Raw genomic sequence first — 144,179 nt, forward strand, 5'->3', positions numbered from 1 at the left:
GAAAAATTGTGTTCTATATATGAATAAGAATTGTAATGCATTCTGCTGTCATATATAAATAAAAAATTTACATGAAAAAGGAGAGGAAGTAAAGGTAGTGCCCACCAGAACCTCAAAGTGGCTCTGGTGTGTTTTCAGAGTTTCAGGACTGCATGGAGACTTGGGAAAAGATATACGCAAACATTGTTGATGGAAATGCAAATTGGTGCAACCAATCATGGAAAGCAGTATGGAGATTCCTTAGAATACTTGGAATGGAACCACCATTTGACCCAGTTATCTATAGTTAATACCCAAAGGACTTAAAATCAACATACTATAGCAATGCAGCCATATCAGTGTTTATAGCAGCTCAATTCACAATAGCTAAGCTATGGAACCAGCCTAGGTACCCCTCAACAGATGAATGTGGTATATATACACAATGGAATATTACTCATCCATAAAGAAGAATGAAATTATGGCACTTGCCAGCAAAAGGATGGAACTGGAGGCTATCATGCTAAGTGGAAAAAGCCAATCCCAAAAAACCAAAGGTCAAATTCTTGCCACGTTTATGCCATTCATACCTCATCCTAGTATGTGGATGCTAACACACAATAAGGGTGGAGGAGGGAAGAATAGAAGTTCTTTGGATTAAACAAAGGGGAATGGAGGGGAGGGAGGCAGGATGGGAATAGGAAAGACAGTGGAATGAATCAGACATAACTTTCCTATGTTCATATATGAATACAGGACCAGTGGAACTTCACATCATGTACAACCACAAGAATGGGATCTTAATTAGAATAAGTTATACTCCATGAATATATAATATGTCAAAATATACTGTCATGTATAACTAAAAAGAACAAATAAAAAAAAATTTAAAAAGAATGTATTAGCTGGGTGTGTTGGTGCATGCCTGTAATCCCAGCGATTTTGGGAGGCTGAGGCAGGAGGATTGTGAGTTCAAAGCCAGCCTCAGCAACTTAGAAAGACCCTATCTCAAAGTAAAATATAAAAAAGGGCTGGGTATGTGGCTCAGAGGTTAAGTGCCCCTGGTACCAAAAAAAAAAAAAAAAAGTATTGTTGGGGTTGGGGATGTGGCTTACTGTATGGCATGTGCTCAGCATGTGCTAAGCATAGGTTCAATTCCCCAACACTCCCCACACTCTGCAGAAAAGTAGCGAAACTATCCAAAATATTTTAAGTCATTGAATTAAGCTAAGAAGCTCAAGTGTAGGAGAACATCGGTGCTGTTTCATTTAAAACCTCCTAAGGTAGAACTTCAACCACCTGCATCAACCCTTCTTGGCTCACTGTCCTGCCAGGTAGGTCAGGGGTTCTACTGGGCCAAGATTGCTGTCCATGGGTATGAAGAGAGTATTTTTCTGTGTTTTTGCCCAAGTGACTGCAGGAAAGGGAGGCATGTCTTGGAAGTCCTGAGCCATTGTTGTGCAGAGAAAATCTGGTTTAGGTCACTGTGGCTATGTGTGAGAAGGGGATCGGGGGAGCAGTTTAGGAGGGAAGAGCAAGGCACCCTGGCCTGCAGCACCCTGGGTTAGCATCCTGGTTAGCACCCTGGGGAGTAAGACTAGCATAACCATGGGCTCAGCTCCAGGAACGAGGCCCAGGATGGCTGAGGGTTTCATCCAGAGGGGAGGGTGAAGTGGGAGAGTGAGTGGACAGGATCCCTGCAGATGGGGGAGGGAAGAGCCCAGGAGACCAAGGGAGTTGGGAAAAGAGTTTGGGAGCTGGCCAAGGACAAGGAAAAGCTAAGCCCAGTGAATCAAGGCCACGGTGGCCCTGAGATCCCCAGACCACCTCAGTAAGGTCAGGCTGGCCCTGAGATGCCCAAACAAAGCCAAGCTGGCCCTGAGACAGTCCCCCACCACACACTCCAAGAACCAGACTAGTCCTGAGACATAAACCTGCAACCATCGACAAGGCCAGGCTGGTCCTGAGACATCCCTCCCCACCCCTGACAATAGCAAGCCCAGGCTGCCTCTAAACTCTCCCCGTTGTCCTGATCCTCGACAGCCCAGGATCTTAGACATGAGCTCTCAATAGAGTCTCTTATCTGAGAATTGTGGGCAGCAACTGAGTGGCAGAAGGTGTGTGGGGGGGTTGTCACCTGGCTCCTACACCCTCTTTGGATGTCCCTAGAAGTTTGTGGGACCCTAAAGTCTTCCCAGTTTTTGGAACAACCAGATCAGAAGCCTGGTTGTGCTGTGCTTATGAGGGGCATGTTACAGATGTCCAACTGCTTTCAGGCTCCCACAGTTTCCCTGGGCCCTTTCCACAGAGCAGAGCAAGCAGTGAGAGCTGGAGCAGAGGCCCACACCTCAACAGTGCTGTTTTCTCCATGACTGACACCAGGTGGCCCTGCCCCTGCCTGGCTGACTTGAATCTGCCCAGAGGGCTGGTGACCCAGCTTCCACCTGGTCCAACCCCCACCCCAAGGAGGGAAACTGAGGACAGATGGAGTGCAGGAGGTGAAGGCAGCACCCTCTTTTCCCTTTTTAGGATCCGGGCCAGCCCACTGTTCCCCACATTGTGGGCTGCACTGCACACCAGGACAGGGCGCACGATTCTGTGTGGAGTCCCTCCATACATGTTGCCCTTTGCAGCCAGAGGCCAGGGATGCAGAGATGAAGGGTTAGGCCCCAGAATCCCGTGTGCATCTCAGGCACATTCTGCCCATGCCAGGGTCACATAGTCATAAGGACTGAGGGCCAGGTAGTGGACAGGCAGTGGTGACACCAACAATATAGCAAGTTCTTCCAGAGGCTTCAATGTGTGCGTGAAAGTTGGGTTTGGCAGTTACCCTCTGGGAGGCTCCGCAGGGAGGGTAGAGATGGTGGGAGAGGGTGGTCCCAGCACTGTATCACCCCCCACCCCCCAGGCCTGCCTGCTCCACCTCTTCCCTCAGCTGAATCAGGGAGTCACTACAGGGACCTTAGGATTACCAGTCCCTATGGGAAACGGACCCATAGAGGGGCAGGGGCTTTCCCAGGGCCTCACAACAAACTCTGTGCCCAGTTGAGTGGACGCCAGCTGACCCGCCCATGGGCTGACACCCACGCCACACATTGGCAGTGCAGTGATGGGTCCTAATCACAGTCCCAGGGCTGGCTGGGGCCCCTTTGTCTCATGCCAGGAGGAACTATTTATGGATTCCAGTTTCTGTTTATTCTTCTTGCAAAAGCATTTTTTGAAATATTGAGATACCGAAAGTCCACACAAGCCATGCTTACATTTCCAGAATTGTGCCATGGGCATTTGGACTCTGGCCAGAGAACAAATGGCCAGCAACCCAGGGACCAGCCCCTCTGAACTCAGAGAGGGGTTGGGGGAGACAGGCAGTGATCTTTGGTGGCCTTGGTGCATCTTCTTGGGAATAGAAGTGACACAGACATGGGAAAACTGGTTCCTTTGATTCCAAGAGTAAGAGGGAGCATTTTTCCACTTTTCCTGATGACTATGGATTTTGAGAGGTAGAAAAGAGCAAGAATTCCCAGTGCTGCTTCCTCTATCCCTATTCATACCCCAATCCTAATGGCGCAGCCCTCTCTTTTTTTTTTTTTTTTTTTACTAGGGATTGAACCCTGGGGGCACTTGACCACTGAGCCACATCCCCAACCCTATTTTGTATTTTATTTAGAGACAGGGTCTCACTGAGTTGCTTAGTGCCTCACCATTTCTAAGGCTGGCTTTGAACTTGCGATCCTCCTGTCTTAGCCTCTCGAGTTGCAGGGATTACAGGCATGTGCCACTATGCCTGGCTGGCCCAGCCCTCTTTCCCCCTTTAAAAATTAAAACAAGCCTCAATCTGCAAAATTGGCCTCCATTTTAAGGGATCCCCATGATCCCTGGTGGAACCTTTAGGACAGGGTGTGAGGTGTCCAGCTCAACATGGCTAAAACTGTTCTAGAATAGTAGAGTGTCTCCATCCACTATTTCTAGAAATAGCTATTTCTAGGTCATCCCTGAAGAAGCTGGCTTCCCAGCTGCTCTGGGACTCCTCAGGGACCTGCAAGGCTTTCTGCCACAGAGGAAGGTGTGAAAGCCTTCCAGGTATCATTGTCTTCCAACCTGGTAGTTCTGCTGAGCTTCTGGAAAATTCCCAGGGCAGCCACCTCTTGCCATAGGCCACAACATTAGTCATTCTGTCCTTGAATGGACCAAGCACTTTTCAGCCTCAGGGCCTTTGCGTTTATTGTGCCCCTGCCTAGCAATTTCTTCCTGGATGACTCCAATTTAGCATTCCCATCTTAATTCCAGGCTTAAGGTGATACTTCCTGTGACCTACAGGCTTTGTGTCATCACTGTGCTCATTACCATCTGGATTTTGTTAATTTGTTTTTTATTCTCCCCTTCCTATGGCCTAACCCCTGGGAATGTAACCCATAGAGTATGGATTATATCTGTGAGATAACTATGTGACACATAGTGAATGTTCATTAATTAAAAAAAAAAAAAGAATGGTCTAGTTAGGAATGCAAAATAGGAATGCAAAATACCAGCCAGTTGTTGAGGAACCTATGAGGCGGCGCTGGGTCCTCTTAGGATCCAGGTTCTCATGCCTCGTTCCTCTATTGACTATAGCACATTTGACTCCATGGAGCCTGGTCAGGAGGTCCAAGCTCAGATTCTCAGAGCCACTGGCTGTCATGGAAGGCGAGGGGAGAAGGACCAGGGTGTGAAGTGCACTGTGTGAGTGGGCTGGCAGCTGAAGGGGACTTGACCTTGAGGACTTCAGGAGTTAGAAAGGCATTCTGCAGGAGGTGGCAGGGTAGAAATATGCTGGGGCAGAGGAAGAGGGAGAGGGACAATTTGGAGGGTTAAGTTTTGGAAGTAAGAGTCAAGTTGTCACATCCCTGAGATAATAAAATCCCCCTGTGTGGAGAGGAAGGCATGTGTCAGGCTGGCTGGGAGGCCCACTTGCCTGCTCCCCAATCGGATTCCCAGTGTGGGTCCAGGTGGAGCCTCTGGTCTGCCAGCTGGAGGGAGAAGCTAGGGGTAACTGGTAAGGAGGAGTGATGAATGAGCAATGCTGAGAACATACCAAAACAGGTTTCCTGTGGGTGAGATGGCAGAGGAGACTCACTTGCTTCTTTATAACTGCTCCTTCAAGACCCCGGGTGTGTGTGTGGGGGGGCCATGCTGCCTGATGCAGCTGTTCTTGACACCAACCACCTCTCTGACCCTCAACATCAATTCATCTTCCCTCCCTTTCTTGGAGCCACCCAGATGTTTGGAACAAGTCTCCCTTCTCCAAGAGACTATAAGAGCCATGAAGGAAACCTCTGGTGGCTGCAGCTGATCCAGACCTGCCTCCTGACCTGTGGGCAGCCTCCTCAAAGACAGCTAGGTGCCTTAGGACCTGGTTTTAGAAAAAGAGCATGCAATGTCTTATACTGGTGATAAAGCCATTCACAGTCATGGAGCAAGCTTGAGAAAGACTTGATAAGGAGAATTGGAGAGAAGAGGAGTAAAGGGCATGAGAGAAATTGGCCAGTGGGGGTTGACATGCTGATTAGCATTTAGGTGGGCATCTGCTTGATTCTTTTACAGGTGTGTATGTGGATACATGCAGATACATGCAGATACATAACAAATCTGCACATACATGCACATGCACACACACAAGGCTACATGTTTGCACATGGATGTGTTGTGCACTAGGTGATGCCTGCCTCCAAGAGCAGCTCTGCTCCCGTGGGGTACCTGTGGAAACCTCTCTGCTACCATTCTCCTTTTCTTACCAGTGACCCTGGCCTTTCCTCCAAACATAAGCGGACACTCTTTGTCACCTTCACCATTATTTTTGCAGATTTCACAGGTGAAAATTGATGACTCAGGACTTGATATGTATTTGTTGCCATGAAGCAACTTGCTCCTTGGCTGGTGGGGCTTTTCCTGTTACTTCCTTTCCCCCTCCCTCTCCCATCTTTCTCATCAGGGTATCAAGGTCGTCCTCACATTTTCTTGCTTTGTGCTGGTGTGTTCTTGAAGGCAATCCTATGCTCGGATGGGGTGGGTGTTAAGAGCCTTGGGTGAGGAAGGTATTTGAGTATCATGACCCATTTCATATTAAGTTAACACCTGCTTGAGCCCTGCCCTCGCCTCACCCCATCTTTCCTGGGTGTCTGGAAGCCTATTTTCTGACTCTTCAGGCAGATGCTCTTGAGCTGCTCTAGAAATGAGGCTCTGTTCTCTACCCCATGCCATGTCCCAGCCTCCCCACCCTGGATGTGTCCCTCACTGTCCCCTGTGTATGTGCACAGGCCTCCCTGGGTACAGAGGCCTCTCCACACTCCTGGATCAGGAGTCCCACATTACAATCTAAGATCTGACACTACCTCCCCAAACAATGACGTCCCCTAACCCCCAGTTCTCACATACCCCTGGGGGCAGGAATGATTTCTGTGGAGAGGTCCTGGGCATTGCTTTTTTAGCAAGTTCCCAGGTAAGTGGGTCAGTTTGAGAGCTTCTGTCTGAGAAAGCCCCCAGCTAGGACTTTCTGCCCCTTTTTTTTTTTTTTTTTTTTTACCTCCTGCATCTCTGACAGCCCTGAGATGCTCTGAGTACTGGCGGTATGGACTGGCCACTAGTTCAGAGTAGCCGCAGGATGCAGATTTTCAGGGGATATCAGAATTGTCTTGGCCTCTAGGAAGTAGAAGTAGATGAGAGGATCTTTGGAAGCCTCAAGTGAAAAAGGTATAAATCCATCGTGGCACCTTAATGTGTTTCCCTAAGGAGCACATTCAAGGGAATGAATGTGCATTATTAGGAATGATGGAAGCTGCCTTCTGCTGTGGCTGCCACTCTGGCAGGAACCCCCTCCAGCCCTGACCCAGGAAGCTGGACATGGGTAAGACAAACATGCAGACAGGGCCAGTTGCTGTAGATTCACAGCTAGACTAGGTGCAGATGGGCAGATGGACAAGAGTGTCTAGCCACCACAGGGGCCCGTTGAGGAGCCTCCCTTGGCCCCTCCATGGACTCCTGGAACATCAGGAGAAAGCAGCTCTATGATCAAATGCCTTTGAGAAACACACCATCCAGTGTTCCCTTCAGAACATGACTGCCATACCAGGGGCACAGGACTGAGATGCAAGTGGGCTCTCTGCTCTCTAGCCACACCCTATGGGGACAAGGTGCTTTTCTCTATTGCTCACAAAAGCATTGTGAGGACTAGAAGCATTTCCAACCCTGCTTGCACCTGAAGATGCTGAGAGTGCAGCCTTGAGCAGGTCCCAGCCTGTGAGATGGCTAGAAATTATATCCAAACTGCATTGGGGTTTGGGTTGGTGCCAAAACAGATAACAGTTCCACTGTGGGGCACCCTGCACATGCTCCTCATCATGATGACCAGTGTGGGTCCTGGGGTAGGTACACAGTCAAGAATGAGGCTGGGCTGTGAGCAAATGTGGGGCAGGGTGAGGGTGTCTGTGACAGAGATAGAGGACAGTGGTCTGGGCTATCCTGCTGCTTAACCTCCCCTGCCCAAAAGGCTCTGCACCTATGAACAAGGCACATCACGTCTCCCTCCCTGCAAAGTGGAGAAAGGGTTATGCCAATCTCAGTGGTTCCTTCTCATCCCTCTGGTCTTCCTGACCTCTGTTGTCCCTGAGTTCACAGCTCATTATGGATCCGCATTAACCCATAGGCAAGCCTCATCCTGAGCACAGCTTCAGTTATGCCTCAGGCCTGAGGCCTACCTAGCCTGAGGTTAAATATCTTTTGCAAGGTTCAGCCTCAGAGCCCCTGTCTTGGCCTCTTCTACCCCCAGGCTCTGGGACCTGCCTGAGGTGTGGTGCTGAGTCACAGCGGTGAGGTGGCCCAGACTGGGTGTCGAACTGCCTCTGGCCTAGAAGAAGGGCCACTCCTTGCCAGTTTGTGCCACTCATGTCTTTGATAAAAGGCTGAATTCCCTGTGGAGCTACTTTTCTGGGCTCAGCCAAGGTGGGCTCCGTGCTCACTAGGATGTGGTACCCATGCCATAGCCTTCTGCAAGTCCCTTTCAGCCTTTGCTGTCAGATATCTGCTTGCCCCTCTTGGTTCTGCAATCTATCCAGTCCCTGTACACAGCAGAAAGGCAGCAGGGAGGGCTGGACCTGTGGGATAGCTGTCGTGGCTGTAGATACTAAAGGATGTGCCGAGTTCCTTCTCCTAGCCTCTTGACAGGAGAGCAATGAAGCCCTGAGCGCAAAGAACAGCTGCTGTCCTGAGCAGTCAGTGCATTAGTTATGGTTAGTTACACACGTGGTTATATACACGTGGTTAGTTGTGTATATATACACCCAGGGCGATCTCACAGCTCACCCCAATTTGTTATCACCTCAGGATGATATCAAGGGCAAGCTGAGGCCATAGGAAGAGGCCCATGGAACACTTGCTGCCCCACTGGGTAGTTCATTCAGGAAGAACAGTTCCCTCTGTGATATGGGGAGGGTCATCAGAAGGATCAACTGACCCCATTTATCTTCCCAACAAATAACCTTTTGTTCCAGTATGTCCTAAAACCATTAGTTTCTTGTTTGCTTAGAATATTATCTTCCAAAGGGGAGTTTTAATGGTACAGTGTTAGGGAAATTTCAGAGCCTTATGGGTCCTCTTTTGACATCAAGTCTACCCAGTGGGCAAAGTTAGCAGTTGGACACACCTGCCCTGAACTTCAGGAGTGCTTGGGTGTGACTGCAACAAGGCCATAAGTGACAACTTCTGGGGGCACTGACATCCTGCAGTGTGGCCTTTAGTGAGGACTTGGAGGATGTGGCTTTGGGCAGGGGGGACCTCTCTGCAGACTGGCTGTGTATAAGAGGCTTGGGTCCGGACAGAGCTGGAGCTGCAGAAGGCCCACGTGGAGCATGGAGCTAAGATGTCTCTAGAGCTCCCCTAGTGTTTGATTCATTCCACTTCAAGTTTCACCAAGCCGCTTTGAGTTGGCATCATGGGCCTGGCTTTATTCTTGGGAACTGATAATTCAAACAGGTACGAGGTCACCTGGCAGATGGGGTGTCCTGGGTGAGAAAGCAGGCCAGAGTTAGGAGCCAGAGCCCCACCGTTACCTGGCCCCTCATCCTGAGCCTCAGTCCCCATGTGCTTATATCCTCCTTAGGGTCTTTGTGAGCCAGCAGGTGAGTATGATCCTGTCAGTCCCCACTGTGGAGCACTAGGAATCCCGCTTCCTCTGTTCTGCAAGGTCTGCTGCCTGCCTTGGGCCACCTTTCATCCTCCAAAATCCACTGGGCACTTCCTGCCCCAACTGGCATCTATATCTTTTAAAGGAGGGAGCAGGTGTTTTCACCAGAGACTGCCTTTGTTCTTCAGGGGATGAGAGGAAGGCCCAGGTACCCAGTGTCCCTAATATACTCCTGCCTCTGAGTTGGCTTCTGGTCGGAGGTGTGGCTCCACTAGACCTGGAAGGACCCTGGGGCTCAGACAGCTTTTGCCCATCCCACTAGGGTTCTCATTTTTTCTCCTTCAGATTTCTCCCTTCCCTTCCCTTCTCTTTCGTCTCTCCCTCCCTCCCTCCCTCCCTTTCCTTCCTTCCTTTCTTGTGCTAGGCATAGAACCCAAGGCTCCGCAAGTGTTCTACCACCAAGCTACACCCTCAACCCTCTCCTTCAATTTTCTTAATGTAATTGTTTTGTACTTATGTACAGAGAAATGCGTAAGTCAGAATGTTCAGCTCTGTGATTTTTTTTGTGTGTGGGATAATAGGCACCCATATTCAGCTCCCTGGCCCCTCGGCCCCTCCCAGCCCCTTCCCTCTAGTCTGCACCTCCCAGCCTCCCCATGGAGTAGGTGCCTTTGCCATGCTAGATATGGATGGGGTCCTACTTCAGTATCTGTGCCTAGTTTTTTGAATTCCACATCATGGTGGTGAGACTTGCCCTTGTGTATGTATGTCTGTCATTGTTTATCCTTCTCTTGGAATGTTCCATTGGCCAATTCCAGCTTGGCAGGAATCTGGTCTTCTGTGGAGGACGCCTGGGTCCCTTGTGCAGAGCTGATGTGTCTCTTCTTGTGAGTCTGTGAGCATTTCTGCCAGGCCTACAGGGCCAGGGTGGAACTCCTGGGTCTGCACATGCTCAGCTCTCATAGGCATGGTCAGCTGTGTTTCCATGTGGCTGTCCCAGTGGCGGAGCACCAGCAGCTGAGAGTTTCAGTTGTGCCACCTCCTCATCAGCACTTGGCATTTTCTGCCTTTTCAATTTTGCATTGCAGTGGGTGTCCAGGGATTCCACCGTGTGGTTTTAATTTCCCTCCCCCTGATGACTAATGAAGTTGAATGTGTTTCCTTAGGTTTATTGCCCTTTTGTGAAGTATCCCTTCATGACTTTTGCCCACTTAAAAAAATTGGGTCTTCTGACTTTTTTGACATTCTCAGTTCTTTATTATTATGTATATGAGTCCTGTGCTGGATATATACACCTATATCTATATCTATATTCACATTCCATATCTATAACCTTATCCCTATCCATATTCCTATTTAATTCTATTTATATCCATATTCATATTTCTATCTATATTAATATTCCTGTCTACATCTGTACCCATATTCCATATCTATATCCATATCCACATCATATCTGTATCCAAATATATATCCCTATTACATTTGTATATGCATGTACATATCTATATCTATGTCCTTATCCATATTCTTATCCATACCTATATCAATATTCTTGGCTATATGCATATCTGTAGTCATATATATATCCATATCAATATCTGCATCTACATCCATATCCATATACCACATCTATATCCTTATTCCACATCTTTATTAATATCCATATTTGCATATACACAGACATGTGCATACATGTATTACACAGATAGGCATTGAGTGCTTATATGTGTGGAAATGTTAGTCACTGTGTTGTAGCAGTAAACAAAGATCCTGTCTTCATGGAGTTCACATTTTTTTAGGAGCAGGCTAACAAGGGAGTGTCAGATTGAATAACCACAAGAAAAAATGTTCAGTGGAGAGGAAGAATTGCTAGGGTAGAAGGAGACATTGTAAATATGTCACTGGAAAGGTGACAGAGACCAAGGTCTCTGAGTAGCAGAGACCTGAGGGAGAGTATCCACAGACACCAGGGGAAGTATGTTCCATGCCAGGACTGAGCAGTGAGAGCTGAGGTCTCAGGTGGGAGTGGGTCAGTACAGCTGCTGAACTCTGGTTTTGATTATGATCAGGGCAGGAGACATTGGAACTTGTGGACAGAGGAGGGATGGGACCTGACTCAGATTGTAATGGGGATCCTTTGCTTGCAGTGTTGGGGTAGCAAGTGCTGACATTTATTAGGAATCTGCTGCTATGGTCCAGCCTCTGATCCTGCACTCATGGGGATATACTGGGCCACTGTTATCCCAGAATGAGGATTTCCAGCCCTTCTTCAGAGGTGCCTCTTATGGTTAAAGATGGAAACACTGTTCCAGGTCTCATGTCCAGCCCCTGTTGCCTGGAGGAAGGAGGGGGTGTCTCCTATGTATCTTATCTTTCCAGAAGTCCTGGCAGAAGTCCACTAGCCACACCAGACTTTGCTCATTCTCTACTTTCTGAAGCTGATGAGGACAGTGGAGGTCCCACATTAGTCTTCACGTGCCCTCCCAGAAGGATAGTCCCACCCACAGCTTCAAGTAGAAGGAGAGCTGGCAGGGGTCAGCTCCCCTGTCATCAGACCTTGGGCACAAGGAAGCCTGAGGATCAGATGTACACATGAATGCTCAGGTTATACTTGTGAGCAAAGGAGACAACTCTGTCTGCCAGAAACCAGGACAGAGGTGCTCTCTTTTACTCCAGGAGAAGCATCTTACCTTTTTGAGGTCCTTGGGCAATACTGGTGATATCTGTTGATGGGAAGCGACTGGAACAGTATAGGAAGACAACAGGGGCTAAACACCCATCACCCTCCTCTAGATTGTCATGCTCAGAGAGGTAGAGGGGAAGGCTTGCATGTAGCAGCAGGGCTGTTGACTGTCCACATAGACTTCCTGAGGCAATGCCATGACCATCATAGGGGCCAGAGATCCTGCAGGGTCATGGGACAGGAATGAGGAAAGCAGGGGGAGGATGCCTAAAATTTACCCCAGAGGTAAGACTAAGACTCTAGGTTTTACCTCTCTTGGAACTCCAGAGTGGTCTGAAGAGATGGGATGGCCATGTATGCCCAAGGGCCTGAAGGCCCAGATGTTAACCACTAGTTAACAGCAGAGGCCACTGTGAGCTTTTATCTGTTGGATGGCTTGAAACAATATGCCATGACAGAATGGGGAAGAGGACAGTGTGAAAGTTGGTGGTGGAGGAAGTGGTGGAGATGGTGGCTGCACCATTTCTGCCTGGAGTTTTCCCCTAACTGCCCACTTGTAGGGTGCTGTATCATGAGGTAAGAATAGTGCATTCTCTGGAGCCATGAGAAATGGGGTCCAGCCCCAGGACTAGCACTGACAGAAATAGAGGAGGTCAGCAAATGGACCCAGCACAGTCCTGAATTCCTCAAGACAGAAATAACTTTCCATCAAGACAGCCTAGTGCCTAATTGTGCTTCTGGTAAGGGAGCAGACAAAGGAGAAGGAGGAACTGGGAGGAGAGGTATCTGTCCTGAAGGCTGCCAGGCACAGAGCCTGCAGGGGGTGGGTGAAGGATGTGAGTTCTCCTGAGGTTGTCTTGGCCTCTCTCTGGGCATCCCCTGTTCTTCTCTGTACCATTCAAGTTGAGAGCATCCTTTTCCTCCCTAGTGGTCCCTCAGGCTGCCAGCTCTGCCTTCCCCAGAACCTGGCTTCAGCTCCCTCTCTGGTTTAGTCTCTGCTTCTTTAATCCAGACTTCCTGGCAGGTTGCTCCTTGGCTGAGTCTGGTTTCTGCCATCCAGAGTCTCAAGAGCTAGGGTTGGGGCCTCAGAACACGGTGGAAGGGAAACCAACCACCTGACAGGATTTCTTCTGAGTGCTGGGACTCTTGGGCGCGGGATGACACCTCACTTTGCCACCTACCTCGGGGATCCTTGGGGTCTCTCAGATTAGCCCTCCCGCAAAAGCAGCTGCTTGTTCCCGGTGTTCACTCAAGGAAATGGAAGGACAGCGAGTTCTGTGAAATGCTTCAGGCCAGAGCTGTGGGAAGCGAGTGCCCGGTCGCGGGGGGCATTCAAACCTAATGCTGCCTGACACCTGCTGTAGCTTTGTTGGGATGTCTATGATGAGGTGAGGTTGGGAGTGGTAAGAGAAAAAGAAAAAAGAAAAGAAGGAGGAGACCGGGGCGCTGGAGGCCCTAGTGAGCCGGATGTCACCACCACTACCGCCTCCCCCTGCGCTGAGTCCCAAACGGCATGATGCTCCCAAACTTAACCTCAGGACCATACGCCCTGTCCACACGGTGCCCTTCTCTGAGCGACCCCCAACCCCGTCCCTTGCTAGCAGCGTCGGCGGCTCCGCTGTTCAGGGTCGGGTCAGTGCAGTCGCTCTGCGGGCTCCGCCCCTGGGCCAGCCCCGCCCCTCCGCCTGGAGGTGGCTTTGAGGGCGTGGGGAAGTCCACCAACTGGGGGTCGGGAGGCGGGCTCCAAGCTGCCGGGAGAAGAGTCTCCAACAGTCCGACGCCTGCCGGGTCGGGGACAATACCTGGAGCAGGCAGCCAGGATGTTTCTGGAACCCCAGGTAGGGCTGCGGCTTGTGGCAGGCGGAGGGCGGCAGGGCAGGGAGGCGTGGTCCTGGGCGCGCTCGCAGGGCAGCGCCTTTTCTACCGCAGGGCTGCGCGCTGGGGTTCCTGCGCCACTAAGCTCGGGAAGCCGAGCATCTGTCTTTGACAGGGCTGGGGAACCACTCTCTCTAGGTGTCTCCACTCGCTCGGCGGGCCGCGCCCAGGCTGCCGCTGCTTTCCTGGCTTTGCCTGCTGATGCCGATGACTGCCCATGCTAGAGCAGCGTCGGCAAAGCTGGGAGGGAAACAGGTGATGGTGAGGGGGGCTGCTCAGCGCAGGCACTGTCAGGTTCGCGAGGAGTTGGGACGACTCTGGATCCTTTCCCGGAATCGAGGGGCCCCAGAACCACCTGTTTGGCCCAAGGAGGAGGTGCCTGGAGAGGGGGTGGTCTGTGATGAAGTGGGCACGTGGGAGGTGTGTATGCGTGTATGTGTGATGTGTGGGCGAGAGTGAGGGCGTGTTTTATATATGGGATGTGTGAGTGAGAGTGAGAGCAAGGGAGAGGCGGTTGTGAGGGCAGGGTGGTGCTTGCAGGAGTCCACCTTCCCCTCCCTGTCAAGGCAGATGTATTTAAAGAATGGAGCCCAGCAGTGGGTTTTCAAGGACCATGCTCCAGAGTGAGGAGCCCTGCAGGGAGGAAGCTGAGAAAGGTCCTGGCCTTATTCCTGAGCATGGAGCACTGTTGAATTTCTCCAGCTTTGAACCATGCTGGGCAGTGTGACTCAGGTGCAGCTTTGCTGTCCCCAGCTTTCTAAGCATGGAACAGTTGTGCTCAGACTGCTAGCAGAGGCCCAGTGCAGAGAGAAGACAGGCCCAGTTGCAGTGGCCAGCAGGACTCATTTTTCCTTTCATTCACTCATTTACCTACATGCATTTATTGAGCACCTGCTGTGTGCAGGTCCTGCAGTTCAGCAGGGACCAAGCACACCAAAGTCCTTGTCCTCATGTGGCTCACCCAGGGAAAAAAGAACAGTCAGTAAGTAAAATTCAGGAAATGTTATGTGATTAAGAGCTAAAGGCAAAAAGTGAAATGGGAAAGAGGAATAAAATATACCCAAAGTACATCAGTCAGAATAGTTTGTATTATTCTGTAGTAATAAAGCAACCCCCCAAGTCCAGTAGCTTATAATGACACAGTGTAGTTTTCATTCATGTAATGCCTGTTGAGAATTGACTGAGTCCTGTCCCACGTGGGCCTCACTTAGGGACCAGATGACAGAGTCTCATGGCAGGAACCAGAGAGAGCCCTCAGTGTCATTTAAATGACTCAGTCCAGAGTGACAGGTCACTTGACTCAACGCTTGAGAGCTAGAGGGCTCACACAGTCCCATCTGGGACTAGTCATGACAGCCTTGTTCGCCTTGGCAAGCAGGGGTCTGATACTTGGTACCCAGAGTGCTGATCACCCTTGTGGGATGGTGTTTATACCTTAGGTAGGATGGCCCTGGGAGGCCTCAGAGGTGTGATATGTCCATAAGAACTTAACAGGGAGGAACAGCAGCCAGCTGTGTGCATGGGCTGGGGATAGCAGTTGGCGATTACAGTGGAAAAGGGGACAAATCAGGGACTCAGAGGACTTTGGAGGTAGCAGAGGAGGGAAGAAGATTCTGACACATTTAAAGGAAAGCCAGAGGCCTTGCAGTTGTCTGGATATGGCACTGGAGATGGAAGGAGTTGGGCTGGCCCCAGGGATAAGATTATTGCCACTGGCAGAGGTGGCAAGGGTGTAGCAGGTACTACAGAGGCAGGCAGTGAACAGGGGACACGTTGATATGAGGTTTTGCCTGGCAGGGGTAGGCAGTCAGGAGAGGTCTGGGCTGGATTTGCTACTTTGGAGCCAGGTGTATTCCATCCTGCAGGCTCCTTGCCACCTCCAGGCCATAGGCAGTGTGCTCCAGCTGTCTCAGATAGTGCTTTCCTGGGCCCCACCTGGTGGGGCCTGACTGCTTGGGCTCCTTTCTGAGTGAGCTCCCCAGGAGAGGCAGGGTGAGGATTCTGTCCCTGGGGAGTTGGGCCCCCAGGACCGAGAAGGAGAGGGGAGCCATAGCATCTAATGACAATGGCCCCCTGAATGTGCTTTCTAGGTTCTAGCTCTGCCTGGGCACAGAGAGCAGTGGAACAGTACAATCCACAGCATTACACACCCCGAGCCCACAGTGGCAGCGTCCATGGGCAGGGAGGGGTAGTCAGGAAGTCTGCCTGGGGGAAGAATCATATCCTCATGGGAAGGGAGAGCTGGCCTGCCTATGGAAGCTGCCTGCACTGCCCACACTTTTGGGCAACTTGGGTGTGGCCTTCCAGGGGAGCTGTTGGAGAGTGACCACGGGAAAGTTGAGTCTGTAAGAAGACCAAATTGTTATGTCTCCCTGTTCTTCCTTCCCTTAATCCACTGGAAACTCCCCTGGTTATATTTGGAAGCCCACCTCAAAATCACCTCTTCCAGGAAGCCCTCCCTGACTTTCCCTTTCACGGTTCATTCCCTACCCCTGTGCCTCCACGCCACCCAGCAGAGACCCTTAATGCCAAGGAGATCCTGCTGTGATGTGATGTGAAGACTTGTCTGTCTGGCAGATGTGAAGGAACACGAGCTCTTCTGTTCAGTCTTATGTGGCATAGACTGGGAGGCTTCAGTGGATGTTTGTTGACTGCATAAGTGAGGGAAGGAAGGAACTAATAGGAGAGTTGTAAATGGCTTGTATAGAGTGGCTAGTCCTGCCTCCATGTTTTACATATGGGAAACTGAGGCTCAGAGGGGTTGTGACTTGCCTGAGGTCAGCCAGGAAGTCAGGGGTCAGACCTAATTCCCATTCCAGGCTGCTTCTGCTATGCCAGGTTATGGGCTGCCTGGGTCCTTATGGGTTCCAGACAAGGCAGGGAGGGCTCAGAGGCAGACAGGTTTCAGCACCCTCCAGGGCTCCCAGTTGAACCTGGAGTCAGTTGGGGTATGAGGATGACATCGGGTCTTGGGAAGGGGAAGGCAGCCAGGAACTCTGCAGGCCCTGAAGTCCTGGCCTGCCGCCATACCCACTGTCCAGTGGAACAACCCCGCCCCCGCTGTCCCGTGCCTTCCTGGTGGGCCCAGCCTCTGGCATTTCCCAAATGTCAGTGTGGCTGCCCTGTGAGCCACCCCCTGTCCTGGTGCTGGTGAGTGTGAGTCAGAGAACTTCCGTGGCCAGAGCAAAATCTGTGGGAGCTAGGTCACTGGTATGAGGTGTCTGTGAACCCTTTCAGCTTTGCTCTTTCAGTGACAGATATTAGATGAGAAAGGTTCCTGAGACTCAAGTCATAGCAGCAATCCCTGAAGCAGGAGAATCCTTGCTCCTCCTCCCTCCTTACCTTCTGCATCACAACATACAACAGACATCCTGAGAAGAGGGATGAGCCCATTCCAGGAGAAGGCTGGAAACCAGTGCCTGACCCAGGGTGAGGTGTGGTGCAGGTTTACCTTTGTGTGGCCAAGGCTTCAGCATAGCTGACCTGGTTGGCAGAGCAGACCCACTGGGCATAGCATGTCCTGGAGTGATGTCAGTGGGCCAGTGTCCCAGGGTGATGGCAGTGGGAGGTCCAAAGAGACACACAGACATAAGATGTACTTACACAAAGATACACACACACTCAGATACACATAGTCATACACATAGACATTCATATATACAGAGGTACATACTTAGACACACACAGACACAAGATGTATACACAGACAAGTAGATACATGCAGACACATAGGCACAAATACAGACACAGATACACAAACTCAGATACATAATCAGACACAGAGACACACATGCATACCCAGACACATTCAGACACATTCACACATTCACACAGTTATACTCACACACAAACACACATTCTCTCTCTCTCTCTCTCTCTCACACACACACACACACACACACACACACATCTACATCTTCTATCCATTGTTGCTGGAGTGAACTTCCTAGTACCTGCTCCACATGCCCCTGTTTGGGGCACCTGAGAGGAGAGAGAGAGGTCATTCCTTGATTTAAAAAATATATATGTTAGCTGATTGATTATTGAACTCTTGTTAGTTTGAATAGATTTTTAGTTTGAGTTCCCAAAAAACAAAGGAAATTAATCATATTATAAGGAACATTCCACCTCTTCATAAATAAGGTGTCTTTTATTTATTTTCTTATTATGTTTTCCAAAAGATGCAAATTAATACTAAGTAACAGCAGTTGTCCTTGGTTTGATCTTCAGTGTAATGAGAAAAATTTGAAAGTTTTTCTGTGTCTGAAATAGGCCCTATACTGCCCATAGATATTCTTCATCATGCACAGTATGCCCTACTCCCATATTAATTGCCAAGCATATACATCAAGAATGGATATTCAGTTTCACCAAGGGCTTTTCTGAATTTAGCAAAATCATCAAATGTCTTTCCTCCTTGGACCTTTTAATGTGTTGACTTGTTTAGCTTTTCTGAGCTAAATCATCCTCTTGTTCATGGAAAAAAAATCCCACTGGGGCAGTCTCTATTGTGCTTAAAAATGCTTCTGAGTTCATTTTACTGATATGTTCCTGTTTCTTAGGTTATTTTTCATATATATTCATTGGTAAGAATGTATATGTATTTCCTATTAGGAGACATATTTGTCACATTTATAAATCATGTTATGTTAACTTCATAAAATGAATAGGAAAAATTTTCAATGTGAATTGTGTAGCTGAAATAGTTTGAATATCATATAAAGTTATTTTACTCTCAAAGGCCTGAAATAATTCATTTTTAGGAACTATCTCAGCCACAGCTTGCTTTTCTATTTCCCTGAGGTTTAGTTGGCTGTCAACTTAATTTGTACTGTGGTTATTTTTATTTTTATTTTTTTGGTGCGCGGTGGGGGGGGGGTTGTTCTAAACATGTTTAGTCTATTTTGATTATTTATGTTTTCTCCCCCCACCCCTTTTCTTTCTTTCTTTCTCCAGGGATTGAATCCAGGGGCACATAACCACTGAGCCACATCCCCAGCCCTTTTTTGTATTTTATTTAGAGACAGGGTCTCACTGAGTTGCTTAGAGCCTCACTAAGTTTCTGAGGCTGACTTTGAACTCATATCCTCTTGCCCCAGTCTCCCTGGCCACAAAGCCCGCCTGGGCTATGTTGTTTATATTTTCTAGAAATATCCCAGTTCAAAGAGCTTTCAGATAATTTAGATTAACTAATTGATTTTTTAAAGCTTGTTTTCCATATCCTTATTTCTTCTTTTTATGCCCAATGTATTTTTGCATTTCCTCCCTCTTTCTCTCCCTTCCTTTTGTTGATAAGAACTGCCAGGGATTTATCTTTTTGTGTTTTCAAAGAATCAGGCTCTTGAATTTAATAAGCAGTACTACTTTCTTTCTTTGATTAAAACCACTTGTTTACCTTTTAGAAATTCTTTACTCTAGTTTGCTGTAAGTCTGTTTTGTTTAGAAGCTCTCTTTTGATTTTTGAATCAAGTGCTTAGTCTTATAATGTATTGAAGTCTATGAATTTTTCTTTTGAGTACAGCTTTGGCTGAATAATCCTTACCACTTGGTGTGGAGTTTCCTTTAAGGTTTATTTTTTCTTTTGTTTGTAATTGGAGTTTGCATTGATTCTTTAACCCAAACATTACTTAGAAAAGTTTTTCAATCAAGTAGGTGCATGTTTTGGCTCATTGTTTTGCTTATTAATATGCAGCTGTGTTATGTTATGTTCCTATCATTCTGTCACCTGACATTTTGATTTGGGGATTTCCTCTCTCTCTTTCTTTTTTTGGTATAGGAAATTGAGGGCCTCATTCATACTATGAAGAGCATTCTACTCCTGAATTATATCCCCAGTTTTAAAAATCATTATTTTATTTTGTCAAAGGGTCTTGCTAAGTTGCTGAGACTAAGTTGCTTGATCCTCCTGCCTAAGCTTCCTGAGTAGCTAGGATTATAGGAGTGTACCACCAGGCTGGGCAGGTTTAGGGACTGCATTTGGCTTCACTGGTGGTATGATATCTGACAATGTAGATAAAAACTCTGAACAGTAGAACGAATGTGCCTTTCTGTTCCTCTGGCTCTGTATTTCATGGGTGGCTCCTCACATTTCTGAATGCTCATCCCAAGAACATGTATTACAAGATTTTCATTAGTTGGGCATCCATTCCTTGTTGGAAATTCTAGCAAGTTCTGGTTGTTGTTCTGCCAGTCTTTCTTGCCCATGAGGAGGTGTATATGGCATTTCCTGGGTACAGCTTTGTGTTCTCTGGAGTTTGCCTCTAATAGAGATATTCTCCTATTCTCTACTCTCAGTCACTCAACATAGCATTTCTGACACCCGATTCTCCAGCAGACACCAGCTATCCCACAGGTTAAGAACTTAGCACCCAAGACTGCTCCTTATTCTGATGCTAATCAAAAAACCCCAGGTTGTGACTTATGCTTCTGACAGGATAAATCAGGGTTCCCATGACCTTTTCTTCTCTGCTTTGATTAGTTTGCTAGAGCAGCTCACAAAATTCAAGGAAACACGTTATTATAAAGGATACAGATGGATATCAGATGGAAGAGATGTACGGGACAAGGCATGAGGGAAGGGGTGTGGAGCGTCCACGACTTTGCTGGGCATGCCACTCTCCAGGAATCTCCGTCTGTTCAGCTGTCTAGAAGCTCTCCCAGTCCAGTCATTTTGGGGTTTTATGGAGCTGTCATTACATAGACATGATTAATTGCATTATTAGCCACTGATGATCAACTCAACCTGTAGCCCCTCTTCCTTCCTCCAAGGTTGGGGTTGGGGTGGGGTGGGACTGAAAGTTCTAACTTCTAATCATGTGATTGGTTTCCCTGACAACCAGTCTCATCCTGAAGCTACTCTGGAACCCTCATCCACTAATCACCTTAGCATATAGAAAGATACGTCACTTTGGAGATTCTAAGGGTTGGGGAACTGTGCATCAGGAAATGGGGTGATGACTAGATAGATTGATCCATATATATAGATACTTAGATCTATATCTTATTATAAATCCTAGTATCGCAGTCTCTCTGTGTCTGGTCAACACTGGCAGGAAGTCCCAGCCTGCAGATAGAAAACCTGGGCTAGCTTCCTGGGTTCTGCACTATCCTCAGCCCACATGCCTATACCTTGTCTGGCAGGTGGATAGCAGTGCCCTCCTGGGAAAGAGTGGGATGCTCTAGCACTGGAAAGCCCTCTGCCAGTGTAACTCAGTGGCTGTAAGTCTCCTGGTCAGTTTCATGGAGAGACAAATATCCAACTGCTCAGCCTCAGGCCTCTCAGGCCCTGGCCAGATCCCCATTTTGCAGTGTGGAGGAACAGAGGTGATGATACCGCTGGACCTCCCAGAGCTATTACCCACAGAGCATGTGGTAGGAAGTATCAGGAAGTGTCCTGTCCTGTTCCAGAATCTGCAGCTAGTGGACAAGGCCATGGCTTTCCTAGCCCAGTAGGAGCTGGATGCCCCTCTGTGCCATACCCTGCCCTTTGACAAACACAGAGCTCCCTGCTTCTATAGCATTCAGAATCTCAGGAGGACTGCTGTGGGTGTCTGCCAGGAGGATGCCAATTCAAGCAAAGGAAATTGATTTTTATTGTTTTTAAGCACAAATGAAAAATCTTTTCTTGGTATAATTAGATGTCATTTAAAAATAAAAGAACTGTCCATTCTTTTTTCTATATCCCAGCACCCATATATGAGCCGCTCACTCCTGGAAAGGCCTACTTCACCCATCCATCCCTCCGACAAGCCTCTCTGGGGCCCTTAGCTCTGACCCAGGCAGCTTATTGTCCCTCTGTCTTGTAGCCATGTTGATCCTTGTCTGGCTCTCAGCCTGACCCAAGACATGGGGTGTCTTTCTGTTGGAGCCAGGTGGGAACCCTGGCCAGTGTGCTGGGCTTTGATTAGCAGCAGGACATCCTGTCCCAGAAGTCTTCAGTGGATGCCCCGTCTAGGAAGGGGCAACTCCAGGGGCAACTCCAGTTGGGGTGAGGGTGTATACCTACCTTCCTTTCTCTGTGGCACCCTAAGCGGACTCCTAGTAATGACAAAACTGGATTCCAAGATGATCTTGGTTTGCTTTGTGTCCAAGCCTGTACCCAGCTTGGCCTCTTGGAATCCTAGAGCTATCCCCAAGTGTAGGAGGCGCTCAGTAATCCGAGTTGAGTTCCAAGGAGTCAGTCAAGAGGGAGTGAGGCCAGAGGTGGGAGCATGAGGAGGCCCCAGCCCTGCCCTGGTCCTGGAGCAGCCAAGTGGGAGGCAAGGAGGCAAGCCTGCTAGAAAGGGCAGGGATTCTCTGAAATCCCACCTGCTCCATCTCTGGGCTTCTTGAATCTCAATAGTGGGGCAGTTATTGGTGGACAATGACATTCTGTCTCCTGAGCAGCTACCAGAAGAAGCTGACTGGCCAAAAAGGGAAAAAGGAGGAGGAAAAAAGAATGAGGAAAAAACCCAGACTTGGCAGAATTTGTATTTAGGGGTGTGAAGAGGAGATGGCAAGATTCCTTCAGTCAATTCAAATAGTATTTGGTAATAGAAAAGAATTCAGAAAAAAAAAATGAATCATGGGTCTGTAACAAAGCTTTAATTATCAGCATTGCTCCTAAGCCTGGGCCTTTGTGGAGAAGGCGCCTGGTGAGGTACTGCGGCTGGCACTCTGGTTCCCATGGCAGCCGCCTCCTTGCTGGAGCATGGCCTGCAGCCCTGTGTCAGGCCTCAGGACTGCCTGGGCCAGCCCCAAAGGTGCACAAAGGTAAATACTGCCCTTCTTTGCAGCATTGGTGAATATGACTTCTTGAAGCTTGAATTATGTGAAAAGCAATGTCTTTCCCCTCACCCTCTGTCCATTTGATGGTCACTGGGCTAGGAGGATGGGACTTGGGTGCTGCAGGAGCTCCCTAGGCCCTATCCCAGGGATGGGGCCAGGCTTGCTCTTCCCTTCTGCAGAGGCCACAGGGGTTCAGAGGGATAAGCGGGTAAGAACTTAAGAGACCTGTTGGGGCTAGGGTTGTAGCTCAGTGGTAGAGTGCTCACCTCACACGTGTGATGCACTGGGTTCAGTCCTTAGCACCACATAAAAATAAAATAAAGATATTGTGTCCATCTACAACTAAAATAAAAAATAAAAAAGAGACATGTTGGGAAAAGAGATATACCCCATACCTTTCAGCCCACCCTAGACCAGAACCAGCTCTGAATGCCACAAGCCTGGGATAGGGCAGTGCAAACAGGTCGAGGAATCAAGCTGCATAGAAGTAGGAGGCAGATTCTCTTTGTTTCTTGGTCGACAGAGGGGGACCTGGGTAGGCTGTCCTAGGAATGGTGGGTATGAGAGGGGACCCAGAGGTGGGACCAGAGAGAGGGAAACACCCCCTCTTATTATCTGTGTTTAGGACAGCAGCTAGGCAACCCGTAGATCAGGTGCCCATCAGAAATGTTCTGCAGTTCTGCTGCTATCAAAAACCACCAGGTGCTGAGCATGGTGGTGCATGCCTGTAATCCCAGTAACTTGGGAGGCTGAAGCAGGAGGATCACAAGTTCAAGGCAGCCTCAGCAACTTAGCGAGACCCTGTCTCAAAATAAAAAAAATAAAAAGGGATGGCGATGTGGCTTAGTGGTTAAGTGCCCCTGGGTTCAATCCTGGTACCAAAAAAAGAAAAAAAGAAACCCACCAGCTACTAAGGCTATCCTGAGCTTCATTGGTTTTGGTTTGTGCTCACTGTCAGCTGGTGAGCAGGTGCTGGAGATGATGTCTTAAAGAAGAGGGTGCTGGCCCACAAATGGGTGGGATAGGCTAGCCTCCCAACTATCTCAGGGCCAACCTGTGCCTGCAGCTGGATTCTGCATATCCATCAGATGAGGCCCAAGAAGACAGAACCAGGACTCTGTGGAAAGGAGATACATTTCAGTTCAAAGTTAGGGAGATTTGGGAGCTTAGGTTTGGGAAGAGTAGACAGGCCTGGGGGCAGTTTCCTGCAGTTCCTGAGGCAGGAGAGTCTGGGTGTAGATTGGACCATTAGGGGAGTGTCTTCCAGCCCTGGGGTGAAGAAACGTGATGGATGGCCTTAGGCTTGGGGTCCAGAAACCACCACTTGAGAGTGATGGGTCATAACAGGTTTGGACTTCTAGGGTCCTGGCTCCACATCCCTCTTGCACCCACTGTAGTGTTTATAAATGAGGCAGAATTTAGCTGAAGACTCTCGCACAAGGTGGTGCTCACAATGAATACCGTGCAGGTGATACCCAGAGAGACTGGGTTACTGACAAGTCACCTTGTGTTCTTCATTTAGGACTTGGGTGCAGGCTCCTGGCTCCAGATGAGGATGGAGACTGCAGCCTCTGGGAAGGTGGGGCAGGGAGTAGGGGGAGGGGTGTGGATTAAGGCACGCTGAAATAGTGAAATTGTGATGACAGGGGTGTTAGAGAAGACAGAGCCATAGGAGGTCAGAAGAGGGGGATATGGGTTGTGCCCCAGGGGGAAGGGTGCTTTCTTTTCCAGTCTGCACCTCTGCTAGCTGGAATGTCAAATTGCCCTTTATGAAGGTGGGAGCTCAATGACTGTGGGGAAGTGTCCTGTCCATGGCCAGCTGCCTCCTTTCCCTGAATTTTCTGGTCTTTGAACCCAGTTAGGGAACAGGAGAGGATGGGGAAGGATAAGGGAGGTGATGGGCAAAGGGTTTCTGCCATCTGACCTGTTACCAGGACACTGAGGCTAGGGAGAGAGGAAGTATGATGCCTCCTGCTGCAAGGAAGGGAGGAAGTCCTTAGAGCTGGCCTCCTGCACACTCTGTCCCCAGGGCCAGTGAACCTCTTCCCAAACCAGAACACCTGACCTTTCACCTCTCCCTCTGGGATGCGTGAAGTGACTAGAACTGTCTCCCATCCAAGGAGTGGGTCAAAATCATCTGATTCTCTGGGTGCAGTGGCAAATGCCTGTAATCCCAGCGGCTGGGGAGGCTGAGGCAGGAGGATCACAAGTTCAAAACCAGCCTCCACATCTTAGCAAGACCCTGTCTCAAAATATAAAAAAGATTGGGGATGTGGCTCAGTGGTTAAGCACCCCTGGGTCCGATTCCGCCCCTCTAATAATCTGAGGCAAATCCTCTGACTCACTAAAGATTACCTAGAGATTTGCATTTACATAGGAATTAATTGTGTGCCCTCCCCACCTACTCCCTCCTTCATTTAAACAAGAATTTCATTTACCAATTTAGCCTGAATTGCAACTACCTGGCTTAGAAGCCCCCTGTGTGAAGTGAGTCCCTGACACCCCCAGCTCCAGCCAATTCCCCTCCCTGAGATTGTTCACTGCCAAGGGGATCAGGAACCACCTGTCCCAAGGAGATTCTCCAGGGACTGGGAACTTACCCTCCATGTCTGGATCCACCCTAGACCAATGCAGGGCTGGGCGTAGTTAGGCAGGTGATGAGCAGGACCTGCCACTTTGCGGTGGCATGTGCTGGTGGTGGAGGCCACCTGTGACCTGGTTCTAGTCAGGGTTAGGGGAAGTCCTGCACTGCTGGAGGCCATGACCTGGACACCTCCACAGATCCACATTTAGGATGTCATGGGCATAGATAACTGATAAAAACTTGTTTTGGAGTGAGTGAGCCAGCCAGGATGTGCTCTGGGAAGACTTCCTAGACAGCTACTGTGTGAAGGCTCATACAGTCTTTCCTCTAATAGCTAGGCTCTTCTTTATCCAGAATTCTCCTTCAAGTCTTTGCTCAAAGCTCACCTCTACAGCAAGGTAAGCCTCCTTGATGGGTAAGGTTAAGGTTACTGCCTTCCTTCATCTAATCTTCTGACCACCTGCTTCTTCCTCTGACCAGAGCACTGACCCTCCTCTAACCTTTATCTATGTGGTCATCCTGTGCCAGACTTACTTGTTCCAATGGGTGATTTGTAGGGCCAGAGAGCAATGAATTTTCCTTCATTTGGATTTCTAGTGGCTAGGCTGGTCCTTGTTAACATTTCTGAATGAATGAACGAGGAGTAAGGACTGTGTGAAGCCACCTCTGTGCAAACAATTTCAGGGAATTAGACAACACTAGAAGGGCAATTAGGTCCTTTTGGTAGTGTCCCTGTGATAGAGCTGGCTCATGTGTCTCTTGGCCAGGTCCAAGTGGCCAACATGGACCTAAAAGAAGCCTCTGAGCATGCTGTCTTGGTTTTGTGACCCACCAGGGTGGGGACACAGGGTTGGCACCCAGCTCCCTCCAGGAGCACTTTCTCTCCCCCACCTCCTCCCTAGCCAGCAGAGGGGAGACTGGCAGGATGTGTAATTTTCAGTTGCTAATTGTGATGCCCTGCAGATTGCTGAGCTAAAAATAGTCTTGGTTTTTTGTTGAGTAGGTTAAAAAATAGAAGCCCCCATGCTGCCTCAGAAAGAATCCCCCACTGCCAAGCCTGGCAGAGGCAGGGGCTGCCTCAGGCCCCTCCTCTACCTCCTTGCAGAACCCTCATGCAAAATGGGCCCTAAGGGCCATTTTTGTTCCATTTTTCCAGGAAGCTGGGTTACTTTCCTTGGGGTCACAGATAAGCTTCTGGGAGCCTAGAAGTCCCTGGAATCATGCAGAATGTGGTGGGAATGTGCATTTGCCTCTGTATCCTGGCAAAGGTCTCAGCTGTCATCTCAAGCTCAGATGGGTCCTGTCCCTGCCAGAAACATTTATGGGCAATGTTAGGGAGTGCTCATGCAGTGCTCATGCAGTTGGAGTAATTGCCCAAACCAACAGGCTCTTGGGACCAAGAGCCTGGGTGACAGGGTCTCTGTCCAAGAAAACACAGGGCTTTGGGGCAGGCAAGCCTAGGCAGACCTGCACATTGCTGCCTGCCTGAGCAGCCTAAAGCAGATCTCATGAGCTGATATTCTTATCAGAGAAATGGGAATCTCTGGGTTATAGGAGAATTGCATTTATGTGAGATGAGTTTTGTAAAGCCCAGTACATAGCTTGACTAACTCCTGATGATGGAAATTTAAAGTACAATGTTAGTTAAAAGCTGCTTGACATATATCAGAAAATTTCCAAAACTGCAGATTTTAGAATCTGGAAAGGGCTTACAGAATTCTGAATGTGTGCTGGGAACAGGCCCCAGACAGCTCCCTCTTGAGAGTTGAATAGAGGAGCCTGTTCCTGTCCAGTTGTATAAGAAACACCCTTCCTTAGGCTGTTGTTCCCATTCCCCACTGGATGAGGTTTAATGTGTTTGGGGCTGGCCCATTACCTCCTAGATCTACCTTCCAATATTTCTCCCTTAGTCCTTCTGGAACTGATCAGGATGCTTCATGTAGACATCCCAGGGCTGGGTGTATTAGGAGGTGAATGCTTCCTTTCCTTTCCTAGGATGTCCTAGGAAAGTAGATTTGGTGTTAAAAGTAAGTAGGTAGCTGGACCTTCAAAGCCTGAAGACCTGAGAGAACCAATGAGTGGGAAAGGCTGTGGTTTTCCCCATGTGACTTCTAAAGGATGAGGCCCCTGTCCAGTGTGGCCACCTTTCCTGCCCTCCCCTTCACACCAACATCTTTCCCAGAGACTTAGGCCTCAAGATGGAGGCTAACAGCAGAGAGATGGGGGCATGTCTCTTGAGAGTACTAGGGAATCTCCTGGGAGGGGTGTAGGTGCACAGGACTCCCAGGACAGGTGTGAGGAGAGATAACCCTGTACATGGACAGTGCTGTGATTGGATACTCCTTTAGAGCCAACATCATTTATATTTCTTACCCAAGGATATCTGAGTAAATTGTTTGCTACACTTTAGCTATGGGAGTATCTTTTCTGAGACCACTGGGTGGTATAGGGCCTCCCCCACATCCTGGATCTTGTTGGGCTTTCATCCTCTGGGCATCCTTTGTACAGGAGGCAGGAAGAGCACATAAGACTAGGAAAGGATGTAGCCATGAACCAGAACTGGACAAGTGCAAGATGCCAAACTCCGTTGGCTCTGCTGCAGGAAGTCCAGCAGCTCTGCTTAGACCCTCTGGGTCTGTCTCTATTGCAGCTGCAGCTCTTGGGACCAAGAGCCTGGGTGACAGGGTCTCTGAGCCTGTCTCTGGGACAACTGGAGTTTGTGAGAGGAAGTAAGGACTGTATCCCAACTCACAAAAGGTGTATAGTCTCTTGGGCACTTGTCTGGCTCTTGGCCAAAAGCAGATATTCCTCTACTTCTGCTGCCTCTGGCATGGAACACATGAGAAAGCTTTGGAGCAGTGTGAGGCAGTAAAATCTCTGAAGTCCCTTGAAGAGGCTATAAAAGGGAACTCTGTACATACTTCTTTGCAAAATCTTCCCCAAATCCTCTTGTCTCTCTCTCCCAGAGTGACTTATGGCACTGGGCCACCCATGATCTCTCTTCTTACTGTCTCAACTTTTTCAGGTTCTGAAAGTCTCGTAAAACCCGGCTCCCTGACACTGTGCTTGTGCATTATGTTCCTTAAAAGGTGCAAGGGCACACATGTGTGCATATATAAATTGTAGTGGAGCTGTGAATACTCAGAAACTAAAGTTTGTGGTTGTATCCCTTAAAAGGGGGTCTTTTCCCTGCATTGTTCTAAGGCAGAGTCCCAGAATGCACCTTCCAGATGGAGCAGAGCCCTGAGAGCAGTGTTCACTTTCTGTACTGTAGCACATCGCACATGTGAGCATTTGTACTGGGCCCCTCATACACCCTGTGCTTGCACTCCTCACAGCAACTGTGAGTTCAGGTGCCACCATCAGCCAGTGCTCATGCAGTTGGAGTAATTGCCCAAACCAACAGCTGGAGTGTGGGAGTCCTGATCCGTCACCCTTGGGCTCCAGCATGTGCATGTTCTGCACATTGGAGGGGCACAGAAGTAAGATGATGGCTGCTTCTCCAGAGCCACCTTCCCTAGAGATCAGAGCTGACATATGAATGAAGCTTATGTATGAAACTTCATTGGGAAATATGGGATCCTACTCCCAGGGGAGCAGGAAGCAGGGAAGCAGAGCCAATAAATAACCTGGATGTGTTCCAACATCAGTCAGTCTCAGTGATGCTTTTGTCTATCTGGAGTGAAGAGGGGGCATTTTCTTAGTGGTTCTCATGCTCCATAGATAAGTTTGTCCCCCTAGGTATGAACAGTTTCCAGGTGTTACCTATGCCATCCCTGACTTCTGGGTTGTGGACACACAGGTCAAAATGAGTCCACCTGTCTCATGCCTCAATGAGAACATGTAGTTGGGGCTGGAGGCTGATGGCCTTACAGCTACCTCTAGGTCAGAAGGCATAAGTTAGAATCAGTGGTAGCTGACATTGGGCCTTTTGGGTATCATTGAGCGCAGGCACAGATGTGGATGGCATATAACCACATCTGGTCCACTCCAAGGACACAGCCACATTGGTTGCCATCTTCTCACTCCACCCTTACACAGCCCTGCAGGGAGGTGGGACAAGAAACCCAATGACAGGTGAGGAAACTGAAGCTCAGAGCATCCCAGAAGCTTCCCCTTGGATTCAGAGACAGAGAACATGTGTCTTCACCCCACATTTCTGACTGTTTTCCACAGTGCTGGGTCCAGGACATACAACCACAGGAAAGGACTCAAGCATGTATGGATCATATGGTCACCATGAGGGTGCAGACAAGGGCATTAAAGGAGCAAGAGGCAGAGGCTGGGGGCTGCAACTGTATGGGGACTCCCCAAGGCAGTGTTACCTGTTCTGGGCCAGTATGGGGGGCAGCAGGCTTGAGCCCCATAGAACAGTGGCTGCAAGACCTCACAAGCCATGTCATGCTCTGGGGAATAACAGCAGAGATCCTGGATGGGGCACCTCAGGTCAGGCCTCAAGGATTGGGGCCACCAAAGTGGTGGTATGGGATGGGGGTGGACAGGGAGGGGGAGGATCTGGGGAGAGGACAACGTGTAACTACAAGAAGCTCCTAGGCCCCGTTGCTTTGCCCACCTCCCCTCTGGCCAACCAGATGTTGTTACCCAGGCCAGCAGGGAGCAAAGGGCCTCTGGGGCTCAGCCTCTTCAGGAAGCTCTTCCTGTCCACACTCATCCCTGCAGGGCTACCTCTGGCTGTGCAGGGGAGTGGGTATGGCCTACCCACCTGACTGATGGCCCCTTTCAGGGACCAGCCATCAGCTCTCATACAGAGAGGCCCCCTTCTTCCATGTGCCCCAGAGAGCCAGGTAAACCCAGCTATGGAAACTGGTTGTCTACGCAGCTGGTGGGAGGGCCTCTGCCTCTCATCCTGTAGCCTTCATCCTGTCCTGTCCAACTGCCCCTTATGCCCACCTGGTGGGAGGGGGGCAGCTTTCAAGGTCTGTCCCCTGGGATAGAGTGAGTCACTTGTACCCGCCTCTCTGTGAGCACATTTTTTCTGAATTGATTAGGTTTATAATTAGAAGGTGCTTGCCCTTCTGCCTGAACAGAGGAGGAGGTGCTAGGAGTTGAGAGGAATCCATCTAGGGGTATTGTTTTGCCCCCCACTCCTTCTGCTGGTCTAGGCCAACTCCATCTAACTTGAGCAGAGGTGAAGGTGGGTCCTAAAGAAGGTGGCCCACACCAGCCAGCTCCATCCTCACCATCCCTTTGCTTGGTCCTTGGGTCTCACTGAGCTCTCTGCAGTGTCTGTAACCTGGCAATGGGTCTGGCTGTAGCCAGGTGCAGCAGAGGCAGGAGAAGGCCTGCCTGGGCTTCCTCCTCCCATTTGCACCTGGAAATTCTTGAAAAATGCCAGCACCTGAGTTGCCCACTAGACCAGTTAAGACAGACCCACTGGGGTGGGAGCTGGGCAGAATGGCTTTGAAAAGCCTCTGGGGTGTGCAACCACAGTTGAGGGCACCTGGTTTAGCTGGCAGAAGGCATTGGAGGCTGGAACTCTCAGCGGGATAGGTTTGTGGCCTTTTATCCTTCCTGCATGCGAGTCACCTGTGTGTCTCAATTAGATGCAGATTTGACCAGCAGGCCTTGCCTGGAATGATTTGTGCATTTTAACCATGACCAGGTGCCTACTGCTGTTTGGTTTTAGAGTGTCAGCACAGGGTTGGCTTCCTGAGTCCTGGCACCCTTGTGGCCTGTGAGGGGTGCTGAGCAATCTCACAGATGGGAATCAGATCCCAGGGAAGTGATAACCAGCTAGTGCAGTGTGCGACTTATACTGAGGGCTCATTTGATCCTCCCAGCAAACCTCTGCAGTAGTTAGTGCTCCCTCTACCCATTAAGATTCCCAGAGTTGAGGATCCTGGCAAAACTCACCTCTTTGCAGCTAGTTGCCCTGAATCCTGGTCCTCTGTGTCTCACTGTGAGATTTGGAGTGTGACTTTGCCCTTGGTGCCTTGTCCTCATCTTTGGATGCTCTCAGTGTGGGTTGGTGTTATTGTGAGAAATAAATGAGATGATTCAACACCAGCACTTAGTGTCACTTATGGTACATATTATGTACTGAGGGCGTTAGCTAATGCTGTTTGTTTCCTCCCACGGGCCTCTATGGGCTCTACCAATCCCCCACTGAACCTTGCCTGCCTTGGGTATTCGTGCTGGTCCCTCATCCAGGACCCTGTCCTTGAAGGGGACCTGTTCCTACTAGGCTCATCTAATCCCTCCCTGGCAGCAGAATCACAATGAGCTGAGTCTCCAGGCTGACTCTCCTGGTCTCCCAGGCAAACCTCCCCAGCACTGGGGCAGGTCTCCCTTTGGCAAGGGCTATTTGTTAGCAGCATGTTAGGGCATTCCCTTCTCCTATCATAGCACCTCCTACCTCTTCCATGGGAAAACAACATCTCATGACCTCAGGAATTGGGGTGAGGACTTATAGGTCAGTAGTCTAGGCTTAATCCAGGGAGGTACCTGGGGAAGACTTGGAAATTCTAGGATTTCCTTAGTGGAGTCTGTTTCCACTGGGCCCCTGATGTAGCATCTGAGAAATGAAGGGTTCACTCATATTAGTGATCCTCAGACTTGAGTACACAAGTCCCTAGAGGGCTTATTAAAAAACAAATATCAAGCTTATCTTTGAGCTTCTGATATGACAGGGGACAGGGCTGGGCATTGAGAATGTTCATCTAACATGCATAAGGTGCTGCTGCTGCTGCAACAAGCTAACTCTGAGACAGGCTCTCCTCCCCATCCTGGAGTGGAGGCTGTCCTGAGCCTGGGGTCAGTGCAGTATGCTGTGTCATAGGGAGGTGGTCCTCTGCTTGTAGAGCCCCTGGAGAGCAGCCCCCGTGGTCCTCTTGCAGCAGTAATCATGGCTAGTGTTTGCTTGACATAGTGGGAAAACTGAGGCTAGGATGGCTCTGAGGCTTGCCCTAGTCTACAAGGCTGAGCCCTCATGGACTGTGCAGGGGGGCATGAAGCCATAGGAGGGTATGGAGCCCTTCCCACTGCTTTCCCAATAACACCCCTCTTAGTACAAGGAACCACTCCTATGAGGAGCACCCTGCCGAGAGAGGGCTATGTGGCTTTGTGCTTGTGCCAGTGCTGGAGCAGAAGTACATGCTTGTGCTGTCTGTGCCCCCTGCCATGGCAGGAAGGTCCAGTTCTGCCACCTGACCTCAGCTGCCTATGCCTCATGCCCATCTGTCTCCCAGGGGTGGGAGGGGTGAGACTATGTGTGCAGCCACAGGAGGGAGAGCACACTTCCAGGCCTGGGTCTCAGAGGCCAGGGCCGGCAAAAGCTTCATTATCCTTTTACACTTGGTCAGTTGCCTGATGCAGAGACTGAGGCCTGGAGGACTTCAGAGTCTCCCCTGCTTCATGAGAACTTTCAAAAGAAGCCTAGCTGCAATGTTAGGTGGGAACCCTGTAGCCCTCAGCAGGGCAGCCACAGGGGACAGCCCTAGGGAGGCCAACAGGATGCCTGAATGCTCAGGTATCTACATGTCATTGGCATGTCAGATTCCACATGTTCAAAAGCAAGTCCCACATCTTTCCTTAGACCCTGCCTTCATGCTCTGTCTTGTGCTGGCCAATGTTCCAGGACTGAGACAGTCCTTCACAGTGTCCAGGGTCGGCCTTGCCCCCATTCTTCTGCTTCTACCTGACCTGAGGAGCTCTCTCTTGTTTATGGCAAATCTGGCCCAAATGGCTTCCAGATGCCTCCCATGAAGGCTCCCTCAACTATGTTCAGAGTGGCTTCTTCTCATGCTGGCCCTGGGGTATGTGTGGTCATCCTAGTCTCAGACCACCGTCTCTATTTATCCCCTTCATACACACTGGGCTTTGGACTGTCTCATTCCTAGGATGTTCCTTTCTGTATGGCCAACACCATTTTACATACATCACCTTCCCTCAGGCCGCCTTGACCACAGGCTCCCTGTATTTTCCTCCTGGCATTTTCTCCACAATTTCTCTTCTTCTCCTGCTTATAACCTTAGGAGGCAGGCTTTGTGTCCAGATCCCAAGATGAGGCCCCGTGTGCACATAGCAGGTGCTAAAGAAACATTTATCAGGTGTGCGGTGGCTAAGCGACCCCTTGGGTGGTACGTCTGGGGCTCTCACCACATACCCCTGAATACATGCAGGCTGCTTAATGGCCCTATTCTTCTCTCCTAGGAAACTATGCCCCAGACATCTGTGGTCTTCTCCAGCATCCTCGGACCCAGCTGTAGTGGACAGGTGCAACCCGGCATGGGGGAGCGAGGAGGCGGGGCTGGCAGTGGCTCTGGGGACCTCATCTTCCAAGATGGACGCCTCATTTCTGGGTCCCTGGAAGCCTTGATGGAGCACCTGGTCCCCACGGTGGACTATTACCCCGATGTGAGTGCCTGAGGTCTTGGGGAAAGTTACAGGGAAATTATCTGGTTCCAGGAGAGGCTGCTTCTGGGAGGAGGGGGAGACCTAGACAGTCCCACTTCCTGTACCTTCTTCACCCTTTGACCTGCACACATCAGCTCATGCCTGGAAGAAGCTGCAGTGGCTTCTCTGCTGCTGCTAGGATGGCCCTGGAGGCATAGGAAGCAGAAACACACAAAGGACCCAGCCCCTAGGGGAGGAAGAGGAGTTTAAAGAGCAAGTCCAGAACTCAGGTCCTGATGAGGGTAATCCAGCTCATTTCCTGGAAGCCATCTCTGAGCCGACAAACTTATTTTGTGCATAAACCTCATGATCCAGAACAAAGGATGTCAGTCCCACCCTGAGGTATGCAGACCCTAACATATGGAGCAGCAGGCCCTCAAGGGCAAGGCTGTTCTTCATCAACACAAATCCTTCCTTTTAACCTAAATATGGTGTTGTACATTCTGAGAATTGAGAAAACATTCCCTTGTCATGTGTGGCTTCCTTCCGCCTCTGATGAGTGACGTCTCTTAGCAATAGTGGGTCTGTAGGCCTGCATGCTTCCTTTTGTGAGCTGAGCATCCATCTTCTGGGAGGGCCTGTTCTGGACCCTTCATCCTCTGAGGGCAGTCATCGCCTTGGCTTTGGCTGTTCAGATGCAGTTTGCAGGAGGTGCAGGCAGAATGGTTGGTCTCCAGCTTCTTCCTATTGGCTGTGCTGGAGTCACCTCAGCTTCCCCTCCTGTCAGGCCACTACCTCCTTCTAGGGCTCTGGGAAGATACACCTTTGCATTGTCCACTCCCCTGTTTTCCTGTCCACCCCATAAGCCCTGTCAGGGACAGTGCTGATAGTACAGACACTGCTGCTAAGTGCCTGGGGCAGAGCCAGGAGGAGAAACTTCAGGTCCTGAAGAAGCCCAAGGCAGGACTGTGACCCTTCAATGCTAGTCAGCCTGTGGGTCAGTGGTCCTGTGCCATAGCAGGAAGAACTCCTCATCTCATAGGCTTATCCCAGAGGAGCCATCCAGCTGTTATCCAATGTAGTTCTTAGAACATTGTGCTCTACGATCCTGACTGCTTCCCAGGAGAGAACAGAGAGATGACAAGGGCAGAAAGTAGGCCAGGAGAGTCTAGCTGGGTCTTGGCTCCTCTGCAGAGTGCCTGGGTTCCTCATTTCCTCACTGCCAGACAGGCATGGGGGCCAGACACATACACCCCAGTAAGTCTTCACTTTTCCTGGAGATGGTAATGGCTCCTCCCCTATCTGCCTTAGCCAAGAGGTGATAGTGTGCTTTTCCTTATGTATCTGAGTTGTCTGTTTATGAAGAGGACCTGAGAGTCCTACCTGCAGCTGGGACCCATAAGCACCCATGCTGCACAGCCTAGCTCAGAGCACAGGAAGTGTGTGTGGAGGTAGAGGATACCCTGATATTCCAGGGAGGACTCCTAGTAGTCTTATTCCCCACATGGAGGGCTGCTTGGGGGCAGTGAGGACCCCTTGCCCTGTGTCCTGCTCCAGTAGGTCTGCACTCCCAGGAAGCTTGGCCATGTTATCTTTGGGCTGGAGCAAGGAAATTTGTCCTTTGGGCTGGGAGTTGGGGTGGATGGACCTGCGCTCCCACTTCTCAGCCTGTGGCAGCCATTTCAGGACAGAGTGAGGTTGAGTGGGGTAGATTCCCTCCCAGGAGCCCCAAGGCTGCCCCAAGCAGCCTCATGGAGATGGTATTGACCCACAAGTCCACCCTACCTATAAGCAGAGTCCAGTATGAAGATTCCACAGGAACTGACCCTGCAGATGGAAGGCCTGAGAACCCTTGGCCACAGATTCCCCTCGCCACCCTTTAGTCCAGTCCTTGAGGATCCTGGTGATAAGGGCACATGGATATGGGATGGAGGGGCCCTGGAATGGCAGTTGGGGTGAAGGGCCACACCTGGTCACAAGACCCAAAGCTTTCCAGGTCCTGTCTTCCAAGGCCCTGTCCCTGCTGACCAGGCCATGTCCTACTTGACCTATCAGCTCCACTTAGTCCACCAAGTCACATTCCCACTGACTAGGCCCGATCCTTTCCCTCTGACTGCTCTGCCCACCCTCCCCATCAAGCCACTCTGCTGCCAACATAGCCCTGCCTCACTGAGCAAGCCATCTCTCCCAGGTGTTCCCCACTGACCTTGGGCAAAGCCTGCAAGGATCTGGAGAAGCAAGAGGCCTGGACCCGGTCTCAGGGAGCATCTCGGGCTGGGCAGCATGCCCAGACAGCCCCACCATCATCCAAGACTGGCTCCCATTATAGAGTGGGACAAAGGGTGCTGGAGAATTCCAGCAAGCTGTTCCTCCAAGGTGGGAGGGATTGGAGTAGCAGTATGAGAGAAGCAAGGTATGTAAGGTGAAGGAAACCAAGCAGGTGAAGGCACAGAGGCCCCACATGTGATGCTGGCCTGGGAAGGGCCAGGCCAGGAAGAGCAGTGGCATGAGCCTACCTGGATGCTGCCATTCCAGGCCTGACCAGCACTTTGCCTGTCTCCTTTCTTCAGAGGACATACATCTTCACATTCCTCCTGAGCTCCCGGGTCTTTATGCCCCCTCATGACCTGCTGGCTCGAGTGGGGCAGATCTGCCTGGAGCAAAGGCAGCAGCTGGAGGCTGGGCCTGAGAAGGTATGAGTGCGAAGGGATGCTGGTGCTGTCTGTGTCTCTTGGGGTGTGGCTTCTCTTGGTCTGAGGGGAGTTGCCAGAGCAGAGAACTCCTTCTAGGATGCTCCAAGTCCCTACTATTGATGACACTTGCACCCCTTCCAGGGAAGGGCCCCCTAGACAGCCCTCCAGACCAATGCCAGTCTCCCTGATATGGAAGGTTCTGTTATAGGCAGCAGGACCTGGACCATTGCCACCTCATGGGGGGTGGGGGTCAGGTGGCAGTGTCCTCAGCCTGTCACTGCTCGAGTATTTTATAGGGGCCACAGTCTCTTCTGGATTGAGCCAGGTTTCAGACAGTCAGGAAGCCATAGCTTGACCCTGAGGCCCTCAGAGGCAGGCATTTGGACAAGACTTTCAGAAGCTCAGGGTCCAAAGTGGAAAAATGGGCGGTGGTCATGATATCCAGGAGCTGGCAGGGCTGTCAGAGCAGCAGAGGAGTGTGGCCCGGCCTGCCCTTCACCTCCCTGCTTCATGTGGCCAGACCTTCTGTCACTGGAGGTTTGCAGAAGAGGCCCCTGAATGCCATGTGCCCTCCACATAGTCTTCTCAGAGTAGCTGGCACCAGGTGGTCCAGTCCAGAGCACTGGCCAGTCATGTCACCCAAAAGGGGCAGGTTCCAAGCATATGCAGGGCTGGGGCCTGAGTTGTGTGAGAGCCTGGGTCCCCAGAGCATTAGGGGTCATGATAGCCTGGGTCCCCAGAGCAGTCATGGTTCATGCTGTGGCCATAACAGTTGGATTGGAGCAGTGTGGTGGGGAGCTGATCAGGTATGGGAGGAGCCATGGTGGGTGCAGGAGTGGTTCTGGCCTCTGTGGGCATTCTGGTGGGTCAGTGGGAATTTGGCAACAGAGCATCCTGCATTGCTTCCTCTCTACTTCATGGGGGCAGAGGCCATGTAGGCACCCTCTGAACAAGATGGGCAGCTGCGCCCACACCCTCCTTCCCTCAGCCCTGTGCCAGGGTGCAGGGCACCTGTCCCCAGGCTGCATGTGCAAGTTGACACAGGTGACAAGGGATACCTCTGCCTTTCTTGACCAGGAGTCGTTAACTTACTTGCTCCTCAGGTCTACACCCTGCCCTACAGCACTTGCAAAATTGTCTTTAACAGAGAGGGCAGATAAGCTTCTAATTTAACATTATGATTTTATTTGATTTTCCTGTATGCTTTTTATGGGTAACATTTAAGTATTGCAAGTAAATCTATGTTATAATAGTGATGGGTTATGGTTTTGGAAATTAATTTGTTTAAATGATAAAAAAAAAGTTTATTTAAGGGAAGTAGGAAACAAAAAGGAGTCTCATAGGTCATTCTGGTGTGGCAAAACCACAGGTGGCATGTGTGGCAGAGGGACATGTCCAGCACAGGCCCTGGGCTTAGGGGTATGGGTCCTGAGGGAGAAGGAAGCTGTGACACTTGCCATCTTGCAGTCCAATCTGGCCCATGGGGCCTCACACCGATCCCTGCTGCCCTAGGCCAAGCTAAAGTCGTTCTCCGCCAAGATTGTGCAGCTCCTGAAGGAGTGGACAGAGGCCTTCCCCTATGACTTCCAGGATGAGAAGGCCATGGCGGAGCTGAAGGCCATTGCTCACCGTGTCACCCAGTGCGATGAGGTGAGGTCCTCCCTCAGCCCCTGATCAGGCTGCTTGGGTATGTCTTCTGGAAGGTGGGGTATACAGACACAGACTAGTATTGATCCCCTTCCCTGTTACTCCCTGAAGAGAGTGGCAAGGTGGCTCCACCGGATCTGCCACATCCCCAGATGCAGCTTAGCTGGCCAGAATTGGGTCAGCTTTGCCTACAAACACTGCATGCAAGACTGTTGCTATGAACCCTCTTCTGGCCCTTGGCACCCTTGTTGGGACCTATTGAGAGGATATGAGTCTGTATGCTCTTTCTAGCTCCTAGCTCACTGTTGGCCTTCGCTGGAGATAGGAAACCCAAGGAGCTGAGAGGGTCTCTCTGTGCTGAAGAATTTCTTTGTGTTCCACAGCTCCTATTCCCTGGGGGACTCAGGAAGCCCTGGGAGAGCTTTGGGAGAGATTGGGGACCCAGGCTGTCCCCACCCAGGGTAAAAGCCCTTCTTGATGCCTTGACTCATGCCATGGCCCCCTCCTGATGCTGGGAGGCAGTGACAAGCAGCTCAGCTGGCCACCTCTGGGAAAGCCACACTTTTCAGACCCAGAAGACCAGTTCTGACCCTGCCCTCAGCCCTTCTGCTAGCAGGATAGTTCATGGAGCCCACCTTCCTCAGTAGGCCTCAGAGGAGCCCACACTGCACCCCTCTCTCATCAAGGGTTCAGAGGCTCAGAGCAGCTTTGGACTTTGTGGGCTCAAAGTCAACCATGTCTCTGGTGATGAGATGGGTTTCTCATGATGGCAGTGGACTTACCACAAGCCCACTTCAGCACCCTCACCACTCTCTGACACTCACAGGAGAATGGCACAGTAAAGAAGGCCATCACCCAGATGATACAGAGCCTGCTGCTATCCCTGGCCACCCGGAGCCAGCTCCACGAGCTGCGGGAGAAGCTCCGGCCACCAGCTGTTGAAAAAGGGCCTGTCCTCAAGGCCAAGCCACCGGCCGCTCAGAAAGACATCCTGGGCGTGTGCTGTGACCCCCTGGTGCTGGCCCAGCAGCTGACCCACATCGAGCTGGTCAGTGCAGCCAAATGCTCTGCATGGAGTAGGGTGGGACTAGGGCCACATTCACTGCTGCTTGGACAGGGCTGCTGGACCCAAGTGTCCCTCTCAATGTAGTGCTGCCAAGATCCTTGCCAGCCAGACTGGGCTGTCACAGGGAAGCTGGCTTGCCAGCCTTGGCCTGTGTGCCTCAGGCTGGCTGTGTCCAGCTGGTATCAGGTCTGAAGGAGCATGGCAGCCCTGTGTGAATGGGAGGGTTTGGTACTGCATTGTCCTAGTCCCAGGATGGAAGATTGGCCTGGGAGGAGAAGGGCCTGTGCCCTAGGCAGGCCTCCACTGTCTCCAAGGTCTTAGTCACTCTCCCCTGCAGTTCTTTTTCCTCTTTTAGGGGAGGCTGGTCACCCTCCCTTTGCTGTCTCTCCCCCATAGGAGAGGGTCAGCAGCATTCACCCTGAGGACCTGATGCAGATCATCAGCCACATGGACTCCTTGGACAACCACAGGGTGAGTGGGCTGAGGTCCAGGCTGCACTCAGCATGACTCTGGCGTGTCAGATCATGAAACCTGATGGCTTTCCTGGTACCCATTTAGGGGGTTCAGCAATGGCCACACAGAGTGATGCATGCTGGGAGGGACACAGGCTCTGCTTGGGGCTGGGGAGCTAGCATGACCTCCCGGCTTAGCTGAGCACTGGGCAGCCAAGGAGCAGGCAGGTGTGAGCAGTGGGAACTGACTTGCCCAATCAGGGTCCTCTGGGATCCCTGTGACTTGCTTTGTAACCCCCAGTGCCGAGGGGACATGAACAAGACCTACAGCCTGGAGGCCTATGACAACTGGTTCAACTGCCTGAGCATGCTGGTGGCTACTGAGGTGTGCCGGGTAAGCACGTGCCACAGCAGATGTGTGTGGGGTGGTCATGCCCTTTCCAGACCTGGTGAGGTTGTGAATTTTGCCCTGCCTGCCTCAACTTATATGGAACTTTCTCTCTCTCTCTCTCTGTCACACTTTAAAAATTAAGAAAAATATGAAAAAATTCATATTTTTATACAATAAAACATTATAATTTGGCTAATATCATTCCCCTGTATTTCCCCTTTAGACGATGGAACTTTCAAAGTAAGCACATGAAGTGTCCATTGCCAGGGCCTTGGTAGTGCTCCTACCCTGAAGCCTCCATATCCAATGATTCCTTAAATGACAATAGGGATCCCATATGTGGGAGTGTGCCCCTTGTGCCCAGCACCATTCTGCCAGCCTTGGCAGGCAAACAGCCCATCCCTTGTATGGCTGAGGAGATACATCAGGTGTTGGACATGTGTCTGAGTCTCACAGATATAGCCTTGAATCTCCCAGACCTGGAAATTAAGTCCCAAGGAACTTCTTGACCCTCTGCCCAATGGCCCCAGCTCCTGTGGTCTGTTGGTGGCTCCACGCTGAGGTCATCCTGTTGCCTTCTAGGTGGTTAAGAAGAAACATCGGACCCGCATGCTGGAGTTTTTCATTGATGTGGCCCGAGAGTGCTTCAACATTGGAAACTTCAACTCCATGATGGCCATCATTTGTGAGTGCTGGCACAGGTTGGGGGCTGCCCACACCACCTGCCTCCTCATGCTCTGACCCCTGCCCACTGTCCCTGCAGCTGGCATGAACCTTAGTCCAGTGGCTCGGCTGAAGAAAACATGGTCCAAAGTCAAGACAGCCAAGTTTGATGTCTTGGAGGTAGGTACCCAAGTTCATGGCACAGCCTAGTGCCCCACCTTTGTCCTGTGTTGGCAGCAGGGGTGGGATCTTTCCTTTGATTCAGACATGTATGGAGCTGGCCTGCTGGTGGGTTCTCAAGCTGTCCTTGGCCATTGCTGCATCCAGTAGAACTAGCATTGCCTAGAGCAAGTTAGAGAATGGAGAGTTTGACAAAAGGGATGATATCCACTGAGCAGTCTTACTGGCCTTTTCCTTGGTCAGCTTTCCCTAGTTCTGGATTATCTGGGTTGCCCAGAGGCTGGCAGACCATTTAGCTCATCTGCAGTCCTTCCCAGATATATTTCTATCACCACCTCCCGACCTCTGGCAAAACATTTGTCCCGTGGAGCTGGTCAGGTCTTAGAGGTGTCAGTATAAGAGCAAAGCAAGGTTTTGAAGGAAGGGGGATGAGACCTGGGTATAACAGGGCAGGGCTGTGACACTTCTTTATAGTTTTCCACAGGCTCCAGTGTTCAGCAGGCACCTTTTGGTTTTACCCACTCTGTGCTCACTCCTGGGCTCCTCTAGGGACAGTGACTTCTCCTCTTGCTGTCTTGTGCTCTGCAGAGGGCATGCTGAGTGGGTCTGAGGGGCTCACCTGGTCCTTGCTATGCCCACAGCACCACATGGATCCATCCAGCAACTTCTGTAACTACCGCACTGCCCTGCAGGGGGCCACACAGCGGTCCCAGATGGCCAATAGCAGCCGTGAGAAGATTGTCATCCCAGTATTCAACCTCTTCGTTAAGGACATCTATTTCCTGCACAAAATCCACACCAACCATTTACCCAATGGGCACATTAACTTTAAGGTGAGCCCAGTCCCTTGTGGTTCTAGCACAGTTGGGCAGGCAGAGACCATGTGTCCCCACAGGTGTGGTAGTGGCTTTGTGGCAGTATTTGCAGGTTTCCCAAGCTCTGCCTGAGGTTTGGAAGGGCTTTAAGGACTGAAACATCAGCATTACTGCTTGGCCATGAGATGTAAGGCTCGAGGAGTGGACTGTGCCCTTCTTGAGGGAAGACTTGATCACAGAGTTTGTTGACACAGGGAACCTATATTTACCCAGGATCCTGGTTTCACCATTGATCCCACCCAGGAGATAGAGCAGAGGCCACTTCTGGGGAATTGGGGATCAGGAGGGTTTTATGCAAGAAGGAATTTGAATACAGATGAGATAGCAGCAGAAAAGGGCTCTGACCAAGGACAGGAGGACAGGACAAAAGTGCCTGGGGAAGTATAGGTGGCACTGGGCTCATACAGGTAAAGAAGGGGTGGGCACTGTGGATGCCTATATAGGCCCTAGAAGTGAGATCATGGCATGTCCTGGCTGATACTTCTGTGTTGGGTGTGGCCAGGATGCTGCCTCAGGCTGGAATCATAAATGGAGCCCTATCAGGGGAGACACAGACCCTGCTATAGTCTGATGGCCCAGGCAGAAGGCATGATAGAGTGGCCTCAGGGAACATATGCTGGTTCTGATGTAGCACAAGACACCATGGCCCTGGGGTCAGCCATGCAGGGCCATTGTCTCCATCTCAGTGGCACTAATGACTGCAGCGGCAAGACCAGAAACCATACCCTCTGCCCCTGACTGGGTTTTAAGCTCACAATGACAGATGAATACCTTATTGGTTTTCTGTACCTTCAGAAATTTTGGGAGATCTCCAGACAGATCCATGAGTTTATGACATGGACACAAGTAGAATGTCCCTTTGAGAAGGACAAGAAAATTCAGAGTTACCTGCTTACAGCGCCCATCTACAGCGAGGAAGGTAAGGGCCCCTTCCTGGCAGTATGCCCCACTTGCCAGCTGGACAATTGACTCCCCATCTAGGCCTCTTGTCCTCTTGGGATTGCCCAGAATCACATAGGGGCTACTCAGCTTGCAGCATGAGTGTGCATGAGGGTGGGTTATGGACATATGACAGATAAGGAGGACAGGATGCTATTCAAGAGAACCAAAACAAGGAAGTACCCGAGTCCCTTGACAAGAAGTCTAGGAATTCCTTGCAGTAGAAACCTGCATATTACCCAGCCAGAGGTTTTTGTCCCTTTGTCCCAGGACTAGCTTTGCCCCTGGAAGGGATAATTGGGTGTGGCAGGCAGACACCCAAGGAGATACTGGTTCTAAGAGCTTTCCCATCCTCAGCTCTCTTCATCGCCTCCTTTGAAAGTGAAGGTCCTGAGAACCATATGGAAAAGGACAGCTGGAAGGCCCTCAGGTAGGATACCCCAGGGACCCAGGAGCCCACAAGGAAGGGAGAGGACTGGGAGCAAACATGACAATCTGCCTTTCTGAAAGGGGTCCTGGGGCAGTGGGAGACTGAGGACTGGGTCTGGATTTGGGCCCTCCCCATCACAAATCAAGGACCTACACTTTCTGCCTGCTCAGGAGCCTGACTGTTGTCCTGTCCCTTGCCCACCTTTAGGACCACTCTCCTTAACAGAGCCTGAGGGTGTGGATGCAGCCTGCACGTAACCGGATGAAGCACATGCACAAACCAAGTTTGAATCTTGATTGATATGGGTTGAGATGAGGAGGCCTCACTGGTTGGGGTCCATTTTGTATATAACTTTTATGAAAAAGAAAATGGTAATTATTTCATGCATCAACCTTTGGCACTTATAAAGTTTTTTTGTTTATTTTAAATAACAGGGCAGGGCCCTGCTTTGGGGAGGGGTGGGGAAAGAGTATCATGGGAGATGGCATCCATGATAACATCTTATTCTAATGAAATGTAGATTTTTATTTTATACTTTTGATTATTAACATCTTATGAAAAAAATATTTTAAAAAACCCAACCAAAACCAACGTGAGCCCTGCCTGCTCGGACGCCTTTCCAGCCAGTGTCTCTGATGTCGGGGTTAGTGCCTTAGAGGGTACTGGGGGTCCGGTCTTCCTGCTCTGTTGTTTGAGCCTGCAGTGAGCTCTGCCCTGAGCTGTGAGGTGCTCACCCTCAACAGCCTAGGCCATGAGGTTCCAGGGGGAAGGGCTGGGGCACCTGGGAGGTCTCGTGTATACTTCTGGAAGTGAACCTTTGAGTGCGGGCTCTCCAAAGTTTACATTTTCATTTTCCTTTATCAGGGATTTATGGGGTCGGGGAGGGGCAGGGGGACACCTGGTGGCATATTTTCTGTAAAAATATGTCTGGCAAATTCTTCGATTGTGTTTTAGACAAGAAAATCTAAAGTAATAAGGGGGAGGGAGTCATAGCATTGCAGTTTTCATGGCTGTAACTGAAAGACACACTGAGCTGTAATGAAGAGAACACCAAGTAGACTCGGGATGGTGACATTTAAAGCTGTTCTCGAAACCCACGCACAAAAGGAAGAGAAAGAAGCAAAGTCAGTGTGCTAGGGGACTTGCCCTCCTCTTCTCTCTGGTGGGAGGCAACCTCACTGGAATCTAAAATCAGATCAGAAAATTAGCCAGGCTGAAACTGCTGGAGCCCTTTCAGATGGAACTGCCCAACACTGAGAGGTATTTTTCTAAACCCAAACCAGAAGAGAACACTCCATTTTTCATGTCTGACTTCCTGGCGTGAACCTTGGGCCTTACTGACCGTGGGACTGGACGGCTCTCTCCTTTAGAAAGCCAGAGGCGGTCCATCCACACTGACTGTCTCCCTTGCAGGAGCTTCTCATCCTTGTCCCTCTCCACTTGCCTGGCTTTGGCAGGAGCCATGAGTCAGGAAGCCAAGGCAGGGACCCTTTAAGGTCCCAATTCCAGAGCTCAGAGGGAGAGCCTGGAGATGACTGGGCCAGGCCTCGTGAAGGAGGCAAAGTGGCTGCTGCCCTCAGCCGGAGTGGAGCTGATTAGTTACACTGTATTGTCACAGTGTGTTTGCACTTTTCAGACATTCTAGCTAGTCCAGATTGTATACTGATAGTACATCTTGCTTTGTTTATGTCTTTGAGATAAAGAAAGGCTGAAACTTGAGAATATATATTTGGAATACAATGTTAGAACATTTTCTGTATGTGTGTTAAAGAGCCTTTTATGTCAATGTGCGCTTCACGGGTCACCAGTTCTACTTGAAACAGTGTCTATGTTTGCTATTTTATTTTCCCAATTTGATACATACCTTCAATTTGATGTTTTGGTATTTGGAGCTGATCTCTGAGTATAAAGCTGTACCATAGCACAGGATGTCAGTTTTGGTGTGACTGGACGTACTTGCATCAATAAAAGAACATGTTGCTCCCCACTCTTGTGTGTGCCAGGTGGTATGCCTTACGTGGTGCCAGCAGCCCAAGCTAGAGGGGAAGAGAAGGGAGCATCCAAGGGGGAACCTGGCAGGGAGCATTCATCTGCAGTTGGGCAACATATTCTCACAAAGGGCTTTTCCAATGTGCAGTGCAAGACTAGAACAGGCTGCACAGTGTTCCAGTCCTGCTTTCCTCAAAGCTGGTTGCAAAGGATGCCACTAGCTGCTTTAGTACATGGTCAGGTAAGTTGAGGACACTTAGTGAAAAATGCAAAGGCTCTTTCACTGCAGGAGCCTTCACAGTCGGAACCTGTATGAATGTGGACCTTGTGGGTCTTTAGGCCCAGGGAGGGCTGGGCAGCACTTGTTAACATCTTCCCGTGGAGGCATATGCTGGATTCAGGTCTGGATGGGGCTTGTCTTTGCATTCAAGAATATCCAAGCAGGGTTTACTGAAGGGCACATGAAACTTGGGAAACTAAAGGAACTGAGGCACCAAAAATGGGGAGTCCCCCTTCTTTTCCAGCCTGCCCATTCCCTGCTGTAGACAAGGCCCAAGCTGGATGAGGTCCTCACTACAGTCTAACCCTGTGCATTCACAGTAAACTCCACTAATTTCTAATTTGTTCATTATCCAACATTTGCACAAGACCAGCACAACCCAACAGAAAACTTTCTGCAGTGACAGAATGTTCTATAACTATACTGTCCAATATAATGGCCACTAACTACATTTTGTGGGTACTGAGTATTGAAATGTGGCCAGTGTGCTCAAGGAACTAAATGTCTAAGTTTAAATAGCTGGTAGCCACTGCATCAGGCCAAGGCTGAGTGTGTACCAGCATCTGGTACACAGCACTAACAGGTGCTCAGGTGTTTATAGAGAACATGAGCTTGTAGTTTGTACAGAACATGTGAAGATACCTGAACTTTGGGCAAATGACAATATGTTTATGGCATTCCTAGTTTCCTGGTAAAGTTATTTTTGAGTTTCACCTGCCCAACCAAAGAAGGGGCAGCACATCTGTGCATTGGATGTGAGCTTGTGTGACCTGCAACGACACTATCCTTCGCCCATTTTGTTTCCTGGGAAACAAAATGTGCATTCTCAGGCCCCATTCCAGATATGCTGAATTGTAAAGCCAGGGGAAGCCTAGTATAGCCTGGCTGCAAACCATGTTGGAAAAGCTCTGTGCAGTTAGGGGGCTGTGGGTGGGCTCCTGCATGTCTACCTCCTTATAGCCCACCTCTCCCAGGCGCCCTCTACTCACACATGGAACTTTTGTATTTCTGCCAACACATCATACTCCTATACCCTGCTCCCATTCTTGCAAAGCTAGGAGACTGCAGTTAAGTCTGCATGAGCCCCTGAAATGTTCCCTGGGAATGGTGACTAGGCTCCTTGGGGTTGTTCCTCATTTCTTCGTCACACTGTATGTGGGCTGCCAGTGTCCATCTCATGTCCTGGTTCTTCTGTGCAGTGCCATTTCCTCTGAAGCTATGCCCAGTGAACAGTAAGTACATGGTTTCTCACAACACCTGTGATATCCAAATGTTACCTCTTACCTCACAAAGTTGCACAAACAGATCTATATTAGAGCTCCAGGTGTGGCAAGAAGAGGAGCTAAGGATCTACTAAGATCCTGTTGAGACCTTTGTGACAGATTACTTGTGACATACATATCTCCCGCACCTACACCTGTTTGCCATGTTCCTTAGGGAGGCCAAAAAAGGCAACGGTCAGAGTGAGAAGTGAAGTTAAAACTACTGGATCTAAGTTTTGGTCTTCAGCTGCCAGATGCTTGAACAAGTTATCTGGCTCTTTAAACCTCCATTGTCCCAGGATTAAAATGGGAATCACCCTAGTAGGTTCAAGGCTCTGGGTTCAATCTCTAGCAAGGATGTGGGGAAATTAGGATCACCTGGCTCATGGTTTGGAAGAGTAGATGGCATGGAGCATGGGTGGCACCTCATGATGCTGAGCTGCTCTTCTGCAGAGAGCAGCAGTTTTTGGGAAACAAGAGGCAAGCCTTATGCTCAGCACCCTTCTCACAGGAACACTTGAAGTCCTATCAATGCCAAAATACACTATCATCACCAAAGAGCCACTTAGTTATTAAATCCAACCAGTATACAAACTTACATGAGGAAAAAAGATATTTGAAAATTTGGGATTTAAAACTATTTCCTAAACAAATTCTATAAGCCACATACAGACCAGTTTAGATCATGTTAACACAATTTCTATCTTTATTCCTTCCAAAGGAGTCCTAGTACTGTGAGGAGGGTAAGGGACTGCCAAAACACTACAAGTATCTACCCCAACATAATCAGGAACTCATGATGGATCTTCAGCAGCAGTGTTGAGTAAACAATATTGGAAAGGATATAAGAAAGCAAATTATGCACCTGTCCATTTCTGACACCATGAAAGACTAAGTAACTGCCTGATTAAAACAACCCATAAAGTTGTACAAAATGTACAAATATAAATGAAGGCAGGACCCAGAGAAGTCCAGAAAGAGCTGAATTCAGCTTTTGTCCCATGAGCATCCATTTTTTTTTTTTTTTAAGTCCACAGGGAGATGCAGAAGGTGATCCGGAGTCTGCTCAAGAAGAGGGATCAAAGAGGAAACCCTGCTTGCTAAAGCTGGCATCCCAGAAAACCACCCCTCAGTGTTTTAACAGTGAACTTGAAATAAAATGCCCTAACCAAAGCCCAACCAAGGATGTTAAGAAAAACTGTCTGTTCTGAACCTCAACATTAAATGGAGTCAGGGAAACTCAACATTTGTAATCACAAGCCAGTGAGCTCTACAAAGTTTTGCAGGGTCAGAAAAAAATAAACTCACATATAGATATATCAGAATGATACAGAAGAAAGATTAAGAGGAGATGGATAGCCAGTCAGAGAAAAGAAGGCTGATTACTTTCAAAAAAGGGCCAACATAGGTAATAATTTACAGCAGAAATAACTAAAGACAGGAGGCTATAGAATAACATCCATGTGGCTGAAAAGAAAAATAATTGCCAACCTAGAATTCTTTGCCCTTCAAATATATGTTGTTTAAATGAGAGAAAATAAAGATATTTACAAACTACAATGGAGCTATCAGCAGATCTTCATCAAAACAAAAAACCAAAAAACTAACCAACCAACCAACCAAACAAACACAAAAAACCCCCAAAACAATGACATCAACAATAAAAAAACAAACTAAAGAACAACTCTTGGCTCCTAAAATTTCCAGATTTATCATAGTTCTAAATTTTAAAGACAATATAATAAATTATCTAAAAGAAAACATGAAATTTTCTTCTATATTTTGGAATAGGCAAAGGTTTCTTAACACCAAAATCATTGGCTATAAAAGAAAGAAAACTGATAATTTGGACTTTTTTGTAATTAAGAACTCTTATTAACAGATACCATTAAGAGAGTGAAAATTAGGCCCATACCTGGGAAAAGATATTTGTAATGTATAAATCTGACAAAGGACTCAAATCTATAATATTGAAGTAACTCCCATTAATCAGTTTTTTAAAAATATAAGCCAAATTTTTAAAAAGGCAAAAGACTTTTTTATCACAAAAGGAGGAAGCTAAATGGCCAAAAAGTCATTGGTATAAGGTATTTAACATTTCCCTGATGATATACTAAATTAAAACCAAAATGAGATAACTATACCTACCTACTGAGTCTAAATTAAAACTACTGTAAATATGGTGCTGGGGAGAATGTGAAGCTACTGGATGTTTCATACATGGTTGATAAAGGTCAGTTATTTGAAAGGACTGAAAATTTGCCAACACCTCACAAAGCCAACCAAGAAAAAATATGAGCTAGACATGATGGTACATCTCTTTAGTCCAAGCTACATGGCAGGCTGAGGCCAGAGACTGAGGCAGGAGAATTGCTGAGTTTGGGGCCAGCCTGGGCAAAATAGCGAGAATCCATCTAAATAAAAATACATAGAAAAATAAAAAGCAGTACAAATAAACAATACCAAGAATGTAAAAGAGAACATCACTATGAATCCTGTACATATTACACATAAATAGAGTTACTGTAAACAACTTTATGCATTTCATCTATACTTTCAAATTTATCAGTATAAATTTCTAGAAAATTATAATTTACCTTAACTAATCAAAACTGACTCTAGGTAAAACAGAAAATCTGAATAGTTATATAATCATTACATAAATCGAACCAGTGATCGCAAAGCTTCCCCTGGGCATGAACTTTTCCCATGAAAAGTTCATGCCCAGAGCCCAGACGGCTTTCAGGCAGCTATACCTCATATTCAAATAATTCCTGTTTTAAAAAATCTTTCTAGAAACAGTAAGAGGGAACACTTGTAACTTATTTTAGAAGCTAGAACCTTAATAGAAAAGTCCAACAAGGATGAGAGAGGAAAGGTACATGACATTTCTTCAAGAACATAGATGAAAACGTCTGAAAAAATATTATAAACACACCCACATGAATACAGAGATGCAAATGAATATATGTGTGTATATATATGGATGAAACCAAATCCAGCAACATAAAAAAAGGCTAAAACATCATGACCAATTGGAGCTTGCCCCATGAATGCAAGGGCATGTCAGAAAACCTATGAATTTAATTCATCAACTTAGGAGGAAAAGAAGTTGTATGATCATCTGATATGATAAAATCTCACCAAGTAATACTAGAAGAGACTTTCTTAGCCCGATAAAAGGTATTTACAAAACAAACAAACAAAAACCCTCCAGTAAATACCTTATTTACAGATGAAGCACTGAAAGTGTTACCCTTGAAATCAGTAACACAGGCAGGGAACCCACTATTACCACTTCCATCATCATTGAACAAATCCTAATAAGCACAGGAAAATGAATAAATCAAAGGTCTAAAAACTGGAAATAAAAACCAAACCAAGCTAAAAAACTCCCACTCTTAAAAATATGACATGGTTGTATAATAGGAATAATACAAAAGAAACTAGAAATATATTAATAGAATTAAGAAATTTTGGGAAGGTTTCTGAATACAAAACTAAAATCAGTGGTTTCTAAACACCAGGTTTAGATTTCTAAACAAAAAGAAAAACAAAACAAAAACAAAACAATAGGCACAATGGTATAAAAAATACAAAGTACCTAGGGGGAAAATAATACATGTAAGTCCACTGTGTGAAAAATTATAAACTTAATTGGAAGACAATGAAGATATATACAGACAATAAAGAGATATGACATGTTCAGGGTTTGGAAGATTCACATCATAATGATCAGTTCTTCTCAATGTGATCTTACAGACTTAATGAGATTACAAATTCATAACCTTTTTTTTGAAGCTTATTCCAACATTTATATGAATGTACAAAGTCTATAAAAATAGCCATGACTTCTTTTAAGGACAAGACAAGTGGACAGCTCTCCCAAATGTCACATTGTATAAAAAGTTACAGTGATTCAGACCATGTGGTTGTGGTGTACTGATGGACAGAAAACTGATGGCACAAAAGATAGCCCAGAATTAGACGTGTATGCATGTCTGATGGATGACAGAGTGGTTTTGCAAATCAATGGGTAAAAAGTATTTCACTTTTTTCCAGCATTACCTTATTATAATTGTGGGAAAAAAGTGAAATATAATCCTTATCTCAGATCATACTCAAAATCTATTTGGTTATAGATCAAGAAAAGCAAACCTACAAATGAGATATTTAGAAGAAAATAGATAACAATATCTCTATGAAATCCTTCCTTATTATGAGGTCATAAATCAACAATACAGAGTAGAAACCAACAGTTCACCAAAGTTATACAGATGGAAAATAAGCATGTGAAAATATGCTCCACATCATGTTATTAGGGAAATGCAAATTCAAATGCTATATTACTACACACCTAATGGAGAGTCAAATTACAGAACAGATACCACAAAATGCTGCTGAGCTGTAAGACCTTTTATTTTTCAGAGATGGTGGGAATGCAAAATGTTGTAGCCATTTTGGAAGACTGGTGATTTCTCACAAAACTGATCATATGCTTAACTATATGATCTAGCAATTGTGCTCCTTGGTGTCTGCCTAAAGGAGCTGAAAACTTAGGTACAAATAAAAACCTGCACATAGATGATTACAGATTAGCATCATCATAATGGCCAAAACTGAGAAGCAACCACGATGCCATCACAGTTGAGTGAATAAACAATGGAATATTTTCAGTGCTAGAGAGAAATGAAGCATCAAGCCATGAAAAGACATGGAGGAAACTTAAATGGATATTACTATGTGAGGGAAGTCAGTTTATATAAAGGCTACATATTATATGCTTTCAACTATATGACATTCTGCTAACAGCAAAACTCTGAAGACAATAAAAAGATCAGTGGTTGCCAGGAGTTAGGGGGAAGGGATGAATAGGCAGAGCAGTGAGAATTTTTAGGGCAATGAAATTATTTTCTATACTATAAAGGTGGATACATGTCATTAACATTGATATGTCTAAGTGCACAGAATATATAATAAATACCAAGAGTGAACCCTCATGTAAATAATGGTCTTTGGGTCATAATAAGGTATCAGTGCAGGATCATCAACTGTAACAAATGTTGTAACTTTGATAGGGGGAGTTAATAGGGAAATCTGTGCATATGCATGAGTAAGGGATACAGTAGTCCACCTTATTTGTGGAAGATACATTATAAGACTCCCAGTGGATGCCTGAAACTCAGAAAGTACTAAACCCTATATACACTGTATTTTCCTATACATCTATACCTATGATAAAACTTATCAATTAGGCACAGTAAGAGGTTAGTAACAAAAATTAATAATAATAAAATAGAACAATTATTAAACAAAAATTGTATGACCATGGCACTTGTTTTAGTCAAGATTTTTCATCACTATGACCAAAATACTTGGTAAGAGCAACTCAAAGGAGGAAAAGTTTATTTTGGCTCATAGTACCAGTTGTTGAGTCCATGGTGGATGAACTCCATTGCTCTGGGCCCAAGATGAGGGAGAACATCATGGCAGATGGGCATGGTTGAGGAGAACTGCTCCATTCATGGCAACAAGGAAGTAAAGGCAGGGTGCTAAAGGGAAGATGAACTCTTTCTCTAGCCATGCCCCATCTCCCTGCACTTAGTACCCATTCAAACTAGGATGGCCCAATTAGGCTACAGCTCTTACAAATCAATTATTTCACCTCCAAATATTCCTGCATTAACACAGAAGCTTTTGGGGGATACTTCATATCATACTACGTTCTGTCCCTGGTCCCCAAAAGCTCATGTGTACCTCACAACACAAAATACAATTAATTTATCTCTAAGAATCCCATAGTCTTAACAGTTCCAGCATTGCCCAAAAGTCCTAGTCCATAGTCTTCCCTCTGAGACCTAAAGCAAACTCTTGGCTATGAGTCTTTGTAAAAGTCAAAAGCAAGTTACATGTATCTAAAATACAGTGGCACAGAATAAGTATTCCCATTCCAAATGGAAGGAATAGGGGCATAGAAAGAAGAGATGGGGGGCTGGGGTTGTGGCTCAGTGGCATAGCGCTTGCCTAGCATGCATGAAGCACTGGGTTTGATCCTCAGCACCACATAAAAATAAACAAATAGAATAAAGGCATCTGTCTACCTATAACTACAAAAAAAAAAAAAAAAAAAAAAAAAAAAGAAATGGGGCCAAAGCAAGACCAAAACCAAATTGGACAAACAGGTCCTATAACTCCACTGTAACTCCTTGTACAGCATTTAGGACACATGGCTGTGAGATGTTCTTTCCAAAGAGCTTGGGCAGCTCTGCCCTTTGACTTTCCTGGTTGCAGCACACATGGGCTTTATTTTAGGCTGGCCTTCTCCACAGCCAGCAACTTTTCTTTTCAGACAGCCCACATTACTGGCATCTCTAAATTCTTGGGGTCTCCATTTCAGCTATGGCTTCAACTTCACAGCATCATGCATTGTCTTCTCAGGGCCAGCCTGCAGGGATTCCAATCCTGCTAAACTTCACCTGGCCTCTCAGACCTTCCTTTAAAATCTCAGTGGGAGCTTTCCTGACCCTCTAACCGAAGCATCCTGAATTTATGCAGAAACAGCACCATGTGGATTACGCCAAGGTCTGCTGCCAGTTCATGTAGTAGCTGAGCTCTCAGGGATCACAGCTGTAGTAGCCTGTGAGAATTTGGCCGGCTGAGTATGGTGAAACAACTTCCTAGGCCCTCATGTGCAAATAAGGCATCCCCAGGATCTCTTCTTCAAGGAATTTTCCTTTCTACACACTTGAGCCTGCAATAAGGTGTGGTCTTGCAAAATCCTGAGATGCCCTCAAGCTATCTTTCCGGAATATTGTCTCTGTGAAAGTACTTGGTATCTCTTTAGGGTCTATAATTTTTTCAACAAGCACACCTCTCTTGGCTCCAGTTTTACCAGCACTTCTCTGGTCAAATTGTAAGCTTTTAAAATCTTTTAGTTCTGTTTTTTGCTCCCAATTTTCACAGTAAATCTGAGTAAAAGTTGCCAGCAATATCCATGCCACTGATCAAACACTGCTGGCTTGAAATTTCCTCTGCTAGATTAATTAGTCCATCACTTTTAAATATAGTCTCAAAGTCAGGACATGGGCAAATTGTAGACAAGTTCTTTGACAGAATGTGACACGAGTGGCCTCTAGTTCAATTCCCTATAGAATCTTCATTTCCCTCTGAAATCTCATGAGCACAGTTGCATTCCTATTGGCATTCTGGCTATTCCAAGTTTTCCAAGAATCTCCCATTAAGCTCTCCTTACATTATTCTAAAGCTTCTCTGGTTTCATCTCTAAACTTTTCCAAATTCCTCCTGCAAGCTCTAAAGCTTTCTGAACCAAATGGTGAAGTCAGTTATAGCTACAACCCTACTTCTTCATACAAATTTCTGTTAGGTTTTTCATTGCTGTGACCAAAATGCCTGACAACAACTTAGAGGAGGAAAAGTTTGTTTTGGCTCACAAAATATCAGCGGTTCAGTCCATGGTGGATCAACTTCATTGCTTTGTGCCCAAAGTGAGGCAGAATATCATGGTGGAAGAGTGATGCTTCATTTATGGCCTCCAGGAAGCAGAGAACTGGGCTTTAGGCAAGATATATCCTTCTTGGGCCCTTTCCCAGTGACCCACCTCCTCCAGATATGCCCTACCTGCGTATTTACTATCCAGTCCATTCAAACTAAGATGGCTTGATTAGGTTACAGCTCTTATAATTCAATAATTTTACCTCTGAACATTCCTGCATTAACATAGAAGCTTTTGGGGTACAGCTCATATCCAAACTACCCCAGTCCCTCTCTCAGAATATCTTGTTGTGCTATATTTACCTTTCTTAAGATGTAAAATGATACAATGCCTATGTGATAAAATGAGATAAATGACATAGACACTGGGACATGGGGTTAGGCTACTACTGACCTTCTAAGTTCAACACAAACACTGTGATACCATGCCAGTGGATCTGATAACTAGATGGGTACTACATAGTATCAATATGCATGACAAAGGGATGATTCATATTCCAGGCAGGATGGAGTGGGATGGCATGTGATTTCATCACACTGCTCAGAATATTCATCATACTGTTCAGAATAGTGCATAATTTAAAACTTCTAAATTGCTTATTTCTAGAATTTTCCATTTAATATTTTTGGATCAGCTGACCACAGGTAACCCAAACTGCAAAGAGTAAAACTGTAGATAAGGTGGGACTACTGAATGGTAACGCTCTGTACTTTCTGTTCAATTTTGCTATGAACTTAAAACTTCTCTAAAAAACAAAGTTCGTTAAAGTAGAAATCATAAAGAAAAAAAGACTAGTCAAATTGAAGTTAATTTTTACTCATCAAAAAGTACAATCAAGGGCTGGGGTTGTGGCTCAGTGGTACAGTGCTTAACTCACATGTGTATGTGTGAGGCAATGGGTTCGATTCACAGCACTGCATATAAATAAATGAATAAAATAAAGATCCATCAACAACTAAAAAAAAAAGTACTATCAAGAATGGAAAAAGAGAAGCCACATCCTGGGAGAAGATAATCATCTTGATTACGATAAATATTTAATCAAGAAAAATTGGTATCTAGAATATGAAGAATTTCTATGAGCTGGTAAAAATGGGCAAAAACACTGGAAATACAAATTATAACTACAATTCATGCCTAAAGTTCACTAGGTCGGCAAGAATTACTACTGATAATAAGTATTATCAAGCATGAAAAGTAAATTTTCCCAGTACTGGAAGGTGATCCACTTTGGAAAGTAAGTTAAACATGTACCCACCCAATGACTCAGCATTTTTACTCCTAGAGAAATACTAGCTTGTGAGAAGCATGTAGAGTGGTGTTTACGACACCACTGCTTCTAAGAACAAAGCAAACAAGCCACAAAAAACTATATACAACCCAAAAAACTACCAACAATAGAATAACAACAAATAATTAGAAAAAATCCAAGTATTTATCAGTAAAATAGAACAATTAATAAATATTGCAGTGTGTTCATACAATAAAATATTATTCAGTAATAAAAATGAACCAGTTTTGAGGTTAATATGGTGAATCTCAAAACATAATACTAAAAGAATATAGTATGAAATAATATATAAAAAACTTTAAAAAGGAAAATTAAACAGAATTCTAGATAGAGATATGTACACTGTTGGAGGAACTATGACAAAAAAAAAAATCAAGTGGAAATTATCACAAAAATCAGATGGTGACTATTGTGGAAAGGGAAAGGATATGTGCTCTAGGAGGGCCACAGGGGCCTGTCATTGGTGATATCCTGTATCTTTACCCAGGTGGCATATACTGCTGTTTGCTTCATTGTTCTTTATACACAATTGCATATTATATACTTTTCTGTATTTGTGACATTTTACACTAGAAATAATTTTCATTTAACTTTTGGTAATAAAATATTTTATTGGTACCATTTTAATGTCAAAACAGTAATGTTTCTCCTGCTTACTTTCTATCCTTTCTATTTTTAAATTAGAAGAGAGTTTTAAAAAATAGAAGTAAAAGTAAAATAACTTGATTTCCTCAAAAAACAAGCTGCAACTTACCATTACAAACAAGTTCTCTCATTTTAAATGCCATAATTTACTGGTCTTCATAATAAATAACTGCATACAAAAGGGACAATAGCCTGAATTAATTTTTCAGAGGACATTTTACACATCTTTAAAAATACCTAACGCTACCCCAACTTAAAATATGTAAAAATAATTAGTTAAGTTACTGTAAAATTTAATTCATGTAGCACCTAGAAATTTGGAATTTGTAATATTTCAGATAATATGACTTACAGAGCAAAATGAATAATAATTTTTCTTCTATGAATTTTCAGGGGTTTGTATACAAATAGTAGGTCCCTTTTAAAATTCAAAGGATAAAAAAGTTTATGCAATGCCTTTAACCTTCTAATTTCTGGATCTAGCAATTGACCTAATGGCAAAAGATCCATGTGTGATAAATAATGTAGTATAGTCCTATGTGAATATAATTTCTTATTCATCTTGTCTCATTAATATAATATATACTTCAATTAAAACATTCTATCTATAAGTATATATTTCTCTAAAATAGTTTGTAATTCAGATTTTTATTCAAACTACCTTCCCTTTCTTCCCTTTTCTCAAATCAGATTGGTCTTATTGTATATACCTCATTCAATTGCTTTTTTCTCCCCTCAGAAATTCTCTTTCAATTCAAAATATTGTAATTATGCAAATACAGATATAGCAAATATACACATTATAAAATAAAGGATAACAATACATATGGATCCATGCTAAATGAGATAATACAAAGCAAAAACACATGCTATGCTCATCTATCCTGAGCCTCCTCAGGAAGGCACTGATATCTCTCACTCACATAAACTTGATGATCAAACATAGCTAGTATCCTGCATTCCAACATATTAAATGCTCTGTTAAAAATGCTTCCACATTTGTTCAAAACAGTCGATAGCAACTTTGACCAACATATTGATAGAGTAACAACATATTTTTAATCAAGTAATAGATTCTAAACTATTTTCTACTATTATCCACTTATTTAAAAACAGACATTTGGGGGCTAAGCCATATTAAGTTAAGGGATTTTGGTTTTTGTCATCTCTTGACTGGTTGGGAATTTCAGATATGTCAATTAATTATTATCTGCTTCAGTAAAAAAGGATTTTTAAGCTATTAACCAAAGTTAATAGTCTTCCTTTAAAAATGAAGCAGATTGCTGGGTGTGGTGGTATTTGCCTGTAATCCCAGCTACTCAGGAGGCTGAGACAGGAGGACTTCAAGTTGGAGCCAGCCTTGGCAAGTTAGTGAGAACTTGTCTCAAAAAATAAAAAGGGTTGGGGATACAGCTCAGTGGTAGAGGGCCCCTGAGTTCAATCCCCAGTACCATGAAAAAAACAAAGAAAAACAAAACAAAAATCAGATTGACTGACTTAGTGGTCAGCAGGTGAAGTGAAGAAATAGTACCTGTCCCTGCACCACGTCTGTACCACTGTCTCCTCTGTAGCAATGTGCCTAGAATATTCTATCCCTTCACCAGATGCAATCACAGCATGCAATCTCACAGAATCAGAACATGGGCACCAGGCAGAAAATTGACTCAAATCTACTTTTGGGGCAGACACCAGATTTCATTTTGTCTACTATTCCATAGTGCAGTATTGTCAAATAGGCTTTGCATTGAAACACTTGGTTTTCTTCTTCTATCAAGTTGAACTGCCAACATAATGTCGGAAAGAATATTAAAAATAAACAAGTCTTTTCTGGAAGAGGCACAATATCTGGAACTGGAATTAAGGCTAAATAAATAGTGCTGGTTTATGGTTATACTGTTATACATTAACAATTTTGTTAACCAACAGCTTCACTGTTTGTCCTGTATGCCTGTTTATGAAGATGCATCTCTATTTCTTCCCTGAAGACCATCATTCCCAGGTGGGAGTGAGAAGCCTCATTCATGGCTTTGGACTGTATGCACATGCGGTACTGCTCAGGGGTTAGCTCATCTGCACAGTGTTTTTCATGCCAGAGGTGGAAAAGACCAGGAACTGGAGTCCGAATCACAATAAGGTCACCATGTAAGTATTTTCGATAAAGATGAACATCTTCTCCACCCCAACCTTTTACTTCCATGTCAAATCCACCTGTGGGATCAAAATTGACACCATAAGTAACTGCCTGACAGCCAGAGCACAAGCAGACACAATAAATAGTTGAAATGCTCTATTTCAAGTGAGATGACATGGTACAGCAAAAAATCACTGATAGAGACCTGAACTCCTGCTTTGTAAGTCCAGTTACATGTTGACATTTAGTTAAACTCTAGAGCTCAAGTTCAGTTGCTGAGACTATCAGAATGAGATTAGATATTTGAGAATACTTTGTAAACTTTAAAGTTCTATATGGTCAATAAAAGAGAAGGAAATACAAATCACCTAAACTATCCTTCAAGACTTGAGTTTTTCTGGATTACAGGAAACTTTCCTCAGGGGAGAACAGAAGAAAAGGTCAAGCTGGATATAAATCTGAGAATGGATACATAGATGATTTATAGCCACAGGAATGAATAAAATTATTGAAGAAATTCAATAGGTGGTGGTGGTGGTGGTGGTGGTGGTGGTGGTGGAGGTGGAGGTGGAGGAGGAGGAGGAGGAGGAGGAGAAAAGGAAAAAAAATGTCAATTTCTTATGAAGAAAGATAAGTCAGCAAAAGAGACTAAAAGTGAACCCAGATCAGTGGAAACCTCTGGAAAAGATGCATCTCAGTAACCAACTGAAGAAAGTGTCTCAAGGAATGTGGGGAAAAAGGTACATTCATACAGTGCTGGTGGGAGTGCAAATCAGTGCAACCATTGTTGAAAGCACTATGGAGATTCCTCAGAAAACTTGGAATGGAACCACCATTTGACACAGTTATCCCACTCTCAGCATATACTCAAAGGACTTCAACATACTATAGTGACACAGCTACATAATGTTCATAGCAGCTCAATTCACAATAGCTAAACTGTGGAACCAGTCTAGGTTCCAATTAACAGATGAATGGATAAAGAAAATGTGGTATGTATACACAATGAATACAACTCACCGTAAGAGAAATGAAATTATGGCATTTGCCAGAACATGGATGGAACTGGAGACTACCATGCTAAGTGAAATAAGCCAATCTCCCCAAACCAAAGGCTGAATGTTCTCTCCGATATGTGGGTGCTGACTCACAAAATAGATGAAGGAGGGAAGAGGTGGAAGTTCACTGGATTGGACAGGGTGGAATGGGGAGAAGCAAAAGGAGGATGGGAATGGGAAATATAGAATGTATTGGACATAACTTTCTTATGTTCATATATAAATACATGACCAGTGTAACTCTATATCATTTATAACCACAAGAATGGGAAGTTATACTCCATGTATGTATGATATATCAAAATGTTCTACTGTCATGTATAACTAAAAAGAACAAATTAAAAAACCACACCTTGTAATAAATAGAAAAAAAATAAGAAAGTGCCTCAAGGAAGAAGCTGGCAGGCGTGCTACTCAATTAAGAACTGAAAAAGAATCAATATACTTGGCAGCATAAGTGCTATTTATAACCTTGCCTAGAATAATTCTGATGGAACTACAAAGTAGAGGCTAACTATAGTGGGCTGACAATGATATGGGAAATAGAATTGAGATTATTTTTAAACTGATTTCAAGCTGAACAACTTTTAAAAGAAGCATGTATAACACAAACCACTTGGAGTTTTTGAAGAGTAAGAAAACAATATCTTAAAAGCTGAGAAAAATTTTATAAGGGCTAAGTTTCTAAATTGTGTCTCCTTCCAAATAATTGTATCCTACTTAATTTCACATTTGCAGGATAGACAATAGTCATGAAAACTCTAAAGGATTGCTTTAAACAGTTATAGCTTTACAAAATGCTATGTCTGATTACATCTCAGCTTTTTGTCCTTACAGCTATGAATAAGCTCTTCAAATACAATGATGCAGATACATAAATATAAATGGGGAACTCCTGGTTTTTGGTTTGGCATTTCAGGAGCCTAGAAATCATCACTTGGTCCTAACAAAGAGCTGAACAAACTGAAAAAATCAACAATTCCTTTTAGATCGCTCATAGAAATGAGGTCATTGGGTGAAATTCTGCCCCCCCCCCAATTTTTTTAGAGAGACTGATAGGTAGATAAAATGGATCACAGGTTACTAGAGAATAAATCTCTACAGGAGACAGTACAGAGGAGAAAAACCAATAATTGCCAAATTGCTAGAGGCTCAGTGTAAACATATCTGAGAGTTAAAAATTCCTGGGGTCCCCAGTGATACTGGGATCCCCACACTTGAGAGTTTTACCTTTAGAAGCTCTACCATGTTCTCATACTGAAGATCAGAGAAAGATCCTCTCATGTTTCTGACAAGGGGAGGGAGGCAAAGGTAACCATTTTGAAATATGCCAGAGCATTCTGTTCTTATTAAAAAGGCAAGACCTCAGGAGAAACTATTTAATCCCAGTCTAAATGACCTGGGTGAAGGAAATAATCAATTTTAGCCCCTCTAGCCATCCTGTCTTTGAAGAGAAAAGGGACTGAAAAGGATATGTGAAGTTCACAGTCCAGAGGCACAAGCTCACTAAAACACTGAGACCGAATCATAGTGCTATAGAATAACATTCCTCTCTCCACACTTCATCACCACATCACAAAGGCCTACTTAGTGCAGTTGTTTTTACCCAGTACATAAAGCCCAGCTTTCAACAACAATAACAACAACAGCAAAACACAAGCATCCTAAAAGGAAAAAAATAATTTGAAGAGAATGTAATAATCAGACCCAGATTCAGATACAGCAGGGATATTGGAATTATCAGGTTGGGGATTTAAAACAACTATGAGTAATATGTTACGGGATCAAATGGAAAATGTAGATAACATGTGTGGTGGGTAATACAAGCAAAATGGAAATTCTAAGAAGGTATTCAAAAGGAATGCTTCAGATCACAAACATTGTAACAGAAATGAAGGATGCCTTTGATGGGCTCACTGGTAAACTAGATTTGGTTGAAGAAAGGATCTCTGTCCTTGAGGATATAAAAGAAACTTCTAAAACTGAAAAGCAAAGAGAAAAAAAGTTAAAAAAAAAAGAACAGAATATCCAAAAACTGTAGGACAACTACAAAAGGTGTAACATATACATAATGGGAATACTAATAATAGAAGAAAAGAGGAGATCCAAATAAAAGGGGCAAAATTCCAAATGGGAAACTCCCTTTTCACCAGTCCATACTTAGTGTGGAAGCTCTACTCCAGACAAGGCAGACAGAAAATATTGGGGGCTTTACTGCCCCTATGCAGCATTTTTCTCATAAAGCAGAGGTGTTTGCAAGGGAACACCTCTGCTTTATGAGAAGTGTGCTACTGTTTCTATTCTCAGCTCCAGAACAGCTGCTCAGAAATTTTTCCTAAGGGAAGAGACAGTCCACAAGAATAAACTGCTCAAAAGAATGTGACTTAATTTGAAACAAGGCATAGAAAAATTCAAGTCTAAAGGGATTCTTGAAAATAATGGAGATTTTGGTTTTAAGCACTTCAGAGGCTGGTAACTTCATGAGGGCAAAACCTGAACTGTGTAGACCAGTTAGTTTACTAGAGAGAATGAGGGCAGAGACAGGAAGAACATCCCTTCTGGGGTCCAAACACTTGCCTCAAAAACTACCCCTGAAAAAAAGCCTAATTTAATTGGTTCAGATTGCGGAACAATCAGTGCATTCGAATATTGTCACAAACAAGATAGCAATTAGTGAGCAATCAGTGATTCCTAACAGTTGAGAATAATACCAACAAGGGCATGGAAAGAGTCAAAGAGAGGCCTGCTAAATCCAGTGCCACCTCAGAAGATTGTGCACATGTTCTGAAGAGGGACATCAGAGGCTTCATATTGATGGGGAGTTAGGGTGGAGGTAGGAAAATTCACTAAATAGTCCTGCCAAGTCAATAAATAAATAAGAAAAAGGAAAAACAAGCCATAGAAATAGGGGAATCAGTATCCAGAGTTGCCACAATATATTGCCAAAATGTCCAGTTTAAGAAAAAAATTACAAAAGCATAAAAAAAATGTAGGGCCCTATGATAGGGCCCAGATGTAGGCTTTAACAGACAAAAATTCTAAAGTTGCCATTATAAATATATTCAAAGTATTAAAAAAATTCATGCTTAAAGAAGTATAAGAATGTAAGATAACAATATCTCATTAAATACAGCATATTATTTGAAGAGAAATTACATCTATAGAAAAATAACCAAATAGAAATTCTGAAGTTAAAATAACTGAAATGAGAAAACCATTAGAACAACTCAACAGTATATCTGAACTAAAAACAGAATCAGAGAACTTTAAGATACATTAGTATTTCTGTTTTTGAAAGTGAATGCTTAAAGTTATACTAAACAAGAAATCAGGGAAAAGGGCATTAGTTTCATTTAAGAGTCTTTTTATCATTATTTCCTATAAAGAGACAACATGGAGGGATTTCCAAAACAAATGGCTAATTTTAAAAATAAATGTAATATGGAATTAAAATGTACATAAGACATATGACTTCTTCTATGATGTGGCAAGGGAATCACTAAATGAATCAGGAGACATGGAATTCAGGTCAGCATGCTTTGCTGAACTATTCTCTGACACTTTTTATTTTTATTTTTTGGTATCAGGGATTGACCAAGGGGGCACTTAACCACTGAACCACATCCCCAGCCCTTTTTTATATTTTATTAGAGACAGGGTCTCACTAAGTTGCTTAGTGCCTTGCTTTTGCTAAGGCTGGCTTTGAACTCATGATTCTCCTGCCTCAGCCTCCTGAGCCACTGGGATAACAGGCATGCACCACCACACCTGGCTAGATCAGATTCTTCACCACATCTTTGAGCTTATGGGATGAACAACTAAGCCGCTGAATCCCACTTCAATCAGGCTAGAAAGAAAATCTCTCTTTTCCTAAACAATGGAATTTTGCATAATAGTTCAATAGACAAAAAAGAAGTTCATCTTTAAATGAAAACATATGAAAATCCTTAAACTAGATTACCTAAGACTACTTGCAGCTGTAACAACCCAGGAATACTACAGTAGGTTATAGAGAGACCTTTTGTAAGAGTACTGCAATCAACTACAATTTAGGCAACATGCCAAATAGGTGTTTTAAAAAACTAGTGATGTTTTGATTTCAAAGGAATTAGTAAATATTACACTTTTATCTTTATCTCTGCTTGTCAAAGACATTAATTATAAACTCACTTTGCCTTTTACATTTCTAAATATAACCTGAGACATACATGATTCAAAAGAAAAACACTTATTCCCAGTGGCTTGGGAGGCTGAGACAGTGGTTGAGTGCCCCTGAGTTCAATCCCCAGTAACCTGGCTCCCCCCCTGAAAAAAAAGAAATAAAAATACTCAAGTATGAAAAATTTTTGAAAAACACCATAAGGTCTATAGTAAATATGTAAAGTCCCATCCTTAAATGTAAGATAAACTTACCAACGGTCAGAAAATCAGATCGATATTGACAAGTCATTCCGAAGCCAAAATCTCGCCAAAAACCAGAATCCTTTTTGTGAACCTTAAGTTAAAAAAAAGAAAAAATTCAATTTAATTCCTCAAGAACTAGAAGTTTTAATCAATAACGAATCAAGTTCTTTTCCAAAGAAAACTTTTTTCCTATTATTTATATGACTGACAAAGGATTTTTGTTATTAACTTTGTAAAAAACCCAAAAATATAGTAATCTGTGTGAGCCAAGGATTTTTACCACTTGCAAGTGATGAAAGTGTATGAGCTCTATACAAGGTGCAAGCTGGTAACTAATAATCAAATAGTGCAGTCCTGACCTCAAGGGGCATACATTCTAGGAGGACAAGACTTGCACAAACTTACACTGCAATGCACCATGATTAACCATACAAATACCTTATTTGGGTGCCTCCCCAGTACACATTTCTCAGCCCCCCTCTTGATAATACAGTTTTGTTCTGGTAATTACCTGGCCCCATGCATCCCATGAACTTTGGGAAACTCCTGTCACCTGGTAGTTTCTGAGTAAGCCCTGAGTACTTTACACCAATGAGAAAATCTCATTCTACTTACTTTAGGGAAGAGACAACCATTAGGTATTAGACAAAATTCAGGCCAACAAGCTAAAAAGGGAGGGTTGTTGGGGACTTCAGAAAACAAAGCCCCTTTATTCTTCCTAGAGAACTACTAGAAAATTCACTTGTTCTTTTTGGATGGTATAAGGCAAGGGTCAGCAAACTATGGCCTTGGGCTGACTCTGGACTGCTGTCTGCTTTTGTAAGTTATTTAATTTACAGTGTTGCAGTTGAGTAGAAATATTTCCTATCTGGTTCTTTACAGAAAAGTTTGCCAATCCCTCATGCAGGATGCAGATACAAAGCTTGGAAATGCTCAGTTCTTTTCCACCATGAGGGAAACCAAATTCAAAATGAAGTTGTCACTGCTGAATTCCAAGTACAGAAAGTAATGTAAAATCAGGGCTTTGTGGAAAATTAACAAATAAATACATATATATTCTGGTGGCAATACATGCCAGGACAAGAAGTAACATGACAGAAGAAAAGCCTTTCTTACATAATTGCCATAAAAGGCTTCTCTGAGGAGGTAAACTTTGAGCAGGAACCTGACTGACATGAGGAGGCAACTAGGCAAATTATGTGGAAGAAATCATTGCAGACTAGGAGAGCAGCAGGCAAGATGACTCTGGCAGGAGTATGCTTGTAGCATTTAACAAATAACAAGGGAATGACTGTGGCAAGAGCAGAAAATGAGGCTCTGGAGTCAAGAAGGGGCAGTTAGTATTTCTTAAAGATAAGTAGTATATGCTATTTTTGTATGGTTATCGGAATAATTTAGAAGAGGCAAATGTTAGGACAGGAGAGGGGAAGAATGGCTAGAGGAGGTCCTTATAAATACAACAGAGGTTACCACAAAAGGATAAGCTGGTCTTATGAAGGGACATGGGACATTCCATTGGGAATGTGATAAGTTGAGGCAGTAAGGCTGACAGAACTCTTGAGATGATAATGAGGAAGAGAACTTCTGGCTGCTTCTCTTTTTCCATGTGAAATAGTAAGCAAGATAATTGGAGGGTGAAGGGTACTGGGATGGTTATGAGAGTCCAGTGTGGCCTCAAGGACAGAGAATGATGAAAGTGTAAGGCACAGGACTCTAGAGCAGTCAAGGAGCCTGAGACTCTAAAGTCTATAGATTAGGGCTATACATCCTAAGATTTGGGTCTGGGTGATAGACTTGGAGTTCTATGGGAACACTGGAAGGAGCAAGGAACAAAGGAGGTGAGTACACAGCAAAGAGGTTGTGGCTATGACTGACCATGGAGCTTGACTTGGGTAGGAAGCAAGAACCTGGATGTGAGAAGAACAAGAGAAAAGAGAGAGGTGCCTCACACAAACTGCAGCATGCTAAGACAGTTTCCTTCAGGAAATGAAGCTGGAGTGGGATCTTTTAGATGAATGAACAAGTGAAAGATGATATGTTAGGGTAGAGTTCCGGAAAAAGAACAATTTGTGCAAAAGCCAGCAAATGGGAGAGCACTGTAGGTTAGGGATGGAGAAGACTAAAGGCTAGAGTCAGAAGGAGAGGTGACTACAGTACAGAGACGGCTCAGCAAACTTATTCCATACAAGGCCATGGAGTCTATATTTCAGGGTCAAGTAACATATAATCTGTCACAATTATTGTACTGTGCCTGTACTGTGAAAGTAGTTGCTGACCATAAATAATCAAATGAGTGTACTGTGTTCCAGTAAACTTTATTATGGACACTTAAATTAATATTTCATATAATTTTCATGTGTTATGAAATATTATTTAATTTTTTTTTAGTTATTAACATTGTAAACATAACTCGTAATTTATGGGCTATATAAAACAAGGTAGAAGGACTGACTTGGACCACAAGCCATAACTGCTTGTGGTACACAAGGATGTACCTGTGGTTCAGGTTTATCCTAATGGCAATGAGTGTTCTTTGAAGAGCTGGAGAAGAAGTAATGTGATGTTTTTGGAAGATCACTTTGGCTGGAATTCAGAGAACGAACTAGAAGAGGTAAGAAGGGAGGCCAGTTAAGAGGCAATGACTATAACTACAAATGGAAAATAAGTGGTATAGATTATTCTGGTATGTATGAGAGAGAGAGAGAGAGAGAGAAAGTATTAATGTGAAAGATTTAGGATCTGCAGTGGGTGTCTTTCTTGGAGATGGAGTCCAGGGAAAGGGCCATCCCAGAAAGGAACGATGAAGAACTGGATTCTGGTCATAATGAATATGAATCATCTGCAGCATAGCCACAAGGACATTTCTGGAGATGGTAGGAACATCATACCTGGATCAGCTTTGTGCACATTGTCTCCTGGTTGTTGTCCAACCATAGGAGACTGAGCAGCTGCTCCTTCTGCTGCAACCACTTGCCCTAATCACTATTTAGCTGGTTCCTGCCATTGGATAGTTCCTCCTACAGTGACCTCTCAGAAAGGCCTTTCTGACAGAACACACCACAGAAATCACTTCAGTCTTTACAACTTGGCCTGTTTTAATGATATGCATGGCATGTATTGTATGATTACCTCCACTTTCTTCTATTACTAGAATAAGGATTCTTACGAGCTATCACCATGTCTGTAGGGTTCTGGGGTTCCAAAGGTTAATATTGCCTGACATAGAATGAGCCCTCAATATTTGATGGCTCAATACAATAGAGGCAGTCTGTGTAATACATGAATTGACAGTGTGGAGCATGCTGCCTGGGCCCCCTCCAGCCAGCTATGCACTTGAGCTTGCATTCAACCATAGCACAGCTGTGCCCTCATCTGTTAAGAGGGGGTAATAATAGCACCTACTGCAGAGGTTGTCAGGAGGATTCAATGAATTAACATGTAGGCAAAACAAAATAGTACTGTGCACATAGTAAAGGGCACATTAAAGTATTAGTTATTATCATTAAAATGTCAGAAATTATATATGCCATAAACTATACATACCATATCCTACTTTTAATTTTATACACCTACATTTGCATTGCATTTGTACATTTCATACACACTTTCCTTTTGATACATAATATTCACCACAGTAAGTACTACAATTCAATTTATCATTTTATTATTAAGAGTTTTGTTCCAGATTTCAGAGGGAATGCCTTCAAGTTTTCTCCATTTAGAATGATGCTAGCCTGAGGCTTAGCATAAATAGCTTTTACAATGTTGGGGTAAGTTCCTGTTATCCCTAGTTTTTCTAGTGTTTTGAACATAAAGGGTTGCTGTATTTTATCAGATGCTTTTTTTGCGTCTATCGAGATGATCATATGGTTCTTATCTTTAAGTCTATTGATGTGGTGAATTACATTTATTGATTTCCATATACTGAACCAGCCTTGCATCCCAGGGATGAATCCTACTTGATCATGGTGCACGATCTGATTGATATGTTTTTGTATCAGATTTGCCAGAATTTTATTGAGGATTTTTGCATCTATGTTCATTAGAGATATTGGTCTGTAGTTTTCTTTCTTTGAAGTGTCTTTGTCTGGTTTAGGAATCAGGGTGATGTTGGCCTCGTAGAATGAATCTGGAAGTACTCCCTCTTTTTCTATTTCCTGAAATAGCTTGAAAAGTATTGGTATTAGTTCTTCTTTAAAGGTTTTGTAAAACTCTGCTGTATACCCATCCGGTCCTGGGCTTTTCTTGGTTGGTAGTATTTTGATGACTTCTTCTATTTCCTCAATTGATATTGGTCTGTTTAAGTTGTGTATATCCTCCTGACTCAATCTGGGCAGATCATATGACTTAAGAAATTTATCGATGCCTTCACTATCTTCTATTTTATTGGAGTATAAGGTTTCAAAATAATTTCTAATTATCTTCTGCATTTCTGTAGTGTCTGTTGTGATATTGCCTTTTGACCCAGCTATTCCCCTTCTCGGACTATACCCAAAAGACCTAAAAAGAGCATACTACAGGGACACAGCCACATCAATGTTCATAACAGCACAATTCACAATAGCTAGACTATGGAACCAACCTAGATGCCCTTCAATAGATGAATGGATAAAAATATGTGGCATTTATACACAATGGAATATTACTCAGCACTAAAAAATAACAAGATCATGGCATTTGCAGGGAAATGGATGGCGTTAGAGCAGATTATGCTAAGTGAAGTTAGCCAATCCCTAAAAAACAAATGCCGAATGTCTTCTCTGATATAGGGGGGGTGACTCAAAATAGAGTAGGGAGGAAGAGCATGAGAAGAAGATTGCCACTAAATAGGGAAGAGAGGTGGGAGGGAATGGGAGGGAGAAGGGGAATTGCACGGAAGATGGAAGGAGACCCTCATCATTATACAAAATACATACATGATGGTGTGAGGGGGAAGAAAAAAGAGAGAGAAATGTGTCACAGTAGATTGGGTAGAGAGAGGTGATGGAAGGGGAGGGGAGGGGAGGGGGGATAGGAAGGGCAGCAGAATACAACAGACACTAGTATTGCTGTATGTATATATGTAGCTGTATAACCAATGTGATCCTGCAATCTATACACGTGGAAAAATGAGAATTCATACCCCATTTGAATCAAATGTATGATATGTCAAAATCATTGTATTGTCATGAGCAACTAATAAAAAAAAGAGTTTTGCTTGCCTTTAATATTACCAGTTTATATATATTTTGCTATTCTACAGCTCTGATTATTTGCTCAGGAGAGACTCCTAGAAGTGAAAATTGCTGGATCAGAGGGATAAACCTGTTGAAACCTCCTTGACCCATGGAGCTGGCCTATATTCTTACTAGCCTCATTGCATGGCTATGATTTTTAAAAGCAGCAGGAAAGGCTGGGCTTGTAGCTCAGTGATAGAGCATTTGCCTAGCATATGTAAGGCACTGGGTTTGATTCTTAGCACCACATATAAATAAATAAAATAAAGGTCCATCAACAACTAAAAAAAAAAGCAGCAGAAAAACGTATTATATTGTCATTTTAATTTATTTCTAGTAAGGATGACTATTTAAATGTTTATTGTGAATTATTATCAAATGTTTTTTAGCTCATTTTTTCTATTATGTGTTTACTATTGACTTACTTCTAATATAATTTTAAACATTAAATAGAGCAGTTTTTGTCTTAAGTGAGGCCACTGAAACTTAGAAAAATTAGGCAACTTGCAACGGTTACAAATGGTGAAATGAGAAGCTGAAGTGCTTAAACTTATTTTGCTATGCAACATCTAAAATGAATCAGTATTCAAATCATTCTTCTCCACATCCCTCCAAGCCAGACTAGAATATTAGCATGCTCTTACATTCCTTTTCAGGCTTGTGTGTTGACTCTATCTGGCACTTATTTTCGTCTTTTAGTTAGTTTTTCAATTAAGTTTACTAAAGTTTTTTATTTTGTAATGACTTAGATTTACAGAAAGTTGCATTAACAGTAAACAGTTTTCCTCACACAGTTTTAGTTTTTCCTAACATTATTATTTTTTAAATATTTATTTTTTAGCCGTAATTGACACAATATTTTTATTTTATGTGGTGCTGAGACTCAAACCCAGGGCCTTGCACGTGCTAGGCGAGCATTCTACCACTGAGCCACAATCCCAGCCCCCTAACATTCTTATCTTACATTGTTGCAGTGTATTTTGTCAAAATTAAAGAACACTCAACTGAGTTCCAGACTTTGTTTGGATTTCACCAATTTTCCCTTGAATATATTTTTTTCTGTTCCAGATCTAGTCAAGAGCACCACATTGCATTCAATTGTTATGTCTCCTCTTGCCTATGGTTTCTAAGTCTTCCTTGTTTTTGATGACCTTGACAGTTTTGAGAACTAATGGTCAGGTATTTCTTCATCCCTGGATTAATATCTGCTGGGTTCCTGACTGACATTTTCTTGATTTTTTTTCCCTGGTACCAGGGATTGAACTCAGGGGCATTTGACCACTGAGCTACATCCCCAGCCCTATTTTGTATTTTATTTAGAGACAGGGTCTCACTGAGTTGCTTATCATATTGCTTTTGCTGAGGCTGGCTTTGAACTCATGATCCTCCTGCCTCAGCCTTCCAAGCTGCTGGGATTACACGTATGTGCCACCGTGCCTGGTGCATTTTCTGATCTGGTTCATTTTCTGATCTTACTTACATGTGAAATATAAAAAAGTTTAACTTAGAAGTTGAAAGTAGAATAGTGGTTACCCGAGGTTGGGGAGAGTTGGGAGAAAGAAGGGATGGGAAAAGGTTGATCAGTGAGTACTGTTATAAAAAAAAAAAAGAATAAGAAGCTCTGATGTGCTATTGCACAGCAGGGTGACAATAAATAACAAAAATGTATTGCATATTTCAAAAATCTAGAAGAAAGAATTTTAAATGTTTTCACCATAAAGAAACAATAGATGGGGGCTGGGGTTGTGGCTCAGCGGTAGAGTGCTTGCCTAGCACATGTGAGGTGCTGGATTTGATCCTCAGCAACACATAAAAAATAAATAAATAAAATAAAGGTATTGTTTCCAACTTAAAAAAAAAGAAACAATAGATGTTTAAATACATGTGTTTATCCTGATTTGAACATAACACCATGTATACCTTTATGGAAATATTATGATACCCATAAATATGTGTAATTTTTTTTTTGGTGCTAGAGATTGAACCTGGGCCTTGTGCATGCAAGATGTAGTTGGACACAATATTTTTATTTTTATCTACCAACTGAGCTATATCCCCAGCCTCAGTATGTGTAATTTTTATGCATCAGTTAAAAATAAATTTTAAAAAAGTTAATTTTCTCTTTTTATATTATATAATTTGTGAGTGAGTTACCTAGCTCCACTTTCTGGAAGAGGGGTATTTACTACTCTGAAATTCTGTAAGTAAGATTCATCTCTTTTTCCCTATTAACCTAATGTAACTTATCCATTCATTTATTATTATTATTTATTTACTCACTTATTTATCTCAGGATGGACTCACAGATATTTATTTTATGCTTTAGGTAATAATTCAGGTCTAGATTATTTTGTTGCTCAAGTTATTCCATAGGAGGATTTTTAGTTGGATCCTGAGACTCTTTGACACATCTCCATCCTCTGTCATTTAAGACTGTTATTTATTGGTGCTAGAAAATGCTCTAAGCTCCTCTTGTATATTTCCTTTTCTAGTCCTACAATCAATTATTTTTCCAAGGAGCCTTGGTTCCTTTTATTGGAGAATAATATTAAAAAACAAGATTTGGGAACTGGTTATGTTTGTTACTATTGGGGTGTCACTGGTTTAGATTCTCTCAGCTCACAGAGCTAGGTAAAACACACCTATATGCCATGTATACACCCTTCGATTTTTTAATCCCAAATTGCTATTTGCTTTTTCAAAAGCAAAATACTTGTTTCAGCATAACTATTTAGACTTAATTGAAAGTTTTGTTTTTTGGTTGTTGTTTGTTGATCACTATTTTATTGTCTAGTCTTCCTCTCTCATTTTTCATTCTGCTAAACTAGATAAAAAGGGATCTGTGAGAAATAAATTTTGAGTCTTCAGTGTCCAAAATGTCTATTTTACCTTCAAATAGTAGGTCAAATATGGACTCTAGAATCAAAGATTATTTTTCAGAATTTTCATGGTGTTGCTTATTTTTTTAGCACCAATATTATCAAAAAGAAGGTTAATGTTAATCTGATTCTTACTTCTTTGTGGACAAGTTGGGTTATGCTATTTTTAGTGTCTCTGGAAGGTACCAGGATTTTCCATTGATTGCTCTCAAATGCCAGGAAGATTTATTTTTCCTTATCTCTGCCAAGGTTTCTTCCCTATCCTCCCTGCCCCATTCTCTTTTGTTTTCTTTCTGGAACTTCTATTAAACAATCTGAGAGCTTCTGAACTGTTTCTCCATGTCTCATTTTTCTCTCTCATTATTTCTTGGTCATATGTGCCATTTCATCTGTGACGATTCCACTCTTCAGCTCATTTACTGATTTCTATTTTTTCATAATTTCCAAGTTCTGGTCCTTTTTTACTAAGAAATCATAAGATTTTAAGATTTTTAATGTTTTCTCTAATGATCATAAAGATAATATGTATTTTAAAGTTATTTTATACCTACATTCATATTCTCATGTGTTAATTTTTCTGTTTATTAAAATTTAATAGTACTGGTTTTCCTTAAACATTTGTTTAGTTTTGGTTAATTGCTACTTATTTTTGTTTCAAAAATCCATGGCTTTCAGTCATGATTATGGGGGACTATCTCCAGTAATAGTAGAATAGGGGCATAACAGGGTCACAGGAAGAATGTGCTCACAGTGGCTCATCTTTGGAGTCTAGCGGGGTTTCCTATCTACCCTGACCTGCCTCTCCAGCTCCAGGGACCACAGGCACTTCTGTGGCCTAATGGTTGATCCTTATGATGCTCAGCATGGGTTCCCTCTACTCCCTATCTGCTATGAGCTCAGAGAATGCAAAGCAGATTCATCTTTACTCACTGCTCTCCTGAACATGTTCTAGACTGTTCTCTCCTCTAGCAATCCTATGCCAACTGTTATAATCTGATAGAGGTTTCTCAAAATTTATGTCTACTGATGGCTTTTCTCATTTTCCAATATTAATGTACCTATTTCTTTTTAATAACTAATTTTAAAAGGATTGGGGGTATCAGATAAGGTAGATGTCAGTGCTGTTTGTCCTTCTAATTTAGTGTCAATATTCCTAAGTAATACTGGCCTACAGATAAAGTGGAGGGAAGTGTGTGTGTGTGTGTGTGTGTGTGTGTGTGTATGTGTGTGTGTGTATGTGTGCATGCTCTACTATGTACTGATATCAAGATGAAATATCTTAAGTAGATTATAATGTGTTAGTATTACCTATTTGAAAGTATGGAAAAACTCATCAATAAAACATTTATGTATATACAATGTAACTTTTTGATAACTGCTCTAATTTTTTAAAAGGCTTTTAAGTTTCTTCACTTCTTATTTATAAAATTCTAACAAGAACTTCTCTTGTTTAATATTTTATAGATTCTCAAATCTTTCCTTCTATTTAGAATTTTTCAGCTTACTATGTAAACTTAATTCTGTCATGGATTCATATTCTAATTTTCAATGTAGTTTTTTTACCCGATATTTTCCCACTATATACACACACACACACACACACACACACACACACACACATACACACATATATATGTGTGTATATATATATTTTTTAAAAAATTTTTTTGTTGATAGACCTTTATTTATTTATTTATATGCAGTGCTGAGAATTGAACCCAGTGCCTCACACATGCCAGGCAAGTATGCTACCACTAAGCCATGGCCCCAGCCCCTGCCCACTTTATATTTACAAAAACGATTTTTTGCACATAAACAATAAGCTCCTATATTTGTCAATCTATTTTTACTTCATTCATTTCTACCTTTATCTTTCTTTCCTCCTGCTTTCCTTGGAGTTTTCAATTGATGATTTAGTTCATTTGTTTTTACTTTTTCTTAACTCTAACGTTAAAAGATTATACTATGTGAAATTTGGTATCTGGATCTTGGAGCAGAAAAAGGAGACCAGTAGGAAAAATGGTAAAATTCTAATAAAATCTGTAGTATAGTTAGCAGTAACTCACCAGTAGTAATTTCTTAATTCTGACAAATGTACTATGGTTATTTAAAAATTAAGGGAAGCTGGACTTACAGGAACTCTTGACTTTCTTTGTAAACTTCAATTATTCCAAAATAATGTTTATTTAAAAAATTAAAATGACATACGTAAGTACAGTTTGGTAACAACCATAAGTTTTGATATATGATTGTCTAAGTATAATTATTATAATTTTTCTTCTTAGTTGATTTGGCAGAGGAGTTTTAATTTCTAGTTAGTGGAGGTTTTTGTTTTTTGTGCAGGGCCTTTGCATGCTAGGTAGGCATTCTACCACAGAGCTATATGCCCACCCCTGGTCAGTAGAGTTTTGAAAAATTAAACTTTTAGTATTAGTAAAAATAAGTTGGCAAAAACATATAATTTCAAATTCCAGAATATGAAGTTTTTCTTTGTAATCTAACTTTTCCCAACCCCTTCTCCCTTGCCAGCCGACAATTTTTAAGCAATAAGGCATTTTACTGGGGATTGGAAGTGTGAAAGAGACATGGGAATGTGTTTATAATAACTGAAACTCTGTTTCCTATTTGTACAACAAACTTAAAAAACAGCCTTTCCTAACTGGCAATGTAAAAGTCTTACCAGCTGCTGCTCCACAGGTGGTGGTGCATCCTGGTTGGCATAAACGATGGCAGGATTGTAAAGACTGAACACCACAGGGTAAAACACTTTTTTACCTATAAATTAAAATATATGTTTATATCATACAAGAAAGTTGTAAGATGAAGAATTGATCTTTATTACTCTCTATATATTGAGATTTTATTAAAGTCCTTTTGTAATCACATATGATTTTATTTTAGCAATATTTATTTTATCAATATTCAATCTATAGAACGTTATGTCAATTTGATGAACATGATGATGATTTTGTGACATATTGGTAGGTCAGGCTATGAAAACACAACTGCAAAAGAACAGAGATTAAAACAGACAAAAGGATGCTTCATATATTTATTCCCTTGAACTTTGGGGAGATACACAAATGAATTCTCTGAGCTATTAATTAGGTGATCCACCTATTACTCATTATTTCATCTAATTAGCAGCACTAGATGTAGATTAATAACTGACAATACCAAAAACTTAGAAACTTCAGTTAAATCTACCCTTCAAACAGAATAATCAAAAACAGTAAATAGGGCTGGGGTTGTGGCTCAGTGGTAAAGTGCTCGCCTAGCACATGTGAGGCCCTGGGTTCAATCCTCAGCACCACATAAAAATGAATAAATAAAATAAAAGCATTGTATCCAACTACAACTAAAAAAAATAAATATTAAAAAATTGCAAATACAGAGAATACTGTACAATGCATAGATATGTAGGAAATAATTAAAACAGAACTGCAGACAGATTTAAACTAAGATCTGGAAAAGCTGGGTTAGATAAGGATTAAAAATATCTGATGTTAATAGCCCTTACAGAAGACCTTGGCATTAGCTTTCAAACTGATAGCATCTTAAGGACCTTAAAGGATAACTGGCCCATTTGCCCTCAAAACAGAAACCCTGATATGACTGAATTCAATCATGGTAGCATGAAGTGCTCAATAACCGTCAAGCAGCCTAGAAGTGACAGCAGCCTTTTTACTATAAGATGCATAACTAATGAACATGACACCTTCATTCACATTCACTTAAGGGATAGGGATGCTCAACTTCTCAGAGGATGGTCTATTTCTGGATATAAAAATATTTTTTTTACACTGAGCAAATATGTCTCCTTCAACTTCCATGTTTTGAATTTCATGCTGTCTTAAGTAAAAAAAAACATACCTAACCCACATTTACTCATTGGGTTCTGAGAGAGCTCCTGACAACTTTTCCCAATCAAACTCACTAATAAGAAATTAGTCATTTTTGTATACGAAGAGTTCCACATAAAAACATTTAATATGAAATTCTTTTATTTAAAAATGATTTAATTGAAAAATGTATATATTTATGGTATATAACATAATGTTTTGATGTATGTATATTCTGTGAATTGACTAAACCAAGCCAATTAACTATTACCTCATACACTTTTTATTATGGCAAGAACATTTAAAATCTATTCTCTTAGCAATTTTTAAGTATATAACACATTGTCACTAACTGTAATCACCATGTTATATAATATATATTTACTGAACTTATTTTCCTGTTGAGACTCTTTAATACAGAAAACTCTTGATTTTAAATTTAAAATAAAATTTGATTTATAAAACTGTCATTTGCTCATTTATTTTCAAAATATCTACAGCATAAAGCAAAGTATAGGAAACAACCCCAAAATGTATAGTCTGGAGACCAAATACTACCTGTATCCAGACCCCTGCATGAATGTGCACATGTGTAGATGTGTGCACATGCACGTGTATGGGGGTGGACTATCTGCCTGAGACTGGATATTTCTCACTCTCACATCTCCACACCATCTGTATGGTTCTTTTTCTGACCTGAGTTGCTTCCTCCTCATCAATTTCCAGTCTTCTATTCCTGGCCTTCTTTATTTGACTTCAAATGTAGCCAATAGAATTTGGTTCCAAGAGAACAAAAGATATGAATTTCAGAGGGTCAAATTTTCCAGTTAAATTATGTATTTTAGTTAAATTATACCTAACAAGAAAAAAACATCCTAGCGTTTAATTAAAATTTCCTTTTCCTCAAATTAACTTGATTCAAAACATGGGACATGCCAATGCTGTTCTAAATTCTAAATTCAGCTCATCTACCAACGTTTTACGCACCTGGCTCAGCATTTAATCGGCAGCTGTTAAGGAATTCGGCTGAGAAAAATATGTCAACATCACAGAAAAACATCAAGACCTCTCCCTTGTCCCAAGCTCTGGCACCCACATTGAGTCCTCGTCCACGATTAAATTCTTCATTCAATGAAACCAAGGTGTAATTGTGAAAATTAGACTCACTATGAGGAAAGCACATACAACAAATGCTAAGTCCCACTTAAAGTTAACAATGCTTTTTCTTCAATAGAACTTACAAAATGTCTTATACTTCAAATATTTTATTATGTTGGTTCTATATTCACACAAGGGAAAGGAAATCATCAGCTTCCCATCATCAGGGACAGATATTCACTAACTGCCCACATATGAGGAAATATGCTGGTGGTATGGTATGAGATTTCCAGTTACCAAGTGGCCACAGACCCTTAAAATTTTAAAAACCTACTGGGGAGATAAGAAATACACACATGGAAAAATAGCCATAATATTTGATGATGATGATGATGATAATAATAATAATAATAAATTCTGGGCATAGATGATACACACAAAGAGAGCTTTTCTGATATCTTTTAGGTCTCTGCATAAATGCCCCCTTATCAGGGGGATATTTCCAGATACCATTTCAGAAGTAGTCCAATCTCCCACTCTTTAATTTCCATCCTCTTCCCTGGCTGTTTTCCTTAGTATCACCAGACATGTTTGTGTGAATGTCTTCCTGACTCCATGAGAGTAGGGATTTTGTTTTGTTCATTACCATGCACACAGTGCTCCTCACAGAGTAGGAGTTCAATATGTATTTGCTGAATGAATGAATGAATAAATGAATAGCAGGTCTGGGAAGAGATTGCTTATGTGTGGAGTAGTTAGAGAAGATATTAGAAGCAGAACTTGAGTTATGCCTGGGTTAAAATCCTGAAGTCAGTGGTAAGTGTACAGGTCATTCCAAATAATTGTTCTCAAAAGTGAAAGAGGTAAGAAAGAAAGCATTTAGAGGTCAGACAAATCAGATGGGAACAAAGGGACCCTAACATGGGAACAATGAGAGGAGGCTCAGATTGAGGTACACCTATCATGCAAAGTTAAAGAACTTGGTCAGTATCCTAAAGACAAGGGGGGAGTCAGCAAGGTTTTCTGCTAGGACAGTGGTTCTCACCCTGAGACACTCAAACCCACAGCACCAGCACTCCCTAGCACCATATTAGATGCAAATTTTCAGGTTCCACCTCAGACACTGACTCAGAGGCCAAGGGTGGAACCAAGTCTCTGTGTTTCAGTAAGCCCTCCAGGTGCCTCTGACACTAAAGCTAGAGAACCACTGCACTAGGGATACAGCTGAATCAAAAACAGGAACATGTGAGGAAGATTACTCCTACAACAGTATAGCTTGGGTAATGGAGAGATGGAAGTAAAAGCTCAAATAATGCATGGATTGGACTCTAAGTGTTCTGGGTGTCCATATTCGTCTCCTTATCTTATGTCATATAAACCTTTCCTTTCTTTTGTGGAAACTGTCCATTGCCACCCCACATGTCCAGTACCAAGTAAAACACTGATCACAGAATACCCTTCACTCTACCCGGCCCAACCACATAATGTCCTAGGAGTGGGGACCAGGCTCAAGTGGGGTCAATCACAAAACCCCCACCCCACCTGGCCAATGTGATTGGCTCAAGAGTGGGCAAAATGTCCTTTCCTGGGATTTCCTCAACGGGAGCTGGGAGAAAGCTCTTTCCTCTCTGATGGCAAAGCTGAGAAGATGTGAGCCCAGAGCCGCCAACAGCCATATCCCTCACCATGTGGAAGAAGCCAATCTGCAACAGGAGAATGAAGTCAACATGCAGAGAAAACAGACAAGATAATGACAAGAGAATTTTGATGGTATTTAATTCTCTGGTTCCAGTCACTGAGACCCAAAGTTGTTTTTATTTTTCTTTTCCAAATTTGGATACAACAATCCTTTCATTTCTGGGAGGTATTCAAGTTTCTTCAATACTGTTCCTATTTTCCTTAAGCAAGCTCAAGGTAAGTTTCTACCATATGCCACAGAAGTGTCTTTACAACATAGAGACAACTTCAGTAATATTAGGGTGAATGCTTGGTACTTAGTAGGCAATTGAAAAACAATAAGAAGGGAAGAGAGGGAGGGAAGAAATGGAGGGGGAACTGGGGTAGATAGTGGCAGTAGCAAGGAAGGAAGAAAGAAGAGGTCCTTTGACATAAGTAGGAAGTAACTCATCAAAGGCAATTACAGGTAAAGATGAGTAAAAGACTCTGTATCTCAAATGTTAGGTCTATGGCCGTGTGAAAATGGTCTGACTCTGAGCTGAAAGAGGGCCACACTGAACTGGTATAGAGAAGGGGAAGACAATGAACCCTGTTTATATATATCAAAGCTATGAGAGTCCCTGCAGGGTATAGATGTACTCAGCTATGCTCAGTCTTCTTCCAACTACCTCAGTCAGACTCCCAAGTAGTGTACCCCAGAATATAATAAGTAGGATTCAATCAATGTTAGTTGAATGGTTGGAGAATAAAGGCTGGCCAAATCTAAACACTTAGGGAGTGACCAAAAACTAGCAGAAAGGTAAAGAAACAAGTAAGGTGTACAGAACTGGTATGATTAGAGAAGACACTCAACCAGTATATGTTATGACATATTACATTCACAAAATATTTGTTTTACAAACATAAGCATGGTTCAAGAAGAAAGCCCTGATTAGACTGTCAAATGTATAAAAGTGATTGACGAGGATAACAGAGAAAAGCTGCATTTGGTAGAGGGCTGTACCTTTGGACCTACAACTTAAGAGAGAAAAAGGCTGAGAACCTAAAGAGTAAAAAAATAAGTTTTAAAGATTACTAATTCATTCATTCAAACCTGAGCACCCACCATGTACCAGGTACTATATGGACTTCTCAGTTACAGATCTACTGTTCGGTGAGGTTTGGCTGTGAAAGAACAGAAACATAACAGTAGCTACTGCATACTGTAGAATTAGGTCTTCTTCTTCTTCTTTTTTTTTTTTTTTTTTGTTTGTTAAAGATATGGGGGACCTAAGTATCATTTATAGGGGGAGAAGAAGGAATAAAAGAAAAGTGACATGCTCAGAAGATGGTATCAAAGTGCAGGGATTAGGTTTAAAAAAAGGGAAAGCAGCAGCAAACATATAGGTAAGTGGGCCATAAAGGGAGAGCATCCTGATTTTGCCAGGCTGCCTGCTAACAATTAAAGGAAGATGAGTTGTGTAGGGTTGCTTGTGAAATGAGGAACATATATCATCACCATTTACCACCCACATGCTCAGTCAACTTCCTAGTTGTAGTTATTCAAAATTCTTCTTAATAGTAACTATTCAAAATTAATAACTCTTTAAATGTCTGAAATTCTTATTTTTCTAATAAAGTTATATGTCAAGGATTTTTTACTGTGGACATGGTTCACCAACCTTGCGACAGATTCTAGGATAGACTTGACTTTAGAGAGACCTTCTTTACCAAAATACACCACTGTGAGATGAATCCTCTTGTCCTGATGAATACAAACATCCCTAACAGAATTGAAAAATAAAGTTTGTTCAAGAACATATATAAGGCACTATTCAAAATGCAATCACATAAAGTTTCAACAAGAAAATGAATGAGGCACTACTGATAAAGAATGAAATCACATGAAGCATTAGGTAAAGGCATGAAGCCTATGTCAATGAGTATAATCCTCAAGGGCTATGGAAGGAATCCAACATTACTCTCATATTTCAAAACATTTGGGAAACTTTTACCTTGGGATTGATATTTAAGGAAGTAAGTTCAATGTGTTCAAAACCAAATAGACAAATATTTAAGTTTTGGATCAAGAATTATTTTGTCCTCAAACTAGCTAATACCAAAAATTTTATCTGTTATCAAGGAACAAATATTTGCCATCACTGAGATTATCCACTGTAAAGAAAGATGTAGCCTCTGAAGGTAATTTCAAGAAAGGTGATTTAAAAAACAAAGCTTCAAGAAATCAGATCTAAGTGGGGGGAGGTGGTGCATGACTATAATCCCAGAGGCTGGGGAGGCTGAGACAGGAGGATTGCGATTGCCAGCCTCAGCAAAAGTGAGGCACTAAGCAATTCAGTGAGACCCTGTCTTTAAATAAAATACAAAATAGGGCTGGGGATGTGGCTCAGTGGTTGAGAGCCCTTGAGTTCAATCCCTGGTACTGCCCCTTTTCAAAAAAAAATCAGATCTCATTTACAAGTCCAATTTCCAGATATTATGCTGCAGAATGGTGTTAACCAATCTTTTAATATGAGAATAAAGATTAGAATTAAAAAAGAACTAAACCTAGTGCATTAGAATAATTAAAAATGACAATTGTTAATTTAAAACAAAAGTCTTATTTTTCTTAGGTATTCTAATTCTTTAACACTTCAGTATTTTAAAATATCCAAATTTAATGACCAAAAAATAAAACCATAAATATTCTGCTTTCCAAGATGGAATGACTTTCTCCAAATTTTTGTTGAATACTTATATTTCTAAATTTATTTCAACCTTGAAACTCAAATTGTTCTTTAGAGGATTTTCTTGGGAGATAGCAACCTTTATATCTTGATTGCGGTGGTAGTTTGTGAATATACATTTGTCCAAAGTCATGAAAATATGATTTCTTATCCTTAAAACATCCTTAAAATTATCCTTATTACATGGATTTTATTGTATACAAAAATGCCTCAATAAAGTAATTCTTAAAAATTTAACTAGTCCTAAAATGAATTCACATACTATTATAAAGGCCATCAAATTTAGTTTGTAACAGTTGTGACCCTCAATTTACAATACGGTTGAAAATTTCAAGAAATACAATATATGATTCATTCTTAAAGAAAAAGGAGAATATAAAAAAGAATTCCCCTAAAGCAATAAAATTATTCTATAATTCTAAGTAATCAGTGGAAATAAATTAAGCAAATCTGTGCAAAATGTTATTTTTTTTTAGAACTTAGCAAAATCATTAAGTCCCGACAATTACCTGAAGTTCTGCATAAACTGTGCAAATGCTTCAGTTCTTTCAGCAAGTGGCACAATGATATTAATAATTGATCTAGTAATGTCAATCATCTCACTCTTCACTTTCATGAGAGGTCCAAAAGGGCGGAAGAGGGTCACATGTCTATATTCCATAAGGTCTGCTTTCTTAAAAAAGAGTTCATACTGTGTTCCCTTATCTCTCTCAGTGCGATAATAACCTAAAGGAAAGAGTTTTCAAAGTCATGTTCATGGCAAAATTTATAAATTCAACAGGACTTTACTCAAAGATTGAAAGTATTAAACCAGATCTATAGAGTCTTAGTCTATTTGTGAAAATATTTATTCCCACTGTCTAGACAATAAAAACTATTCTTGAAGTAGAAGAGGGTTTTTTAAAAAAGCTTATCACCCTGTTATATTATTCAATCCATGAAATACCCTCCAAATGATAATTATTCCTTTATACATGACTTTAAAAATAATAGTTTATCATTACAGTAATCATATGACAAAGAAATTACTTAAAGCAATATTAAATTCTGAGCCCAAGTGTTAAAAAAAAAAAAACTTCTGTTGCTGTTCAGTACAAAAAAAAATGAATCAGGTGTCTTCATTGATATTTATATTAATAATATAAACAGACAACATGGTCTGAGTTTTGAGAAAGATAGGAAAAATAAATAGTAACAATACACTGAATATAGTGAAGTTGAAGAAAAATTAGTTTATATATCAACAGTGATTTGAGATGCTTTTAGGATAAAAGTATAGAAATCTACTGGGCAATCTAATTTTTTGCCTTTGCTGTTTATTATTTGTTGTTATTAATGCATTAAAATTTTACATAATACTAGGAATCCTTATTCCATATTTGTACATGTACATAACATAACTTGATCAATCTCATTTCCCAATATCTTTCCTTCTCCTCCTCCCTCCCCCTGATCCTCAGCTCTACTCTACTGGTCTCCTTTCTATTACTCTTTTTTTAATTAGTAGATTATAATTATGTAAAAACATGGGGTTCATTGTGGTATATTTATACTTGGACATAATATAATATGGTTGATATTGTTTTCCAGTACTTTTTCACAGCAATCTGATTTTTAAGCATGACACTCAAGAGAGAAGTTAGACATACAAATGTTGGATCACTCAGTCAATATATGGTAATAAAATGGTGAATAAGATAGACTTGTCCCAACCCTCCTGAGGCAGGAAAATGAACCAGAAAATGGGCAATAACATATACTACAACAAGTCCTAGGAGAGAGGATGCAGTGTAGAGATGACAAAAGCATACAGGAAGCACTGATATCTTAAATTTGAAGCTGGAGATGACTTCCTGGAAGTGACACCTGAGCTAAAATCTGGAAGAGGAATAGGATCTACTCAGTGGTTGCCAGTATTATTTTAGGAGAGAGAGTAGTAGCATAGTGGAGAAAAAGTGATGTATGGAATATGTTTCATGCAGAAAAATATCCTGAAAGAAGAGTTATAAAATACACAGAAGTTGTAGAATATAAAACTGGCTCAGCTTCCTTTTTTTTTTTTTAGGCAGATCTAATGTGTGGACAATTTATATGGTACTTAATTATCTTATTTCCTCTGCATCTTTCAATTCTGTCACAAATACAAACATAGAATAAGACAAAAAGTTGAGCTTGTGGAAAAATTAGAAGAGTTGTGAGAAAAAAAATAAAACCTTAAAAAATGTCAGGAAGTGATAGTAGAAAAAAAAAGGAACCACAGGGTGAAACTGCCCAGCAAACCACTATGTCCTGACTGATGGCTTCCAAAGGCCTCCATATATTATACTACAGTATGGTAAGTGATAGTCATGATAATTTGGAGTAAAACCAAAACAAAACAACAACAACAACAACAAAAAACCCTGCATGTGGTAGGCTGCTTATGAAATCAAGCAAAAAGAAATTTTAAGAAAGATTTATTTCCAAAATTGCTATTTAAGCCTGCAATTAAATATCTAGCAGAAGGTGTTAAAATTAAAATAAAAAAACATAAAATTTTTATGTTTTAAAAAGGAATATCAAGATCAGATAAGCGAGGAATGCAAATCATACACATGTAAATATACACACTGCTCAAAAGAGCTCTTCAGCTTCAATAGTTTATATTCTTGTACTTCACTGGTCCTTATTCTCAATTTTATTATGATCTCATTATAGCATTTTTCCAAAAAGTCACTTCAAATTCTTGGTGGAATTAAGCAGGTAAGAACTTAAATGTTTTAATACTGTGTGTAATAACTGACATGTCAGCATAAACACTAGCATATTGTCATAATAACACAACTATTTACCAATTTATTTTTCATATTACCTTCTATGAAGTCATTTTCATTAAATATAAGTTTCTCTCCCAGGGGACCCTCCTCATCTTCCTGTTCATCATCTTCATCAGGATTATTAATGACCTCCAAGCCAGCTTCAATAACGTCTGTCAATTCATCTCGTTTGTCTTTTCTAACCGGCTTTTCTTCAGGATGTCGAGTGAGACCCATTTCCAACTGAAATACTTTCATTAAAGTAAAACTTTCAAAAGGAATCACCCCATACTCACTCGGTAGTTTGGCTCCTGTGCTAACTTCAGCTTTGTCAATCTGGGAATGAAGAAATTCTAAAAGATCGCTAGGTGCTTGTTCTTTGTTGCCTTGATAGCCTATGCCATTAGCCCCTATATTCTTTCTCTCTTGTAATGATTTCATCTTCTCACTCATTTCTTGTAATTCTTGTTTTAGTTGGGCGATTTGGCGTTTCAGACTGGTTGCCCTGGTTTGATAATGTTCTTCTTGCTCCTGTAGGAGGGCTTGATAGTACTCTTTACCATAATTTTCTCCGACAACACCAGGAAGAGATGCATTTCCATCAGTCTGAGGGGCACACTCCAGAAGGTACATAAATAATACCAAACTACAGAGCAAAGCCAGTCCTAACAGTAGCCAGTGGGTCCGGGTGTGAAGGATTGATCCTCTTCTAGACATTCTTATTAATGTGTATTTGCCTAACAAGATAAGTTGCTTCTTCATACCTTTAGCAAAAGGTAATCAAAATTAAAAACAAAATCAGGATTTCCATAAAAGGTACCAAGATGAATTCTGCTGTAGCTTAAAAAAATTGTTTTCTCAGTAGTCATGACTACTTGTAGAAATGAGAAATTAAGTATACTTCCTGTTTTGTTACCATGAAATCCAGAATAAAACAATCTGAACTATAAAATCCATTATATGGGTAGTGAGCTTTCTGAAAGAAACAGATCAGAATCAATCAGAATTTTGTTTTCTTAAGAAAACCAAACTGTTGGTAGCTTCAATAAACTTATATGTTCAATAAACTATATGTTGAGCATCACTAGAAGCACAAATATAATTTAGAATATTGGTAAGTACTTGGAGAAATTATTAAAATGCCTTTTAAAATTCTAAAATACTATGTATAATACTTTTAAACAGTATGGCTATCCACCCATAATCTCCTGAATCACAGAAACATTAAGATTACATTCATGATTTGCATTCTATAGTTTGTGTTACATAGATTCTACTGTTTTCTAATTATTTTAATTAAATTGCTTATAACTCTGTATTAACACAATATTTAAACTAGCATACACTTAGGAATTGAATTTCTATAAATTGTTTCTACCATAGTAATAATGGTTTTCGTGGGAGAGAGTTTTTTCCAATTTATTTGATTCAAATATTCTACCTCATTAATTTCTATTGCTCAACTCAGCCAATCTAGGAATATTAAAATTAAGAGTGTGTGTATGGCGGGAGGGGGGGCAATATCAAAAGGTCACAGACAGCTGAAAACCATTAAGAAAACATTTTTATGTCCAAAGTTCTCTGGTAGATTATTGGAAGATTAGATCACATAATTCTTTTCACTGTATTACACAGCAACAGATTTCCTACAAGTTTGGAAAGCTTAGTGTCTATATAAAGAAAAAATATGAATATTTTAAATATGTTTGAGAAAAAATTCAAATACCATTATAAATTTACAAAATTATATGCTACCTTTCATGCTACAACTAGTTGTATAAGCTATTCTGTATCTATTTCTAAACTAAGGATTTTTAATTCCAGAAGTAGAGAAGGTTAAGCTTAGAAGAGAAGAAGCAGGGAGGCCTTCCCTGCAAAAGAACTTCCATTCTTACCAAGTAATTTATCAAGAAGGATAATGTGTTGACTGCAAATATTTTATGGTAATGGTTTCTCCAGTGCAGTAGAACCTATGGAAGAAGATGACTGGGAAACATCAGTCTTAGTCACTTTCTTAGTGATTAGGAAAGCCTGGATGCCTCTGTGGAAAATGCTCCAGTGTACACATTTTTGTGGCACATATCTGTTTAAAATGTAGGATAGAAGACCACAAATAATTAACTTAACTCCCTTTAACCATTTATTATTTTAATAAAACAAATAATAAACAAGTATCTTGAAAAATTTAATTCATTACAACAAAGTCTTTTACTATTAACAGCCTCTTTCCCACTGATTGTAAATCTTAAATGATGTAGAAAAAAATAGGAGACATTTTTAGTTTCAAGAAATACTACCTAAACTGGGTGTGGAAGCACATGCCTGTAATCCTAGTGACTCTGAAGGTTGAGGCAGGAGGGTGGGCAAGTTCAAGGCCAGTCTTAGTAACTTAGTGAATCCCTAAGCAATTGAGTGAAACCCTGTTTCAAAATAAAAAATAAATGGGACTGGGGATGGTAAAGTGCTCCAGGTTCAATCCCCAGTCCAAAGAAAAGAAAAAAGAAATCCTAATTTAAAAATAAATATGCAAAGCTAATATTAGTTCTAGGAACTTAGCATGCCTCAAAACCATAATCATTAGCAATAAGAAATCACGTGAATGTCATTTTGAAAAGAAAAACTGAGACGAATTTCTTAACTATTTGTAAGTTATTATCAGCCTACTTGTTAGGGAAAAGAAAGGCTAAAATTGAAAATGTAGAAACATAATTTGTATAAATTATTATTAAGGTAGACAGACTTAACCATACTACGATTATATACTCAAACAGTTTGGGAGTAAAACTTTATAAAAGAACCAAAAATATATAATCTAAATACCACTACCTTTTATTAATAGGGTACCTCATAGCTTTTTTTTTTTTTTTGGTATGCAGACAATATATTTTATACTGTGAGCTATGACTTAAATGGGCCACTTGTAAAGGTTAACTTTTCAACAGAATAAAAAATATCAACGTGAATCACATTTAGTAGTAAGTTTTGTGTTGTGATTATATATGTGCATATGTATGAACTTTTCATGTAAAATGTATTTATAACTGGGTTGCAATTCAAAAATCCTGGAAAAAACCCACTGATTTAAAATGTATTTTTATACATTCTCCATACAGTTTTTTCAGGATAGCACTGTTTGATTTGAGATGGTTTACATACTATTTAACCCATTTTGCTCCATCATTCCAGATGTGGAACACCTATAAAAATTTAGATAGTGTATAGAATTACACAATACGTAATATAATAATTATAAAATAATAATATAGAATTATACAATATGTAATATAATTTTAATATTAATTATTATATTTAAGTTCTAGATTATTACTTCCAACCAATTTTAATGTACCTGTGCCAATTTCATTGCACTATGCACAGAATTGAAAACTTGTGACTTACTTAATAGGCTAATATTATAGCAGAATGTTTTCCACTGAAATGAAAGAAAAGCTGCTGTAATTGTCTCAGAATGTAAATGTTAGTTGCATAGTTCTGTGGTGATTGTCTTATTTTTATGAGAAATTTCAATTAAAATCTTACTTGTTTAGTTCCTGTAGGAAACTCTTCAACCAAATCCTAGAAGACTAGTTTATAACAGCTCTAAATATGTTAAGAATATTAGAAAGACTAGGAGGAATGTGCTCACTGGTACAGTGCTTGCCTCACAAGGCCATGGGTTCAATTCCCAGCCACACAAAAAAGCAAAACAAAAAAATTCCATCTTGATTACTATCATACTATGCAATGTGTTTATATCACAGATAAGGTTTATTTACAGAGAAAGGGATATTGCAGAGATAAGAAAATGAATTGTTAAAGGAATGAAATATAAAAATCAAAGATTTCAGAAATACATAGCCAACCAAAAAGAAAAAAAAATTCCTCCCCCTCAAAAAGACCCCAAAATATGAAACAACAATTTTCAAGATATTCAACATCAAGTAAAAAAGGTCAGTGATCCTGGAACAAGAAACAAATGACTACCCAATTTACTGCCTAAGTTTCCAGCCCAGGGAGGGGAACTTAAGCATAGACCAGCAGATTTCCTGAGTTGACAGTCTGAGGAGACTAAGGCAGCAAGGGTTCAAAGGAGACAGAAAAAGAGAGAACTCCAGAGGTCTGAAGAAGAGACATCCTTTGGATATTCAGTGGAGTCCTGTTCAATGTAAGCTTATGGAGAAATTAATAGGCTGAGGAAAAGACCACAAAAAAATTTGAGGACACAGAACCTAGTATTCATGCAGGGCCAGAAATAGGCATGCTCTCACCAAACAGACTGGAAAACCTCAAAATTCATGGGGGAATTGTGTAAAGTATTCAAAAATGTCTTGCCTCAGTGATGGGAACTAATTAGCTCTAAACATGGCTCAAGTCCTACCAACAAATCTTAAAAACAAAACGTGAAAGGATCAAATTGTTTCCAAGTAACAGCACAAGCCTCAAGAATATTTATAGAAATATAAAAATACCACACAACAAAGTAAAATTTACAATATATGACATTCAAACAAAAATCACCAGCCATAATGAAAATAATCACTGACTAAAACTGATCTAGAACGGACACAAATATGAGAATTCACAGAAAATGACATTAAAACAGTATAATTGTATTTAAAAAGATGTTCCTGTTCAAAAACAAAGTAGAAACACGTATGACATTTTTAAAAAGATCCAATTTAAACTTTAGGAGATGAAAATTTCAACGCCAAGGTGAAAAATACACTGGATGGGATTAAGAGTAACTTAGATGTTTCAAAAGAAAAGAAAGTGAATTGCAGACACAGCAGTAGAAACTACTTCAGAAGGAAAAAGAACGAAATATATGAACAGAGCTGTGTGATGACTTCAAATAGTATAATATATACGTAATTGAAAGCCCCTAAGAATGGGGAGATTAGAATATTTAAAGAAATAAGGCTGAACATTTTGCAAATTTGATGAAAACTGTGAATACATAGATTTAAGGAGCTCAATAAACCTCAAGTGTAAGAACCATAAATAAAACAAGGCATACAGCCAGGCAAGGTGGTACACACCTGTAATTCCAGCTATTTAGGAAGTTCAGGCAGGAGGATTCCAAGTTCAATCCTGGCCACATAACAGACAAGAACTTATCTCAAAATAACAACAAAACCAAGGCATATGATGATTAAACTGCTCAAACTCAATGATCAAAAGAATCTTAAATGCAGCCAGACAAAAAGCATGTATCATATATAAGAAACAAAAGGCAATGATGTCAGATTATAGATTACTCTTGGAAACAATGCAAATGAGAAGACAATGAAGCAATATCTTTAAAAAACTGAAAGGAATTTCCCATTACACAAATTTTGGTCTCTCTTGTTAATAGTTGAATCTATCAAGCTTTTCCTAAATGACTTTTCAATTTTAGCCTCCCTATCTGAAGTAATTCTAATGTAAAATAAGTATTTTTTTTCCTTAAATAGGCACTTCTTGTCACTCATATTATAATACATGCTCCTGTCCTTAATTTGAAATGCAAGTTACCTTTACAACAAACCAAATTCCTGTATATAGAGAAATCTATTTTTGGCCTCAAACTAGGGGTCAGCAAACATTTTAGGTCAGATAATGTTATAACCAGTCAATTCTGCCATTGTAGCATGCAAAGCATATGCTGATGATATGTGAATTAATACACATATTTGTTTCAAAGGACACTGAAATTCAAACTTCATATAATCTTCACATGTCATAAAGTATTGTTTTTCTCTTTTCCCCAAAATATTTAAAAATGTAAAAACTACCCTTAAGTCACAGGTCACATTAAAATAGATGGCCAGTGGTCTGGTGTGGTGGTGCATGTCTGTAATCTCAACAATTTTGGAGGCTGAGGAAGAAGGATTGCAAGTTCAAGGCCAGCCTTAGCAATTTAGTGAGCCCTAAGCAACTCATTGAGACCCTGTCTCAAAATAAAAATAAAAAGGGCTGGGAACGTTGTTCAGTGGTTAAGTGCTTCTGAGTTCAATTCCTGATGCCAAAACTAAAAAATAAGATAAATAAAAATATAGGTGGCCAGCCAGATATGGCAACCCCAGCTCTAAGTCCTTAATTTTTTTTAATACTTCTAAAAGAAAAAAAAATTTTTTTCTTTTCCTTTAAACAGGGTCTTATTGTGTTGCTCAGGCTGGTCTGGAACTCGTGCATGTACCACAAAGTCCAACTTATAATTCTTTTTTAAAAAATATTTTTAGTTGTTGATAGACCTTTATTTTGTTTATTTATTTATATGTGGTACTGAGAATCGAAACCAGTGCCTCATACATGCTAGGCAAGTGCTCTATCACTGAGCTACAACTCCAGCCCTAATTCTTTTATACTTCTAAAATATCAAAAAATAAAAACATGAGATAAAAAGATTAAAAATGATAAAAGGGCATACAGTGAAGTCTCTCTTCTATCCTAGAGTCTAAGTTCCCTTCTCTGGTTTTGGTGTATCCTTCCAAATCTAATGCCACTATTAAACATCTTGGCATGAACAGCCTTAGCATATAGGACTTAAATATATGTTATTTCATCTATAGGATAAATCCCTGGAAGTGAAATTCCTGGTTAAATTTACTTAAATTATTCATTGCAACACATAATTGGTCAGTATTTGCTGCTTCCAACTTGCCTAAACCTACTTCCCACGTTCCCAATTGCTATATTTTGGATCTGAAATGTAACCTAAAAGCCCATGTGTTGAAGGTGTGATCACTAGTCTGTGGTGCTATTGGGAGGTGGTAGAACCTTTAGTAGGTGGGGCCTAGTGGAAGGAAGTTTAGGTCTTTTGGGGCCTGCTCTTGAAGGGGTTATTGGCATTCCAGTTGTTTCTTGTCCTTCTTGCTTCCTGCCTATCACAAGGTAGGAAGCCACCTCTGCCATGGGCTTCCATCATGACATACTGCCTTGCTATAGGCCCCAAAGTGACAGGCCAATTCACTATGTACTGAAACCTGTGAGCCAAAATAAACCCTTCCTCCTTTTAAGTTGATTATTTCAAGTATTTTGTCACAGCAACAGAAAGCTGATTAAAAACCAACTTTGAGATCCTTTTTGGTTCGTAAATGTAGGTATTCAGTGCTGTGTGACATGCACCTTTCTTATTATTAGCAATTACCTGTCTGATGTGGGAGGAAAAAACCTGACTTTGAAATCATGCTCTAGATTATTAAATTTTTGATTCATATTATTAAAGATTTTAAAATTCTACCTACTCTAGCTTATGCATCCTTTCTTAACACTCCATTAAATTTCTTAGCTATAATTATCTGTGACATGGAGTTGAGAAATAAGTTAACTGTTTTCTTATACAAAATACTTGAAAGTACTGTGCCCAGCACTTTCTATGTTTTAATAGTTAAAAACAGACTGCTTTTTTTCATGGCAGCCTGTATGTATTCAACAAGTGGGATAAGCTCCCAATTTAAGATAACTAACATTTATTTTAAGGTTTTCTTTTGTTTCTTACATTAACTCCTTTAGGCTTAGTTTTTGTTCATTCTGGGGTTCCACTGATTTCCCACAATTATTTAGTGCTTTTTGTTTTCAGTTCACATTATAAATATTCTAATACCTTCATACGTATGGAAATAACTATATTCCTATAACAATTCACATTTGTAACAACCCTATAATTCAATTTTACATTTATACTTAGTATTCATGTAGCATGAAAATAACAATTTAAATTCATTGTTTTATAATCCCATGATTTTTCAATCCATTTTTAGTTATATTCTTGTGGTGTTTTGTTTCCCCTAACAACAACTACTTAATTTCCCCTAACAACTACTAACTTGAGTAACACAGTTCCTCCTTGTTATACCAAACTTCAGAGTCAGATCATAATCAGATCTAACAGACTTATAAACAAGTAATGACCATCTAAAGAAGACTGTTATAGATGTGTAATACACATATATATAAATAATAAATAATAATATGGTAATGGAATCTCCTAAGTCTTGAACTCATAATAGTTCAACCATTTTTAATCATCCTTAATATTAGATTATTTAACAAAAGCTTCTATTACTTTTTTTTTTTAAAAAGGAATGTTCCGCATTAGTTAAAATGTCATTTGCTGCTTACCTTATGATTCAATCATTCTACATCTAACAAATTCATCTACATGCTCACCAAGAATGTTCATAACATTCTTAATATACAAATACATAGTATACAAAAATTGGAAACACAAATGCTCAACAGAAGAGTAGTCATATAGAGTGGAATATAGCATAGCAATAAAAAGCACCACTGACACCATACTATCACAAGCAATGGAATTTCATTAATATGAAGCTCAAAATAGACAAAATTAATAGCTGATGAGAAGAGTCAAAATACAGATTGGGGATAGGAGTATAAGTGACTTGAAGAAGCAGAGGATGATTGAAATGTTTAATCAAAATGTTCACACTGTAATGTTCAGTTATAATATGATGTATATAGCGGTTAAACAGATAATGAATATGTAAAAATTAATTGAGTTATACAATTAAGGTTTATGTACTTGTTGACTTAATATGTTATTTTATACAGCTACAAAAAAGTTAAGGAAAAAAAATGTAATTTCTAAACCGCTTGGAACTAATTGCACTTATGTTCAAATCATCTGAGCCATACATATTGCAAATCCAGCAGCTTTTGTATTCTTTTAATCACATAACAACTTTAAACAACTAGAAAGAATACAAAATGAATGCCAACATTCTGTCATAAAATACTTGCTTTCTCACTTCCAAGACCAAAGGTACTTTTAAAATACATTAATGATATAAAAATATCATTAATCTCACCAGAAATGAAGGCCCAGGAGCCTTCAAATGACAGTGAACTGCCACGACATTGCATACATTATCTCAAAAGCAGGCTAGAAAATACCTTCAGGTTTAACAAGGGCTTAAACGGAAAAGCTTCGAATTTATGATCATATTGTCATGCTGTCAATACCATCACCACAGAAGGAGCATCGCTTTCATGTTTTACAAATTTCTTCTCTGTCACTTGCTCCAGAATAGAGTGATTTTCAAGGAGAATTTTTTGACAAGGCCAGAGGCTCCCTGTCCCGTGGGATGCTCGACCCCCCTAATTCCTACAAAACGTGCATCTTTTAAAGGCGTTCCTTCTGATGTCTGTCAAGAGATGGGAGTGCTGCTGTCAGAGAAAACGATTTTAACCCCCCCGCCGAAGTGGTAACAGATGACTAAAAAGTTTATCCACCGAGAGGAGATAGTAAGTTTAAAAAAAAAAAAAAGTGAACAAAACAAAACAAAACACTGACACGCAAACCAAAGGTCCCTGGCAGCACCGGTCTCGGAAAAAAACTGCAGCTTTCCCCTGAAACCCGAGCGGACTCCAGACGGCTGTCCGCGAAGCTACCACACAGGGACAGGGCCCCGGAGGGTTCGTCTGATGTGACCTGACAGGGACCAGTGCCCGCAGACCCCAGCCCGCGTTCCGGTTGCCTGCACCGCTCCGCCCGAGCCGGCGGGAGTCTCAGGCGAGGCCGGGTACTCACCGCGCCGGCCCTCTCGGTCCACCGCGGCCACCAAGCCACCCCCACCTCCGGAACGGCGGCCGCACATGGGCGGCGCCCCGCGCACTGGGGCCGCCGCGGCCTCAGCAGCCCACCCGCCGGGCGCGCCGCCGCGCCAAGGACGGCCACTTCCGGCGCGCGCGAGGAAATGAGACTACAGCCGCATGCCCCGCCCACTGCCTCGGACCCGCTCAGGACTGGCATGCTAGAATTGCTGAATTTAAAAAATACATATGGGTGTGGACTTCCAAAATCTACCTGTGGAGGCCCGCAAAGTGCCCGGGCTAGGAAACCACTGTGGCTGGAGCAAGCACCTGCAGCGACTGGTATGAGTCCCGGCCTGTAGGCTGGCTTCGCAGATACCCCTGCCAGCTCTCCGTTGGCAGCGCTGCCCTGCCCTGGTAGCCCTGTCCCGGGAGCCCCAAGGAGCCACGAGTGCAGATGTAGTCGCTGAGTTGAAGTCTCCAGAGGTATCTGAGCATCCTCAGGAATGTTGGCCTGAGCAGTAGGCTCCAGCCAAGAGGGCTCTGGGCTGCCAGTGATCTTTTGGGTCTAGTCATCCCATTTCACTGGACTGGAGTTTCCTCATCTGTTAAATGAGACAGCTGAAGTGTACTTTCTGGAAAATAGATTTGAAGTTCAATATCGTATGATTTTAGTAAATGAGGAAAAACCCTCTCCCATGCCTCCTTCATTCAAGTGATTGTTCCAGGAACATCCTTAAGGCACTTTGTCCTCTAGAGTACCAGACTGAGCCGGTGAGAGGAGCACCATAGCACCAGGGCCTGCTTGTGTCTGGGCAGAACACTGTGCTAAAAACCAGCTCTGGGGTTTATTCCACCCTGGCTGTGATACCGCGGTTATCGGTGAGGAGTCCTGCTTCCTCACATGTTGAAGTCTGAACCTTAGAGAGGCAGGAGGCAAGCATATAAAGCAGGTTTATTTAAAAAGGGGTAACATAGGGCTGTAGCTCAGTGGTAGAGCGCTTGCCTTGCATGCGTGGGGCCTTGGGTTCGGTCCTCAGCACCGCATAAAAATAAATAAAATAAAGGTATTGTGTCCGACTTCAACAATAAAAACAAAATAAAAAATTAAAAGGGGGTGTGGTGGGTAACAGAGATTTCTCCCAGGAGGGAGAAGGGTCCATAGCTGGTATCCTGCTATCCCCAGAAGCGAGGTTTTCTGCCCTTTTTATATGTCCTAGGCTTCCTTTGTTCTCCTGCCCTCTTCCCCTAATCTTTCTCCTTCCTGAGTATGTGATTAGGCCTAGGAAAATGCTGGTGGGATGGCTAAAAGGTGGGAAACAGGTGAGTTGAAGGGGGAAGGGCAGGTGGTGCAGTCAAGGACACATTAACCACCTTATAGCTCCCTGTAGGGAGGGGCAATTCCTGGGACAGGTTACCTTGGCAACAAGTTGGAGCAGGGACTGGTTCTTGATAAGGGTGGAAGAAAGACTCTGAAGGAATTAACACTTCAATCCTTCAGGGGACAGTCTCCAACTTCCCAGACTCACCCAAAATTAGCCTCCTTGAAGCAACCTGACTCGATTTACCTATCTATGCTGTCTGTCTAATTCTGGCTTCAGGACTTAGCCTCTCTGAGACTCAGTTTACTCAGCTGTGTTTTGGAAACAAAAATAATATGTGTTCCTAAAATTGTTGTGAGGATTAAATGCACTTTTGTATTTGAAATATCTGACACTGTACCTGGCAGGTGGCAGGCAATTGGTGCTTATTACCATCATTAAATGCATTAGTTAGAGTGGAAGGCTAGGGTAACTGTAGAGTACATCCTATAGAAATAGCATTCCAGGGGAGGAGGATTTGTTCTAATCACAGCTGTCTTTGTTAGCTGACATGTGCTGGGAAGTTTTAGCCCAGATGTTCTTGAATGCCCTGTGGGAAATCCTTCAAGAGTCTGGACCACCAAGCCAGGCTTGCTGAATATCCATTCTATTCCAAACTTCAAGGTCTCAATCCTCTAGTGTCATTTCTGAGCAACTGTAAAATTTTATAGTTCCAACACCTTTTCCCCCTCAACCCAGCCTAAGAATAAAGAATTAATCTGGTCATAGACAGCATTGGTCTGTGAGCTCTGGGAAATAAGGACTATGTCTTTTTCCTCTCTTAGCACATAGTATTTGATAAATTCAGTTGTTTAAGAACATGCAGGGATCTCTGTGGTGCCCACTATCTCTGCCACTTGACCAGCTCCTTGAGCTGAAGGCATGTCTGATTACATTAACTGCCCCTCCTGATTAAATTGCTTAGTTGGCTGGTTATGCTCTAGTATGCAGATCAGCTTAGTGTGAATCTACTTAGTGTAAGCTAAGTGTAAAGCTCTAGTGTCTCTATTCTCTGATTCTCTGATGCTGCCTTTAATATTTATCCCACAAGTCTGATGATCCAACTTGGGAGTGTGAATATAAAGGTGTGTTAGTAATAATTCTCTCTTGGGAGAATTAGAGGGTGGGGAAACTCTAGTAAATGGTACTGAACACAACATTGGTAGGTTTAAGAGATTAAAACAAAATATAAAGTATTAATACAAGTAAGTATAAATGGCAGCTCACTGAACTGTTAGAGATTTGAAGTTCTCAGTCCAAGTCTAAGTCTATTATATGTCCCTTGAATATGATACTGTATTTGATGTTTCCCCGAAATGATTGTTAAGAAGTCCATAGAATACAGGGGCCTCGGGACCTCACTCTTTAGTCTCATGTCCAGTAATAGCAAATTTTTAGGCTTGCTCTTTCCTTCTGAATCCTTAAAATAGGACCAGATTGTCCATTCCCATGAGGGCACATATATAGCCTTTCCTACTCTCTCTGGCATCCCCATGCCAACCAAGTACAGGGTCTGATCCTATTGTTAGCATTCTTTGCATCTTCTGGGATTTGTAAATGAATGAATGAATGCTAGTAAACCTTCTAGAAGGAAAAGTCTAATCTGTGATAACCAAATTCAAACCTCCCTCACTTCTTGGTGTGTTGCAATGCAAGATAGAACACTCCTCTCTGTGTCTAGCATGTTCTTTCCTTGTCCCCCTCCACAAGCCATAGACACTGAGTTTTTGTCTCATTTATTGTATTTGCTTTCCTTCAATTATCCTCCTTCTTCCTGATCATACCATATAGCCACATTTGTAGAGAACACAGTCAGCAAAAGGAGCTTCTCAAGTGTTTTCTATACCTTGTTTTTCCTGCTTTTTTTTTTGTGTGTGTGTGTGTGGTGTTGGGGATTGAACCCAGGCCCTTGTACACATGCTAGGAAGGCACTCTACATGAGCTATTCCTCTAGGCCCCTCTGAATCTTTTTTTAATTATCCTAATATCCCTGTGGAGTAGGTCAGAGTCTTCAGTTTAGAGTGAAGAAAACAAAAATTCAGAGAGGAAAATACCAAAACTATTCTAGGATGGGACCTGGCATGAAATCAAAGTAACTGGTGAGGCTCAGTTATCACCTATTTTTAAATGCTATTTGAATCACTGATTAAAATTGTTTGTTTGTGGATTTGTTGTTGTTGTTGTTGTTTTGTACCAGGGATTGAACTCAGGGGCACTCAACCGCTGAGCCACATCTCCAGCCCTATTTTGTTTTATTTAGAGACAGGGTCTCTCTGAGTTGCTAGCGCCTTTCTGTTGCTGAGACTGGCTTTGTACTCTAGATCCTCCTGCCTCAGCCTCCTAAGCCACTGGGATTACAGTTGTGTGCCACCACACCCCACGATTAAAATTGTTTTTAAAGCAAAAGAGGTTCTTCCATCAACGGATTTAAATCATTAGCTTTTATGATCTTTTTTACATAGCCAAGTTGAGTACCAAAAAGTATGTCATTTGAATATGGAGGGTATATAATATATAATTCAAATACATATATGCGTACATGTGGACATAAGTATACACACATATATATTTTTCATTATATAATTCAGGCAGATTGTTGGTGATATACTGGGGGTTGTAAAATAAGAAGTTACCTTGTATGAGAATACAAATCATAAATATGTAGTTTTAAAAAAACTTCTCCAATAACATTCAATCTGAAGGCCTACCATCTCCCTCCCCCCCTTTTTTAACTATAAAGCTTTTCTGTTCCACTTCCTGACTGTGAATCTCTACCAAAAGCAAAGGATGGTGACCAACTCCTTTGCTATAGCAAATTCAGAATAAATAGCCTTTACTTGTTCTTCTTTGTGTGGACTTCATTTGTTTCCAGTTTTCCTTGGTGGCCCCAATATACATTCTATACTGCTTCTCACCAAAGACCCTAGCCTTCCCCATGTCTTGGCTCCCCATGTCTTCCTTTTGAACACTACTTCCTTTGTGGTCAGGGCACCAAGGTACAGAGTATCTTGTTTGCTTTAGATAATATCTGAAGCACTTTAGGAGTAGCTTTTCAAGACTTGTTGTCATAGAGACCCTAATTCTGTAAATCACCAAGGCTGAAAATTATGACTCAGATATGAGTTCCATACTCAAGCCATGGTCTCAGTCCATTTTGTGCTGGTATAACAGAATACCCGAGACTGGGAAATTTATAATGAGTGAAAATTTATCTTCTGGGTTGGAGATGTAGCTTAGTGAAAGAGTGCTAAACATGCAAGGTAGCATAGCAGGGTTCTATTCCTCACCACATATAGGTAAATTCTACAGATTTTTACAGTTCTGTAGGCTAGAAAGTGCAGTACTATAATGTTACAATGGCAATTAAATATCAGCATGAGTTTGGGAGGAGACAAATATTGAAACCATAATGAAATATAGCAACCAACCCAGGAGACCAAACCACAATATCACAACTGTTGGCCCGGAACAAAGAGAGATTGGTCAATAACTGTCAGCTTCCTTATTTTTTGCTTCATTTCCAACTAAAAACCAAAGAAAGCAACTGTTTCTTAAACCAGTAACAGTAAGATGCCTTTTTGCTAATTAACCTGCCTACAGCTTCCCCAACCAACCTCTAGTCACAGCATACCTGAAGCTTTCTTCACACACCTTGATCCCCCCCACCCACTATAAAGCATCCCCATTCTTTTGCCTGCCTTTGAATCTCTGCCAAAAAGTGACAAGTGATGCTGGCTGACTCCCTTAATATAGCAAAACCAGAATAAAGGGCTTCTCCTTTTAGTCTTTATTTCTACAAAGTTAAAAGATAAGTTAACCCTTATCTGTGGCTTTGCTTTCCAGGCTTCCATTTACCCATGATCAACTATTGTCTGAAAATATTAATGAAAACCATAAATAAACAATTCATATTTAGATTGTGTGCCATTCTGAGTCACCTAATGACATCTCCTACCATCTTGCTCCATCGTGTCCAGGACATGAATCATCCCTTTGTCTGGCATATATATGCTGTATGCACTACCCATCCATTTGTCACTTAGTGTCCATTCTGGTTATCGATACATAGTTTGGTACTATCTGTGGTTTCAGGTACCCCCTGGGGATCTTGGAACATATCTCTTCAATAAGGGTGACTACAGTATATGCAAATTGTTTGGACATCTCCAAAAGATACAATTTCCCATGATACTCCCTTTACTTCTTTCAAATGTGAGAAGTCAGAATTCTTCCATCGACAACATCATTCCTATTCTTAAAAATCCCTAACTGTAATTCATCTTTCTTTCCAGACACTGATGAAATCCCCCAAACCCTCAATGTATTCCTTTACCATGGGGTTCTGAGTAATTGAAGTTTTCAGTTTCCCAGGCCCTGGATCCACAGTTTCCAGAAAAATCCTCAAGTTCTTTAAAATTCTCAGAAGAAAGGCATGAAACATGGAGAAGTTGAGTGCCTTGGTGAGAAGAGAGACTCCACAATGAGGCACCACCTGGTCCCCACAGTCCTCTGGCCAAGGTTGCTTGCCTCAGATAACACAGGCAGCCTTATGTACTTTTTCACTTGGACTTAGACCCTTCTTAATCCTTCATAGATCCCTTCCTCCATAGGCAGATGCAGAAAAGGATTGGAGGGCAGTGAGAAATGAGAGCAGTCAAAATGGACATACTTACATGCTTGCTTTGGTACTCTTTACAGCAATGACAAAGATAAAATTCAGACACTTAAAATAAGCTTCATATTTTTATTTAAGAAGTTGATAATTCGCATAGAAAGTACTGCTTATGTATGAAATACAGAAACTCTTCTCAAAAAAAAAAAAAAAAAAAAAACCAACAATTTTTTTTTGTTTGTTTCAGAATGCACTTTCCTTACCTTGTTTGCTGACATTTATTTTTAACTTAAATTGCTCAATGTAGCTTTATGGTCTTTCCTGGTATGGTGGGGATCTGCTGAAGTCACAGTGGATGGGGTGGTCTTGGGCCACAGGCTCCCTCCATGCTGTCCGGCTGAGTTCCCTGAAATGCTGATGTCCCTGTAGCCACCACAGTGAGATGTAGCCCTTGTTAAGATTCCTCTGTCTTGTCTCTAGCTGTGAGATGTCAATTGGCCAGGTCCTGTGATTTCACAGAGTCTATAACATCTGCAAAAATATCTTGTCACTTGATATAACACTCAAAAATATCACAGTTTCAAAGATTAACTAATGTTTTGGGGGTGGGTGGGTGGGTGGTGTTCACTGAGTTTGCCTCCTTAACTCTGGAAGTGAAGCTCACCCTTGTAACTTTAGATGGCCACACACTGTACCTCTCTGTGGACACAGCAATGTGCCCAAATTGAACCATTCTCTACACATGCTGTGTTTTCTATGTTCTTAGCTAAAATGGTCCCTCATGTGAGTTCTAGCTCCATTTCTCTTCTCCTAACGAGATGGGAGACTCTACAAAGTTCTAGTCAATGCCATTGCTGTGAAGAAGAGGGAAGTGGCTTTCTGACTGTACATAAGAACAAAAATCAAGTTTTACACTGGAAATGTGAGGGGCACAGCTGTATGTGCCCTCAGCCTCACTCTTACTATGCCTTGTTCACAGACATGGAAGAACAGATTTCCTAGGACTTCCTGGAACAACCCTCCAGTTGCAAGGACAGCTAAATATGCTATGTGTGAATATGCTTGAAGGAAGGAGAGGAACCGGGGATGGGAGAATGCGTTCTTTGTACAGGTGGAAATTATGCTTTCCCTTTTGAATTTTCTTTTATACATGTAGTATTTATTCAAGACCTGCTTTCAGAAAAAAAATCAACTAGATTTCCACCCAAATAAGCTGGCAAGAAGAAATCTTTCATGGAGGCTAGTGAAAAAAAATATTTTAGGGAAAACAACAAAAAAACATACATTCATCATGGAGGATCTATGCTCTTGAAAAAGGGGATGTTATCATTAGCTTTTCTCAGCCTGGGTTTCTTAATAATCCTAGACAAAGGCTGAAGTGAATAACTGACTCTAGAGATGTAAAATGCATAGTTATGAGTAAAGGTCCATTGGAAGTTGGAGGACAAATATTGCCCAGAGCCACCTGTGCAGCATAACATTCATTTTCTTTCTAGCCTTCATGGTCCAGATTGAAAGAGGAAGCTATGAGCAGATATAGACACAGAGGGCCTGGAGCTGTGGCCTTGCAGGGCTGGGGCAGCAGCTGGGTGATACCCACACAGGCCTGTGTGTACACACACGTGTGCAGTGGAAATGATGTAGGCACTTGGAGTTCAATGAACAATGTGATCACAGAGTCAGATTTCTGTTGCTAACAAGTCATGTTTGTTAACTGATCAGACTGGAGGAATATCTCAAGGAATTCCAATACACACCAAGAAGACATAAACAGAAGCAGTAAGTGTGTTAAGTACCATAGTGGTTCAGGACAGCAATTTTTCTTTTCTAATGGATCTTCATGCATTACTATGTAAATTTTATAAATTTTAATAGCTGATAGATTGCTACTTAATACTCAATAATATTTTCTCTTTGATACAACTCAACTCCAGTTTCAAGAAATGAGCTGCAAGGAATTGCTAGAGAATTGGAATTCCTAAACTCAGCTTTGCTTCTTCTTTATCTTAGGGAAAGTAGCCTGAAGGAAGGAATTCTTTGAACGGTGGAATTAGCTGAGCTTTGGCAGTTATTATCCATGTGCCAGGTTTTAATGCATATTGTGCAAGATGAGCCAGTAAAGTCACCAAGGGCCCATGGTCCTTGATCACTATCCAGTCCCCAGTGGCTACCATAATGCATTCTCTTGTGACATTTTAATACTTGTATGGAAACTTCAGAATCAAAGATCTGATGTTTCCAACTATGAAGTTAAAAAGAGAAAAGAACTTTACACATCTTATGATACATAATTTTATTTACACAACTGAAATTATTTCCTTAGTCACCTTGATTACAAAAGCAAGTTAACATGGTATGGTTTAACAACTTTTCATAAATGGATTTTACAAATTTTAATAGCTGACAGATTGCTACTTAATACTTGGTAATACTTAATACTTAGTAACTTCTGTATATATGTATATGAAAATCCCATCTGATAGGACTAACAAGTAGGGGTACTTTTATAATTCAGGAATAGACAGACAACTGGTTATTAGTCAAATGTTAATTCCCCATCATCTGTTTGGACTCACAGTTCTTATCCCATGAGAACAAACCTGCTGTTAACAATTCACACTTACTATGTAGGCATTTTTATTTTTAATAATTTGAGAGTTTATACTTATTTCTGCATTTACTAAAACTATCACTAAGCACATCAGAAAACCAAAAGTTTGCCACTACTACAGATATTTGTAAAGGAAGTTCTCACAGTCTATCTGAAAAATGGCCCAAATTAAAGCCATGTTACATGTCCAAATAAGCATTTTCCAACTCTCTCTAGATGTGTGAGTACACATGTGTACTCACAAATACCATAAGGCTCTATCACATACTCATCCAAGCCTTCTTGGCCACAAAGTGCCATAATTTTACTGTGTTTGTGAAATGCCTACAAAATACAGTATTTTACCGAGACTATTTAAAAGTCCTATCACAGTGCTTTAAGTCTGAAGACCAGGCAGTGTTTTGGTAATGCGACCCTTTCCTGTGAAGTGACAGTGCTGGGACAGCCAAAAGAGCTGCTGGGACTTCCCAAGAGCCACCCCCACAAATCTAGAGGAGTGCTGAGTGTCTGTGACCACAAACTAGTGGTGGAGAATGACAAGAAGCTTATGTATGAGTCATGGTCAGAACTGAAGAAACCAAAATGTCTTGTTATAGCAGCATTAAATGACAAACACAGGAAGAGCCCATCCATGTGCCTTTTCACATGAACTCTATAAGAGCCAAAACATTGTCTTCACATCAGAATTGTAACAGAGGTGTAGCAGTCCTTGGTTTCCTGTCAATGCTACTTTTAACACACTGTACCTTTAGGAGTGGGTGGATAAGATACCAAATAAAATGTGCACAAGCTCCACCTACTCCTAATGCAGAAGATGAGGTGCTGATTTTTGACAGTGGGGTGCACTGCAGGATGGCGGTATTCACAGCAAAAGACCTCTGCTGTCAGCAATCCTGGGACTGAGGACACTCCACTCACTCCATGCTCTCTTTCTTCATCCCGTTCTGGTCCATGAATAGTGGTCGCCCAGTGAGGAAAGTGTAGTAAGCCCAGTGGGGACAAATATGTCTGGTGAGCCCTTTTCCTCAAGCCGCCATGTACACAGCAAAGACGGCATCAAATTTCTCCATTGTGCTAAATCTAAGAATCATTTTAATCATGATAAAAACTAAATATCTTCCTAAAAAAAGGCTACATGATTTTTAAAAACCATTCTCAGGATTTCAAATGTTGAGCCGAGGCCTGTCCTGAGGTTCCCCTTTCCCCTACATCCCTGGTGGAGCTTTGATGCCACCACCCAGGCTCCACCTGCCTCTCATTTTGAACAAAGGTCATTTTGGCCAGTTTTTTCAGACTGCCTTTTTTGGTGTGTGTGCTTCATGTTTAAACCTTGTTGCATTGTTTGGGCAACCAGAAAAATCAAACAGTTCGGGTACAATTTCTTATACAAGGTAGCAAGTGGCAGACCCACACATATGAACACAGAGTACATGGTGGTTAATGATGGACACAGACCAACAGAGGCACTGCCTGGTGCCAAAGAGAAAGGAATATTTAACCACTAAGACTCAGAACATTCTTCCAGTGGGGCATGTCTGTTAGGAGGGGAAATCCCCAACTATTGGAAGTAAAACCACTTTGGAAATCAGTTACAATATACTACTGAAAATGAGTCTGCCACCTAGAAACTGACCTTAGCTTGGCCAGTGTGATGTACACAAAAAGGGGCCGGTGGGCTTTCCATTGTCAGCATATTTCTTCCCCTCCTGATTCCGTTACCTTTCACAAAGAAATGTTAACTATCAAACGTGTCCATTAATTTTGCCGCTGAGGGTGAAACCATCCAGTTAGCATATACACTATCATTTGCATATCTTGGAAACCCAGTGTTAGTGCCATCGGCTCTCGTGAGTGGTACAGGACTCTCTCCAGGCCAGTTCGGGTCTGACATGCCTAAAAATGAAAACAGATAATTTGTTCTGCACTGAAGAACCCAAACTTCATGTGCAGACAGTAAGGCCTTGGCAAAACTCCCTTTGATGTTCAAACCAAACTTGTGTTTTCTGTGCCAATTACAGTAACAGTTTTGAGTTCCAGGTTTCCAAAACACTGTTCTACTTAGGGGAAATATCACGTGCTCTCTTGGTAAATGTAATTTAATAGACACTATCAATTTTGACTTTTATGAGATTCAGACTCTCAAATCTGATGCATATTTGTTGAACTGCTTAACTTTTTTCCTGAAGCAGCATAAAGCATCAGCACATTGCTACATTAAATGGCTTACTGCAGTGGGAACATTCCATAAAAACATTCTGTAAAGCAAAGGGGCCTATTCATCTGTCATCCCAGCCTATAATGGAGGAGAAGAGTTTCCCCATGGAGGGTGCACGCAGGCCACCCCACAGTATTGTCAGCACACATGGCATGTATGTAGTGCCAGACCCAAAGCCAGTGAGGACTCCATGAGTTCGGTAGCATGCAGGAGGAACAATCTCAGCTTGAGAAATGCTTGAAACTCCAAGATTTCAAAATGGTCAATGATGAAGTTAGAAAGCAGAAAAAAATTTCAAGTATTTAATCCAAGACAATAGAAGGAGTTTTGGCAAGAACCATATTTACTGTCCATCGCAAGGCCACAGCACCACAGACTACATTCTTTCAAAAGCAGTGGCTCCAGTGTTTAGCACTGGCTTTGTAAGTGACAACGGTTGTGATGGGGAAGGGGGAATGCGAAGGATGTGAAAACAGCAGTCTGGTATGCCTGCCCAGGGCCTGCTTGGCTCCAGCTGTTCACTGCCCTTGATGGTGGACACATGGCTGGGAGTGGGGACTTGGGAAGCCTCATGGAGGCACTCACCAGCCCAGGAGGAACCTGGGGGTCCCGTGGCTGTGCAGGCCGGGGATGCCATCTGCTCACTTCTAATTTAAATCTTCCCCCAGATCAGGTAAATTTATCCAAGTAACTAAATCAGAAGTACTGTGTCTTGCTTCCCACCCTGGAAGTCACTTATTCATCATTTTCTCAATGTCCCCTGAGAATTCTGCCCTGAAGTGTTTCTTCTCTATCATATTAAGTTGCTGGGCGGTATGGTAATGACACTTATTTTCACATCCTTTTAGAAAGACATAGTTGCAAAAATGCCTGAATATAAACTGGATGCAAAGTCAGACATTTACAAAGAAAAAGGTTCAGAGTGGACTTTGGTTTCATTCAGATCGGAAACACTCTTAAAAAGCATTACAGAGAGTAAAGATAGTGCAGAAGGGAACAACGTTGCTAGAATCTAGTAAATGCATGTGAAATTCTACCATAGAGTTTGTTTTCAATCCATGTGGAAGGGAGGGTGCGAGAGAGGGGAGCATTATTACAGTCCACCAGGGGTGTCTCCTCTTCTGAGAGGCCATCATCATAAAGCAATGAATCGGATGGGGTGGATGCAGCAAGGTCCAAGTAGTCCTGGAAGAGAAAAATGGCCTGTCACCCCCACCCTGGGCCACTTCTGGAAACACCCCAGTACTCTGGATGCCAGGGCAGAGGCATTGTCTGCAACTCCCTCTGCGCTCGACCTTTCTTTAAGACCTAAGCCCCTCACCCAGGAGGCAGGCACTGAGCCCTAGGCTCCTATCTTTCCTGGACCTGGGTGTTATCTATTCTGCCTCTCTCCCCATGGAAAGTCATTTCCTAGAAACAAATGTGTTCTCTCAGCACTGTACCTCCAGGGCCTACAGGGCAGCAGGTGCCATACAGCCTGGTCTGCCACATCCAGCCATGTCCAGCCTACCTCTGAGTGGAGGGTTGGGGAACCAGTTTAGTTATAAACTGGGAGAGGCCCTGGGACAGCTCACTGTGGCCACATTCCTCAGGCTGAAGCAACACATACCAAGAAGCAGCTTCAATCTGATGGATGCTTTTCAGCTTCCCTCCAAGGGCCTCTGCCATCTAGAATATCATATCAAGGCTTAGAAATCTGACATATGTCACTGATATTGGTTTTACATGGGATGCTACTACAGGCTTCAGCTCCCAAGCACAATGTGCCCCAGTTACTTGTACTGTCCTACTTAAACAAGTGCAGAGGGTTCCAGCATTTTCCTATATGTTTCTTAGCACTGTTCTAGGAAGGCCAGCTCTTTTGGTATCAGCAACTACCTCTGTTTAGGACAATCCTGTACTCACAGAAATCAGAGATTTGCCCAAGTAATAACAATGTTAAGTTTTGTTAGGGCAGGCCTAGGTTGTGCACCCTACTAAATTTGAAAATGACTTTCAGTAAATCTACCAGTGTGAAGATGAAACTTCTATGTAAGCAGTGTAAGAGTAGGCTGGCCTAGTCTTGCTTACTTGCAGATAAGATAGAATATAGTACATAATAGTCACTCAATAAATATCGACCCAAAATTTTGGTGACTTTCTCATTTACTTACAGAATTATAAACTGAAGATGTGCAGGCTGATGCTGGACCCCCAGGCAAGTTTCCTTTGGCCCACACTGGGCTTTGGGAAATTTAAATGAGTTGTTAACAATAAAAACTGGCAGATGTAACATAAACCTTTTCCTTTTTTTCTCTTTTGGTGCAGTGCTGGGATTGAAGCCAGGGTCTTATATGTCCTGAGCCCTTTTTATCTTAAGACAAGATTTCGCTAAGTTGTCCAGTTTGACCTCAAACTTGTGATACTCTTGACTCAGGCTCCCAAGGAGATAGGAGTACAGATGTGCACCACTATACCCACCTTTAACATAAACCTTTTAAAATTCAAAAGATTGAAAGCCTATTTCTGTAGACCACACATGGTGACAGCAAGGGGTCCTTTAGAAAGGCTGGCTGGAGTGGTCCTGTGTGTCACAGTCCCCACCATTCCCTAGTTACTGCCCACCCCCAGAGCCAGACACCTCAGGGTGTAGGCATATAGGATGCCTGCTTCAATTCTACTTTCTCTTATTTCATTACAGCAAAGGATCTCCTTTGGTTTGGAATATTCTCCTTGTATGCCTGTCTCTGGGGAGCTCTTCCTAAGTGACAAGCTAAGAATCATGTATTTTTCAAGATGAAAAGATGCTCAAGGGGCCTGGCTTGAGAAGCAGGCTCAATCTGCTGTCTACCTTTGATACACAGCATGACTCTCTCCCTCTGGCCAGCACTAGTGTGGTCTTACCCTGGGAACTCAGAGAGCCTAAATCCAGTGCTCTAGGGGTGAGGCTGGAATCCCCTCCACCTCTGCCTGAGGGAAACAGCTCTGAGACTCACTCTGCTCTTGACCATCATCTTCTCCAAGTCTTTGCTGATGTCAGCAAACACTGGCCTCTTGTCCGGTTCTTGCTTCCAGCACTGCAGCATCAGACGGTACCTGAAGGGAAGAGTAGACAGGTAGTGATGACCCAGCAAGGCCAGGTCTCACCAGGACCACCCAGCAGGGCCACCACATCCAGCATGATACCTCTGGGGGGCTCTGTACCCAGACCTCACCAATGTTTATGCATTGTTAATATCTTTGAGCCTCACTGAGAACTCAGGGGCTTAGGGCACCAGGCACTGTGGTCTAGCATATCTTTCATTACAAAGACACTGACAGATAGTGAACCAGATGTTGCATCTACTATGGTAGCTGAGTAGGAAGTGCTAATCCTTAAAACTCTTATGAAGAATAAACCAACTAAGGGATTTAGGTGTGGAAAGGAACAAAACTTTTGGCAATCAATCACATCTTTGTCTTGCACCTTTCCTGCTTTCCCAGAAAACTGCACATAGCCACAGGGCTCTGAAGCTATGATACGGGTATGTACTTGGGAGGCTGACTGAAAGCCAGGGCATTCAGGGAGGGAGTACCTCCTTGCCCTGGCATGGTTCACCTTGCCCCAAGTTGGGCAGACTGTGACAGGAGTGGACCAACTCATCTTTGCCACTGGATGGCCCTCTCTCATCTGTTTTCCACCAGGATTCTTGGAACTGGTACAAAGAATCATGATTCTAGTGCCCTAGGGCAGCCCCTGCCTGACTCTGCCTCCACCTGGGACTCTCCAACACATGCTCCTCCTCAAGCAACCTGCAGGATGCTTTAAGCTCACACTATAGTGGTCCCTGCTCCTATTCATTCTTAAAAGTTCCCAAAAGCCCATTAGCTCCCAGTGGGGCCAGGGGTTCCCGTATCTGCCCCACAACCAAGGCTGGCTCTCTAACCTCGTCCTGTCACTCCCACTACCCAGATTTCCTAGGGTTGATGGCCCAGGGCTGTTCAGGAGTGGAGAGGAAATGGGTGATGGTGTCTCCTCCCATCCAAAGCCCAGTGTGCTCGTGTCAGAGGACAGCTGTAAACCCTGCTCACATCTCTTCACTGCAGTTGTCTGGCCTCTCCATCCGGTGGCCTGTCTTCAGAAGGTTGAAGAGCCGCTCAGGAGGAATCCCAGGGTAGGGGTTTCCCCCCAGGGTCACGATCTCCCACAGTAGGACCCCGAAGGACCACCTGTGGTGAGCAAGTGACCAGTGAGTGTCTTCATCTGGGCATCCTTGTTAGAACCCAGACATACATTCCCCCAGCAGCTGCTGACCCCATCAACCCCAGTGCCAGAATGGCCCAATGTGCACAGATTTCAGCCTGGGTCTAGCTGCACAGATGGATGCAGCATGGAAGTGGGAAAGGACTGCCTGCTTGGCACCCAACCCCAGGGATGCTGACGTCCTCACACAAGCCATTGCCATGGAAGAGCTACAAGGGCGACATTCCTTTCACCATTTCTGTGTGTCAGGAAATTTTCATAAAGTCTTAGAGGAGAAAAATGTTATAGAAAAATATTAAACTGTTAGTGAAAACTTACTATGAAGTGGGAATAAAAATATCACAAAATAGCATACATCACATGAGCCCACTTATAAAAAGTATATACACCTACACCACCAAAGATGCTGGATGGCCAAGCCTGTGATGCCAGCAGGAGTGACTAGGGTAGTTTGGTCCAAGTAACTTTAATCTTCCCATTGTATTTGTCTTTGAATTTTTCAATTCAACTTACATAATCAGGAATCTATTGTTTAAAACTGCTTAAGAATGGCATTTTCACAGCCATGTTATTCAAGATCTGCATATTTATGGATTGCAGAACACTTTAGAAGCAAGCATGTTATGTTTTTAGAATCAATCATGTTTCATCCAACCTGAAAGAACAAATTTTAGCTCCTACCTTTGAGCAGTTTGAGATACACCAGCCCAAAAACTCATGTAAAGAGATCTCCAAGTGGAAGCTCCCCCCAAGTCCCTCTTATGGGTGGGGGAACAGCTCAGGGTATTCTGCCTGAATTGACCTTGCCACAGATCCACAGGAGGGGAACTGTTTGGCCACATTTGGCCAGAGATGAGGAGGGAGGTGTGGAAAAGGTGAATGGAGGGAGAAAGGTTTTTGACCAACTGCTCCCATTCCACTGGTTTTCATAACTGGTACCTGGGCCTGACCAATTGTTGAATGAATATGTTAAAATCCCTCAGCTCAGGGGTCATTGTAGATGGCTGGTATTGCAGCCAGCCTGTTCCCTGGCCAAGTTGAACAGATGGGCGTTGTGGCCTCTGTAACCCCCACCCCAGAATGGCAATATCCACACTTACACATCACTTTGGGTGGTGTAGATATGATCAAAAAGGGACTCAATTGCCATCCATTTGACAGGAATCCGGCCCTAAAGAGGAGGTGGAAGAAAGGCAATAATGTTACTCTGAAGCTTTAGAAACCAAGGGTGGAAGAAGAGGTCAGTCATGTCCCTTGAGTTACAGCTCTGGAGGGAGTCCTGAGTACCAAGACCTAAGTATAGGATTAACAATGCACAGCACAGCCTCAAAGGAGCTGGAGGTCCAGCCTGAATTTCCTGAGCTTTGCGAGATGGGGGCAGGAATTAGGCAGCTGCCCACAGCCACATAGGGTGATTTGTCATGCACCACATCTCTGCTAAGGAAAAAACCCAAGGAAGCAACAATGTGAGGGCTTTGGGAAGTCCTGGATGGGGCAAACAGAGGGCCAAGAATTCTCCAGCAAGATACGTCCTGATGTTCTCAAGGCACATGTGCTCGAAAAACTAACCCTGTCTTAGGGACTTCTTCTCCCCCCCCCTTTTCTTTCTCCCTGCTGGGAATAGAACCCAGGGCCTTGCAGATATTAGGCAAGTGCTTTACCACTGAGCTATATCCCAGCTCTATCTTGGGGACTTCTGGTAGCAACCAACTCTAAAGGCTCTTCTGAAGAAGATTTAAGGGAAGAAATCTGTTCATGGCTCTTGAGGCTGAATTTTCCCTCTTCCCAGGGCCCTTTTGGCATCTCTGAACAAGTCTCTCTCACATCTCCCATGACAGGAAACCAATCTTTTACAATGCAACTTGAGGAATAGTTTTTCAATGGGTAAGTCTTTTTCTTTCTTTCTTTCTTTTCTTTTCTTTCTTTCTTTTTTCTTTTCTTTTTTTTTGAGATGGGCTCTTGCTATATTGCCCAGGCTGGTCTTGAACCTGTGGGCTTACGTGATCCTTCTGAGTAGCTGGAACTATAGGTATGTACCATCTATAAGTCTTGAGAACAAATTAATTTTAAAAATGCATGCCTTGGATTTTAACCCAACATTTGCTATAATTTCTTTTTCTTGAACATATTCTTTAGGACTTATGTACTTAATGAAGCATGACCGTGTTCTCAACAATGCTGACTGCAGAGTCCTGGCAGCCTGTGCTCTCAGATGGCTGCAATGACTCTTGTGGGTGATGCCTTGTCCAATCCACTCCATAGAGGACACAAGGCCTCCAGAAGTATCCATGTGTCAACAGGAAGGCTGTCACACTATCCCTGGTGCGGGGAGCAGCCCCTTCCACTTCCCTTTAGCAGTTCTGAGATATGCTGTCACAATGGAAACCTCAGAAGACAAACATGGTCCTCACAATAAGTGGCAACACAAACTGCTTCTGACCCTGTAGAGTAAAACTGAACCGTAAAAAGTTGCATTTTGTGTGCTTTTTTTCTTCTTCTTTGAGTGGGGTTCTCTCTAAATGCCTAGTCAATGGGACCCTTGAACTTGCCTCACCTGGGCCATCACTGGAAAGATTTGGGAGTAAGAAACAAAACTAAGAGGGTCGAGGTAACTGCCAAAGGAACAGGACAATGCTGGGAAATCAGATGTCCCACATTTTTTGTAGGCTTGGAGGAAGTTCCCAAGAACCCTAAACTGGACTCCATCTTTCAGGAACTCCCTGTACTTTCAAGCTCACCCAGCCCAAAGGTCCCAGGCCTCTATGGGAGACCCTCCTTGTGAAGCATTCCATCCCTTTCTGCATACAATGATTGCCAAGCTTCTGTTTATTTCATTTCACCTTTCTTTAAGCAAAGAGATAAAGTTATACAGATGGTAGATGGTAGCCTTTTATTCTGTAGAATCAAGAGGGATAACTTTGGAGAGGGGGATTGTTATTTTTACAGAATTAATTAGTTAACTTTAGAAAGTGACGATTAATGGCTACAAAAGTCATGAAGGGACCTCAGGAAGAGAAGGATCAGACACAGTAAGAGCCTGAATGGGGTCTCTGAGGGAAGATTTGGGATTGAAGTCTAGAAAAAGTTCAGTAATCTAAAAGTCTGTTTCATCTTTTCTAGATGTTCTATGGGCACACCCCACTCTGTGACACCCAGCAGTACCACATGTCTCCCTCCGCAGCTAACCCTACCCCTAATCCAGGGTTGCTAGATAGGACAAACAATTACCTTGCTTCTCTTCACGTAAGAATCCTCTTCATAAACATCTCGAGACAGCCCAAAATCTGAAATCTTCATCTTCCGGCCCTCAGCAACCAGGATATTTCTGGCTGCCAAGTCCCGATGGACAAGCTGTGAGGAAAAAAACATCAGGAACCCCCAGGCCAGGATCTGTAGAGATCCTGGTGGGCTAGAGCAACAGTGTAGATGGCACACACCTTCATCTCAGCCAGATATTGCATGCCCCTTGAGATCTGCCAGGCGAAGGAGATGAGGTCACCCATGGTCAGTGCCCGCTCATCCGGGTGGTCCAAAGAGCTGGAATTGCGGCTGCCTCCACTGCCCATGTAGCCGGGCCCCACTTTGCGGCTGTCTCGGAGGAAACCCCGCAGGGAGCCATACTTGGCATATTCCACAATGAGAAGGAGTGGCCCTGGGGGCAGAGAGAGGCACCTGTGGGCATGTAAAGCTATGCCAGCTCTGGGCTTCTGGGAGTGCAGGCATAGGGAAAGGCTGTAGGCCACTATCAGCAAGTGGGTTCAGGCATAGTACTGTTCTAGGCAGTGAGCAGTTGAGGCTCTGTGGGTTGTGAGGACCTGGAAGACCCAATTCACTCTTGACTCACTTTCCATTGGCTTCAGGATGCCAGTGTAGGCACCCCCCCCCCTCAAAATACTGTGAGAGTTTCTTCAAGCTTCCTGAGACAGATGTCCACTGTGCTCATCCCTGCCCTAGGAGAAACCCCTCCCTGATACTAAGACTTTATGCCTTTCTAAATCTTTGGTCCTGTACAACACTAGCTAGGGAGCACTGGTTGAGGCAGTCTTGTGCAAGTCTGATAGCTCTGCCTTGGCTGTACGTGGCTCTACTCCCAGGTCATCTCCCTATTCCCACCTGCCCTCGGTGGCTCCCAGGGCTGCAGTCCTGTCCTAGGCCCAGCCCTGAGCTGTGATGATACTGAGCTGGGTGCCTGCTGCCTTTTACCTGTTGTTCCCTGTCCTCTTCACATGACCTCTGCTAGAACCCCAGGGCAGCACAGTTGGCTTGGAAAACCAGCAGATGGGGTGGTATACTGTGTCCTTCTCTGAGACAGTGCTAACGTTCCTGCTATGCAGGGCTACTATTAGAGTTTACCAGGAGGTCATGGCACACCTAGTATCCTGTAGGTTTCCAGGATGAACTGTCCATTCTAGAGCTCCCTGCCCTGGGTGCTCAGCTTGGAACAGGTGCTGACAACTGGGATGTCATATCGGAGATCTCTGAGCAGCCCCAGCAGGCCCAGGAAGTGCTACAGGTGGGAGCCCTTTTGACAGAAAGTGCCTGCTAAGTCAGTGGACATAGCCAGACCCAAGCTCCAGGCTAGAGATGGAGCCAGAAGCCCAAGATTCCAAAGGGCAAATGGGACAGGGAAGGAGAGGACAGAAAAGGGGAGAAGAGGGAGAATGGAACCACCTGGAGTTCCTGTCCTATGCCCAGCAGTTGCCTATTGAGCCTTACCATCCTGGCTGCAGGCCCCATAGAGCTTGATGACATGTGGGTGGTTGACCTGCTTCAGGAGGTTGAATTCAGACAGCAGGTCCCGCAGCTCACTTGGGGAGGCATTCTCTGAAATGTAGCACAAACAGCATGTTGCACATGGGTCCTCCTGGAAGCTCCTTGTGTGGCCAATGGGGAACAAATTATCATCTCCCTCACAGAGTAGCACCCAGATGCTCAAGGCTCCCCACAGCCAATAGGGACTTCATGTGCCCCAGGCAATAAGAACCCAGGGAGAAAGCTCCCATGTAAGCTAGACCTTTCTGCAGAAAGTTTGTCAGGGCTGGGCTGTGTAAGTGGCATCATGTCCCTATAGTTATAGTCCTTAGAAGACAGTGGCCTGCAGAAAACCCTCTTCCTTAATCCTTCTGGAAAGAGGACTCTCAATGTTCCTAAACACCAGAAAGGTGAGGCTAGGCTTCCTCTCCTGTCTGAGACATGGGCCTGGAGCCCTACAGGAATATTGGGATTTCCAATGTGCCTGAACACACATGTGTTTTTGGAGCTCACACTGCGCTAGTTGCCACAGAAAACCAATGTGGACACACCTGAGTAAGGCAGGTTAGCTTTTCGCTGCATATCAGGACATCTGGCCTGGGCCTTCTGAATGCTTGCCACACTCCCCTGTGACAGCTTAACTGTACTTGGCACACTGTGCAGATGACCAGATTTTACAGAAAGGCCTGCTAAGCACATACATTCCAGGGGTGACCAGAGCTATGCTCAGGCTACCATCAGGTACCTAGGAGTGGAGGAACTGGTAGAGTCAGAAGCTATGGCTAAAATATGTCACACCACTTTCTCTGTCCCACACTTGTCTGGAGAGGAGGAAGAGCTGAAAGATAGGACTTTAGAACTCCTCTCCTTGGACTAGATTTGGGTGGGTTAGGACTGTGCTGGGCTGCACTAAGACTACAAGGATCTAACTGTGCTCTTTCACAGGATCTGGGTTTGAACCTAGTGTGAGGGTCTAGGGAACTATTTAGAAACACCTTATGCTATGTAGTCCACCCAGTGCAGCCACAGCCTCTGCCCAGAGTCCTGCCTGTATTGTGCAGGAAGGTGGGCATGCCCATCAAGAACCAAACTCAAGGAATGACTGGTCATAAGTCTATAGGGGTTGCTGGGATTTTGGGCCAATCCTTATAAAGGATCTCTTTACCATGACTCTAGCAGACACTTAACTGAAAGAAATGAATGTGCTGGATTTGGGTGGGGGCAACTGTCAGCTGAAAAACAAGGAGCTTTTTGACCCAATGAGTCCTAAGTTTTCAATTCTGCAAATATTTCAATGAAACTGACATATAGGTGCATTAAAATAGGTTGTAAATCATAATCTAGAGCTTACACATATGATATTACTTGATACTATAACCATTATAACATAATTATATTATTTTTATATAATTATATATTATATACTATATTTAAATTTTTATAGGTGCTCTATATCTGGGATGATAGGATAAAATGAGTTAGTTTTTTAAACCCCAGGCTCTTCATGGACAACAGTGCAGAAATAGCATCCTTAGCACCTTCTAAGAAGAAATCCTTACTCTGCTTCCCTAGGACCACTGGCCATGTACCCAGCTAGCATATGTCTGTGGGAGATGCCCAGATTGTGGCTGCTCCTTAACAGCAATGGGAAGGGCCCCACACACCCTGGTGACTCCAGTATGTGCCTATGCAGGTGCCTAGATGAGTACCTTTCAGCATCTTCACAGCCACAGTGGTGTACCCTGCTCTGCCCTTCAGACGGAATGCCGTTGCCTTGACTACTTTTCCAAATTCGCCTTCTCCCAGGGTTTTTCCAAGAACCAAGTTCTTCCGAGGGAATTCCCACTTTGGATCCTCCTACATTGAGGTTGAGGGTGGGACAGAAGAAAAGGAGAGAAATGTGTGAAGGAACAGGAAAGGATGAAGGCAAGGCCATCAAGGAGCGCCGCCCCCCCCCCCCCCGCCCCCGCCATGGAAAAGGGCAAGCATGTGAAGAACTGGTCATCATCTAAACTAGGATTAATGATATGTGCTCCATTAAAAAAGAAGCCCATGGCCAGGTTCTGAGTGCCCTTCCATGGTGGGTTTCCTCAAGTAGGGGTCTGGACTCAATGCCAGTCTACTGAACATGCCTGAACCACTCAGGACTCAAGTCCCTGTTTCTCAAGTTAGTCCTGAGACTGCCTGGCACCCATGAATACTTATGCTGACTGCAGCTCAGGCTCTGTTCTTCCTGATCCCCCTGAGGTTCCCAGAGGACCAAATGGGCATCCATGGCTGAGGCCACCTGCTAGCCCAGAACCCTCAACTATAATGGAAACATCCAGGGCAACTTCCCTGTGTGGTTGTCCCAACAACAACAACAAAAAGGTGCCACTGAGCTCCTTGGGAAACCTCTAACCTGAAGCATGGAAGCAGATGCTCCTCTCATAGGCCCATCTTGCATACATGGGATCACCACATCCTCCACTTAATCTGTGTCTGGAATGCCATCCTCTATGCCCTCCCAACCAAGTCCCAATTATGATTTCTCTGGACACCTTCCCAGATCCAGCTGTGCCCCAGGTACTTGAATTGTGATGGGGATAAAGCCTGTCAGGAACCCTTTTCCACTGTGCTGGCACCAGGCATGTGTCACTCCTTGTACAAGTCTCTTTGAAGCTCATGATGGCTCTGCTAGGTTCCCCCATCCACAAAGATGGTTCAGTAGAATCTATTACTCTAGTTCCGGAGTCACCCTCTCTGATATCTGCATAGGCATGTGCAGGTGGCCTCCTCTCAACAGCATAGAGCTCCTGGGCTATCTTGGTCTTATCTTACATTCCCCAAGAACCCATAGACAAATCCAGTACCCAGCCAGCACAGCCTTTCTGTGCAGCCTAACCCCACACTGAGTTTGTGGAGGATTCTGATGGCTCATCCAGAGCCCTGCTGAAGGGCCAAGATGCTGCTGGAGATGGGAATTACAGTCTAGGAGGGTCCAGAGGGAGAGAGCAGGAACCACATCTGTGGTCCTGACTCTGATCAAGGACTGGGTGTTGCCAAACATGCCCCAGGGCAGAGGCCCCAGGCAAAGCCACTCCTAGTAATCCCAACTATCTTCTAGCCTGAAATGGGACCTGCTTGGGCACAAGGGCCACTGGGTACTGGGTACTTTGTATCCTGCAAAGTTGTATACTTCATAATGCTTGCTGCCCAAGCTTCTTGGTTCACTCTGTTCGCATATTCCAGGCCCTCAGAGCACTTTCCTGGGCTACTCCCCAAACCCAGATTGGCTTCTAGCTCCTAGAATACCTGCCAGCAGGATGCCGAAGGGGCAGGCCCACCTGGAAGAAAAGGGCAGAGACTGCATGGCAGGACCAGGGGAGGTTTGGTCAGGATTTGGGGGGGGGTGGGATTCCAGCAGAAGTGGGCTCTGATGCCTGTGGGCTCTGGCTGCCATGGTCCTCCCCACCCTCAGTGCCTTCTTCCTCCACGCCAGCAGACATGCTCTCCTCTGGCTACACCCTGGCTAAGCCCTGGCCCTCCAACACATCTGGCCTGGATGAGATAACACCTCATCAGGCCCACACCTATGACTACTGCTGCCCCAGGCTTCCCAACAGAATGGAAATTATGGCAGAACACAGGCCTCCCGTGCCTGACTCCTACCCATAGGGGCTCCAGCCTCTAAGAAGGCTTGTGGGAACTTCATTACTTGGCCTCCACCTTAGGGCTTCTGTTCATACCTCCCCTACTAGGTGGGGCCCACTCTACCCTCCCTGGGCTCCTCACAACTGACACCCCAGTCTGTCTAAATTAGTACCCATCAGACTATACCCACAGGATCACCTGTCTCACAGCCAGTCTCCTTCACTGGAAAGCAACTCAGGGCAGGCAGGGGGCCTCCTGGTGGTGATGCAAGGTGTGTGGGCAAGGATGCATGGGGTCACCTATGGGCTGTTTGCCGAGCCCCAAGCTGTGAGATACAGATTAGTAAGGAAACCCCATGTGTCTCTCTCCTTTACACTTTCCCATTGCTCCCAGATCTCTTGGGGACCCTCACCGGGATCTTGAAGGCATCCACAGAGACCTGGTTCTCCACGGAGTCCAGTGAGGGCCGGCGGGCACCAGATGAGGAGTAGCTGACCGGGAAGGCCTGGGCAGGCCGACAGAAGGTCATCTCAGCAGAGGCAATGGATGGTTTGTGGGCATGCTTGTGGTAGCGGTGGATGCAGAAGGTAGAGAGCAGGACTGAGACGATGAAGGAGAAGAGGACAGCTGCTGCGATCACTGTGCGACACAACTCATCACACAATGGGCCTGCAGCAGGGGCACAATGATAAGTTTCCTGTGAGCTGGCCAATGGAACCCACTGAATTCAGGTGCTGCTGTGTATGTGACCCCTACCCTAGTAGGAGGGTAACCTGCTAGTACCCTCCCAGAGAGGAGGGTAAAATAGTCAGAGAGGTTGAGAAACCTGCTGAGGTCATAGCAAAGGCATGTGAGCAACAAGTTTTCCTCTGCTTCAAATATCTTTGGTACTTTTTTTTCACAAAAAGCAGAAGGAGAGGAAAAAAGGATTTAAGGCTTGGGACCTAGGGCCCTGTAATAACTCAGATACCAAGAAATACTATACTGACATCAAAGTTTCCCCCAGTATAGTCATTGCAGCCTCCACCTCCTACCACATCTGCAGCTTCTGAAGGTGTGACTAGATGGTTTGGCTAGGAGGGTTGGTCCCAAGCACAATGTCAGGGCCCAGCAAGAGCCCTACATAGAGACAATCTAGGCAGATAACAAATTATTTGGAGGAAGAACAGCTTTTTTGCCCCATCCTTCATTAGAAAATTTAGGACCAGAAGAACTTTGCAGGGGTCCCTAAGCCTTCTCCAGGGTTGTTTCAATGAGGAAACTGAGACCCAGCAGGGAGGAGACTTGTGAGGTTCAACTAGCCTCCCTGTAATCTCCTCATTTTTGGAAACTCACAAGTGCCACTGGAAACCCTCCTTAGGGCTCAGGGAGGGGGAGGGCTCTGAGTAGGGGCCCCAATCCCTTACTCACCCAGGCTGTCCTCTGGCTCACAGAAGCACTTCTTCTTCTCAGGGAAGCAGTTGCAGATGCCATAGCCAGCTTTAATACCCCGGCGCTCCCCTGGCTCATGTCCCCCAACAATGCTGCCCCCTGAGGATACACACACAGTCCATTCAGCCTCTAGGGTAGCCTGCCACCTCTGGGTCCCCAGATTATGAAAGTAGTGTCCTAAGGAAGCAAGCACCCATCCCCACTGGATGTCAGCAAGCAACGGTGTTGTCAGACCCAGCAACGGTAGTAACTTCAGAAGCCCTGCTCACCTGGGCAGGGGTCTTAGACACAATGCTCTCAAGATGATTCTCTGGCCATGGGGGATAGGAGAGGAACCCAGATTGCCCAGGGTCCTTGCTGAGTCCCAGAAAACACTACACATGGTTACTTTTCAGAAGCAGAAAATGGGTACTTAGGTATCCAAAAGGAAAAGTTGGCCCTGAGCAGCCAGCAGGATGTGAGGGCTGTAGCCCTGTGAGTCAGCCAGTGTGACACTGGGAGTCACCAGGATCCCAAGTTTTGTTTAAACGAAATGTTAGAAAGAGGCTTGGCTTGATGAATCATGTTTAGTGAAACTAACAGAGCACACTTTTATCTTTTTTTCTATGCTGGGATTGAACCCAGGGCTTCATACATGCTAAGCAGGCACTCTACCATTGAGTTACATCCACAATGCAGCTTGCTGTAGCAAACCAATGGATATAGCCACTTTGTGTGCAGGGGAGATTCAAGTCTCTCTACTGCTAGCTGTCCCCATGCACACTGATTAAATACCACCACTGGAGATGAGTGGGCAGCTTACTGAGGCAGTCTTGGGGGCAGATGTTGATATTCCGATTCTCCAGGGCATCACAGTGACCATCAGGGCAAGTCTTGGTGTTGGGGGAACAGGTGGAGAAGTTCCTGGTGATCCCTATGACACGAAACATGGTAGGATGTCACCCCATGTGGAAGAGCCCCACTCCTATCAGACTTCCCCACAGCCTCCTAAGCTGACCCTGCCCCTCTAGGAAGAGGCAAACTGAAGCTTATGCAGAGAAATACTACATAAACCTTAACACCAATGGAAGTATCCCCGAGGAGTGAGAGAGGCAAGGATTCTAAGGGCTGGAAGGGTTGGGCAGTCCTGGGATGGTGATCAGGAAGGCCAGATGAGGCCAGAACCCCCTTAGGTGACACTATGAGTAGGACCTTTGTAGTCACAGGCACACTCAGTGAGGCAAACAATGGTCCCTCCTGCTTGGTGTTATATCCTCCAGCCTGAGACCTCCTGGAAGAGCCATTCTGTTCTTTGCACAACCAAGCCTGGAGGGAATCCAACCCAGGGTTCTAGGATGGCAAAGGCCCTCATGACCGTACCCTCCCCTCTATCCTGGCATTGTGAAGCCATACAAGGGACAAGGTTGTTGGGTCACTGTAGAAGCCAGCAGGGCCTGCAGGACCCTGTATATTCCAACAACCCTAACTCCTGGTAGCCACCAGCACCAGTCTCCTTAAGGTTCCTGGGACCTACCTTTGCCATCACCTTGCCTCCACTCACACCTGCCTGTTGGAGAGCCCAGGCCACCACACTCCTCACACTCAGACCGCCTCTTGTTGACTGCACAGGATAGGGGGCAGCCTTCCTTCTCAGCCACATCTGTGGGGAGCAGACAAGCTGGTCACAGTGGGCCAGCCTGGGCCCAGCATCCAGCCTGTACCCACAGAGAGAACAGCACAAGACCAGGAAGTTTGGGGTGACCTGAGAGCACTGGGAACAGGATGGGGGATGGGACATGAGGATCACAAATGTAGGCAGCTACTTGAGGGGAGCGGGGAGTAAAGACAGGGGGATATGAGGAAAACCAGGCAGAGCAAACACCACACAGGATGCCCAGTTACACCTGAGTTTCAGATAAAGGATGAATACCTCTTCTGTGGGATATACTTGAAGGTTTGACTATCAAGAAACCTCACAATGGCTGTTGCACAGAACATATCCAAAAGGCTGTGTCCTTTATCTAACATATGAGAGACCAGAAATGCTTTTTTTTTTCCAGATCTTTATCATTATGATATTTTCATATCATAATGAGTATATTGGGGGGTAAGAAATTCACTTATACTTCTGTGCACTTTAAACACATAGCATGAAAGTAGGTTTAGATAATATTTTTGGTATACCTGCATTTGACTGCAACTTGCCACAGGGTTAAATGTGGAATTTTCCACTTGTGACATCATGTTGGGGATCAGAAAGTTTTAGATTCTGGAGCATCTCAGATTAGAAACACTTAACCTGTACAAATAAGTTGCTAGTTATTTACCTGAAACTTAAGTTTAAGCAGGATCCTGTCTTTTACCTGGCAGCCCTAAAGAGCACATACAGAATGTGTTGACTGTGGTGAGGAGTGGTGACCATTCATCATACAGTTCCTCTGGGTTAAGTTGGTTCACACTACCCCCACATCGTCCTTCCAGTTAAGTTGTGCAGTATGCACTGCTATTCTCATTGATGGCTCAGGGAAGCCATCAGCAGGTGAGGGAAGTAGGCTCTGCCATCCCTCCATGGCGTGTGGCACTCACATGTCCCCTCCACTGTGAGGAGCAGCGGGGCCTGGGCCTGCTTGCGGGCCTGCCGGTCATTGGCCACCACGGTGTACTGGAGTTCGGCACACTCGGGCCGCTGCAGGGTCTCCGTATCGTTTACGAACAGTGTCCCCGAGGTGTCCTCAGCTGAGGTGACCACCCCCAGGATACTACAGTTGGCGCTGGATGGCTGTAGCTTGTACTGGACATGGATGCCGCTGAATTCCTGGCAGTTTTCCACACAGACTTTCCCAATCTAGGTGAGGGGCACAGGGAACACCTTAGCCAAGCAGCTGGATTGGCCTGAAAATAGCAAGAAAGGCTTCTGGGCAGCTTGAGCCCCCAAATGGTTTCCAGCTTAGCCTTGGAGTATTCATGCCCTCCTCAATGATAAGTCTTCCATTCCCACAGAATCTGCAGACCCAGCCACCTGCCACAACTCTGCCCTGCCCAGGTCTGCTCAGTGCACCAAGTAACTGGCTGCCCCTGGTCCTGGAGCCAGAGGTGAAGGTAACGCACCCTACCTCAGTTACCCAACTGCTAGTCACAGTCACAGTACTGCATTTGGATACGACATGACTCTTGACATGACAAATGCAGTGTGACTGCTTGTCCCACATGAGACCAAGGGGCCTCTTTCCCAGGACACCAGGCTCTGGAGCTGGACAGATAAACTTTTACCTTTTGGCTACTTCAGTTAAGAGTTATGGTGGTAGCAACTTAAAGCCAAGAGCTTCAGAAGTGGTGGAATGGGGCAGGGCCCTGCTTATGGGTGCAGAACCAGCCCTAGAGGTCAGCACTTAGGTCAGAGCAGAAACCAGTGCCTCCAAGCCTCCACTGGATACCACCACAAAACCTGCCTCCTGGGCCACCTTGCTTTCCCCTGCAGAGCGAGTTCACTTCCATCTTCTCATAAGATCCTCAAAGCTGTCCAAAAGATCCCTGACCTCAATTTACTTTTAAAAACTGAGGAGGGGATGAGGAATCACATTGAATCTGATATTGAACTGAGACTGAGGCCCTGTTGTCTCCTAAGTCTGACAGATATAATTGAACCATCTCCAGCAATGCCTGCTCTCTCTCAGCCCCTCTCTGAGATCCCTAGGCCCCTCTGCCTTGTTGCCCCTATCTCTAACCCCTCCTCCATGAAAGTTCTTCAGGTAACAACCAGGCAGGGAGCTTGGATATATCCAAGGGAGAGGTTCCTTGTATGCTGGACCCAAGTGGCTGCCAGGAGCTGATGGGGAACAGAATCACTTGTTGGAACTGGGAAACTACTGGTACAAAAGGAAAGAGCCCTAAACTTGACATTCTAAAAAAGACATAATCACATGTTGCTCCATTAGGAGAAAATATGTTAAGTTATGCATGCTGAAATTGCAAGTAAACTAAAAAAATGCTTAAGAAAAACATTCAAGGAAGAGCAGGATCAAAATGCTCCACACACTGGTGCATATGAAGGGAAAGGATTATTTGTTCCCTCTCCTCATCTTCTTTAACAAATATTTATTACTTTTATCTTTCTACTTCTCTTTATTATTTTCCAATGGCAAATATAAATACAGAGAAATGTTTCCAGCAAATGCTCTTATAGAAAGTAAAAAGAAGAACCATTCCCCTCCTCCTCACCCCAGAAGGGCATCACTGTTAACCACATTCTGCATGCTTGCAAATTTTCAAGAAAAATTTGGTTTTGCACAAATATAGTCATTCCTACAAACCACTTTTTTTAACCTAACAATCCACTAGGGACATCTTTTCCAAGTCAGCATTCATACTTACATTGCTCTTATATTAGCACAAAAATGTTTTAAAGATATAAAGAGGAAAAGGGCAAAAATAGAGGGGTTTAAGGAGCTCCCAACCCTGCTTGCTCCTAGACCTTTTCTGAGTACCCAGACCACTGCCTCCCTTGCCTTGTGTCTGTGGTTCCACCTGAGTAACTCTCACTGGGTAGCTTAGGGAAGGGGAGTCACCCACCCCAAACCTTACCTTTGATCTGCTAAATAAAGAACCCCACCACTGGGGTTTCCCAACACCTTGGCAGACAGTGGGCCACGGGCTCACCTGGGCATAATGGCGGGCCCCCTTGTTTACAGAGAAGGAATAGGTGCTGGGCAGGCGTAGGATGACAGGTAGCACTGACACATTGAAGTGGAGGAGGAGAACACCTGTCCCTGGACCCTGGAAGTCTGAATCATTGACCAGCACAGTGAGCTGCAGGGATCGGTTCTCTGAGATGGAGATGCTCCGGTTGAGAACCAGCTCTGTGAGTAGGGAACATGATGATGACAATCAAGCTGCTTTGGTTTGGGATGGATCCCTAACACCATGGCACAGCACACCTCCTCCCAGACATGCAGCCCTGAACACATGTGTGCAAACAGCTACTTTCATGCATGGTCCCAAACAACATGTCTGATGGTCAGCCCTCAGTTAAAACCAATATTTAAATGTTGGCTATACTACTGAGATGGAAGCCCAAACTTTCTTTGCTATGGTGGCCTGTGTGTGCATGGATGAGAATTTGTGTATGCGTAAAATGTGTGTTGTGTATGTGTGTGTGTGTGTGTGTGTGTGTGTGTGTGTGTGTGGAGTATGTATATGTGTCCTGATTGTTTCATGTATGTACAGGGTGTTATGTATTTTGGTACATATTTTTTGTGTTAATGTGTATGGGGTGAGTGGTTTATGTGTATTTATGCAGTGCTTATACATATGTGCTTTGTATAAAAGGTGTCTGTGTACAGGGCATTATGTAGTGTGTGTAGATAGGATGTATGCTGTGTTTATATGTAAAGTGTGAGTGATGTGGAGATGTGTGTGGTATATTTGTGCTATGTGTATGTTTTGGTGAGTGCATGGTATATGTATGCAATGCATAGTAGTGTGTGTGGTGTGTATACTACATATGCATAGTATGTGTTATGTGTATGGGGTATTGTGTGGTGAGTATATGGGGTATGTGCGTGTGTTGTGTGGTCTCAAGGGAGGTAAGCTCAGCCAGCCCTGAGGCCCTGGGAAGAGCTATGTGCCACCAGCCATCCTTACTATAGTCATGCACAGTTGCCCGCACGAAGCTGCCGTTGGCCTGGACTAAGGTCTCGTTGGGCGAATGCTCCACGCGGAAGATCTGCTGAGCCCAGGGGTCCCCAGGGAGCAGCGTGTTTGTGTACCGCCTTACAAGTTCCCCAGATGCTGGCACCACATCCGCATCAAAGACACGGAGGGTGGCTACCACGGTGCCCTGTGGAGTAAAGAGAGCATCAGTCAGAGTAGGTGTCCTTGGGAGGACATATGACGTGGCACAGCCCACAAATGGACCAGATGAGCGCTGTCAGAGCCAACCCTGTAGACTGACCAACCTGGGTTTTAGTCATCATGGGACCACTTGCCAGCTGGCCTAGTCACTTTCCTTGGGTGACTCTGCCTCAACTGTACAACAGGTGTGAGGCACTTCCTGTAAGGAGGCTCAGATCAGGTGCCCAAGTGCTGTGCTAACAGTTCTCTTCCAGGTCCCCAAAGTGCAGGGGGACCTGCAGTGCCCAGAGAAGCAGGAAAAGGCAACACAAGGCAAAGGTGGTTCCAGCTTCTCCATTCCATTGCGCCTGCGGATAGGACTGACTGCATTATGGTCTGAGACCCAGCAGGTGGCAGTAGCGCTCCATCACCCCAGGACAGAAAAGGGTGGGGCAGGGATCCGCCTGGGCAATGCAGAAAGATCTCAGCAGGATCTTCAATCCAGTCTTTCCAATACCCAGCTCCTTCCCTTATGCCTTAAAGGCCCTCCTGTGCAAGGGTGGTTACCTATGCACGGGCATGGGGAAGGCCTTCTTGGAAGTGTATCCTCGCCTGGCAAGAAGCCCTGCTGGGGTGCAGAGGCACAGGTGATCAAAAGTGTGCCCCAGACACACCTGGTCAGACTCCAGCTGGGCACAAAGGGTACCCTGGCTCTCAAGTTGGGACCCAGCAGGCTGCTGGTAGGCAGACAGCCTGACAGACAGAGGGACAAATGAAAGGACAGTCACATGGTTGGATGGCTAAAAGACCAAGGGATAAACTTTGGATGGAGATACAGACAACAAACAGAAAGAATGGGAATGACAGACATGCAGGTGCAAGACAAACACCTCCTTCCGCTTGAATTTGACCACTGCACTGGCGGTGTCCACACCTCCAGGGAAGGTGGGGGCCGAGTCGTCCTCATCATACACGGTCACAGGGAAGGGCACCATCACCTCCTCCTCATGCTTTCCAATGCGCACGGTGCACTGGGCTACCAGATCATATTTCTCCTGCTGCTCACGATCCAGGGCCCAGCGCGTGCTCACCTCTAGGCTGTCCGGAGCACAGCGGAAGGGCAGACTCTCACCTGTACACCAAGCAGACGGGAAGCCCAAGTGACCACCTGGCTGAGCACAGGGTGAACTGCTTTCCTCAGGGTCCCACCCAGAGCAGCTGAATGGGTGGGTGGGTGGGGCATTGCAGTCATTGCCAGAACTCATAGGCATGCTGGTAGTAAGAGGAGTTGGTTCGTGGGAGGGCTCTGTATGCCACCTTCCTGGTTCCATAGGGGCAGGGAGCCCTGTGTCACAAGCCCAGATTTGCAGCGATGTGTGGTTTTGTTTTTTTCTGGCTTTCACTCAGGCTGATGGAGAGGAAGCAGTGTGAGAATCCTTTTCCCTGATTAGACAGGAAAGGCCTGGGATGCACTCACACCATCTTACCCCCAGCTTCCATCTGGAGTAGGTTTGTGTGGGGAGCCTGCAGGTCCAAAGAGCCAGCTCCAGGCCATGGCTCATTTTTAAAAAATATTTAGCAACTTTTAAATTACAGAAATAATATTTGCTCATTTCAGAAAATGAGAAATAGAGCCAATAGTTCTACCACTTGAAAACAAACACGGTGAACATTTGGCATATGATTTGATGTTAATGCACAAATATTTCCCTACTTGTGATTTGCATTCCAGCTCTATACCTCTTGCCTTGTAACTTTAGATGGGTCATTCTGCCTCCCTGCCTCAGTTTTCTCCCCAGCAGATGGGATAAGGCTGCTCCATGCCTGGCACTGCCACAGGCTCTACAGAGACTCCCTGTGTCCCTCAGGGTGCACAGATCTGAAAGTTGCTCCCAGACCTGGACCTACCCTGTTCCCATCAACCTCTGCTCTTCTGCACTCCACATGGATGACACAGGGTCCCACTGTGGTACCCTCCAAGGGGCAAGATCTGTCCCACCTGGCACGGACTCACTTTTGCTCAGGGGCCCTTGCCCCAACCACCTAATTAAAGATAGTGGTCTCCACCACTCCCCACTCCCTGTCTCCTTGCTTTTCCTCCCACCTCATTTTTTTCTAGAAACCATCTGATTTCTTTGGTATGTTCACAGGTTCTATCTCTCGTATAAAGGGAAGTTCCTAGCAGGTAGAATGCCAGCCTGTTTATTCACTGCTGCTTCCTTAGCTCCTAGAACAGTATCCGGCCCACAGTAGACATCCAAGAGATATTTCTGGAATGTTAAATAGTGGTGGACAGTAAACCAGATGGCTTATGCTAAGTGCTCACAGCACTGCATCTGGCTTGCAGCGCCATGAGGCAGGCACTCACCTTCCAGAAGCCTGTAGGCCACACTGATGTTAGGGCAAAAGAATTGCACCGGCAGCAGGCGGAACTGATGGAAGGTGCCAGGGGGCCTATTTTCCCGGATGCGGAAGGAGAGGCCCGTCTCAGGGAAGCACAGCTCTCTGGGTTTGAGGGAGCTGCAAGCTGGGAAGGAGGTGTTGTAGAAGGAGAAGTACACGCGGGCACAACCCGGCCACTGGCACTCACTTTCACGCAGGGGTGTGGATGACAGGAAGACCTGGAGGAAGATGGTGAGCAGGGGGAAGCCACCATCTGTAGGGAGAGAAAAAGTCATGGGGAATGGAAAGGGGCAAGAGCTGTGGTCCACAGGACTCTGCTGGGCTCCCAGCCCCAGTCGCCACCTCCCCATCTTGCTGGCTGGATCCTAGGGCCTGGAGCACCAGTGCCCCCCAAGCCCAACCCTCTTGCAATTCAGCTCTCATTTCAAATGACCCTCCTCAGGGAGCCTCGGAGCACTAGGTTTAATGTTCCCGGACCTCCGGCAGGTGGACAGCTTCTCAGGGTTGGCTCCTACAGTATATGGTGACTAGCAGCACTCCCCACACACCACAACTTCCCCAGGTGATTTTGTTTTTGACATATCCTGTGATTAGACTTCCCCAGCACCTACAGGGGAATTTCTATCAGGTTCTACCACCGAGGAACCACAGTAACTTCAACAAGGTCTGGATCTTAGCTCAATTAGGCAGTGCATGGCTCAGGGCTCTGAAGAAACAGAGGCCCATAACAAATTCCACCCTGATCCCCACTAGGGATCTCTAGAGTTCGTCAAGATTCCTACTGGGGGCTCAAGAGGAAGATGGCGGCAACTAAGTGTACATGGAAACAAGGCCCATATCATAGCCCCCTCCTCCAGGAACTGCCCTGGAAGAGAACTGCCCATCCCTCCCCTACTCCACACCAAGGGATTGTGTGACCTTGACTGCCATGGAGTACTGGTCAGTCATTCTTCCAATGCTAGGCAGTGTCACTTGTTCTGTATTTGTGACATATGACCTGCCTCTCACCTATGGACAGGGGCTCAGGGCCATTGTAAGGTTGAGTGAGGCCATGCGTCAGGGCGATATTAGGAAGGGGGAGCTACTGGGTATGTAATCAACATTTCATACCACAAAGCATTGTGATGTATCTCCACCTCACCTGGGGCCATGGTCACATGTGGCCTTGGCTGCAACTGTGACTCCTGGTCTGTGCAGCCTGCCAGGTCTTCCTTTTGCTCTGCTTCCCTCCTTGGATACCTTGGCCAGGACTGAGTCCCCACCAGGTATAAGGGGAGTCTGCTGTCAGTGGGAAGATAGGTTTTCTGGGAACTGCTTCTTCTCCAGCAAGTTCCAGGTCATCAGCTAAATCAAATCCTTGGGATTTTTTCCCCAACCCTTCTGAATCCTTCTTTCATAAGCTCACGGTTAACCTCACTGAAAAAGGCTTCTGAATCCTGGAGAGAGTACCCAAATCATTCCCAGTGGTCTCTAAGCTTGTAACTTCTGCAGGTCAAAGGATCATCAGTGCCCCAAACTTATGGGAGTCCCTTGCCTGGCAACCAGCCTCACCTTGCCCCTTATACCCTTATCCACAAAAGCCCTGGGAAGGGTGGCTTGAGGATGAAGCAGAGGTGGGGTGTGCTCTCTTACTGCGAATGCTGAGCTTCTCCCAGGAAGTGTGATCCAGGCTCTGGTTGAGGTAGAGAAGGCCAGTGTCCTCCTGGACACGGATCCAGTTATTCTCATGCAGCCGTGGGCGATGGAAGCCATAGAGGTGCTGGCCCAGGTGAAAGCTGGGCACCTCTCCAGGGGCATCTCGGAGGGCATGGACATAGAGCAGGGGTGTGCCAGCTGGCTGGTCCACATACAACCTCTCCCAGTAAGCATCTCTAGAGAAGTAGAGGCCCAGGGGAGCTACAAGAAGCAAGGAAGTGTGTGAGGGAGGGTGGAAATAATGGTTTCTTCATGGGTTAAAAATAAAACATCATTAATTTAAAACTCTGATCTTAGCAGGAATTTCTTTTTTTTGTATATTCAGAATTTATTTTAAAGTCTTTTTTAATAATGTATAAAAACATGTAAAGTAATATGAGTTTCTATAGTTTAACTCTACTAATATATATTTACCTGATATCTTGAAGGATCATAAATAATTTCTTTTTGCAAGTCATGAAATTAATACTTCTTAAATGATCAGATATTTTAATAATGGTCTTTTTAAAATTTGTTCCTTCTAGATATACATGACAGTAGGGTATACGTTGACATACATATACACAACAAGTATAACTTGTTCCAAATCGGATCCCATTATTGTGGCTGTATATGATGTAGAGTTACATTGGTTGTGTACTCATATATAAGGATAGGAAAGATATGTCCAATTCCTTCTATTGTCTTTTCTATTCCCATCCCTCTCCCTTCCCTTCATTCCCCCTTGTCTAGTCTGAAGAACTTCTAATTTTCCCCTCCCTTGTTGTGGGTTAGCATCCACATACCAGAAAGTACATTCTGCCTTTGGTATTTTGGGGACTGGCTTATTTAGCTTATTTCACATCCATCCATTTACTGGAAAATGCCATAGTTTTATTCTTCTTTATGGCTGAGTAATACTCTTATGTATATATACTACATTTTCTTTATCCATTCATCTGTTGTAGGGCACCTAGGTTTGGTTCCATAGCTTGGCTTAGCAGGAATTTCTAACTTTTAGTCCAAAGAATGTGAACACAGAATTATTTGTGTACCTAAACACTGACTAAAATTACACTACATTAAAACAGAAAAAAGGAAAAGGAGGGACAAAGGGGAGGAAGTATAAAACTGCTTCAGTATCATTATTTAATTACCCAAGTGTCATAACACCTGAGTCACACACAAGTGGCGCATTCACAGTGGCTTCTGAATAAACCACACAGAGCTAGCATTTTCAAGGGTATGAGATGCTGACAGACAAGCAGGACAGGCAACAACTGCCCGAAACAAAGAAAGAACTTCCTAACGAAGTAGTCAACCTTTAAACACGTTCTTACTATATGACCCAGAACTCTATTCCATTTTCCAATAGAAACAAAAAACATCCATCCATCAAATGACATAATTGTAAATGCAGGATTATTCAGAATAGCTGAGAGCTAGAAAGAGCCTCAGTGCTATACCATGATATAAAGGGATGATATCAATATAAAGGGATGAACTACTGGTATAACAGTCTGGATGGATCTCATGGAAATCATGCCATGCTGAAGAAGTCAGACAGAACGAAGACACAAGGTCTGATTCTAGGTAATTTATTAGACTGGTTGTCTGTTGGGTTGGGATAGGGTTGGCTGCCTGGGAATGACAGGAGGGGACTTTCTGGGAAATGTAAATGATAAGGAGGTAGGTCATGTGGCCATATCCATCTGTCAACATTGTGCAGCTAATATCTGTGCATTTCGACCTCTGCAAATTTTGCCTTAAAAAACTGATAAAACCCCAGTGTGGTTATTGGCAGAGGTGCAGCTGCAATGAGGAAGCTGGAATATTGACCTTGACTGTGACTGGATGAGTCTACAAAGGAGCTTCATGAACTGTGCTGCAATTTGGGGTATGTCCAATGATTTTCATAATAAGAGTGTTTTATTTAATAGTAAGAATTTTCTCGCCATTGATGAGAATGAAATGGAACAGCAAACTGTAGGAAACAGTGTGGTGGTTCCTGAAAACATTAAACACAGAATTACCATCAGACCCAGCAATTCCACTTCTGGGAATAGACTCAAAAGAACTGAAAGTTAGGTCTCAAAGAGACTTCTGCACACCCATGCTCATAGCAGCACTATTCATAATAGCCAAAAGGTGGAAGCAACCCCAATGCTCATCAGTGGATGAATAAATAAACAAAACGTGCTATATATGGTATATACAATGGAATATTATTCTACCTTAAAAAGGAAGGAAATTTGCTGGGCATGATGGTGCATACCTATAATACCAGTGGCTCAGGAGGCTGAAGCAGGAGGATCTCAAGTTAAAAGCCAGCCTCAGCAATGGCAAGGTGCTAAACAATTCAGTGAGACCCTATCTCTAAATAAAATACAAAATATGGCTGGGGATGGGGCTCAGAAGGATGAGTACCCCTGAGTTTAATTCCTGGTATCACACCTCCTAAAAAAAGGGAAGGAAATTCTTTTATTTATTTTTTACCTTATGTTATTTATGACAGTAGAATCCATTTTGATATAATTATACAAGCATTAGATATATCTTATTCTAATTAGGACCTCCATTCTTGTGGATGTACACAATGGTGGGATTCACTGTGGTGTATACAGGAAAATTATGACAGATTCATTCCACTGTCTTTCCTTTTCCTATCTCCTCTTCTTTCTCTTCATTCACCTTTGCCTATTTATTGAATTCCCATTCTTTCCTTACCCTCTTTATTGTGGGTTAGCTTCCATGTTATTAGTGAAAATATTCAACTTTTGGCTTTGGGGGACTGGCTTATTTCACTTAGGATGACAATTTCCAGGACCATCATTTACTAACAAATGTCATAAAGTCATTCTTCTTAATGGCTGAGTAATACTCCATTATGTATATACAGTACATTTTCTTTATCCATTCATCTGTTCATGGGAACATAGCTATTGTTAATTGAGTTGCTGTAAACATGATGTGGCTGTATAACTGTAATACACTGATTTAAAATCCTTTGGATATATACAAAAGAGTAGGATAGCTGGGTAAAACTAGCTGGTTCCATTCCTAGTTTTTTGAGGAATCTCTATATCACTTTCCAGAGTAGTTGTACCAATTTGCTGACCCACTAACAATATGTGTGTACTTTCCCCCACATCCTCACCAAAATGTATTGTTACTTGTATTATTGATAATTGCCATTCTGACTGGAGTGAGATGAAATCTCAGTGTAGTTTTAATTTGCATTTCTCTAATTGCTAGAGAATATTTTTCATATATTTGTTGACCATTCCTATTTCTTCTTTTGAGAAGTGTCTGTTCAGTTCCTTTGCCCATTTATTGACTGGATTATTTGATTTTTGGGGGGGAGTTAAAATTCTTTATATATCCTGGAAATTATTACCCTATCTGAGGTACAGGCAGCAAAGATAAAAAGAAAGGATTTTCTGACACACGATGAACTTCAAGGACATTATGCTAAATGAAATAAGCCAGTCACAGAGAGACAAATATTGTATGATTTCACTTACTAGGAAACCTAAAGTAGTCACACTCATAAGAACCCAAGGTAGAAAGAGGGTTGCGAGGGGCTGGGGATGGGATGGCGAATTATTATTTAATGGGTATTCCGAGTTTCACTTTGGGATGATGGAAAAGTTCTGTGGCTGGATGGTGGTGATGGTTACACAACACCATGAACACTGTGGATGTTCTTATTGCTAATGAACTGTACCCTTAAAATGTAAGTTTAAGATGGTCAATTTTATGTTATGTTTGTTTTTCCACAATCAAAAAAGTACAAATTTTTAAAAAGATGAGTAAACAGGCTAAAATGTTTAAAACACATTGATAAACTCAAATAACTCTACAATGCACAAAAATATCAACACACAAAGCAGATACCAGAAACCCTATACTCCCGCGTGACTGACTTATCTTTTCAATCAGTTAATTCCCACCTAGGTCCCACTTTCCTCACAGCAGCCCCTCTTCCAGGCACCAGCAGAAGATGTCTATTAGGCAGCTGCATGGGTTCTCCTCTGGGATTTGGGAAAGCAATGAAGCGCAACAGGAGGGAGGCAAACGCAATAGGCAAGACCACGTGGGGCTCCAAAGTGATAAGAAAACGAGAAGGCTTCTTGCACTGCGGAATGCTTCTCAAAGAGAACCTCAACGACAACAAAGATGGGAAAGCCAACCTGAAGCAAGCCTTCATCTGGTCCTGGAAGGACATAAAATGTAATATTGTTCTGGTCCTGCCCGTCCCATGGTAGGGCTGCCATGCTCCACTGCCCCGCACTGATGGATTGATAGATTGTAGCCCAAGAATGGAAGGGAAGGTCATTCATGGAAAGCCCCTCCATAGAAGAGGTGGGTATGGGAAGAGGGAGGGCCATGACCTCTGGGAAGCAGGGCTTATATTGTAATTCTTTATATATCCTCTCCCTGTAGCTACCAAGAATTTCACACTGCCAGGGGTAGGGGAAACTAAGGAGGTCCCCGAAAAAATCACATTGTGGAATACTGGAGAGGGAGTGCCACAACTGGACCACTACTCGCTGGCCCCAACCACCAGAGTCTCCTGAGGGGCCACAGCAGAGCTTCCCACACACACCCAATGCTATTCTCCTTTCCCAGTGGCCTAGGAGGTCAAAGCCTCCCCTAGTGGCATCTAATAGCTGGAAGCACAGGCAGACAGCTCAGTGGGCTGGGTCCCAAGAGAACCACAGGTTCCTACCTGCTCCCTGACAATGAGGCAGGTGACTCTCAGCTTCAGGGCAGGTCCTGGGAAAGGACAGCTGATGACATACAGCTCTGTGATGCCTGGAGGCTACAGGAGAGCAGCTGGGCACATGCCAGGGGGAAGCCCTGCTCAGTACACCCCTCCTGCCATAAGGGCAAATTCCATCTGGGAGTCTCCCAGTGATTCATGATGCACTCCTACCTTCAGTGGTAGAGGCTGGGAGGTGGGATAGGCCCACTCCACCCCCCACCAAAAAAAAAAAATTCCACAGGTTCAGGGAGAACGGGCTGGCCTGGCCCTTGCTTTGCAGACCTGGGCCCTCAGGATCATGTGGGGCCCAGTGTTGCTACTGCCAGAAGGGATTTGTGGGTCGGGCAATGATTGTGAACAGAAAGAGTCTTAAATGCATTTAAAATGCCTCCCAGGCGGTCCCTGTGGCAGGGCTCGGCATTATAATGTTCTTTCTTGTCAAAGACACTTCTAGTTAGAAACACATGGTCCAGGGGAAGAACTGAGGAGGTGGGTGCAGGGCCAGTCTCAGGGGTGCAGCCTGGACAATTCAGTGGACCTACTCTTGGAAGGTTCATGCTGGGTTTAATGCTCTGCTACCACTATCTTGAAATTCTTCATGATTCTAGAAAAAGGGGCCCCACAAATGATGCAGCCAATTAAAATATGTAGATGCGAAGTGTGGTTGGTGTTTTGCATCATAGGGATGGGTGGCTTCTGCAGAGAAGAGGGACCTTAATTTAACTATGAACCAGATAGAATGTGCTGAGGACAGGAGGAACAGCCAGTGCAGGTGCATATAGGCCCTCACTTCTTACAGTGTATTATTACCAACCTCTCACTGTCGATTCACACCTACTGGGCACAGCTCCCTCTTTGCAAAAGGCAGACCGAAATGAAGATGAAGGCACATCTGCCCAAGATACCATTTGCTTCCACAGTGCCCCACCTCAGTAAGGACTCAGTTTCACTATTCAATGGGGTATAGTGATGTCACCTTGGGGCAGTGCCTCCTTCAAAATTACCTTCACAGGTAAACCCAACACAGTGCCTGCTAGCCAGCATGGATGACTTCATCTGGTACACACAGTGTTTTAGTCAGCTTTTTCATTGCTGTGACTAAAGGGCCCACTCAGAACAACTGTAGAGGAGGAAAAGTTTATTTGAGGGCTCACAGCTTCAGAGGTATTAGTCCACAGAAGGCCATTCCCCAGGGCTTGAAGTGAGGCAGAATACAATGGCAGAAGAGTGTGGTAGAGGAAAGCAGTTCACAGGATTATCAGGAAGCAGAGAGAGTGGTCTCCATTTGTCAGATACAAATATATACCCCAAAGCCATGCCCCAACTCCCTACCTCCTCCAGCCACACTCTACCACTTCAGTTACCACTCAGTTAATCCCTATCAGGTGATTAATTCACTGGATTATGACTCCTGTTTCCTCTGAACCTTCCTGCATTGTCTCACATATGAGCTTTTGAGGGACACCTCACATCCAAACCATGACACACAGTCACCCAGCTGTGATTTTTGTTTTGATTCTGTCCCTGTTTTCATCCTGGCAAGACCATTTCCAATACTCCACACTTGCCTGAGATTTTGAGTTTATTCATATTTGGATGCATATGGAACCAGTCCTGAGCTCCGTCCTCCCATACATGTACACGCGCTCTTACACAAGCCTTGTCATACACTTTGTCCATGTAGGTACATTTTCAGGTCCATTGCTGGATCTGAGCATTCTACTCTGCTGGTTATCACAATGCATGTGTCTTCTGGCCCTCTGAATTCTGCTGCCTGGCAGTCTGAAGGGAAGGGGTATGGATATATCCAGGATGCTCCACTCTAGCTGTATGCCCAAAGTTTGCAGTCCCTTGGTCTCTGTGCAGCCCATGCCCAAGCCCAGCAACAAGCTTCCAAAAATCCCCCAAATGATCTTCCCGTGTGTTAGTCACAGTCTCTGCTCTATGCCCTCACAATGGCCAGCCCTGATCCTGTGACCCAGCTCCTTTAGCGGGCTCTGACTACTGCTGGGGAGGGTGTTCTTCCTCTTCAAGGGTACATCAGAGGGCTCTGCCATGCCTCTGGTTACTCTTTCACAAAAGTTAGGAACTTTTAGCTAAACTGCTGCAGTTTCAATGCCTGCCCACATGGGTTTATCTCTGGTTGGACCCAGACTGACACATACATCATTGTCTTAGACTCATTCTTTCATACATAGGCATTGCATCATACTTTCTCACATTCTTTTTTTTTTTTTTTTTTTTGATACTGGGGTTTGAACTCAGGACCTCTCAACTACTAACCCACATTTCCAACCCTTTTTGATTTTATTTAGATACAGGTCTCACTTTTGCTGAGGCTGGCTTTGAACTCACGATCCTCCTGTCTCAGCCTCCCGAGCTGCTGGGATTATAGGCGTGCACCACTGCCCCGGCACTTTATTTTTATATATAAGCACACACACAGTCACACATAGTCTCATAGTCACAGTCTTGCACACTGTTGTACCCTCACCATCCCATACAAATACAGATATTTTCATGCTGCTGCTCACCTACTCTCGCATACATTCTTTCGTACACTCAATGCAGACACACTAAGCATGGCCCCAGCACTGTATGCTCCAGTCATGCCTACTGGGCTGCCTGAAGCAGGGGCTGACCGCTACTAACTCTGCACAGAGTTCTGGCTGCCCCAAGTGCCCGCTGAAAGCCACATGTGGCTCACCTGAAGCTCCTTGGACCTCACCACCATCATCTGTGGTAATCATGCGACCCTTTGACCCTTCCAGGGCAGACCTGGGCAGGCCCTCCCTGTAGATGCCCTAGGGCCCTCATTCCACCTCTGCTATTCACAGGACACTGGCACAAACATAGTAAGTTGACCAGAGGAAATACAGTTTATGCCATCCTGTGCATAAACACAAATGCAGCTCCAGACAATTAAACATCTCTTCAGGATGGCCACATAAACATTGGAATTCAGAACTTCAAAGGAAGGGAAAAAAATTGCAAGAATGGTACAGTTCAAGCACTTGGTGAAATTAGAAGCCACTCCATTGCTTGGGCAGGGCAGACGCTTCCTGCAGAATCCCTCTCAGGCACCAGCCCTGCTCCCACCCTTGACAAGTGGCAGACGATGCAGATGACAGTTTTATTATGACCCAGCAGAATTTTCTTAACAGACGATTTCCTAATGCAATCATCTTCCTGAGAATGGGAAACAGACCTCTGTGGCTCCTCCTCAGGGGCCAGGGTATGAGGAGGTGACTCTCCCTAGTGCAGACCAGATGTCCCTGTGGGGGGTCCCTCAGCCTAGAGCTGGACAGTCATCCTCTCAGGATGTGACCCATCTACCTCACTGCTCCCCTCCTACTTCCCATTCTGTTTTTTCTTTACTGTAGTCAAATATTTGACACAAAAGAATACATTTTTACAGACTGTCTACATTGAATGAGCAATCACGAGCCTTGAGGCCTCTGCTCAACTGAACTGGCATTTAAAAGCGTTCCTATAATCCCAGTGGCTCAGGAGGCTGAGGCAAGAGGATGGCCAAAGTTCAAAGCCAGCCTCAGCAAAAATAAGGCACTGAGCAAATCAGTGAGACCCTGTCTCTACATAAAAATACAAAATAGTGCTGGGGATGTGATTCAGGCACTGAGTGCCCCTGAGTTTGATCCCTGTTCCCCAAAAAAGCATTCCTGCCCCATCCCACTCATTGTTATAGGAGCCTGTGGCTTGCCTTTTTTTTTTTTTTAAAAAAAAAAAAAAAAACAGTTTTATTTTAATCTTGGCAATGTATTTATTTTTCCGGGTAGAGAATTCTGTGTGGTTGGTCATTTTCTTAATCCTCTGAAGGCAGGGCTCTTGGACTTTCTGCTTCTTTGGCTCTGTTGAGCACTCTGTGCTCACTCTGGCAGCTGCCCCTACCCCCTGGTATTCACTCCCTCCTCTATGGCTGCTCTGAGGACCTCCTCTGTCTTTGGTGTTCACCAGCATCATTCTGATTCCATCCATGCCTGCTCACCCCCTTTGCTGGCCGCCTCCAGCTGCTATGGTTTATATGTGATTTGTATCTGTCCCCCAAGGCTTCACATGTTGAATTTAATCCCCATTGTGATGTATTAACAGGATGGACACTTGATTTGACTATGGTGTTTAGAAATGATTGGGATTAGATGAAGGTATTAGGGTGAACCTGCCATGCTTGAATTTTAGTGACTTTATAAGAGGAGGCAGACCAGATGAACACATACCTACACATGTACACATGTTCCCTGTCTTTTATCATGTGATGCCCTGCCTCACTTTGGGACTCTGCCAGCAAGAAGGGTGTTGCTAGATGTAGTTGCTCGACCTATCACCTCCAGAATTGTGAGCCAAAGCAAACCTTTTTTCTACATAAAGAAACCTGCTTCAGGTATCCTGTTATAGTAACAAAAAAGGACTAGCACAAGGGCCTAACCTCTAGATATTGGAAGCTATCTGTTCTCTGTCTATATTCTTTCCCAGTAAAGAGCAGCCATCCTTTACTCTTTATGCTGATGACCATGACATTTCCACCCTCAGCCCTGATTTTGTCCCTGATTTTGTCATAGCCATTATCCATCAACTCCTATATCTTAGTCTGGCTTGGAGAATGATCTGACCCTCCCAACTAAACCTGCTCCCCTCATTCTGCTGCACCCCCATCATGGTACCATCCTACCTAGTCATTCAGGCCACATACCTGAGTCACCCAGAACCTTTCCTCTTTCACCCCTTTCACTAGCTCACTGAATCCCCAGGGCCTCCTCCAGCCCAACTCATCGTGCTCCATCCTCTAAGGTCATGTGCGGCTCCCTGGGCCCACTTTCGACCCCTCAGGCCACTTGCAACAGAGCAGCCAGGGACAGTAAGACCATGGCACCCTCTATGTAGTGCTCTGCATTTTCTGCCCATTGTATGCAGAATACAACACCTCACCAAGGTCCTGAAGCTGGGCCACATCTGTCCCCAACTCACCCTACTATGACGTAAGAGCTCACCTTCCAGCCACATCCATCAACTTCTTTTTTTAATTAATTAATTTATTTTTTATTGGTTGTTCAAAACATTACAAAGCTCTTGACATATCATATTTCATACATTAGATTCAAGTTGGTTATGAACTCCCAATTTTACCCCAAATACAGATTGCAGAATCACATCGGTTACACATCCACATTTTTACATAATGCCCTATTAGTAACTGTTGTATTCTGCTACCTTTCCTATCCTCTACTATCCCCCCTCCCCTCCCCTCCCATCTTCTCTCTGAACTAAGTGTACAAATGAATGAGTGAGCCAATAAATGAATCCACAAATAAACTAATAAAGAAGTGGGTCCATGGACATGAGTATGAAAGGGCTGGGCATGGTTAGGAAATAGTCAGAATCTGAAAAGGAACAGCAGGGGCTGGGCCAGGGAGGTGGGTGAAATCAGACCCTCTGGGTGGTCTCACTGGTGCGGGGAGCCTGTTAGACAATCAGCAGCAGGATAGCACTGTGCAGATGGCCCTCCTGAGCTTACGTGCAGTGTCTTCCAGTTCACTAGTGGCCTTGATGAGGCCAGCAGCCAGCTCTGAGCAAACAAACCTCAGGCTGAGAATAAAACCACTCACCTTCAGCTCAGGAAATGATTTACTGGTAACCAAGGAGCATGGCCAGCTGGTAGCTGTCCACCACAGCACGCATGCACAGGTGGGGCACCTGCAGCGGGCTGCAGAGGCCCTGTGGTCACGGTGCTCTGTGCAGCTGCAGGCTGCTTTTGCACAAGACTGTCATCTAATTTTGCTTTTAGGAAGAAAGCATAGATTATGGGATACTCTACTGCAAATGACAATTCTGGAGGAGGGAGTAATAAGAATCTGTTTTTTAAAATTATTTTAAATTGTTATGTGTAAAATACACATAACAAAAAATTGACCAGCTAAACCATTTCTAAGTGAACATTTCAGTGGCATTAGGTACATTCATAACTGTGAAATCATAACCAACATCCATTCACAGAACTACTTTCATCTTGTAAACTCAAACTCTGTCCCCATTAAATATCAACTCCTTCTTCCTTCCTCTCCCAACCCCTGAAACCACCATTCAATTTTCTGTCTTAATGACTCTGACCACTCTAAGAACTTCATCTGAGAGGAATCACACAGTATTTATTTTGTTGTGATTAGCTTATTTCACCTGGCGTAATGTTTTCAAGGTTCATCTGAGCTATGGCCTGTATCAGAATTTACTCCCCTTTTTAAGGTTGAATAATATGCCTTGGCAAATACTATGTTTTGTTAATTCATTTGTCCATCAATAAATGTGTAATTGCTTCTGCCTTTTGGCTATTATGAATAATGATGCTGTGAACATAAGTATAAATATATATCTTCAAGACTCTGCTTTCAATTATTTGGAGTATATACTCAAGAGGAATTACTAGGTCTATTTGAGAAACGTCCATACTGTTTTCCACAGTGGCTGTGCCATTTTACATTCTCACCATCAGTGTACAAGTGTTCCAATTGCTCCACATCCTTGCCAGCATCTGTTGTTTGTTATTTCTTTGATAGTAGACATCCCAATGGGTGGTAAGTGGTATCACATGGTGATTTTGATTTGCATTTTCCTAATGATTAGTAATATTGAAAATCTTTTCATGATCCTATTGGCCATTTGTAAATCTCTGCTTGAGAAATGTTTTAACACATTTTTGAATTGGGTTTCTGTTGTTGTTGAGTTATAGTAGTGCTTTTAGATTCTGGATATTAATCTGTATTAGATATATGACTTGCAAATATTTTCTCCCATTCCATGGGTTATATGAAATACATATTGATTATGTCCTTGCTTCACAGAAAATTTTACTTTTAATGTAGTCCAATCCATTTGTGGTTGTTATAGTTGTTGCCTGTGTTTTTGGTGTCTTGCCGGGGGAGCCCAGTTTTAAAGAAGTGCCCACAGCTACAACGTTTGCCAGGACTGAGGTCAAGCAAAAGCAATAATCTCAGCTCATCTGGCATCTCACCCTTGACTCACGGGCTGCCTGCCACAGGACGAGTAAAGACTGGATTCCACGGCAGTTCCTACCTTGGCTGCTAGTCACTCACAAGACCATGGCATGCAGGACTAGGGGAGACCTGAGGGCACACACTGGCCTGCTCACCTGCACCAATCCTTGGTGGGACTGAGGGGCCAGGAAGCCTACAGAGGAGGTAGCCTCAGTTCCTGACAGGCAGCCATGGTACAACTGTTTGTGTGCTCCTGATGGCACTATCTGCCCTAGCAGGTGGCATGTGTATAGTGCCCAGGGCCCACAAAAGTTATTTGGGTTGAAATTTATTTTAAAATCAAAAGGAAGAACTAAATATAATGAGAAGGAATACAATGATAAAGTGGCCTGGGGTTTTGTCTTATACCATCACAGTGATAAAATACCTCCTGCTTCAGCCCCCCAAGTGCTGGGATCACAGGTGTGTGCCACTGTGCCTGACTAGATTTTACTTTTTGATGGGGAAAGAGCCCATGGCTCATGGTGTGCTGTGATCCAAATGCCTTAGGTGGGTATCTGAGGCCCCAGGACAAGACTCAGCACATTCAGCCTTGGGGAAGGCAGGGACCCACCCAAGGTCCCACATAGAAGGCAGCCTAGACTCAGGTCAGTCTTGAATATCTTCTAATGCGGAATCCTTCCCCTTCCAAGCCTCTATCTACACATGCAAGGTGCCAACCCCAGAAGCATTACTAACAACCACGAGGCATTGGCTTCTTATGCTGGATTAACTATATCCTGCTCCATTTCCCCAATTCCCTGTCTTCCCTGCACCTGGGGGATAGCTCTCATGGCCTCTGACCCTGGAGATTCAGTGACTTCTTGGCTTCCCACCTGTGTGAGGCAGCTACCACACACATCTGTTTTCCCAGGTGTCTTCCTGTGCCTTTTGGGGGCACTGGCCTGCTTAGAGATGTGCAGTGCACCCTGTCACTCCCGCACAACCACAGCCTGGATGTGCAGCCTACACATTCTCATTATCTGCTCCTTGACTCCAGGCCTCAGCACTGGCTCTGCCCAGCCTTTGTCATGGGTCCAGGGTGCAGCTCCCTCCTGTTCTCCCCACCTATCCAAGTCCCACCTGCTGCCCCAGGTGAGCCCTTGTTCTAGTTCCAACCTTCACTGCAAGCCCTAACCTGGATGGCCTCCACTCCTTTAACTCTCAGGGCATTTGTATGAAGCAGACAGGTGTCCCCCAGTTCTTTTCCTGGAATAGACCTGTTCTTTCTCAGTCATCACTCCATCCTCCTGGGGTCTCTCACTAGCACAATTCTGAGGGTGAAAGAACCAAAGCCAGAGAGTTCAGAGAGCTGTCTGAGTCTCTGCAATGAGAGCAGGTGGGACTGGCCATGTTCCTGGTGCCTCCCCAACTGTGTGGAATATTCATGTAGCTGGGGGTGCCCTTCCCCATACAATGCTCTTGGCCCTGGTGTGTGGCAGAAACATCCTTTAAGCATCTAATATCTCTAGATAATGGTCCCCAGGATAGTTAGGAGTGCCATATAGAAAGAACTAATATCCATTCCCCATACTGCCCACCCACCTGGGGAGAAGTGACAGCAAATGGGTCCTGAGCACTTCCTTGAGTAGCCAAGGGAATAGCCATCCTGGAAGCCTCCACTCGGTCAAGAAATGGACTCAAATGACCAGGGCTCCTGAACACACACAGTCCCTATGCAGGGCAGAGAGCTTGCTGGTGAGGAATAGATAGATGGCCCCTTCCCTAGTGAGTACTCCTAGGTTTCAGAGATGAACATGTTAGAATGTAAGGCTGCTGACAATGGGATGCCCATAGCCCTCAACAGGACTATCAGGAAAGTGGACTCTGGGGTCTGTAAGTATACTTCCTGTTGTTCCACTGATCACAGGATGCAGAGGTAATATGGACCAAGGGTCAGAACAGCCTGCATTGTCACACATGTTGATGCTCAGTCAATGCATTTGCTCCATCTGAACAGGTAGAAACCCTGGGTGGGAACAATCTGAGGAGCCAGAGGTGTTGCATCCTGGGGATGAACCCTGAGGAGAGTCACACCAAGTCCCCTGATAGCCCTGCAGAGAAGAAAGAAGACACTGCTTTGCAGGAGCACTGGACACCTCTGTGATGTACCATCTGTCTGCCAGTCACATGAGATGGCTGTACTGTGCTCGAGCAGTGGCTGAGGAGGGCCTGAGAGGGAAATACCAGCTCTAGGAGTCCTGAGGGTACCTAGGCCTTGGGGGCCATGTTTACCTGAGAGTGTAGGAAGCATGCGTGTGCCTGTGGAGGCTGGGGCATGTCTAGTGTGCCTGATGTGGAAGGTGCTTCCCTGCTTTGCTGATTCCATGTGGCACTACTGTCTCTGTTATCAGTTTTAAAATATTATTTCTCAGGGGCTTGGGCAGACCTAAACTGCCCATTCTAAAAAAGACTGAGAGGCAGGCAGGAGAGCTGTCCACAGATTGAAGCCAGAGAAGCAGCTGTCCTAAGGGGTACAGCACCTAGGGAAGAAGAGACAGTGCGCAGTCAGGACAGAGGGGCAGGAAGAGTGGGCTGAAGGCAATGGAGATAGTAAGGGCAGTTCAGAAGGAAAGAGCTGCAGGTGGTAATTGCTGGCTGGAACAAGAAGCCCAGCTGCTTGGGACCAGAAAGTCATGAATTTAGAGAACCTGGCAGAAGAAGCATGTTGAGCAGCTTGTGCCAGGCAAGAGAGGACTCCATTTAGGGTGATGGAGAACACCAAGTGTGGCAGGGTAGGGGCACTGGCCTGGACAAGGGATACAGGTTCTGTGTCTCAGTTTTCTCCTATGCACCCAAGGAGACTCAAAGTTCCCATCTCACAGGGCTGTCAGGAACTAAACTGAGTCAATGCACATGAAGTTCTCAGATAACAGCACCTGTCACCATCCTCATCCCCACCACTTCCATTCCCATCACTACCACCACCATCATCACCATGTCCACCATCCCCATCACCACCATTGTAATCATAAACATCATCTCCATCTCCCCCATAACCATCTTCTCCACCATCATCACCACCTCCACCATCACTACCTACCACTCTGACGGCTTTGAGGGCTTCCAAATGAAAGCAACTTTGCCAGACTTGGCCCTCGCTAGATGTGTTAAGAAAGCTGTGCTTTAAAAACACACAGGGGCAGCAGTGGATCTGTCTTGCTTATTGTTGAATCTCAGAAACTTCCCTGCTGCCTGCCCTGGAGAAAGTGTAAAGGAAAGGCATAAGGCAGGCTTTAGTAACTTGATGGTACATAGGAACCAACTGCTTGGGCTTCTGGCTCTTGGCCCAGCTGTATTGACAAGCCAATGCTACCTTTGTGGAAAGTCTGACAGCTTGTTTCAATCCTGGTGTCCTGAGTTTAAGCCTCTGCACAACCATCAAGAAAATGCTACTCTCTGCAGATGTATAGATAGCTTAGTGTATGTACTGGGTGCTCAATAATTGTCTGAGCCAGCTATTTTCCTATTGTTCAATACTAGTCATCAGTGCATCCTCAGCCCTAGATTTTGATTTGTTCTTTTCAAAATTCCGTGAACAACCCTCAGCAGGAAGCCTGTGCCTCTGAAGGCACCATGAGGTTTGAGTGGCTATCTTGGTCTGGGCTGAACACATGGTAAGAGAAACCTAGATGCCCAGCCCAGAGGGAGGAACAAGCAGCTATCCTAGTACACATGGGATGTCAGGGCTTCCTGAAATGAACTATGGAGACCTCCATGTTCCTATTCCCGAGGCTTCTGTCTAAGTCTTGTGCCCCAAATTCTCCTGGTTCACCTGCTCAGACTTCATGCACAACACAACTCTCAAGGCTCTGGCCACGTCATCCCTCCAGTCTGGTCCTCTACATGCAGTAAAGCAGAGGATCCAGAATGCAGTGCAGTGTCTCTCAAAACACCTGTCCTACTGCAACCCCAGTCAGCAGGGCGGCTGGTGGCCTGTAAGAGCAACTGAACAGAGGAGGAACCACAGCTATCCTTGCATACCTGAGGCACATCTCTCAAACTGTGTAGAATTCTTTCTCATATATGTCACCTGAGCTCCCTCTACAGAATGAAGACATCTCTATTCCTACTCAGTGCCAGGAAATGTCAGTGCAGAATTCACATTCATATCTCACACTCATAGTGGAACTGCAACTGGGACCTCTCTCCTATACCCCTAGGTCATCAGCAAGTGTTGGTCCCGTCTATTTTTACACCCTATACTAGCACTCTTTTTGTCATGTTCAATATTAACTGAGATTTCTATAGTGCTGTTTTAAACAGGTCACATGCATCAAACCACCAATTGTCAGAGGCAGGGGCTATGAGGATTCCTCACTTCTGTTGTAGCTGAGGAAGGGTTCTGGGACAGGGCTAAGGTTTGGGAGCTATTGGGCATTGGGGGAGCCGGCACCTCAGGACTGTCCTCTGCACACAGACCCAACCTTCTGCTCTGAGGGTCTTGGGCCCCAGCCTTGCACTCAGCATGTGCCACCGCCACCACCCACACTTCCACACCCACCCAGACCAGCTGCAGTGGCCTTGTCGAGATGATGGACACTCTTGCCCAAATGTGATTTCCCAGC

General features: G+C 44.0%; 3 protein-coding genes across 6 annotated transcripts in view; 1 reads left to right on the forward strand and 2 right to left on the reverse strand.

Moving 5' to 3' along the window:
• Positions 1-13,587: 13,587 nt before the first annotated feature.
• Rasgef1a (RasGEF domain family member 1A) lies at positions 13,588-43,162 on the forward strand. Its single transcript, XM_027947900.3, has 13 exons — positions 13,588-13,657; positions 33,217-33,420; positions 35,970-36,092; positions 37,605-37,742; positions 38,566-38,787; positions 39,202-39,276; positions 39,559-39,651; positions 40,231-40,333; positions 40,412-40,491; positions 41,133-41,324; positions 42,162-42,285; positions 42,663-42,735; positions 42,943-43,162. The coding sequence occupies exons 1-13, from the start codon at positions 13,640-13,642 to the stop codon at positions 42,965-42,967; spliced, it is 1,470 nt and encodes a 489-aa protein (XP_027803701.2). The 5' UTR covers positions 13,588-13,639; the 3' UTR covers positions 42,968-43,162.
• Positions 43,163-54,574: 11,412 nt separating this feature from the next.
• On the reverse strand, positions 54,575-93,202 carry Csgalnact2 (chondroitin sulfate N-acetylgalactosaminyltransferase 2). Of its 4 annotated transcripts, XM_027947921.2 has the most exons (9): positions 93,077-93,202; positions 85,437-85,624; positions 83,598-84,517; positions 81,256-81,472; positions 79,682-79,783; positions 76,233-76,411; positions 74,084-74,178; positions 63,318-63,399; positions 54,575-57,923 (listed from the first exon to the last, which is right to left on the reverse strand). In XM_027947921.2, the coding sequence occupies exons 3-9, from the start codon at positions 84,301-84,303 to the stop codon at positions 57,631-57,633; spliced, it is 1,674 nt and encodes a 557-aa protein (XP_027803722.2). In that variant the 5' UTR covers positions 84,304-84,517; positions 85,437-85,624; positions 93,077-93,202; the 3' UTR covers positions 54,575-57,630. The 4 variants fall into 4 exon arrangements, with proteins under 4 accessions (XP_027803722.2, XP_071467399.1, XP_027803723.2 ...); XM_071611298.1 differs by lacking the exon at positions 85,437-85,624 and having other exon boundaries at positions 83,838-84,517; XM_027947922.2 differs by lacking the exon at positions 85,437-85,624.
• Positions 93,203-101,365: 8,163 nt separating this feature from the next.
• Positions 101,366-144,179, reverse strand: part of Ret (ret proto-oncogene) — a 52,598-nt gene continuing 9,784 nt past the window's right edge. Inside the window, exons 2-20 of the mRNA XM_071611300.1 lie at positions 127,759-128,022; positions 126,092-126,379; positions 124,614-124,855; positions 123,535-123,730; positions 122,551-122,750; positions 120,481-120,739; positions 119,429-119,554; positions 118,718-118,828; positions 117,895-118,014; positions 116,897-117,153; positions 114,561-114,708; positions 112,816-112,923; positions 111,537-111,751; positions 111,328-111,450; positions 109,200-109,270; positions 107,928-108,065; positions 106,853-106,952; positions 104,915-105,062; positions 101,366-102,169 (exon numbers count right to left, since the gene is read on the reverse strand). Coding sequence (XP_071467401.1) covers positions 102,039-102,169; positions 104,915-105,062; positions 106,853-106,952; positions 107,928-108,065; positions 109,200-109,270; positions 111,328-111,450; positions 111,537-111,751; positions 112,816-112,923; positions 114,561-114,708; positions 116,897-117,153; positions 117,895-118,014; positions 118,718-118,828; positions 119,429-119,554; positions 120,481-120,739; positions 122,551-122,750; positions 123,535-123,730; positions 124,614-124,855; positions 126,092-126,379; positions 127,759-128,022 — 3,245 coding nt within the window. The 3' untranslated portion in view covers positions 101,366-102,038. The remainder of the gene's footprint in view (positions 102,170-104,914; positions 105,063-106,852; positions 106,953-107,927; positions 108,066-109,199; positions 109,271-111,327; positions 111,451-111,536; positions 111,752-112,815; positions 112,924-114,560; positions 114,709-116,896; positions 117,154-117,894; positions 118,015-118,717; positions 118,829-119,428; positions 119,555-120,480; positions 120,740-122,550; positions 122,751-123,534; positions 123,731-124,613; positions 124,856-126,091; positions 126,380-127,758; positions 128,023-144,179) is intronic.

Source organism: Marmota flaviventris, chromosome 4 (genome assembly GCF_047511675.1).
Source record: "Marmota flaviventris isolate mMarFla1 chromosome 4, mMarFla1.hap1, whole genome shotgun sequence".
Classification (NCBI taxonomy): domain Eukaryota; kingdom Metazoa; phylum Chordata; class Mammalia; order Rodentia; family Sciuridae; genus Marmota; species Marmota flaviventris.

Bases quoted from the DNA above. Each gene is read 5' to 3' on its own strand.
- Rasgef1a (XM_027947900.3), top strand. The intron at 38,788-39,201 runs GTCAGTGCAGCC...TCTCCCCCATAG, and splicing joins AGCTGACCCACATCGAGCTG to GAGAGGGTCAGCAGCATTCA. The intron at 42,286-42,662 runs GTAAGGGCCCCT...TCCCATCCTCAG, and splicing joins GCCCATCTACAGCGAGGAAG to CTCTCTTCATCGCCTCCTTT.
- Csgalnact2 (XM_027947922.2), bottom strand. From the start codon at position 84,303: ATGAAGAAGCAACTTATCTTGTTAGGCAAATACACATTAATAAGAATG. The intron at 81,473-83,597 runs GTAATATGAAAA...TCTTTCCTTTAG, and splicing joins TGAAAATGACTTCATAGAAG to GTTATTATCGCACTGAGAGA. The intron at 57,924-63,317 runs GTAAGTTTATCT...TTGATCCCACAG, and splicing joins ATCTGATTTTCTGACCGTTG to GTGGATTTGACATGGAAGTA.